Below are 144,179 nucleotides of genomic sequence, written 5' to 3'. Positions count from 1 at the left end.
ATTCAGTTTTTTAACAAAGTTACTTGATTTCAAATCTACAAGACATAGCAAAAACCACAATTTATTACTAATTTATAGTTTCTGTAAATATTTTCATTTTTATATATTTGGAGAGACACAGAGGGTAAGACGGCAGTTCAATCTTTGAAATAAGTTAAATGTTACCCTGTTGAAGAACCTCGATGCAAACAAATAGAGTTTGCCACTCATGAGTAATCCTGAGCCTCCTGTGGCTCTATGTGTGACCCACAGTGCCATCACTACTGCACAACTGCATTTTCCCAGTAGCTTTTCCCAGCAGCAAGATGTCTAAGTGTTATGATCATCTTCATTTTGGCAGTAAGGGGGTTGCTCCTCTCTGTGTTACTCTGTAAGGCTTCCCTCACTTGATTGGTGAGAAAGAATGCATGCATGGTTACTCTGAATAATATCTTTTGATAAGTTCTGTGTCACCAAGTTCATTCAATGCATCCTTTCTGGATAGAAAATTTCTAAACTGGGGATGCTGTGGAGCAGGCATCTTTGCAGTGAGAGCGTAGGTCATTACTCACTAAGACATGGTGGATGGGTGTCTGAGAATGGATTAATCTATTTTACATTGATTCCTACGAGGAAAATAATTTCGGTTTTTTAACATTTTGGATTTCAAATGGCATTCAGAAACAAATTAAGTTAAAAAACCGAGGTTCCACTGTATGTAGAGGAGACACGCAAAGTGTAAGACAGTAATTCAATCTTTCAAATAATGTAAATGTGATCCCATTGAAAAGCTTAAATGTAAACAATGTTCAGTGCTCAGGGGTAATCCCAAGCCACCTATGGCTCTCCCGACGAACCCCAATGCCATCACTAGTACACAACTGCATTTTTCCAGCAGCTTTTCCTAACAGCAAGATGTCTAAGTGTTATGATCACCTTCATTTAGGCAGTAAGTGGGTTGTTCCTCTCTGTGTCCCTCTGTAAGGCTTCCTTCACTAGATCAGTCTAAACAGTATCTTCTGATGAGTTCTGTGTCACTAAGTTCATTCACTACATCCTTTTTGGATAAATGATTTGTGAGCTGGAGATATTGTGAAACAGCCATCTTGGCTATGGGAGCATGTTATAAGCTGCTAAGACAGGTTAAGGTTAGACTAGTGTCTGGGAACAGATATTTTATATTGATTCCTATAGGGAAAATAGCTTCGGTTTTCAAGCATTTCAGATTTCAAATGGCATTCAGAAACTAATTAAGTTTGAGAACCGAGGTTCCACTGTACCATTATCAAAATCCCTTGTAGCAAATGTAGATACTCTACTTGTATTATTAAAAAGATAACTGCAGGATGAAATTAGCAATAGCTTTTGTGTACAGACCTCCAGCCCAGCCAGTCCAAACTAACCATGACATTTACAAACAAATTAACAAATTAGCACTGCAATCCTGGGTGACTTTAATCTATCAGTGACAAAGTGGGGCAAACCACTCACTTTTACTTTTGTCTTGTCCTTGGTCCCAAACCATAATTTTCCAGTTATTTCCATCTAAACAAAATAAAAAAAAAGTTATTTTGATCCTGAAACTTTGCTTTCATGGTTAGAACAATGAATTAACATTTTTGCCTTATTTCATTATAGTATGGATTACTACTGGTTTTCATGTCAATAAAGACCTTTGCAAAATCTCAGTTGCTTATCTGATTGCTTTTGAAATGTTGCAAATAAGTTAAAACAATGAAATAAAGAATATAAAGTGTTCTAAAGATTTTTTATTTTAATAAGATCATTCTTGAACTGAGCAGATCTAGCAAGAAATTTCTCATATTTAGAAGAATTTGCTTACAATTCAGAAATCTCATATTGTACAATAAATCCCTGTAGTCTGGTACAGTGCCTGATGAGTGGAAGCTCACTAACGTAACTCCGATTTTTAAAAAAAGGCAGTAAATCTTTTAACGGCTCAATTATCGGTCAATCAGCTTAACCTCAGTCATTTGCAAAATGCTAGAAACACTTATAAGACAGACTTCTTAATCAGTTAGAGGAAAATAAACTGCTTAAAAATACTCAACACAGCTTCCGAAACAAACGCTCTTGTATAACGATCCTCAGACTTCTACAATATCCTGAACCAGTATGACTGAAGTAAAGCAATAATATACCTCAGTTTTCAAAAGGCCTTTGACAAAGTCCCCCACAAATGTTTACTGATAAAACTTATGCAACATGTTGAGATGGGTGGAAAATTGGCTAAACAACCATAAATTAAGTAGTAGTAGTAAATGGAAAAGCATCCAAGAAGACTAACGTAACCAGCCGGGAGACACAAGAGTCAGACTTAGGACCTGTTCTCTTTATTTATATAAATGAGGGTGTTACCAGTATAATATTGAAGTTTGCTGATGACACCAAAATAGTGAATTACATAGTCTCTAACAAACAAGTAATAGAAATGCAGAAAAATCTAGATAAGTTGTCTGAGTGGGGCCAAACTGGTAAATGAGTTTTAATGCAGATAAGTGTAAAGTGCTTCACATAGGGTATTGAAATGAGAAATCAAGGTATATTTTAAACAGTACCCAACTTAAAAGTGTAGATAGTGAAATTGATTTAGGAGCAACAATATCAAGTAACCTAAAAGCTAGCCAACAATCTTCAGAAGTCATAAAGAAAGCAAATAAAATAATTGGCTTAATTGGCAGATCTTTTGAATATAAATCTAAGGATACCATTCTCACTTTGTATAACTCTTTAGTCTGTCCCCTTTTAGAATATTGTGTTCAAGCATGGTGCCCCTATTACCAGAAAGACTGATAAATTAGAACAAGTTCAACATAGAGTAACAAAAATATTACCAAGCCTAAGAAACAAATCATATGAAGAGTGTCTTAAAGAATTAAATCTATTCCCATTAACACAAAGAAGACTAAGAGGCAACTTAGTACAGGTCTTTAAAATTATCAAAGGCATTGATAACATGAACTGCAGTGAACATTTCACGATAGATTTTTCAAATAACATGCAAAGAAACAGTTGCAAAGTTGTTGGGAAATCATTTAACTTATGAATGAAAATTTTTTTTCACAGTTTAATTAATCTATGGAATGGGCTTCCTCTAAATGTGATGGACTGCAACACCAAAGAGACTTAAATGTTGTCTTGACAAATATTTTGCCTCTAATCCACATCTAACATTGTTTGTTTGTTGGTGATGTACTTCCTTGGACCCAGGAAATGGGGGCACCTCATTTCATCTATTTTCATTCTTTCCTATAAAATTTCCCTTGGGTTTTTCCCTCTCTAATCCTATGTCATTTATTTCTGACCTGTTTTCCTGTACAGCTTATGCTGGAGGGAGTGTAGAGTGGGGAGAGACCCTTCTGTTTTGCTGTCCTTTTCTTCTTTCACCTTAGTAATCCTAGGAGGAGGAGGCAGTAGACACCTGCCGAAACAATAATTACTCCCAGTGAGGTTTAAAGCACTGTTCAGGGGGTGCTGTGAACTTATCATTAAACCCAGCTGTGACCTCACTGAACATTTCCCTTTGTCTCACAACACAAGGGGGCAGTCACAGCCTGCCCTCTAAAGACAACTCTCTTCCTCCACACAAAACCACAAGCACTTAATAACACACACACCTTTCACTCAAAAATTTTTAAATCATCATGGCGACTCCTACACCAGCCTCAGAGTCTCCAACTGGGGAGGGGACCATAAATGTCCCCAGGTCGGACTGCCTTTCTGTCAACGAACCTAAGTGTCTTGACACCCCCTCAACTTTTTCTTCATTAACTTCTGCAACATTCGCGGTCTAAGATCTAATTTTCAATCTGTAGAACACCACCTCTCCTCTTCTAAACCTCATCTTCTTTTCCTCACTGAAACTCAGGTGTCTGAGGCAACTGACAGTAGCCCCTTTTCTGTTCCCTCCTACTTTATCCTCATTTTCGATCCAAACCTGGATGTTGCGTTTATGTGCGCAATGTTTTAAACTGCTCTTATGCCCACGCTCTTGAATCTTCTGAGTTTTCCACCATCTGGCTACAACTACAGAGTCACTCTCAAACTAAATTTATCTGTGCTGTATACCTCTCAACTAACTCCTCTGACTATAAGAAATTCTTTGACTACTTAACTTCCAAAGTGGAGCACATTCTGACCCTCTTCCCTTTTGCAGAAATCTACATTCTTGGAGACTTCAGTGTTCACCACCAGCTTTGGCTTTCCTCTCCCTTCATTGACCATCCTGGTGAACTAGCCTTCAACTTTGTAATCCTCCACAACCTAGAGCAATTGGTGCAACACCCTACTCCTATTCCTGACCGTCTTGGAGATACGCCCAATATTCTTGACCTTTTCTTGACCTCTAATCCTTCTGCTTATGCTGTCACCCTTTCTTCTCCATTGGGCTCCTCCGATCACAATTTAATCTCAGTATCTTGTCCTATCGCTCCAATCCCTCCTTAGGATCCCCCTAAGCGAAGGTGCCTCTGGCGTTTTGGCTCTGGTAGTTGAGGGGACCTGAGGAGGTATTATGCTGATTTTCCTTGGAATGACTACTGCTTCCATGTCAGAGACCTGTCTTTGTGTGCTGAGCGCATAACAGAGGTGATAATGTCTGGCATGGAGGCATACATTCCTCACTCTTTTTCTCGACCTAAACCTTCCAAACCTTGGTTTAACACAGCTTGTTCTCATGCTATACATGATAGAGAGGTGGCCCACAAAAGGTACTTAAGCCTTCCATCACCAGAATCCCATGCACTATATATTTCTGCCTGGAACCATGCCAAGTCTGTTCTCCAACTAGCCAAAAACTCCTTCATTAACAGAAAGTGTCAGAACCTTTCAAGATCTATCTCCCCTTATGACTTCTGGCATCTAGCCAAAAATATCTCCAGTAACTTTGTTTCTTCTTTCCCTCCTTTATTTCAACCAGATGGCACCACTGCTATCACATCCATTTTTAAAGCTGAACTCTTTGCTCAAACCTTTGCTAAAAACTCTACCTTGGACGATTCTGGGCTTGTTCCTCCCTCTCCTCCATCCTCTGACTACTTCATGCTACCTATTAAAATTCTTCGTAATGATGTTTTCCGTGCCCTTGCTGGCCTAAACCCTCGGAAGGCTTATGGACCTGATGGGGTCCCTCCTATTCTTCTCTGAAACTGTGCCTCCGTTCTTGCACCTTGCCTAGTCACTCTTTCAGCTCTGTCTGTCAACATCTACCTTTCCTTCTTGCTGGAAGTTTGCCTACATTCAGCCTGTTCCTATAAAGGGTGACCGTTCTAATCCCTCAAACTACCGTCCTATTGCTTTAATTTCCTGCCTATCTAAAGTTTTTAATCTATCCTCAACAGGAAGATTCTTAAACATCTATCACTTCACAATCTTCTATCTGATCGCCACTATGGGTTCTGTCAAGGCTTTCCTTACTGAGTCTTGGTAATCCTCTTTCAGAGATTTTGGTAAAACTTTTGCTGTTGCCTTGGACATATCAAAAGCTTTTGATAGAGTCTGGCACAAAGCTTTGATTTCCAAACTACCCTCCTACAGCTTCTCTCCTTCTCTCTGTAACTTCATCTCAAGTTACCTTTCTGACTGTTCTATTGCTGCTGTGGTAGACGATCACTGTTCTTCTCCTAAATCTATAAACAGTGGTGTTCCTCAGGGTTCGGTCCTGTCACCCACTCTCTTCTTATTATTCATTAATGATCTTCTAAACCAAACTTCTTGTCATATCCACTCCTACGCTGATGATACCACCCTGCACTTTTCCACGTCTTTTCTTAGATGTCCAACCCTTCAGGATTTAAACATTTCATGCAGGGAAGCCACAGAACGCTTGACTTCTGATATTTCAAAAATTTCTGATTGGGGTAGAGCAAATCTGGTATTGTTCAATGCCTCAAAAACTCAATTCCTCCATCTATCAACTCGATGCAACCTTCCAGACAACTATCCCCTCTTCTTCAGTGACACTCAACTGTCCCCCTCTTCTACACTGAACATCCTCAGTCTGTCCTTTACTTATAATCTGAACTAGAAACTTCACATCTCATCTCTAGCTAAAACAGCCTCTATGAAGTTAGGTGTTCTGAGATGTCTCCGCCAGTTTTTCTCACCTAACTGCATGCCTCCCCTCCTCCCACAGCCTCACTGCACAAGACTCTTCTTTCTCTCACCCCTATTCTGTCCACCTCTCTAACACAAGAGTTAACCAGTATTCTCAATTATTCATCCCTTTCTCTGGTAAACTCTGGAACTCCCTGCCTGCTTCTGTATTTCCACCTTCCTATGACTTGAATTCCTTCAAGAGAGAGGTTTCAAGACACTTATGCTTCAATTTTTGACCACTGCTTCGGACCCTTTATATGGGACTGGCATTTCAGTGGGCATTTCTTTTTTTTTTATCGGATTTTTGTTGCCCTTGGTCAGTGTCCCTCCTACATAAAAAAAAAAAAGTCAGGTCACCTCATGAGGATCTCAAGGTTTGTTGTAACCTATCTCTCTCTCTCTCTCTCTCTCTCTCTCTCTCTCTCTCTCTCTCTCTCTCTCTCTCTCTCTCTCTCTCTCTCTCTCTCTCTCTCTCTCTCTCTCTCTCTCTCTCTCTCTCTCTCTCTCTCTCTCTCTGCTACATAGTTTTATGAGGGCTATGGAAGCTTTCAAGAATTTCCCTCATTCTTTTTTGGGTACATTTCTTGCTATTTCTAGCTGTAATTTGAAGGCTATCTCAGGTAGGTTGTTTTTAAGGCCCACACTTCTATTTACTTCATGCACGAGTTGTTCACGATTCTGATCCTAAATTTATCCTACTTTTCCTTGACTATTGGGATATTTTCCTCATTTTTAGTATGGTATTGTCCAGTGAGGCAAATCATGTCATGGAGTTGTCTGAGGAAATGTCTCACTACTCTGGGCCAATCAAACTTGTCTAAAGCCTGTGACACATTCCACTACTGCTTCAGTGCTCTCCTGGGCATGCATGTCATGAAATGTACCAGATTTTTTTGCTTAATTTTGCGAGGGCTGCCAGTAGTGTACCTCTTAGTTGACGTGGCAGTTTATTGCAAGTATCACATGTTGAAACCCAGTATACATACATGCCAATATACATACATGTTATGCAGTAGAGTATCTGGTATTATAGTTATCCACACATCCTGTATTCCATATGAGTGGTGGCGCGTAACAAGGCTCCAACGCAGCAACCCCCATGAAAACTGTTTTATTCCATATAACACTAGTTTAACCTGTCCTCAATGCACTGGGATTGAATGTAAGACCCTTGTTGCAGTGGAAGTATGGTTGATAGTCCTTACCAAAAAAACTTCTGTTTTCAACCTTCCAGACAGGCACAGCTGCTGACCCAGGCAGGGGTTGAGAGAGAAGGGTACAATATCCCGTAGCAGTGAGTGGGTAAGCGAGCCAGTTTTAGGGGTCGAGAGAGAAAGGTCTAATATCCCATAGCATGGGTGGGGTAAGACATTGGCGGGAGTGTGACATCACGCACTGCATGGGTGTATGATAATAATAATAATAATATTATTATTATTATTATTATTATTATTATTATTATTATTATTATTATTATTATTATTATTATTATTATTATTATGTTTTTGCACTATTATTATCATTATTATCGATATTAACATGTACCACTATTTTTTATCCAATATTGTACAGAAAATGAGGTTGAAGTTCAGTAATAGCTGATAAATACACTGAGAAAATAAAATTATTTATTTATTTTTTACTAAAAATAAACATTCATAATTTTACTAAAATTACTAAAGCATTTAAAAAAATCAGAAATAATGCATTTCATGCTTCATTTTGATACATAAATGAAGGCGGTATCTCAAAATTTAGAAGAGTTACAGTAATTTCCATATCACTGAACTTTAACCTCATTTTCTGACTTTTTTTTTATGCAGCGCATTGGACCCTTGCTATGTGCCATCACTCATATCACCTGAGTAGATGTAACTTTCCAGTGTTGTTATAAGGTTGCACAAACTTTGCTTTATTGTTACTGCCATCACCATGGTAGCCATAATGCTCACTAACATTAACACCTTGTAATTATTTTCTTCAAATAGTTACAGTAATTTCTTGACATGTGTCCACTGCTGAGACATGAAGGAATTAAGTTTTGAGTATTAATTGCAAGAAACATCCTTGGTTATTTGTTATTTTTTTCCAGGAGGGAGTGATTTATTTATTTATTTTTTATTTATTTATTTATTTATTTATTTATTTATTTATTTATTTATTTATTTATTTTTCCAGAGGGAGTGGAAAACATTCTCAGTGACATCTTGTCAACAAACACTGGAGCTGAGATGCCTCACATCACACCAAAGTACCTCCTTGCCCACTCTAACCTTGGAGACATCACCGAAACAATTTCAAAAAATTTTGAAAATTTGAATTTGAAAAAATTTGAACATCTCATTAAAGAGAAAAGGATGGCAACCACAAAAGAAAAGTATAAGAAGATGGACTCCAGAGACCTGTTGGACTTACTGATGATGTCACCATTCTGCAAGAACATTAATTATGTGAAAGACGAAGTACAGGTGAGTTTATACCAGATGGATGAGGCAACCTCTGATGATTGCTGTGTTCTCCCACCCTCCTTCCATTTACTGAAACCAACAAAGAGGGAATTGCATTCAGCAGAAATCTTCACAGAATAGATAAGAGGTTTTAGGGCTAGATAAAAAAAGGACATGGTATGCAGGAAAAAAAAAAAGGAAAAGAATAGGGGATGTATGTGACACTATGTAAAGAGTGGGAGTTGAAGGAACAAACATGATTGAAGGAAAGTAATGGAAGGGGAGGAAAGTTTGTGCACATGTAATTACACCAAGAATTTCTGTAGATGAAAATTATAAAAAATTTGAGTGAAAGAAAATTTTGATATTGTAGAGGAAGAGAAATGAGAGGGAAGGTTGTGCAAATTGTCACACCAGGAATGTAAATGTGGGAGTGTTTATATGAAAATTATCAAGAAGTGTATTGAGTGAAAGAAATTTTTGGTATCATTAAGCATGTGTGTGTGTTATAACTCTGAAATTTGGACTGTGGAGTAGGAAAACTTTTGCATCACTTCAGTTGGAATAATGTGGGTTTTTGTATTGATGATATGAAACTATAAAATACAAATCTTAATACTGTATTGCTGAGAAGGCCTACTGTAGCAGTTAAATATGTACAGGGTAACAGGGTATTCTCTTCCTCTTATAAGATAATAATCTGTTTCATTGCAGGAAAACAACAATTGCACAGAGACTGAATATGGAAACACATCTAAGGGAACTGTTTTCCTTGTCCTGAGTAAAGCACTAAACTCATTAGTTCCCCAGTCTGTGTGGGGCAGCCAAGAGAACTACAACAGAATGGAGTTCTTCATGTGGCAGCTCCTGGACATGGGAGTGCGTGACACCATTAGTATTGGTGTGCTGCTTGATGGGATGCAGCTGAAGGATGTGCGGTAAGGAGGTCCAGCCCTGACCATCAGCATTATCACCCCTTGACTGTTATTGTCATCATTACCATCATCATCCTTCACACCCATGCACCATACAGCTCTGTCTTTTCAGTGTCCACAGCAGTTTGTTTAATCTAATTTTCTGATGCTCTGCATTTGTATTTTGTTTTTATTTTGGCTATTTCATTACAACAAATGTTCATCTATTACTAATTCTATACATGACATGAACTTGATAGTTGTCAAAGTACAGTAGACCCAAGAAAGGAATAGATTGTAAAGGGTAAAAATTTCAGTGAATCATTGTTCAAAGGTGTAAAGTAAAGGTGATGAATGCTGAACTGCTCATCTCAAGTAAAATGAGGGACTTGAACATAATATTTGAAGATGAACTCTCATTCACTTACCATTTAAACAATGTTGTTAAGGTTTGTCACTACAACCTAAGAAGAATTTCAATTATTAGTAGATATCCTGATCCTAGCAAATTAAATTACATGCTTTTTATTACTTACAATATATAATGATTCCTGTAACTGTTTGTTAATCTACTTAACAAAGACTTGGCTTGTCTCCAGTCTTCCTTAAATTGGGGCATTCGCTATGGGCTGAGTTGCCAGTGATTGCCGGCTGTTTTTAATGTAGGGGTTGGTCAGCACTCCCACAGTTTTCAGAAGCACATTCTAAAACACATCTCATGACACATCTTGATGCACTGTATTTAAATGCTACAAAACATTGGTCCTAAGTGTTTATGGTAACAGTATTCGTGAGATCTGGTGATGCACACACTACAAAACAGTTATTATAAGCTAAATGCTTGTAACTATGCTCTCAGTATTTTCACATTTATTTCTGGTCTCCTGCTACATATTTAGTTTGAAACATTTTCCATTGGTTTCTACAGGGACTAATGTTTTACCTGGCAGGTCCCCAAAAGAGCCTAGCAGTTATTATTTGTGCTGACAGGATGTTGTGAAGGCCGAAACCGTGCAGAGATGAAAGGACTGGCTAGTGTCAGACACACTGACTTCTCCAAAACACCCAACAAACCTGAGGCAGGAGATATGAGTTTGTAGTGCTGTTGTAAAATCCCAGTCTGTACATGTGTTGTGGTTGATTGCATGAACATATCAGGAAAGAAGAACTAGTGTGCAAAAGGATTGATTGTATTTCCAAAGAAGAAAGTGGCAACTCAGGGAAGACATTGGGAGACAGGATGTCAACAATCAGCAATTCAGGGAAGACACTGGGAGACAGGATGTCAACAGACAATTGGCAACTGAGGGAAGACATTGGGAGACAGGATGTCAAGAATCAGCAATTCAGGGAAGACACTGGGAGACAGGATGTCAACAGACAAGCAGCAACTGAGGGAAGACACTGAGAGACAGGATGTCAACAGACAATCAGCAATTCAGGGAAGACACTGTGAGACAGAATGTCAACAGACAGGCAGTAACTGAGGGAAGACACTGAGAGACAGGATGTCAACAGACAAGCTGCAATTGAGGGAAGACACTGGGAGACAGGATGTCAACAGATAATCTTCACCAGTATCTCACTAAGATTTGGCATCAAAACATGGTTGTGTCTTTCATATGTACCAGGATTTATATACTGGTAGGTTAACTGTATAACTTAAATGGATAAAGAAAGGTCATTATAGAGAGGAAAAAAAAATAATATTTGTCCCAGGGTGATGACACATCCCAGACCCAAGATAATGTGCATAATACTTATTTTGCCACATTTCTTGCTCGCTGCTTGATGATGGTGGCTGAAAATGTTCCTTATATTTTATTGGTTGCTTTGATAGCACACAAATGACAAAGATTTTTTTTTAGCTGACCACCTTTTATTTGTAAAATTCAGTCAGCTGGTGAATCTGGCAGTTTTCTAGACCACAGTGAATGCCCCATTTGCTCAGCCTGGCTGGTCTTAGGCTCACCACTTCATGCAAGCACTCCTTCATATCTTTTTAAACTACATTGGCTAACGGTGATTGCTTGGATTAGATTTAAAATCTGTTTATTAATGTTCAAAGCCCTTAAATACATTTATCCAGCCTATATTTAAAACATACTCATTAATTATTTTTCCATCACTAACATGTCTGAAGGCAACTGATGACCCACACTTGCTCCTAATCCCTCAGTGGAGATACCTACCTGTTATTGCTGTACAGCTTTAACTATTTTGGGCCAAAATTTTATAAGCTGCCCTCCTTTGTCAAGGATGTACCCACTGTTCATGTCTTCAAGAGGTTGAAGACCCATTTCTTTTAATTTGGTGCATGATTCTGGTTCTGAATCAACTTTACTGAATTCAAGTTATAGCTGACTATAGACTGTGATAACTTTTCCACACTCTAACCTGTTCTTTTAATGTATAAGCTTGACTGTGGCCCAGTTTCTTGCTTGGGACCACTGGAGTTGTTCAAGTGCACTCACTTTTACTAGCTGTGAGATTATGGTTCTTATGATTCTAATACTCTTTAACACTGAAACCAACTGTATCTGTTTTTAAGGTCATATAGAGGAAAAAAATAATAACTATTATCATCATCATCATCATCATCATCATCATCATTATTATTATTATTATTATTATTATTATTATTATTATTATTATTGTTATTACTATCATTATTATTATTATTATTATTATTATTATTATTATTATTATTATTATTATCATTATTATTATTATTATTATTATTATTATTGAGTAATGAGTTCCTGACTTTTTTTTTTAGATGGGTGAAGGACCTTCCACCACAAGAAACAGTCTACATAGTAAGTAAATTCTTTGTGTGGATTGTAGAAAAATTAATTGTTGTAACTCTGAGGTCAGTCTTTTACCAAACACAGATGTCAGGAGGTGCCTACCAAATATTTTATTTTCCCAAGAATAAAACAGAGTCACTTCTGCAGAAGACAATAAACTCCATATGTGAGGTGATGCCATCAGACAGTGAGGTCAAGGGTGTCTTAATAAAGGTACTGCCAAAGAAATCAGGAGGGGTGCGCCCTCTCTTCAGGGAAGAAACCAGACATAGGCAGTCTCAAGAAATCCTTGAAGCAAGACTGCTTCTAAAGTATTTGGTATACATAGAACAACAAACCCTGGCATCAGTCTCTTTCTCTAATGTTTGGCAGAATGCCCTCTATGTGCTGGGGAAAGAGAGCAAGCTCTACTTCGTAAAAACTGACATCAAAAATGCATTCTCATCAGTAGATGTCCGTCATCTTCTGGTGCAGCTGCATCAGGCTTGCAAGAACATGAACACTTTACAATTCATGAAGTATTCTAATGGGAAAAAGGAAGTAAATATTCCCTTAGACGAGTATGGGAATCTCTTGTTCCGACCAAAGTACTCATTGAAGAGGGGCATTTTAACAATAAATGTACAAAAAATCCTAGGTGTCATTGAGGCATCACTTCAGCCTTGTGTGGCTTACAAAAAGTTGAAAATAAAACTAGCCAAAGGACTTCCACAGGGATGTTGTCTCTCCAGGGATCTTTGTGACTTTTACCTTGCAAGGATGACTTCCTTGCATCTGGATGACTTAACAGCTGATGCTGAAGGGGTAATAATCAGAGTAGCAGATGACTTCCTCTTTTTGTCAAAATCATTAGAAAAAGCACAAAAATTCAAATTTCGTATGACAGCTGGATTTGAAAAGTTCAATTGCTGGATTAATTCAAAGAAAACACATTCAAATATTAATTGTGAGATAGACAAAATATATTTCAATGGTTATATAATCTGTATGATTACCAATACCATTTTGATAAATGTATCAGACTTAGCAAAAGTACCTCCAAGGTACTCAATGACATTTACTGCTGCTGGTAACATGAAAAGTTTCATTAGCAACAAATTATTCATAATAGTAAGGAATCGCCTTCAAAAGCACATGATGGTTCCCAGCTCTGCAGATCCTGACATACTTCTAGAAAATGTGTGGCGGGTTGGAATCCATTGTGGTGCAAAGCTCTACGCTCTGGTCAGGCATGCTTGTTACACTTCTGGTGTGTACAATAGCTCTTTGTATGCCAGGACAGTCTTGAATGTTAGTAAAGGTATTTTCAAAAGAATAAGGAATTTCACACATGATTTCCTGGGGGAGAACATTTTTATTTCCATTTTAGTGTGCAGCACATTTCTTTCATTCAGTACAATGTCCAAAAGTAGGTTTGGGCTTCTGAAAAATAAGCTCAAAGACATTGTAATCAAACACTTAACAAAAATTACAGAAGAAAAGGAACAGAAGCTGAAAGATGATCTGTTGGCTCTTTTATAAAATAGAAGTGGCTCTGAACAGTATAGGCAGTGACATTTGCAGCTGCCAATGTGAGTGTCATATTGCACAAACTAGCAACTCGCTCCTCCTCAGTCTGAAAAATTCTGCCGGGAGAAAATAACTACATGGCAACTTAGGTTAGTCCTTCATATGATTCTGAAAGGATAGAATAACGGATTCAGTGTGTGACATGTTGACATCAGAGGAAGTTATCTTTTGTGACTGCTCCTTGCTTCAGCTAACAAAAGGGCTGTGTTGTTCTAAACAGTGTTGTACTGAGCTGGTGTGCAATGCCTGGAAAATATACAGGCCACAATTGCATAGTAAGAATATTAGAGTTTAACTAGAATGGTGAAATTAATAGAAAAATAAGCTGTATAACTATTGCCAGTGAAAAAAATAAGTGCATTGGTGAAAAATAGAGCAATGAGGGACATGAGGATGTGCATGGTGGGCAGCCCTAAAATGTATGACAACATCTTACATGGTACCAAGAGACAGTTAAAGATACATCCTAAGCTCACAGCAAAACAACAACAAAAAAAAAGAAAAAAAAAATTAGGGCATCCCACCACTATGTTTGTAGTGAGGCACATCCTTGCATCCCTCATCACTTAATTTCTTCACCAATACACTCGCATAGTTATACACCTTATTTTTAATTAATTTAACCATTCTAGTGAAACTCTAATATTCATACTATGCAGTTGTGGCCTGTATATTTTCCAGGCATTGCACACCACCTCAGTACAACACTTTGTTTAAAACAAACACAGCCATTTTGTTGTTAGCTGAAGCAAGGAGCAGTCACAAAAGATAACTTTCCCTTATGTCAATATGTCATACTGAATCCATTATTCTAGGTTTTCAAAAACATATGAGGGACTAACCCAAGTTGTCATGTAGTTATTTTCTCCCAGCAGATTTTTTCAGACCAGGGAGGAGTGAACTGCCAGTTTGTGCAATGTGACACTCACATTTGCAGGAGTTCTAATCGTGAATGTTGCTGCCTGTAGCTTTGAAAAAGTTTCAAACTGAGTTACTTCCTCTGCCCAGTAGGCATCTTGCTTTGTGACACACTCATTTCTTAACAATAATTACATGTGGCTTGGTCTGTGGATACAATTTGAAGGATTTCCAGAATTTTGAATCTGATCACCATCCTGCCTGAGCTCATAATTTGAATTATCCTTCAACCTCAGCTTTTTCATGTTCTGCATTTGATTTGAGTCTCCAGTTTTTTGGTGGTTTTAATGTTTTTAAGGCTTTTAACTTAGTCACACTCTTATGCTATTCAGTGATGTTATATCATGTTATTTTCCTCAAGTAATTGTGTAGTCACACTCTTATGCTATTCACTAATGTTATATCATGTTATTTTCCTCAAGTAATTGTGTGGAGTGCCAAAGGTGTGTGTTTGTAAGATCAGCATGAAAATGTGTTTACTCTATAATTCCTTGTTTATATTGGTAGGAATGATCTCAAATTATGTGATTATATCACTGGAGGTGTCTGAGAAGCAGTATGTAGCATTTTTCTGTCCATTCATTTTATGGTGCTGATTCAATTGTAAGGCTATGATGATATGTAAGATTTCTTATATTTTAGTTTACTTAATACTTTGTGATATAAAATTAAGACCATATTATGTAGAGTTTCTGTGAACCTGAGTGGAGATGAGATGAAATGTGCTAGCATTCACAAGACATGCCAGTGTGGAGCTGTTCTGGGGTGAAGGTGAGGTGAGTGTACTTGTAGTTGAGGGCCAAATTCATGGACTCCTCTTTGTACAGTAACAAGCTCCCAAAGTAAGGAGAGGACTTAAGGGAACAATATCTGCATGTTTTTGATCAATAAAGCTTACTTGCTACTTTCAGAATGAGCATGTCCAAGGAAACAAATTGGGATTATAGCAGCATATTTGAGAGAGAGAGAGAGAGAGAGAGAGAGAGAGAGAGAGAGAGAGAGAGAGAGAGAGAGAGAGAGAGAGAGAGAGAGAGAGAGAGAGACTAGACCTGTTATAATGACAATAATGCTATAGAGTAAATTTCAATACTCGAGTAAATTTATGTTATTTCCACTGATTTTCAATGCTTGATCAAATAATTTTCCTCATTTATAATTTTTGGTAAAATTATTCATCATCTATTATTTTATGTGGCAATAAATTAAAGTGTGTGTGTGTGTGTGTGTATTTACCTAGTTGTATAATACAGGGTTCGAGCAGGGCTCATAGTGTCCTGTCTCCATATTTATATTTATCCAGCATTTCCTTAAATTTATGCACCTTTGCTACTGTAACAACTTCTTCATTTAGGATGTTCCAGATATCCACAGTTCTATGTGGAAAACTGTACTTCTTGATCTCCCTCACACACTGACTCTTCCTCATCTCGTCTATCTAGCTTCATCTTCTTCCAGCAACATCAGGTCCTGCTTGCCTATCTTCTCAATGCATTTTAATTTTATACATCATTATTAGATCTCTTCTTTCTCTTCTAACTTGCAATGCTGGCAGTCTCATTTCCTTTTTTATGTTAGGTCTTTCAGCTCCAGTACCATCCTTGTAGCTGCCTTCTGAATTCTTTCCAGCTTCTTTATATCTTTCTTCATATGCAGAGACCACAGCACTGCTGCATATTCCAGCCTGGGTTGTAGCATAGTGGCTATAATTTTTTCCATTAGTCTTATCCATGTAATGAAATACCACCCTAATATTTGTTAACATCCTGTACATCAAACCAAATATCTTACTTATATACCGTTCAGGGATCGGGGTATCTTGAAAAATCCTCCTAGGTGTTTCTACTCCTTGCTCTTCATTATTACTTCCCCCCCATTTTATAATCCCATGCAAGTCTTTTTTGTACTCTTTCCCATTTCCATCACATGGCATTCCTTAGCATTGAATTTCAATTTCCACTTCTTGCCCCACCCACAAATCTTGTCAATATCTCTTTGCAACTCCATACAACCAACATAGCTCTTTATTACTCCTAACAATTTTGCTTTATCAGCAAACAGATTAATATAGCTGGTCAAACCCTCCTGCATATCACTGATGTATATTTGGAACCTAATGGGTGCTAACAATGACTCCGCTTGTTACATTACTCCAACTTGAACAGGTGTCCCTGATCACAGTTCTCATTTCTCTATCCTTTAAGTAGTCTCTCATCCATTTAAGCATTGTCCCTCTCAGTCCTCCTATATGTTCCATCTTCCACAATAGTCTTTTATATGGAACTTTATCAAAAGCTTTTTTGATGTCCAGGTACATTGCATCTACACACCCATTTCTGCTTTGTACTTCATCTATTACTCCTGTATAGAAACTTAGTAAATTTGTCACACATGACCTTCCTTTTCTGAAACCAAATTGCTTTTAACTTTGTTTTCTTCCAAATATTTCACCCACTTCTCCTTGAACACTATTTCACAGATCTTGCCCACAACACTACTTGGCAACACCGGTCTATAATTTAGTGGCTTTGTCCTCTTTCCTCCTTTGTGTATTGGTACTATATTTGCTCTCTTCCACTCCTTTGGTACTCTTCCCTCTGTCAGTGAGCTGTTAATCACACTCCAAATTGGCTCCACCACTTGCTCTCTACATTCCTTTAGTGTCCAACCTGACATTCCATCAGGCCCCAATGCTTTCCTGACATCCAATTTCTCTAATAATTTGCCAGTTTCATGGTTTTGCACAAAGACTTCCTGTAAACCCCCTTCCCACACTTTATTTGGTTCTATAAAACCTGCTTCCACACTGAACACAGACCTATAACTCTCATTCATAATTTCACTCATCTCTTCCACTGTTTGATATATCCTTTCTCCCTTTACTATCTTGTCAATGGTCTTTCTACTTGTCATCTTTCCATTAACATACCTGTGAAAAAGCTTGGGCTCTTCTTCACATTTCTTTACCACATCCTTTTCAAATTGTTTCTCTTCCTCCCTTTTTAACATACTCATTCCTTGCCTCTTTATACTGCTCACTATTACTTTCATTTCTTTGCTTCTTCAGTTTCTTCCAAGCTATATCATTTCTCTTTTTAGCTTCTGCACATGTAGCACTATACCAAATATGTCTGCTCCTCCTTACTTTATATACAGGTACATACTTCTGCACATACATACTACATTACATACATCATATACAGGTACATACTTCTTGCACTATTTTGCCTTCCATAAGTCCCTTCCAATCAATACTCCCAAAGAATTTTTTTAACTCTGCAAAATTTGTCTTTGCGTGATTTAATCTCCCATTTCTATAATCCTCCTTACATGTTTGAACCTCCTAATCTTGTGGTACCACTTCTAACACCACATAGTCACTTCCCATTGGGCTTAAGTATTTAATGGTTGGACAGGGCTCTCTTTTTTTTTTTTTTTTTTTTTTCCCTGAATACCAGATCTAGCATAGATGGTTCCTCCTCCCCTCTGCATCTTGTAAATTCCTCCATCCACTGGTCCATTGTATTCATCATAGCTAACTGTAGCATTTCTGTGTGTGTGTGTGTGTGTGTGTGTGTTTTATTTACCTAGTTGTGCTTTATAGGAAAAGAGCTATGTTTGTGTTATCCCATCTCCATATCTTTTAATATCCAACTTAGCCTTGAATCCATGTATACTTTTTGCATTACTATCTCCTCATCCAGACTGTTCCATACATCAATACTTCTATACAGGAAACTATACTTTTTGACATCTCTTCTACGAACACTCTTCTTCAGCCTTTCCATGTCCTCTAGTATCAAGTATATCCCAAACCATCAAGTCATTCTTATCCACCTTCTCCACTCCCTCATATGCTTTATATATCACAATCAGGTCTTCCCTTTCTCTCCTTTTTTCCAACACTGGTAGATGTAACCTTTCCAATTTTTTCATATGTCAGGTCCCTGATATTTGGTACCATCTTCACTACTGCTCTCTGAACCCTCTCCAACTTCTTTATATCCTTTTTCTTGTAGGATGATCCTACTACACTACTGATGCATATTCTAATCTAGGTCTAATCAGTGATATAATCATCATCTTGATCATCTCTTCATCCATATGCACAAAAGCCAGCCTTATTCTTCTCAACAAGTTACAGGTTTCTCCTGTAATTTTGCTATTCATATAAACAGATTGTTGGGGAAACAATGAATCTACTATGGAATATAAGAATTGCATTTGCATACTTGGATGAAAAAATGATGAGGAAACTAATTGCAATGATGATTTGTCCAAAATTGGAATATGCAGCTGTGGCATGGTCACCAAATTTAAAAGAAACATATCAGGAAACTGGAGAGAATAGAAAGAGTAGCAATAAAGATGATCCCAGCCTTAAGTGATGAGACATATGAGGAGACTAGAAAAATTAAATCTTCCCACTCTGGAACAAAGAAGGGAGAGAGGATACTTAATTGTGATATATAGACTAATGGAAGGACTGGAAAAGCTAGACAGCAACAAAACTGTGATGTGGGATACAAGAGACATTAGAAGACATGGAAAGAAGCTGAAAAAAAACATTTCTAGAAAATATATCAAAAAGAATAGTTTTCTGAAAATAGTTGATACATGGAACTGTCTAAACAAGAATGTGGTGCAAGCAAAAACTATTCATAATTTAAAGACCATGTTAGCTGTTAATGTATCTGCTATTATCATCCCAAAGATCTTTTTCTCTTATTCTTTTTCCAATGTGTGTGTGTCTGTGTGTGTGTGTGTTTAATGTATATAAGAACTGAAGCAGTAAAAATTGAGAGAGAGAGAGAGAGAGAGAGAGAGAGAGAGAGAGAGAGAGAGAGAGAGAGAGAGAGAGAGAGAGAGAGAGAGAGAGAGAGAGAGAGAGAGAGAGAGAGAGAGAGAGAGAGAGAGAGAGAGAGAGAGAGAGAGGAAATCATTAGTGAGATAGATGACATCCTTTCCATAGATGCTAGAGAGCTGGGAATCACATCAGAATTTACACAAATAACTAAGCAGGTGCAGCACACAAGCGATGCTCAGGCTACATTATCATCACCAAGGCTGGTGAGTTGTATGTATACTTCGTTAATAAATGACATGCTGGGCAAATATAGAATACTCCATATAGAGCAATAAAATAAGAAAAATTATTATATAGGACTAAAAATAAATATGTATAAGAGATTGAATGCAAGACAAGAGGATATAAGGAGTTAATCAATAAAATCAATTAGCTGGAATAGTTAGGCAGTTAACAAACAGCTAAGGGCAACTAAGGAATTAAGGCAGCTAGCCAGGCAGAGACATCTGATGAGATTTTTCATGTATACAAAACAAAGAATAGCTAGAGAATCAGTTGGCCTATTAATGACAGCTGATGGGGAATGAGTTGGTTCTCAAAAATACTTCAGGACAATACTATAGATGGTTATTTTTTTTAATTTAAATCAAAAGGATTATAAGTAAAATCAGACATAATTGTTATACTCATTTGTCTACTTTGCCATATTCTTTTCTCTTAACCAACTTGCTTTGTCCTACATCCTACTAATTCCTTCATTAAAAATGATGGTAGCAACAAAAATGATGCACTAACAGTGGAGTATACACTTACCAGAAAAATATGGTTTGTAATTCTGTAATATCTTCATATGACTGATATTTGTGTATAGTATTCATTTTATTTATTCATTACCATATTGTTGTTCCATAAACTGTGTGATAATATTGGTAATAATTTTGCTACCATAGGATATGTAAGCCACTGACTAAGGCTCTCACTTGCTGATGGTCTGCATATTCCCATCTTGTTTTGAAATGTGTGGCAAATTGATTAATTCCAACAAAGAACTTTTATCAGCATTAAGCGATTTTATACACATGGGCAACACTGTATAATCAGGTATAGATTTTGACACCCCAGTGCATATTCCAGTAAAAATGATTGCCACAGAAGGTTTCTCCCTACCACCACACCTACAACCATAAAAAATCTAAACTAACAATGAATACTTGGTGCCACCATTAAAAAAAAATGGGTTACTGTGTATCTGGCAAATCTAAACTAACAATGAATACTTGGTGCCACCATAAAAACAATGGGTTACTGTATATCTGGCACCACCATCAAGAACTGGATTACAGTGACAGATTTGCCTAAATAAACAAACGGCTTTGGGTTGGAAGTAGTCAAGACATAGCCTGTCACTCTCTGGATCAAGGGGGACCCCCCTACCAAGACATGGGTATGATTATGATTACTAATCAAAAAATCATAATCCATGGCTCTGATTACATAATCATAACCATACCATAATCAAAAGTAGATAACTCATGTAATCATAATCATATTTTCTTAATAATAATCAATGATTAAAATGTGATTATTGTGACTATTTCTTTCTAATTTCCATGAAGCACTTCACTTTCAAGTCCAAGTATGTTTTGAAAGCTTAGCACCATCTCATGTTTTACTTGCTTGTCTCCCATGATATACGAGTATCAGTCAAATGCACACAAAGCCTATACATGTTTCAGCAGACTTGAAATGCAGTACTGGTAAAAATTATTGCCACCAGGCTGGTGTGGGAGTGCACAGCCAAAGGGTTACATATGAAACATATTGTCTGTGTAATCACTGTCATGTGTGTATCAATCGTGGAACTGTCTATCATTGTGTGTGAGTGATTGTGTGCATGTGTGTGTGTGTGTGTTTACCTAGTTGTGAAATACAGGACAAGGGCCACACTAGGCTCGTGCCATCCTGTCTCCATATCAACTTTTATCTAGATTTTCTTTAAATTTATGAATTGTCTTTGCACACACAGTCTCATCCTTAAGTTCATTCCACACTGTTATACTTCTGTGGGGGAAGCTGTGTTTCTTGATGTCTCTTCTGCAAACACTCCTTTTCAATTTCCTTCCATGTCCTCTTGTGTTTCTTGTATCTGGTATCATGAGGCCTTCTCTATCCAACTTTTCCATTCCTTCCAATATTCTGTATATTGCTATCAAATCACCTCTTTCCCTCCTTTTTTCTGGTGTAGTCAGGACCAATCTCTTCAACTTTTCATCATAACTATACTCCTTCAAGCTTGCAGGGATTTTAGTTGCAGCTCTCTGGATTCTTTCGAATTTTCTTGTATCCTTTTTCAGACTTGGTGACCACACTAATACTGCATACTCCAATCTTGGATATATCATTGCTGTTATCAGTTATTCTATCATATCTTCATCGATATAGGAGAATGCTATCTTAATAGTTCTCAGCAAATTATATGTTTCCCCTATAATTTCGTTTATGTGCTTCCCAAATGACAAATTATCAGCAATAATTACTCCTAGGTCTTTTTCTTCTTACCTTATAGAGATTTCCTCATTCCATAAGTAATAGTTGCCAACTGGTCTTCTCACACTTTTTCCAAACCTCATCACACTACATTTTTTAGCATTAAACTCCATGTTCCACCTCAATGACCATTCATTAATCTTAATTAAGTCCTGATTTAAAGCATTGCAGTCCTCTTCATTTGTTACTTTCCTCACAATCTTAGCGTCATCAGCAAAAAGGTTCATGTAACTTTCTACACCTGTCATGTCATTTACATAAACTGTGAACATGATAGGTGCAAGTATTGAACCTTGCGGGACACCACTTTATTACTGTTCTCCAGTTTGATCTGCTGCCTTTAATTACTGTCCTCATTTCTGTTTGTAAAAAACAGTCAGTGATCCACCAAATCCTCCAATTTTTTCCATTTTCCATATTAGTCTTCTGTGCGGAACTTTATCAAATACTTTTCTCAGATCTAAGTATATGCAGTCAGCCCATCCATCTCTCTCTTGCACTATATCTATTACTCTTGAGTAGAAACTATCAAATTCATAACACAAGATCTTCCTTTTCTGAAGCCAAACTGTTTCTCTATTATCACCTTGTTGTCTTCTAGGCATTTCACCCACCTGTTCTTGATAACCTTTTCACAAATCTTCGCCACCACACCTGTGAGTGATACAGGTCTATAAGTTAATGGATCTTCTTTACTTCCGGTCTTGTGAATTGGGGTAATATCCGCCCGTTTCCAATCTATGGGTACTCTACTTTTCACCAGGGTAGTGATAATTATATTGTGCAGTGCTGAGACTAATTGTGAGCTACATTCTTTTAAAATCCAACTCGATACACCATCAGGACCCATTGCTTTCCTTACATCCAGGTCTTCCAACATATTCTTTACTTCTACTGATGTTTTAATCTCCTTCAGTTCACTCCCTTTTTCTAACGCTGTCCTTTCACCTCTGAAATCATTTTCCTTAGTAAACACAGAGTGTTAAACACTTCAGCTACCTCTTTTGGATCATTCACTGTCTCTTCTCCAGCTTTTACCATGCTTATTTCATCTTTACTCTTTAATTTTCTATTGATGAATTTATAAAATAATTTTGGTTGATCTTTACATTTCTCCACAATATTCTTTTCAAAATTTTTCTGCTCATTTCTTTGAGTTTTGACATTTCTTCCTCTTCCTTATAAAATTGTTCCACAGGTCCAGTCTCCTGTTCTTCTTCCACTTGTTCCACACTTTTTCTCTCTCCAATCTAGCTGTTGCACATCTGCTGTACCAATCCTTTTTGAAAAAGGTTCTCTATTGGTCTTTTGGGTACCATTTCTCTACTCCCTTATTATAAATGTCCAGGAAAGCTGTCCACTTTTCCTCTTTTGAATAACTGTGTTTCATTTCACTTCACTGAAATACTTCCTAAGTTGTCCAAAGTTAATCTTGCTGTAGTTTAGCCATTCTCTTCTGTGGTCCTCTTTCCTTATACTGAGGTTATTATCCATAACTGTGAACTGAATCAGCACATGATCACTTCTTCCTATTGGGTTTATGTATTTAAGGTCTTCTACTATTTCTTGTTCCTTAGTGAAAATTAGATCAATCCTTGAAGGTGCTTCATTTCCCCTAAATCTTGTGTCATCTGTAACCCCTTGTGTCAGGAAATTTTCAATAGCCAGGTCTAGTAGCTTGTTCCCCCATGATGACATGATGACTCACTGCCTTCTGTGGTCCAATTCTCCCAAGATATCTCTTTAAAGTTAAAGTCTCCTATCAGGAGTATATCGTCATTTTCCTCAAGCAGCTCTGCCAATCATGTCTTTGTATCCTCAAGCATTTTCTTATATTCATCCTCTCTCCAAGAGTTGGAATATGGGGAAACATAAGTCACCACCACATTACGCTATCTTCCCATATACTGTCTTAAGCTTATTTTCAATACTTCTGCCTCCTCCACCCCATATGTGACAGATCCCACTAATAAATCCTTCCTAACTTGAGGCATTACACCTCCTCCCTGTTTATTCTTTCTATTTCTCATCCAGAGGTTGTATTTTCCTTCATCAATATTTAATATATCCCCTTAACTTGCCAATTTAGTTTCAACGATTTCCATGATGTCCAGTTTCTCCTATTTTAAATAGTCTTCTAGTTCCAACACTGCTGACATTAGTCCATTTATGTTCATGTATGCTGCTTTTAATCTGACCCTTCCACATTTACTTCCCTCCTGTACCACTTTCTCAACCTCATGTCCATGACCCTCCAAAAGAAGTTTCTTTTCTGCACCTCTAATAGTTTTCCATTTTTTTTTTTTATTTGCTTCTTTTCTTAGTTCATTTATAGTATCTCTCTCTTCTCTGGTTCTATCTTTTTATCCACACTTGTTTATATTCTTTCACCTTGGCCAGTTTCCAAGATTTTACTTAGTGTTTCTTCAGCTGCCACTTGTGACCTAAAACTTATTTTTATAGGACGCTGTCCACCCTCAACATATCTACCAAATCTTAATTTCTTCGAAATTGAGATTTTTCTCCTTGTAATGTCTCCACTAATTTTTCCACACATCTATTTTCCTTCTTTTCTCTTTCAGTCCACTGAGGTGTACACTCTTCCTTCAGGCCAAATACCACAACAGTTTTTTTTCTTATCCACAGTGTCTCTCACCAAGTTTTCTTTGTTTTATAACTTGAACAACTTTTTCTGTTAGCTTTATGTCGTTTGCCTTGGTTTGTTCCTCCACAATTTTCCTAAAATCAATCTTTTCTTCCTCTTGTTCTTTCTTCCAATTTTCCTGTTTTTCATTTAATTCTTCCATTTTGCTTTCACATTCCATTGCTTTCTTTTCATATAACATGTTTTTTTTTTTTTTTTTATGTAGATCATCGTATGCAACCTTCCACACCCCCTTCTCGGAGTTCAAAGTTTCAACCATCTTCTCCATCTTGTCAAATCTATCCTTCATTTCAGTTTCCAGTGTATTAATTCTCCTTCTCATCATTGCTTCCCTGACACTTCAGTCCTCTTCCCCAAATCCCAAGAAGTCTGTCTCTCCTTCGGGACAGTCCCTGTTGGTGTAAACAACATAGTGGGGACTGAAGTAGCCCCCTCTTCATTGCTCATTATAACAATTTAACTGCTTTCTACAAAACACTTTGGAGATGGGACGGCAACGAGTAAAACCAGTGTGAACTCTCACCTCTGTATTTCCACTAGGGCAGCTCTTAGCGATGTAGATGGTTGAATTTTTAAGAGCGCCTGTCTTGCGTTGACTTCTCTGTCCGCCATGACAGTGATATGTGTGTGTGTGTGTGTATGTGTGTGTTGTAGTACTGTATCACCCAACACGTTTGTACATGCATATCCTGCTGGCTATGTAAGGCAAACAACACGTTAGTACATGCACACACTGTTGGCTTATTTAAGCAGACAGCTGAAAGACTCATCACTCCAATCCACTCCACTCCTCCTCAACAAGTACATCTCTAGATCATCACGGGGAAACCAATATTGGACCATTTCCATGGCAGCTCCAAGGCAGATCCTACTACTCAAGTGAAACTGAAATGCAAGCACAACACTGTAACAAGGTTGTTAATGGTAACATTTAACGGGCTTCAAATTTCCATACTCACATGGAGTAACACGTAATTGTATCATATTGTCACCTTCACAAACTACCTAATTTATTTTATCATCTGTTCAGGAAATAAAAAAAAAACTTTTTGTATTTTTTAATAATTTAGTTTATGTGAGTATAATTCCATAACAGAAGGAAAAAAATTCATATCCCTTTTTTTTTCACGTGGAAAAAACTTTGTCGAAAGAAAATGTAAGCAAACTGACTTAGGTGAATCTGTTTATAATGTTTACATAGAACTTAAGCATAATGTTAAAGCACCAGTACATCAAAATTACAAAATAGAATATGCAGACCTTATGATAAAGAAATTCATAAATTCAGATCTTCTAAAACAGAAACTCAAGGAAAATAACTGAAAACGTAATGAAATTCTTCTAAAAACATTATTTTCTTAAATCTTCTCACAAATGAGATTTAGTCATTATTCGTGAGGCAAGGTGACAAAAAACTATGGCAGTCAACTCGCAAAACTGGCTTCATGGATTTAGACAGAAGTTTCGATGAATTTTAGACCATTTAATCCACTGGTTCTTAACCGGGGGGCATGCCTTCCTAGGGAGATGACAGTAATTCTCAGGGGAAGGACACGAGCCCTGGGAAAAAGTAAGATTTTTCTAATTATAATGATTAAGCTGGCAGCACACTGGGAAAAATTTCTCTAACTGATGCTGGTTTTTGCTACTCATTCTGAAATCTGTCTTAAAAACAAACTGGTTTTAAATTCACACAGTGGGATGCCCAACAGCTGTCCATATAATATATATATATATATATATATATATATATATATATATATATATATATATATATATATATATATATATATATATATATATATATATATATAAATTTTTTTTTTATAACTATGACACTAAATACATTGGAAGCAGTAATATTGTGAATGTTGTTCATTCAAAGCTTTGGTAATTTCAGTCTTCCACCAAACTGGCGTGGCTGACTGGTAGGACTGCTGGCTATCTTTGCTGGTTTACGCCCCGCCGCCGTATGTCTTCACCTCTCAGTTACTGCTATGTATGCAGAGTTACCAGGGGGGGCAGGAGCGAAACATTCTCTCTCATTCATGGAGAGAGAGAGAGAGAGAGAGAGAGAGAGAGAGAGAGAGAGAGAGAGAGAGAGAGAGAGAGAGAGAGAGAGAGAGAGAGAGAGAGAGCAGCTGATTTGATACAGACGAGGTCCCATGTGGGCTATTATGACCCTCTGTTAGGTTTAGTTACTGGTTGGGTTAGGTTAGATCTTATCCAAATTATCACAGAAACTTTGCATGGGAATCACAATGAGAGCATTTTCAAAAATATTACATGGTTAGTTTAGGACTTAAAGCATATGGATCCAGTCCATATGTGGGCACTAGTCTCTCATCTTTAAAGTTGGGGAAATCTCTTAAATCACCAGAAAAATGGGAGGATCAAGTTTTTTTTTTTCACAGTAAGTTTCTTGTAGTGTTCCTAATGAGGCTTACTGAATCTGATTCTATTGGGCAGACTTTACATTTTCCAAATCTGTTTTAAATTTAATTTTCTCTGCTTCCAGCTCCGAAACATACTGATCAGCTTCCTCTAAGTAACTCAATTAGTTCATCACTGATATCTTCAACATTCTTAAATGCCAACTCAACCTCTTCATAAATACCCTGTTGTACTACGACGGGTGCCTCATCACCGTGTGCTGTGGTGAAGAGGTTGCCCTTCCTGGTGAACTTGCCCTTGGCCACTGCCCTTTTCCTCTTCAGCGCCTCAATCTCCTCGTCCTCACCCTTCATGGAACAACGTTGAAATGGTTCACAGTAAACTCGTGGTTTCGTTGTAATGTCATTTATTTCAACCTGTGAAGATCATCACAGTCAATGTGCATTCAAGTCAAAGCATAAACTGAGATGTAAAGAAAGGACCCTCAACATCAAACCTGAAGCTTGTAATATACAGTCACATAATTTCACACTATTTTAATATGAATTCAATAAATCCAAACATATCACTCACGTTGTAACCTCCGAGTTTAGTGAGAAACGATAAGGGCCATGTTCACTACCCTCCACCAATCACTTGTAGGTCCTGCCAACATGATACAGTTCACTCTACTAACTTATACCTACATGGATAAAAGAAGTGGTCACTGACACTAAATAACACAAGGGCCATGCACACTACCCTCCACAAATCATGTGTAGGTCCTGGCAACACAATACAGTTTCCTATGCTAGCATGTACATGTATAAAAGTAATAATATGACACTAAAGAACATATCACATAACCCTTACTGCAACAACCAGATACATTGCCCACACTTTCCCTCGTCACGCCTGCCCAGTGCTCAAGCCATCCGAACAGAAACCGGCCTGCTAGTCCAGCCCCGCGTGGCCACCTCTCCGCCCAACCAACAAGACAAATGCGCAGCGACACGCGTGATACACCACACACCAACCACCATTGTACATACAGATTATATAGTATACCACCAAGAACATGTATAAAAATAGATATACAGATAAAGGAACAGATATTACATACAATAGACACCAAATAGTTATGAAATAAAGATGTGCAGTTAAAAACAAAACATAGGTAGGGGAAGGTGGGGTAAGACGGACCCATGGGATGAGATGGAACCCCCCCCCATCTAATCTCAAGCAGAAAGGAAGAGGTTCAAAATTTAACTCCTAGATGTCCTTCACGTCACGCAACAACGACGTCATTGCTGTCAGCAGTGCCAGTAATGCATGCTCAGTGCTCCTTGTGCTTCTGAGTGGAGGTTTGTTCTTTTACGTAGTGCTGATGTTATATGCGCAAGGTGAGACACTGCATGTTTTGTTTTGAAATAATTGTTATAAGAATTTACTACTTATGTCAGATATGCCCATGAGTGTATACATGACATATATGTGCCATAAATTTATAAAGAAAACATGGATGCTACGGTAAATGCTTCTACTTTACAGTGAATATTTACTTTTGGCGGTAAGATGGAACCTATGGGGTTCCATCTCACCCCTCACACTATTTATTTCACAAGCTCTACACATTCTTTTTTTTTTTTTTTCTCCATAGATGCCTCGAAAATATGTAAGAGTTAGTAGCAGAGGGGAATGGACTGAGGCAGCTATGGAAAGAGCAATAGCTGCAGTTAGAGGAAAAAAACATGGGCTTGAAGAAAGCTTCAAAAAGAATTCAACGTGCCTAAGGGTACAGTCGGGCGCCGTGCCTGTGACAAGAATAAGACAGCAACTGGATCCACTAAGGCAAGGAACTGCTCAGCACACATCATAGTTTTAGGACTCCCTGAGTTTTTTTTTTTTTTTTAATTAATTATGCATTTTTCTTGTAATTCTATCAGGCAAGCCTAATAAAAGGTTGTTGTTTAGTCTAGTGTCTTTCCATATTTAACATTTTATCGCTTTTTTTGTGTGAAATAAATTGTTTGTGACTCATTTTCCAGATGCTTGGCCCTATCAGGACTGTATTCAATGCTGCACAAGAGGCAGAGTTGGTGACTCACATTTTGTCAATGGAGGCTCGATTTTTCAAACTGACTACACGGGATGTTCGCTACATTGCCTTCCATGCAGCAAGGAGAAATAATGTGGACCACAAATTTAACAAAGAGGTGAGATATAGCCACAAAACAGGACTCTTTATTTCATGTCAGTTTACATCCCAATATGCTCCGAGTCGGAGTTGCAATTGTACAGCCTAAAACATTATTTCTGTCTTTTTATCAGGTTGGACTGGCGGGTAAGGACTGGCTACTGGGATTCCATCGCCGTCATCCACAACTTGTAATTCGAACCCCAAAAGCAACTTCTGCTGCAAGAACAAAATTATTCAACCCCAGAAACGATGGCAAGTTCTTTGACATTTCATCCTTAGCGCAAGCAGACCATTTTTTTTTTTTTTTTTTCCTCTGCACAGGATTTTCAATGTCGATGAGACAAGTGTTACAACGGTGCAAAATTCTAATTTTGCCACCACACTGTAGTCACCGAATGCAACCACTGGATGTTTCCTTCATGAAACTGTTGGATGCCTACTATGTGAAGGCTGTTGAAACATTGCTCACAAACAGTCCTGGCAGGCAGGTGACCGTCTACAAACTAAGTGCATTATTCGGAGAGGCCTATCTACAGGCTGCTGTTCCAAATACAGCCATCAGTAGTTTTAGGAAAACGGGAATTTTTCCATTGAACAGCCAGGTTTTTGGCGAAGCTGACTATTTACCTGCCCACCCAACAGATATTCCATTCGAAGGTGAGCAAGAAGAGGAAGATCTAGACGAACCAGTTGCCCAGTCAATCATGGCCCTGGAGAATGAATCTGACTTGGAAGCTGTTGAGCCAGAAAATTCCAGTGTTTTGGTGCCAAAAGTTGCTCGGAGACTGTTCAAGCCAGGTAGTTCACCCCAGGACATAATTCCCTTGCCAAAGGTGGCCACAACTGTACGAAAGAAGAGAGCCAGGCCCCAAGGGCGACCTCTTGTTTTGACACCATCTCCGTATAAAACAGAGTTAGAATCAGAAACTCAAAAGAAAAAGGAAAAAGACTTTGCTATACCACAGAAGCGCCGAGGGAGAGAAGACAAGAAGAAAAAGGAACTGGCAATGTCTGCATCAAACAAACAACCTAACAAAAAGACAACAAAACAGAAAAAAGCAAAGCAAGTAAAAGCTGGACCTTCCTGGTCTCAAGACAGTGATAGCTACAGTGAAGATGGAAAGTCAACTGAATGTTTGTACTGCAATGACACACTTGGTGATTCTGAGAGGAGAAGGGTGGGTTTGTTGTGCTATTTGCAAACGCTGGGCTCATGAGCAATGAGCGGGGATAGATGATGATGAGGAAGAGGTTTTTGTGTGTGATTTGTGCCAGTAAGGATTTGCTACTTCATGTTCAGTTCGAGGGGCAAGATGGACCCCTGAGGTCCATCTTATCCCGTCATTTTGTTTTTGGTCCAATAAAACTTTTGATTTTGTAACATCTCGTGTCTCATTCTTTTCTTTCAAAAACCGTGACCCGGGTGTGGATTTCGAACACAACACTCCAAAGCACCACCACAAACCTCAAATCCCCCAACCACCACCACAAATCCCCAAAAAAATTAAATAAATGTGGTTTCTAGACTCAATACTTTGTTAAGTATTCCGTCTTACCCCACCTTCCCTTAATCACCTCTTCCGTTAACTATCATCTCAGTGATGATACATATACTATTTACACAAAAAATAAAGCAAAAAAATACTAAAAGGCACTCAAGAAGCTTAGTCAAAAATCACTGTGTAACAAGCCGTAGGCGTATTTACTGCCTTGAAAAAGAAAAAAAAAATCCCTTAAAAAACTGAGAAGTACAAGTATTTACTGCCTTAAAATAATAAATAAATGAAATACATAAAAAAAAAAAAAAAGTGGAGAAGCAGAGACAAAGGTCAGTGTGTGAACAAGCCGTATGAATGTTTACAAACTTGAAAATAAATAAATAAATAAATAATAATAATAATAATAATAATAATAACAATAATAACAATAATAATAATAATAATAATAACAATAATAATGAAATAATAAGTAAGAGCTTTAAAACAAGACAATGAAGATGAGACAAAGATCACTGTGACAAGCCGTCTAACAATTTACTGCACTGAAAAATGAAGTAAAAAATGTGCCTTACAAACAAGAAAAAATAAGTAAAGACGCTAGAGCAAAAAAAAAAAAAAATAAATAAATAAATAAATAAAAATAATAAAAATTCTAAAGTCTAAGAAAAAAACTAGAGAAGGTAAGAAGTGACTGTGTGAGCAAGTCGACTGAATATTTACTGCCTTGAAAGTAAAAAAAAATAAATAATAAATAAATGAAAAAGACATAAAGAAGCTGAGACAGAAATCAGTGTGTGAAAAGCCTTGAAAAAAAAAAAAACACCGAGGAGATGCGGTGAGAGTCAAAAGTCAGTGTGTGAACAAGCCCTATGAATGTTTGCTGCCTTGAAAATAAAAGAATAAATAAAAGACTTAAAAGAAAAGACAATGAAGAAGCTACGACAAAAACCACTTTGTGACAAGCGATGGAGTATTTACTGCCTTGAAGAAGAAGAAGAAGAAGAAGAAGAAGAAGGAGAAGAAGAAGAAGAAGAAGAAGAAGAAGAAGAAGAAGAAGAAGAAGAAGAAGAAACAAACAAAATCAGAGCAGCAAGCATGGAGGGCCAGGCCTCACGATGGGCTAGGCAGAGGCACGAATAGGCGCGCGCTAGGAGGGACGTGAGCAGAAGCCTCAGCAGAGGCATGGATACCAGGCTGGGAGCAGCCAAGACGCGAGACAGCATTATGGGAACAGTTGAGACGCAGCTCAAAGAGCCTTCAGGTGTCCAGCACAAGGAGATCCTGCCGTAGGACAAGGAAAAGATCTGGCGATAAATAGAGAAGACAGTGAAGAGGCTCAGATAAATCACTGTGACAACTCGTAGGAATATTTACTGTATAGGAAAGTAAAAAGAAAAAAAAAATATGAATAAAACAAGTAAAGTGAAAAAAAAAATACATTGAAAAAAATGAGACGAAAATCACTGTGACAAGCGGTAACAGCATCTACTACCTTAAAACAAAGTAACAAAATGCATAAAAAGTAGAGAAGCTGCCAAAAATCACTTTGTGACAAGCCGTATCAATATTTACTGCCTTAAAAAAAAAAAAAAAAAGTCTTAGAAAGAACGAAAAAAAAAAAAAACTGAAGAAGCTGAGGTAGAAAAAAATAATATAAAAAGAAAACTAAGGAAAAAATAAAGATCTTGAGACAAAACAGTGTGTGTGAACAAGCCTTCAGAGTTAAAAGTAAATAATAAAAACAATAAAACAAAGACGTGGCGAACCAGAGACAAAAATAACTGTGAACAAGCCGCAATACAATTTGCTGCCTTCAAAAAAAAGAAAGAAAGAAAGAAAGAAAGAAAGAAAAGTGAAGGAGCTTGGTCAAAAATCACTGTGAAAAGCCACATCAATATAATTATGGTGTCATAAAAAAATAAATAAATAAATAGAATTTTAAAAACACTGAAGAAGCAGAGTCAAATATTAGTGTGAACAAGCCATGGAAATATTTACTTTTTACAAAAAAAAAAAAATAAGAAGAAGAAAAAGTCTAATTACCTGAGACACCAAATAGTACATAAAAAGTCTTGACAAAAATCACTGCCTGCACAAACTGTAGGAGTGTTTACTGCCTTGAAAAAAAAAAGAAAAGAAAAGAAAGGACAAAACGTAAAGCGCAGATGAAAGTAAGAGAAAAATCAGTGTGACAAGCGGTTTGAGTGTTCATTACCTTGAAAAAATTAAAGAAATAAAGAAATACTTGAGAAACTGAGAAAAATCACTTTATGACGAGCCGCATGAGCATTTACTGCCTTCAAAATACCAAATAAAAAAACATATTCTAAAAAAAAGAGAAAAAAAACAGTAAAGAAAAAAAAAGAATAAAATTTAAAAAGTCTGGAGAAACTGATGACACATTCACTGTGAGGGCAAGTCATAAGGGTATTTATTGCCCTTAAAGCAAACAGAAAAATAATCGTTATAAAAAGTCTTAAAATAAGCTGAGAGAAAATTCACTGTGTCATCAAGTCCTAGGAGTATCAACTGCCCCCCCCTCCCCCCACCCACTCCGAAAAAAAAAAAACAGTAAAGAAGCTTAGACAGAAATAACTGTGACAAGGCGTATGAGTAAATACTGTCTTGAAAGAAGCCTTAAAAACAATGAAGAAAGCGAAACAAAGATTACTGTGTAGACAAGACGTAGGAGAATCTATTGCCAAGAAAAATAAGACGCTGAAGTAGCTGAGGCAAAAATATAATAAATACAAAGTAAAAAAAAAAGAAAAGTTCAGAAGCCGAGACAAACATCACTCTCTGCACAAGAAATAAAAGTATTTATTGCATAAAATAAATAAATATAAAAAATAAACATAAACCGTAGTAAAAAGATACATTAAAGAACCTGACACAAAAATCAGTGTGACAGTCCGCAGGACCAGTTACTGTCTTGAAAAACAAAGGAAAAAAAAAACGCCTTACAAATAAATAAAGACAAAATAAATAAATAAAGATAAAACTGACAATAAAAAAATAAATAAATAAAAGGTCTAAAAGAAAAAAAAACTGAAAAAGCGGAGACAAAAATCACTGAGTGAACAGGACGTAAGAATCTTTACTGTCCAGGAAAAAAAAAAAAAGATAAAATAATCAAAGTCTAGAGAAAAGACAAAAGTAGCTGACACAAAAACAATAAATAAAGACAAAAAAAAAAAAAAGTGAAGAAGCTGAGACAAAAATCAGTGTGTGCAAGAGTTGTAGCAGTATTTAGTGCACAGGAAAAATTGAAAGAAGCAAAGTGTAGAAAAAAATGACACTGAAAACTTGTGAATTACATCATACATACATCATTGTGTGGACACGTCGTCTAAGTATTTGCTGCCTTACAAATAATGAATAAATAAATAAAATAATAATATTAATAATAATAATAATAATAATAATAATAATAATAATAATAATAATAATAATAATAATAAATAAATAAATAAATAAATAAATAAATAAATAAGTCTTAAAAAAGACGAAGCTGTGAGAAAAATCAGTTTAAACAAGACATAGGAGTATTTACTGCCTTGAAAAAAAATATATATATATTAAAAGAAACCTAGACAAAAATCACTGTGGCAAGCCGTATCATTAATTACTGTCTTGAAAAAAAATAAAAATAAAATAAATAAATAAATAAAACATTAAAGAAGCTGAGACAGAAATTACTAAATAAGCCGTGGGAGTATTTTCTGCCTAGAAAAAAATAAATAAATAAACCAAAAAACATTACTAAAGGAGAAAAAAAAGCATACACTGCAGCAGCTGAGACAAAATTACAATAAATAAATAATTAAAAAGAAAGGAAATGGAGAAGCCGAGACAAAAGTGAGTGTGTGCGCAAACTCTACGAGTATTTACTGCCTTAAAAAATAATAAATGAATACAGAAGAAAGAAAAAAACACTCGAAGCAGTCAAAAATCACTCTGTGATAAGGCGTATGAGTATTTATTGCCTGGAAAAAAGAAAATAAATATCATATGCCATCAAAAAGAAAAAAAAGCACAACGAATGAGCAAAGGCAAAAAGTAATTAATATTTTTTATCGATAAAAATAAATCAGTAGATAAAACTGGAGAAGCTGAGAACAAATTCACTGTGTGCTCAAGTTGTATCAATAATTACCGTCCTGAAAGTTGAAGAAAAAAAAATCACCGTGTGAACAACCCGTATTTACTTTTTATAAAAAATAAATAAAAGAGCTAAATTTAGAAAAAAAAAAAAAAGACTGAAGTAGCTCAGACAAAAAAATGAAATAAATAAATAAAATTCAAAAGAAAAAAGATATTGAAAATCAAAGAGAACATTCACTGTGTGCACAAACTGTAGGAATATTTACCGCCTAGAAAATAAAAGTAAAGAAAATATAAGTAAAAGTAGAAATTAAAGAATCTGAAGAAGCTGAGACAAAAACCACTGTGTGGCAAAGTGCCCCCCCAAAAAAACCACTGTATGGCAAAGTGCCCCCCAAAAAAATAAATGAAGTAAAAAAAAAGCAACACAAAAATCAGTCTCAACCCGAATCACTTGTTACTCTTAAAAAAAAAATAATAATAATTATATATATATATATATATATATATATATATATATATATATATATATATATATATATATATATATATATATATATATATATATATATATATATATATATATATATAAACCCTTAAAAACCACATTGAAGAAGCTGAAACCAAACAAAAAGCCGTAGGGGTATTTACAGACATGAAAACCAAAAAAAAAAAAAAAAAAAAATATCAGGACACTGAAGAAGCTTAGTAATCACTTTGCAAGAAGCAGTAGGAATATTTGCTTCCTTTAAAGAAGAAAACTCTAAAAAAAATGTCTTAAAAACAACAAAAAAGGCATTGAAAAACCTGAGAAAAAAAATAATAAACAAAGTCCCGAAAAGAGAGAGAAAAAAAAAAGCGGTGGAAGAACCACGGTAAAGAACATCATGAAGCCGAGTCAAAAAGCATAAAAATATTTAGTTTAAAAAAAAAATAAGAAAAGAGAGAAAACCCCAGAAAAAAAAAAAAAAAAGCTGAATTAGCTGAGACACGATACAGTAAACAGTCTGGACAAAAATCAGTCTGCACAAACTGCAGGAATGTTTACTGCCTTAAAAAAAAAAAAAAAAAAAGTAAAGCGTCGAAACAAAAAGACATTGAAGAACGTGAGAGAAAAGTCACGGTGTGACAAGCGGGTTGACTATTTATTGCCTTGAAAAAAAAAAAAAAAAAAAAGAAAGAAATACAGAAAGAAAAAAAACACACTTACACTGTGAAAAATTACTAAGACAATACGCGTGAGTATTTTCTGCCTTGAAGACAGGAAGTAAAAAACATATGTCCCAAAAAGCAAAAAAGAAAAAAAAGAAAAAAAGAAAGTAAAAAGAAAATTAATAACAAATAATAAAAACCTTAAAATAAAGACATAAAGACATTGAATAAGCTGAGACAAAATTCACAGTGTCATCAAGTCGCACGAGAATGTACTGCTTAAAAAAAAAAAAAAAAAAAAAAAATTTACTCGGTAAAGAAGCTTAGACAAAAATAGCTGTGACAAACCGTACGACTAACTACTGTCTTGAAAAAAGCTTTAATAGACAATGAAGGCAGCGATACAAAAATCACTGTTTGAACAAGACGAAGGAATATTTACTTCTTAGAAAAAAATAATAATAAATAAATAATTAAAGATAAGAAAAAAAAAGACTGATGTAGCTGAGAGAAAAAAAAAATATACATATATATATATATATATATATATATATATATATATATATATATATATATATATATATATATATATATATATATATATATATAAAGTGGGGAAGCCGAGAGAAACATCACCGTGTGCTCAAGGAATAGGAGTATTTACTACCTAGAAAAATATAAAAATAAAAGATTTGGCGTAAAAACAAGATACATTGCAGAACCTGAGACAAAAATCACTGTGACAAGGTGACGTAGGTGTAGTTACTGTCTCGAAAAAAAATAAATAAAGAAAGAAAGAAAGAAAAAAAAAAATTATGCCTTTAAAGGAAATAGTTAATGAAAATTGCCAGAAAAAAAATAAATAAGTAAAAGGTCTAGAAAAAAGAATCCCTCTGAAAAAGCGGAGACAAAAATCACTGTGTGAACAAGACGTACTGGCCAGGGAAAAGATAAATAAATAAAAACAAGAAAAATAGCCAAAGCCTACAAAAAAGACAAAAGTAGCTGAGACAAAAACAAATAAAACGTCTAAAAAAAAGTGAAAAAGCTAACACAAGAATCACCGTCTGCACAAGCTGTGGGAGTATTTAGTGAATAGAAAAAAAGTTAAAGTAAAGAAAAAAAATGACATTGACAACATGTGACAAAAGTCACTGCGTGACAAGCTGTACGAGTATTTATTTCTTCAAAAAACGAAGGAAAAAAGTATGGCTTACAAAAAGGAAAGACAAAAAATAACGAAGAAATTTCTAAAAAGTCTTGAAAAAAAAAAACTTTCATAATACAAAATCAAACAAAAATGAGCTTAATTCCTCTACCAATGAAAAGCAGGCAAGGGTTGCTTCTCGGAAGGTGATTGGCTGGTTGGGTCCTTGGAGTGATAGCTTGGAGTTGGTTCAGGTTGCGCTGGAGGCTGGGCCAAGTGTATGCCAAGGCCAGGGTCTACCAACCAGTTCTCTGTAAGATTAGTCACCATGGTGAGCCTTCAGGAGCACATGGTCTATAATAAGCGCATCAACAAAACGCAGAGTCAATTTGCCGCAATGAGCCACTCCGAGTCCTTGTCGCAGCAAAGCAGCGTGATGGAAGCTGGCAACGACTCAGACGCGCAGCCTGAAAAGGCGTGTTGCTTCTCATGGGTCCGTTGTTGCTTCCAGAAGCTTTGCCGACGACTGAGGAAGCGGAAACGAAGCCAGCACCTCGCCGTCTCCCTGCCTCACGGGGAGACAGGTGCTGGGGAACATGACGGCGCCTCACCTCCTCCACTCACTGACCACAGTGAGATGGAAGAGGAAGTAAAATGTAGTGAGGCTAAAGACAACGTACACGTTCACTCACCAATAACAGACTCAGTCGAGCAAAATTTGAAACCCCTTGCTGAAGATCAAAACACAAGCACGACCACGCCACCATTCACCGGCCTCACCTCTCCAATTATCGTAGGCGTGGTGTGGAAAAACAACTTTGCGTGCACTGGTGAACAGAATGAGTCTATAAATAAGGAACTGGAGAAGAGCAAGCCCCTCAATAACATCATGAAAACGAAACACAATGAACGGAACGAGGCTGTTGAGGAGGAACAGGAGAAGAACAGCAACCTGAATCACTTGAACGATCAACTGAAAGCACAATGCACCACTGTCTCTCAGAATGAAGGTAAACAGACAGGCAAGGTGCCGGGAAACCACTCCACGGAAGAGAAATTCATAACATGCGAAAAACAAACTCAGAAGAATGCAAAAAGAACTCGGCGCCATCGAAGGAAGAAAAACAAGAAAAAGACTCAAAATAATGAAGAAAAAGAAACGAATATGATGGAGGAGGAAGAGGCAAAGACGACCCTCCAAGAGCGGGCGCTGGAACAGGAGCGTGACGAGGAAAACATTTGCGAGGAAGAGAAAGTGACGATGATGGAAGAACAAGAGATGGAAACAGGGAATGAACAGATGCTGGAGGAGAAAGACGAAGAAAATCATGATGTTGTCGAGGAAGTGAAAGTGTCTGACGGTCATTCATCAGTTAAGGAACAGACGGGCACGGAAGAGAAGTCCGCGACACACGAAGAACAAACTCACAAAGCAAAAAGAACTCGTCGCCGTCGTAGGAAGAAAAACAAAAAGTTTCAGAATAATGTTAATCACTGCAATAACCAAAGTACTTGCACGATTAAAGAGTCCTCCCGTGCAGAGGTGCCTCCACTCCCTGAAGAGGTACCAACCACCGTCAATGTGACATTGCCAACTATCACTGGAAAAGAACCAGTCACTGGTGTGGAACGAGAGGGTGCAGAACACCACAGGGATGAAGAAGAGAGCGTGACGTTAGTGGAGGACGAGGAGGCAGTGCCAGTAGTGCCGGAACTGATGCTGGAACAACAGCAAGAGGAGGCGTGGGCAGTGGAAGAGCATGAAGTGCTATCCACAGAGCCAAAGGAGGCAGGGAATCAGACGACTCTGACGGCTGACCACAGCGATGAGGAAGAGGAAAGTAATATAATGGAAGAGAAACAGGCCAGGACGATCATCCTAGATTGGACGCGGGAACAGAAAGGTGAGGAGGAACAGCACACTGGCGAGGAAGAGAAAGTGACGATGATGGAAAAAGAGGAGGGCATGGAAATAGAGGATGAACAGCAGCTAGGGCAGAAAGACGTAGAAAACCAAGACATTGATGAGGAAGGGAAAGTGACAATAGTGGAAGCGTCTAACGCGGCGTGTACAATTCAGGAGCAGTCGCGGGAAAACGAAAGTCTGGAGGCTCAACACAATTTGCAGGAACAAACTGTAGAAGCAAAGAACAACAACAACGACTCTTGTTTCCCTGCTGGCGACACTCTCAAGGGGGAACCTGCTGCTGAGGAGCAACATAAATCAGCGGTTACTGAGGTGGAAGAACACATCGAGGAAGACGTGAACAGGTCCCCAGTCGCCGCCATAGATCACCACCTGACACACCAGCCACACCACCACGCTGCACCAATCACACAGCCTGCAATGACCTACCCGCCTCCGCCATGGCAGTATCCGCCGCCTTCCTACAACGGCTCCCTGCAGGCTCTTCGCCAAGAAGTCCTGGACTTCCATCGCTGGGCGGGAGGAACCGAGGCGGAGTCCCGGCGCAGGATGCGCCCGGTGGAAGACGTGAGGGGCGCGGTTGGTGCGCTGTGGCCCGCGGCACAAGTCCAGGTCATGGGCAGCCTGGCTAACGGCCTGTACTTGCCAGACAGCGACGTCGACCTCACGCTGGTGGGACAGTGGCCACCCTCGCCGCCGCCTCTGTTGGTCCTGAGGGACGCCCTCCTGCAGCAGGGCGTGGCACTGCCTGCCTCACTCAAGGTTCTTGAGAAGGCCACTGTCCCTCTGGTTAAATTTGTCCATCAGCAGACCGGAGTGGAGATGGACGTGTCTCTCGGCGGCGAGGCGGCTGTGCGCGCCGCGGTGCTGGTGGCAGACTTCAAAAAGCAGTTTAACACATTGACGCCTGTGGTTTTGTTCGTGAGATATTATCTGAAACAATTAAACCTTGGCCAAGTTTTCACAGGAGGCGTCTCCTCCTACGCCGTCACGCTCATGGCCACCAGCCTCCTGCAGCTGCAGGTCCCGCCTGAGGAACGAAAAGATCCTGCTCTGGTGCTTTTGAGGTTCTTTTATTTTTATGGACATCAATTTTCATACGCCACGACGGGCATCAGCGTGCTGGAGGGCGGCCGCTACCTGCGCAAAGAAGACGTGCCCACCGTCATGCCCGGTGGCCACCGCCGGGCAGATCTGTGTATCCAGGACCCACTGACACCCGGCAATGATCTGGGCCGATCGTCCTTCCGTGTCTGGGAGGCGCGAAGGGCCTTCCAGCACGCGTACCTGGTGCTGGCGCCCGCCGCACACGCCCCAGGCCGGTACACCACGCCGTGCTCTTTGCTGGGCCAGTTGCTGCTGGGATACAGCGCTCCCTCGCGATGCCTCCCGGACGGCCTGCTTCATTACAGCCGTCAGGGCGCACCCCAGCACCAAGGTCACCGGCTGCCTCAGCAGGGGCGTCATAACAAGTATCAACAGAGTTCTCAACTCGCTGCTCAGCAGGAGCATCATGCGGTGTCTCGCCTAACGCTTCAACAAAACAACCAGTACCCATGGCACGAAGGGTCAAAAACCAGGCACCACAGTCATCAGCAGGGATACGGGAGAGTGTATCACCACACTCCTCAACAACAACAACGTCACCACACGATTCACCACGGCTGTTATTGCCACAGTTCTATTGAGCATTGGGAGTGGTGCAACCAGAGGCCTGAGGAGGCACGCCACCATCACGGTCAGCAGGATTATTGGAAACAGTATTACCAGAGGCCTGCGGAGGGCATCCAGCATCGAGATCAGCAAGGCTATAAGGCGTGGTCTTATGTCAAACAAAATCAGAGAAGCAAGCAAGGAGGACTGCGTGGCAGGCACGGCCAGGCATCCGCGATGGGCTAGGCAGAGGCACGAATAGGCACGCCTTGGGAGGGGCGTGAGCAGAGGCCTCGGCAGAGACATCAATACCAGGCTTGGAGCAGCCAGGACGCGACACAGCATTATGGGACCAGTTGAGATGCAGGTGAACAAGCCTTGAGGCGTCGAGGACCAGGAGATTCTGCCATAGGACAAGGAAGAGGATGTTGTGATGGATGTTGAAGACAATGAAGAAGCACACACAAATCACACTGAGATTTTACTGCTTAGGAAGAAGCTGAGACAAAAATCATTGCGTGACAAGCGGTAGGAGTATCACTACCTTCAAACAAATAAATAATATCCATAAAAAAAAAAGAAAAAAAAACATAAACAAACAAACAGATAAGACGTCAAAGGATAAGGAGGAACATGACACCCAGGCTAAGAAGAAGAGGCAGGAGAAACATGACATGCAGGTTAAGAAGAAGAGGCAGGACAAGGAGGAACATGACACTCAGGCCAAGAAGAATACGAGCACTGCTCCGTCAATTACGAGCAGCCATAGATTATGTTGATTCGACCATGACCTCAACAGAAGATCAACAGAAAACAATTCCGCCTCGACATCTTCCCTCACTGAGCGGGCCAACCTCCCCCACGTCCCCTCTGCATTCATTTTTTTTTTTTTTTGTAATGTATCATGGAGATCAGCAGAGGGATGAAATAAATGAATAAAAAGCCTGCTCAAATGTAGCTCACAAAAAGAAAATAAGACTAGTGAACTGAGTACAGAAACAGTCTGGATTAAGGACACTAGGCAAATTGTTCCGGATTAAGGATGTTAAATGAAGAAATGGATTAAGGATAGTGGATCAGGAAAATAGACTGTAACAATGATAGTGGAGTCAAGAAATTCAGAATATGGATAGTAAATTGAGCAAAAGTCTGGATTAAGGATACTGATTAAGAAAATAGTCAGAATTAAGGATAGTGGATTAAGAAAAGTCTCAATTAAGGACACTGAATTAAGAAAATAGTCGGTATTAAGAATAGTAGATTAAGAAAATACTCTGGATTAAGAATAGAGAATTAAAAATACCCGGGATTAACGACAGAGGATTAAGAACAGTCTGGATTAAGGATAATGGATTAAGAAAGTAGTCTCGATTAACACTTAAACTGCGGACAAAAAATGCACATCACAATGCAAGGCGAAAATCTAAATGTAAAAGTATATAATGAATGAGGAGATTGTGATGTGAAACACTGCAGCACATGAAAGTGGTACAGAAAATATTGGGGCAACACTACGAACTCAAAAAGCGCGCTAAAATTTCACTTGTACGGTTCAATGATGACTGGACAGGAGGAAGCTCTCCCTCGCTCTGGCTCTGGCTGTCGCTCTCTCCTCTCCTCTCTCCTCCTCCCCTCTCTTTTCTATTTTCTCTCCTCTCCTCTCGTATCTCCTCTCCTCTCCACTCTCCTCTCCTCTCCACTCTCCTCTCCTCTCCTCTCTCCTCTCCTCTCCACTCTCCTATCCTCTCCTCTCCTTTCTCCTCTCCTCTCTCCTCTCCTCTCCTTTCTCCTCTCCTCTCCTTTCTCCTCTCCTCACCTCTACTTTCTCCTTTCCTCTCCTCTTCTCTCCTCTCCTCTCTTTTCTCCTCACCTCTCATCTCTTCTCTTTTCTCTCCTCTCCTCTTTTCTCTCTCTTGTCTTCTGTTTTCTTCTCTCCCCTCCTGTCCTCTCTTCTCTTCTCTGCTCTGCTCTCCTCTTCTTTCCTCTCCTCTCCTCTCCTCCTCTCTTCTTCTCTCCTCTCCTATTAACTTTTCTCCTCTCAACTTCTCTCCTCTTAAATTCTCTTCTCTTATCTTCTCTTCTCCTTCCTTGCCTTCCTATTAACTTACATTTTCTATCTCTGCTCTTCGCCCCTCTCCTCTCCTTTTTCCTCTCCTCTCCTTTCCTCCTCTCCTCTTCTCTCTCCTCTCCTCTCCTCTCTCTTCTCTTCTCCACTCTCCTCTCCTCTCCTCTTCTCACACTTCTCCTCTCATCTCCTTTCTCCTCTACTTTCTCATCTCCTCTCTCTCCTCTCCCCTCCTCTCTCCTCTCCTCTCTCCTCTCCTCTCACCTCTTTCCTCTTCTCTCCTGTTTTCTCTCCTTTCCTCTCCTCTACTCTCTTCTCTTCTCTTCTCTTCTCCCCTCTCCTCTCTCTTCTCTTCTCCTCTCCTCTTCTCTACTCTCTTCTCTCCTCTCCTCTCCTCTCCTCCCCTGTATTCTACTCTACTCTACTCTACTCTAGTCTCTTCTTCTCTCCTCTTAATTTCTCTCCTCTAATCTTTTCTTCCCCTTCCCTGCCTTCCCATCGAATGACCATGGTTACTGCTTTCTCTTTTTTTTTTTTTTTCTTGCGTGTTTCACTCAGAAAGAGAGAGAGAGAGAGAGAGAGAGAGAGAGAGAGAGAGAGAGAGAGAGAGAGAGAGAGAGAGAGAGAGGGAGGGAGGGAGGGAGAGAGAGAGAGAGAGAGAGAGAGAGAGAGAGAGAGAGAGAGAGAGAGAGAGAGAGAGAGAGAGAGAGAGAGAGAGAGAGAGAGAGAGGGAGGGAGGGAGGGAGGGAGGGAGGGAGGGAGGGAAAGAGAAAGAGAAAGAGAAAGAGAAAGAGAAAGAGAAAGAGAGAGAGAGAGAGAGAGAGAGAGAGAGAGAGAGAGAGAGAGAGAGAGGGGTCACATATGATAGAAAGCTGTCCTTCAGATCCCACATAGAGCGGCTCGCCAGGGAGGCCTCAGGGAAGCTGGCATCCCTGAGGAGAATGTCACCTCTCCTGGACAGTAGGGGAATGGAAGTCCTCTACAAAGCCCAGGTTCGCTCGTCCCTGGAATACGCGTGCCTGGCATGGGGAGGTGCGGCCAACAAGCACCTGTCTCTACTGGACAAGGTACAGGAGAGGGCGGCAAGGCTCATCAGAGAGGCAGGACACCAACCAGCACTACAGAGTCTCCAACATCGGCGTGACGTGGCGGGACTCACTGTAATGTTCAAGGTGCAGCTACAGTGTGTGCCGCACCTACAGTCACTCCGGCAGCCTCCCCGACTGGCCCAGGTCGCTACCAGAGCCGTCACCTCAGCCCCGGAGGAACTGCTGCAAACCCGGTGCAGGACATGGCACCACCAAAGACAGTTTATTTACACTTATGTGAGCTGGTGGAATAAACTCATAGCCAGTGAGCAAAACATTGAAAATATTGCGAACTTGACAATGCAAAATTTTAAATGTAAAGTGAACGAGTGGCTGATACAATACAGACAGCAGTGATAAAAACAGAGTGAGGCTTTTAGATAGGCAACATTAACTATGTAACCTTTAGTCTCTAAGTTGTCACGATATTCTATATAATGTAGTGGTGACACCCTCCGTAAATTATGATGTATTTGGTATAAATAAAAAAAAAAAAAAAAAAAAAAAAAAAGAGAGAGAGAGAGAGAGAGCTTTCTCCTGGCCGGAGCCATCACTCTCCGGCAAGTAAATCTTGGCGTGCTTTTTGGAGTTTGTTAAGTTTGCTGTAATACACAATGTACCACTTTCATGTGCTGCAACATTTCACATCACCGTCTTGTCATTCATTACACTGTATACTTTTGCATTTAGATTTTCGCCTTGTATTAGGATGTCTATTTCTGTCCGCAATTTAAGGACTAAGGATAGTGAATTAAGAAAGCAGTCTGGATTAAGGATATTGGATAAAGCAAACAGTCTGTATTAAGGGTGTTAAATTACGGAAATAGTATGGATTAAGGATAGTACGTTACGAAAAGTCTGCATTAAGGATAGTGGATTAAATAAACTGTCTGGATTATGGATGTCAGATTAAGGAAATATTGGGGATTAAGGACACTGCACCAGATAAATAGTCTGCATTAAAGATACTGGATGAAATAATTGTCTGGATTAAGGAGAGCAGATTAAGAAAATAGCCTGAATTAAGGACGGAAGATTGAGAAAGCAGTCTTGGTTAAGGACAGTGAATCAAGGACATTCCTTGGATGAAGGTCATTAGGTTAAGAAAAGAGTTTACACTAAGAATTATATACAAAACAGTACTCAGGGGCGAGGGACTGAAATGTTCTTTAAAGGAGCAAAGGCTGTGCTTATATATACATATATAATTATTATATTGTAATTTCTCATGGGAGTTTGAAACGAGGGTCCATATTGGTGTTTGCTGTGTGCTCGTGACTTGTTGATTAACCCGTGCAGGGTTTTGTACGTATACATGCGTGCCTCTTCGACAAGTGTTTAATACGTATAAATACGATTTTAACGTATAAAGTACTTATAAATACGTTTTTGAGTCTTATTACGGCCTTCAGTTTTGTTTGTATGTATAAGACTTGTCACTGACAGTAACAAAGAGTATTTTGACAAGTCAGGAGTGAATGGTTTCATTTACATACGAATTTATTGTAGACTGAATACTCCTGTAGGAATTGAGACATATTAGGGAATTATTTTCTTCTTTCGATGCCTATGTCAACATCCATATATGAAAGCAATAAAGTGAAATTGAAAGCTACGGTATTGGAGAGGGATAAAGATTTTTGTTATAAATGTTGCGGAGTTGGCTACACAGGGCGGGCTGCTCTCTTTCCCAAACAACCATTACATAACAAAGTGAGTCACATTCTCCTAATAAATTACTTCTCTAATCTATAACCAGTAAGGCATAATAAATAGAAAACCACACGTCACAGTGATCAGAAAGGAAAACTGAAACTCTTAAAATTCATAGCATGTTCTATTCTTTGAGAACTGCGGGTGTCGTAACCAAGGCCCTGAGACGTGAGTGTTGCCACACGCACATCCAACCATTTACTTACTTGAGCGTCCAATTCTTGTTTACTTAGAGGTATTTGTAATTTGTAATGCAAAGAAGTACTTACTTTTTGCACATGTAAAGCTGAGAATAAAAGCTTTAAAAATATAAAAACAAAATTCTGCATCCCTAGTCTGACATCATGAGGGGAAAAAAAATCCATGAATCAAAATGGTACGGTCGCCACACACCCATTCAGGACGTGGCAATAATACATGTGTGACACGATTTGTTGTTTGTTTTCTCATTTTACAGGATAAATAAAAAAAAATAAAAAAACAGGCGAAAAGCAAGCAACCTGCCAAGACCCCTACCCCTGACAATGCACAACACTGTGCTGGTTAAAAGTGTAAACAGCGAAACTGATTTAGGAGTGACAATATCAAGCAGCCTAAAACCTTGCCAACAATGTTCAGAAGTCATAGAGAAAGTGAATAAAATAATTAGGGTAATTGGCAGATCTTTTGAATATAAATCTCAAGATACAATTGTCACTCTGTCTAACTCTTGAGTTCGTCCCCTTTTGGAATATTGCGTTCAAGCATGGTGCTCCAGTTGCCAGAAAGGCATTCATAAATTAGAACGAGTTCAGCGTAGAGTAACAAAAAATATATCAACCTAACAAACGAATCATACATAGAGCGTCTTAAACAATTAAATATATTGCCATTAATACAAAAAAAGACTAAGAGGTGCCTTAATGCAGGTGTTTAAAATCATCAGAGGCATTGATAAAATGGACTGCAATAAATATTTCAAGACAGATTTTTCAAATTACACTGCAAGAAACAGCTGGAAAAATTGTTGCGAAATCCTTGAACCTTCATGAATCAAAAAATAACACTGTGTAACACGATTTTTTGCCTTTGACAAGCAAGTGTTATTTTCCAACTCTTTTCATTGCAAAAAAAAAAAATAAATAAATAAAATAAAAGATGTTCATTATTCCTGTCACAGAGAACTTCTTTGCTCTTGTCTTGATGAACTGACCACATATGGAGCAGAATGCATCTGGAAAATGATTGCAGCCTCTTGATGCCATTTCACCTCTTGTGATGTGTCTTCTCAAGGCAGCCAAAGCAGGACTGACTGGCGGTCTGCAAGCTAGGGCTGGGCGGCAAACAGTTCCGGAATCAGTTCCAGCGGTTCCGCTAAGCCTTGCTTGGAATCGGTTCCGAGTCTTGGAACCGGTTCCGCCTTAACGGTTCCTCGTGAGTACTGATGGCTTATGCTTGTGACTTACAAATCACAAACAGTTATGCAATGTTTAGAATATGTAATCATGAATATTATTCAGGAAGTTTTGCAAATGGTATCTACAAATGATCGAAATGGAGTGTAAAGGAATGATACATGAAAAGCGTCCCTTCATTCAGTATTCAAAGAAATCGCATGAATGATATGAAAATATTTCGCTCATGATGGCCAATGGTATGCACCGATTTAGTGTTACCATATGCGTAATAGTTTCTTAACACTCTGATTGGTAGATGTCTTGTGATGCTATGACAGGCTATAAATAGTAGTGAGCGGCCGGCGACTTGCTCACCACCTTCGAATTGGATGCCGTGGCACAGCAAGCTGGGTAAGGTCTTCGCTCTGACAGACTGACCGCGCTTGTCTGCACCTGTGTACCGGATCTCTCCCGCTTGGCAGAGTGCTCGCCCTTGTGCAGTGCCCTTTTACACCTCCTACTATATTTCCTTTTCACCCTCAGAGTCGCCCAGTGGGCCAAGGTGAACCCCACGGCTTGCAAAGGAGGAACTTTAGTGAGGCTGCCTTCAACCCATTGGAAGGGTAGGGTAAAACTCTTGGACAGGTGTAGGCGCGAGGTGAGTTGGTTTCGACAGTTTTTAGAAACTGGACCAATATATTGCCCTGCATAGGTAGGCTCCTTCTGTGTACTATCACAGGAAAGATATAGGTCTATTAGAATCAGTACAGAGGAGAATGACTAAAAGGATACAGGGGATGAGGAGTATTCCTTACGAGGCGAGGTTGAAGCTGTTAAATTTACATTCTCTAGAGAGACGTAGGTTAAGAGGGGACCTGATAGAAGTCTTTAAGTGGTATAAGGGTTATAACAAGGGAGATGTAAGCAAAATTCTTAGGATCAGCAACCAGGGTAGAACAAGAAATAACGGGTTCAAACTTAAAAAATTTAGGTTTAGGAAGGAGATAGGAAAAAATTGGTTCTCATATAGAGTGGTAGATGAGTGGAACGGACTCAGCAATCATGTAGTTAGTGCTAGGACACTAGAGAGCTTTAAGAGAAGATTAGACAAGTTTATGGATGGGGATAACAGATGGAAATAGGTAGGTGTGTTTCATGCAGGGACTGCCACGTGTAAGCCTGGTCGCTTCTTGCAGCTTCCCTTATTTCTTATGTTCTTATGTTCTTATGTTCTTATCATTGGCTGGGTTGTAAGTCGGGCTTCGACCCCCAGTAGGTGTTTACATCAACCTCCGCTACTCGACCAACGCACCCACAAAAAAAGAAAAATGGCAAGAGTGAAAGTAAAAAGTGATGACACAAGCCCCGAGCAAAGAATACTCCTTCTAAGAACTCTCTCTGAAAATGTAATACATGCCACAACAATCATCACTGTCCAAGATGGATTCATAGTTCTAACAAGATCAGCCGAAGATGTACACAAGATTTTCCAACAGAAGGCCCACAACGTCCTCAGCACCCACAGGTTCCATCCAGTCCTTCCCCCGGAACTCAGAGCAAAGAGGACGACACTCATCTTCAACACCGATGAATACATCTTCAACTATACTGAGAAAGAGACTGAGGAAGAACTATTATCCGAGAACCAATGGATGAAGGAAGGCATAGAAACGATTTTCAAGATCCCCAGAACTAAGATACTTAAAATAACCTTCAAGGAAACAGCTGCAACAAAGAAAGCTACTGAGAATGGCATTCTGGATTTCCACATGAGCATTCCTCCTAACTCAATAAAACTAGAAGAATACATTCCCATACAAGCATGCCTCAAATGCTACGCAATAGAAGAACATCCTACATCAAAATGCTCAAAACCACAAGAATTTAAAGTATGCTCGGAATGCAGCTCAAATGACCATACATGGAAAGATTGTAATGCTAGCAGGAACAAAAAGTGAGTCAATTTGCCACGGGGAGCACAGAACACTCGCCAACAAGTTCCCTCATTGGAAAAAAAGCAATGGAAGAAAAGAGACAACAAAAGAAAGATAGCAGTACGAAAACACACAGCAGTGCAGCCGCAGGCAAAACAAACACGTCAACCCTCACCTTCCCAACATCTACTCCAGTAGTTGAGGAAGAAACTGCAACAAAGATAATGGCATGCATGATGCGTGCACACCTAATCAATTCTATAAATCCCGGATCTTACAGTGATGATCTAAACAGAGCCCTCAAACTCAACAACCTTCCTCCAGTCATCCTACCGGACAATCCTCCATCCAAGCAAACCCTGAACCTCACAAATGAAAAGCAAACTCCAGTACCACAAGAAAACACACAAACAAACATGAACACACACTCACAGGAAACACCAAACACTGCACAACACACCCAAGTGGACCAGAATACCACACAAGAAGGAACTGAAATGCCAACACTTAAGAAAATACCAGGACACGCAATTGGTTTACAAATTATAACACGCAAAAGTGAAGGATTGCCAAAAGGAACAACACTTAGTCTGAGGAGTATTAAAACAGGGACACACACTGGCATGTACAAGTGGAGGTACACATACGCTGCATACAACGAGCAAGAAATGTTACTCTACCTACAAAACAACGATATTGACCTTACTAACGGTTGGTGCACAGCAGAAGACACGCAGCTCAATGAAATACACAACGGCCTTCACCAAGACCTCACCCCTCCTCACTATAAAGTCACCAAACACAAGCACGGACACAGACACCTCTCCAAATAAAGCATGATACACGAAAACATACGCCGTTGCCCATAAAACACTCTTACAAAGACAACCTTCACGTCACACATAATGGACTCATTAACAATAATACAACACAACGTCGCACACTGGTCCCCATATAGACACATACTTACCAACACATACAATGGAACTGAAGCAGATATAATTCTAATAAACAGTCATGGCACCTCACACAATAACACGATACACACACACAACTACACTACTCATACAATCAACACTAAAGGAGAATTACATGACGGAAGTGCAATTTTAGTTCAATCAAATATAAAACATAAAATTACCGATGATTTCGACACAAATGCACTACAAGTTACAACAGAAACTAGCACGGGCTGCCACAACATGCCTTCCACCACGGAGACCACACTACCAATCACAGACTTCCACCGCTTTAGCCTCAGACAACTCACCCACATAATTATATACTGGGCGATTTAAATGCAAAACACCCTTGCATAGGAACACACAACACCAACACAGCTGGAAAAGGGCTAGAAATGTTAATCAGTAGAAACAAACTGATGCACCTTGGCCCAAACTTCCCAACACACATAGCACACAATACGCAAACAACACCAGATATAATACTGGCAAACTCACATACTTACCATAATTACACCATAAAACAAGGACCCACCACTGCCTCCGACCACCTACCAATAATACTTACAATCACTACACTTCCAATACGAATCCCCTCACCACCATAACCTCATTACAAGGCAGCCCACTGGGGCAAATTCAGAACACATGCAGATCAACATATGAAGCCATTAACAACCAACCATCTAAACAAAGAAGAAATAGATATACAAATCAAACTCTGCTATGACATCATACTCGAAGCCCTCAAACACCACATCCCAATGAAAAACTACAAAACCATTCTAAATTCAATGACTAATCCAACAATGAAACACATACAGTGGGTGATAAAACAATACCTTCAAACAGCTTCAATAATCGGCTGGGACTACGAAAGGTACACTACTTACACCACCCTTAAAACAAACCTAATGCTGGAATGTAAAACACAACATAACAAGAACTGGGAGGACACTATAAAAGGATTAATAGACGTCTACAAAGACCAACAAAATTTTTGCAACAGAATTAAGAGAGTGAAAGAAAACAAAACACCCACATCACCGTGCATAATATCCAACAACAGCAAAGTTTACGACATTAAAGAAAAAGAAACAATATTTAGAAACATTTGAGAAAATAGACTTACCATCAGCCCTTCAGAAAACACCCTATTTGACAAGGAAAAGGAAAACGAGGTAAACAGATGCATCACAAATAACATCAACACAATCTCCCCATACGAAGCATCGGACCTCACCAGGAATACACTACATCCACAACTACAACCCAGGAAGTCACCAACACAAGTAAAACTTTCAAAAACAGCACACCGGGGCATAGCAACATAAACAAAACCATACTTACCAACTTACCAGAGTCTGCTATTAAAACACTCACTCAAGTTTTCAACCACACCTACTCAGTTGGATATTCTTCCCAACACTTTAAAGGCGCATTAATAAAGCTGATCCCCTAACCAAACAAAACAACTACAGATCCTCACAACTTCAGACCTATCTCATTACTACAAGTACCAGGAAAAACTCTACAAAAAATAATAAACAAAAGACTTAGGACTTACCTCGAATACAACAGTATCCTATCGCCATCACAGCATGGGTTCCGGGCCAACCGCAGCACAGACGCCACACTCGCCATCATAACTGAAAAAATAGTAAACACATTAGGAAATAAACAACAATGTTTCATAGCCCTCTGTGATGTCTCAAAAGCCTTCAATAAAGTCTGGCACAATGGACTGAAATATAAAATTAACAATATTGGTCTCCCTTCAGTTTTCTCCAAAATACTTTGCAGTTTCCTGGACAACAGAAATGCCCGCATATATTTACCAAACTACCAAGGACCTACATTCCCCATAGGAAGTGGTGTACCTCAAGGAAATTCAATATCCCCCACCCTATATTCCCTTTACACATACGGCCTCCCTTCCCCATCACACGGCTGTACCAATGTACCAATGTATGCAGATGACATCACTCAGATAATAACACAGCCCGGTAAATGAAAGAAAATCCTGGCCAAAAAAATAGAAAGAGAAGTCACGAAGGTAAATGATTTTGAGGAAAAATGGAAAATTAAAAACAAACACATCAAAATTCACAGTTATCCCTCTTGCAATAAGAAAGACACACCCTACAACAATTAACGGAACAGTCACACCACACACAACCAAAGGAAAAATCCTAGGAATGAACATCAACCACAATGAACACATCAAACGATCAGCAAAAGCAGCACTAACATCAATCAGGAGATTCTATAAACTAATTCATCTCATAAAAGCCTGTGTCCTTCCAGTCATCAGGTACCCGCCATACCCACTATGTGCACTATCCAAGACAGCCACCCTGTCATTGCAAAGAATCCAAAACCAAGCACTTCGGTTCACATTTGAAGAACGTTATCCCTACAACAAAACTACAGAGGAACTACACCTTGCATCTAACATAAACCCAATAAATATAACATTACATAATAGAGGAAATAAGATCAAAGGAAAATTAATTAACACTACAGGACGAACTATACTGAACAACCATCTCTGATGACAACAATGCAGTACACAGCTGGCTCAAGAAACCTCACCTACAATTAGAAAAAGACCACCAACCACCTTCATACACGAGCAAAACATAGACACACACACACACACACACACACACACACACACACACACACACACACACACACACACACACACACACACACACACACACACACAATGCATGAAATTATACATAAAGCCAGTAGGTACAAGAGAAATAACCAAAATCTTTGATTTCAAGAACAATTATTTCCCTTCCTGCAGGAAAACAATTGGAAAATAACTTACATATAACAACCAGACTGAATTATGAGGCACCAAACATCACATTATTAACATGTGCATTAACATACAATATGAACAGCAAGACGGTTAGCCCGCCACCTTTTACATCTCACACTATATTTCATCTTTCACCAAACTATTCTTCCACCCCATGTTCCTTCTTTCTCCCCACTTTACTATCCCACATAAAGAAAAAAAGACTTGCTCATAAGAGCTAAAACTGTCTAAGAGAGAGAGAATTTGTGACCATCATCCTCATGAATAAATAAAGACCTTATTTTTTCTGATACTCAAAATAGCTTACTTGCACGTTGTACTCCAACCCTTCCTCTCTCACATTATAACGTAATATTTTTACAGGCACCAAGTCTTTTTCAAAGGCAGCGTGCTGAAGGTGGACATATTGAGTTTGTACCTACTTTGCAGCGTCAGAGCATAGAGAACGGAGTGTACATCTCACTTATTAAGCCTAAATTTCACATAAAACAGTGACATCCAAGCGGAATAGAACAGCTCCAGTGTGGACGTACATGGAACAGGCGTCGTCTGACGTCGTTGTATGCTTGGAGTGTAAAGATAAGCTGAAGTACAGTGGAAGTACATTGAACATGATGAAACACCTGCGCACCAGACATCCCACTGAATGTGCGGAGTTCAAGGAGGATGCAGATATGGAAATTGCTGCCAAACACCCCAGACCATCCACCTGTGCTCAACCAACACTGATCGAGGCCATCACTAGGGCTTATCCCTATAAGAATGACTCCAATGAAAAGAAAGAACTTGACGCTCTGGTTGTCAGGATGATAGCGGAAGACTTACAACCACTATGTGTTGTTGAAGACAAGGGGTTCAACAGATTAGTAAATGGACTCAATTCCAGATATGACTTGCCAAGCCGCACAGAGATAGGTAGGCCTCTCTTACCTTCTGTTTACAATAGAGAGGTAGAGAGAGTCCGTCAAGAGGTGGAGAAAGCTAAGCGTGTTGCTTCAACAACAGACATATTATGGACATCCCGACAAACAAAAGCATTCATCACCGTGACAGCTCACTACATATCCCCAGAGTGGGTCCTCATGTCTGCTGTGCTTGATACTGTTCCTATGGCTAAGTCCCATACAGCAGATAATATTGCAGAAGAGATAAGACTTGTCTACAATAAATGCAACATTTTAGATAAAATTCACTCAGTTGTGACTGACAATGCTGCTAACGTGACTGCACCAATAAAACAAGTGAATGTTCGCCACACCCCGTGCTTTGCACACACTTTGAATCTAGTTGTTCAGGACTCCATTAACAACACTGAGGATGTCCAGAAGCTAAAAGAAAAAATAAAGCCTATTGTAAATTTTCTCCATCACAGCGTGAAGGCTTCTGGTAAGCTCATGCAGGTACAAGAGCAACACAAGCAGCCTTCAAAAAAAAACTTATTCAGGATGTAGAAACTAGATGGAATTCTACACACTACATGATGGAAAGATATATAGAGCATGACCACGTGACACACACTCTCTGCTATCTGGGGAAAACTGATGTGTCTGTCTAAAGAGAATCTCTGCCAGTATTCTAGATGAGTCCTGGAACCGCTATACACTAGTGGTAACCGTCTGAGCAGCGCGCTGGCGGCTCCAAGACTTGGTACTCACAACGCGCTCTCTAAACGATTCCCTACGGAACCGATTCCGAAACCGGCTCCGCCTGGTAACCGTCTGAGCAGCGAGTTGGCGGCTCCAAGACTCTGGTATTCACCCCGTGCGCTAGCGGCTCCAAGTCTCTGGTGCCGGCCACGCGCGCTCTACATGATTCTCCGCGGAACCAGTTCCGGAACAAGGAATCGATTCCGTGAATACCTAAGTTATCGGTTACTGCCCACCACTACCGTCTGGCCTGCTAGTCCAGCTCCGCATGACCACCTCTCCCTCCAACCAACAAGACAAATGCGCAGCGACACGCGTGATAAACCACAACTAACCATCATTGTACATGTGGATTATATAGTATACCACCAAGAACATGTATTTATACAAATAAATGAACAGCTATTACATACAATAGACACCAAATAGCTACACAGTAAAGATGTGCCGTTAAAAACAAAAACTTAGGTAATCACCTCTTCCGTTAACTATCATCACAGTGATGATACACTTATAACTATTGAGTCTCTTTATTCTCATAAACTGAAGGGAATTGTGCTCAGAAAGGGAGGTTTTGGTGCCCAGGAGTCTGAAAATTGGTTTGCGTGTTAGTGTTGGCGGCTGCAGGTGGCATGGCTGCGCGCCTCTCCGCCACCTACATATATATGAATATTGGTGCTTAGTGCGGGACTCAGTGCATCACTGTCCGAGCATTGTACCATATTACCGGTGTTTCCAGAATCTTTCACATTAACACTGCAGTCAGGGATCCCATAAACTTCGACACCTTCGTATCTTATATTACTGCCACATCTGTTACCACTCCTTCCTTCCTTCCGCGTTGCCGCCACTACCACCACCACCGCCACCACTGTCCACTGGTGTTCTTCCTCTCCTTGCCAGTACATCCTCCACCTCCGTCATCACTATTGTATCAGACTGTTTCACCGCCACCACCATTTCTGCTACCACCATTACTACCACCACCACCACCACCGCAGTCATTACCATTATCACTACCACCACCACCACTACCACCAACACCACCACCACCCCCGCCACTATCACCACTACTACCACAACCATCACTACCATCGCCGTGACCACCACCGGTACCATCGCCACCACCGCCACCATCACCACCACCACAATCATCACCACCAGCACTACCACCACAGACACGACTATTCTCAAAGGCCTTACAGATGATCAGCCAGGTTATCAAGAGTGTTTTTCCTGTTTATAATGTGGAAACATTGTTAATCTATCACCTGAGCAGTAAAAATACCCTTGAAAACCATTAAAAACCATTGTCAACATGGCTGGACACACACAACATTCATGGCTTACAAAACAATCAAACAAAATATAACAAGGGAATGTAAAGAACAGAATAAAAAGAACTGGGTAAACAAGGTTGAGGGACTCAGCACACTTTACAATGACCCAAAAAATTTCGGCAAAATATAAAGACATTAAAAAGCAGCCAGACTAGCACAAAACCATATCTAATACAAGATAGTAAGAAATATACAGAGTAGAAGAAAAGGAACAAATATTTAGAGACATGGAGCAATGTTTTTTAGAATAAGCCCCACAGAAAATCTGCAATATGATGAAGATAGAGAATTGCTAGTTAATAATTACATCACCAATAACAAAGCTCAAATACCACCCAATCAACAAGGCAACCCTGACAATCCAAGTAACGACACCTATTCCACAGCACACACCACGTCACACCACAAGAAATAAAGTAAACAATAAAACAGCCAAAAAACAACACACCTGGTGGAACAAAAATAAATAAAACCATATCACTAAACTTACCAGACAACGTCCTCGAGATCTTCACCAGACTAAACACAAACATCGCTCTCTCCATGGGCTATTTTCCACAACCCTTCAAGCACGCTGCAATCACACTCATCCCCAAACAGAACAAACCAACCACTCACGCAATTAATCACCTAACTTTTTTTTTTATTATTTATTAATTATTTTTGAGAAAATAATTAATAAAAGGACAAGAACATTCCTTGAATCTAATAAAATTCTACCAGACTCCCAGCATGGATTTAGAACAGCAAGATCCACAAACACGGCAATAGCAACAACAGCAGAAACAATCTCAAAAGTATCACACAAAAAACAATGTTGCGTTGCACTCAGGGACGTCTCAAGGGCGTTTGACAAGGTGTGGCTAAGTGCACTAAAGTATAAGCTTAAATAAAATTAGCCAGCATCCTTAACAAGATATTATGTAGCTTCTTAGACAATAGGTCACCATCCATATCACTAAATAACTACACCGGCCAGCCATTCCAACCTGACAGTGGGGTACCACAGGGGAGTAGTATCTCCCCCACACTCTGCACTATATACACACACGACATTGCAACACCACTCACAGACACCACAAATATTCAATACGCAGACCACATCACACAAATCATCACATATGCAGGTAAATCAAAAAACATGTTTGTAAAGAGAATAGAAAGAGAAATAAAAAACATCAATAACTACGAAACCAAATGGAAAATCAAAACAAACACACAAAAATTCACATTACTTCCTATAACAATGAAAAAGATGCAACCAGTCACCATAGAGGGAACAACACACCATACGCAGAAGACGCTAAAATATTGGGGCTTAAACTGGGCACACACGGATACTCAAAACACGTAAAAGGCATCACAAACAAAGCACAAATAGTATTAACCACCATTACAATATTCGATGCACTAAACACTAACACCAGACTACACCCTGTCAAAGCGTGCGTACTACCAATACTTACTTACCACCACATGCTCTAAACGCAATCTGTACATCACTATCGTTACAACGACAACAAAACAAAGCACCACGCTTCGTTTATAATGAAAAATACCCATACACCAAACATTCCAAAGAACTACATGCACTCGCAAAACTAGACCCAATCAATAAAACACTATATGCAAGGGGAAACCAAACCAAACACAAACTAATACACACACTCAAGGACTTCACGTACACGAACACAATACACGAGCATGAACAGGGAAGGGAACACGCCTGGTTCAAGACACCAACCCACACTATATCAAAGGCATCACCGAGACCATTAGACACACAAACCTCTCAAAATTAATACTGTTCATACACTCACATGAGGATCAGACATTGCTCATACCTTTTATTTATTTATGAATTAGCATAATCTCTCAAAGCTAATATCAAAATATACATTATCTTTCAACAATGACAGTTATTCCGTCATTTTTCACTCTACGACTTTCCTTCATATCTTCACCCAGCCTTTCATCTTCTGCTCTTTACCACCGTCTTTCACCCCCACTGTCCATCCCCCTCCCCCAGCGTTACGATCCCCTCCCTGTCCTCGTCCTCTCCCTCTTCTGAACTTTATATTTCATTATTTACACATATCGCTTTACGTTAATTTATTATTTATTTATTTATCTATTTATTTATTCATTCATTTAATTATTTATTCATATATTTATTATTGATCCATTAACTTTTGCATTTACTTACTTTTGTTTATTTGTTTATTTATTAATTTATTTGTTTTTATTATTTACCTCCATTTATTTATTTATTTATCTATCTATCTATCTATCTATCTGTCTATCTGGCTATTATTCTATCAGTTTATCTATTTCTATATTCATCTATTTCTTACTGTTTTATTTATATTTTGCTATCTATTTTCTTTATTATTTATTTACTTTATATTTTTTTCTTATTTTTCATATTTTTTTTTACTTTTTTTTGTTTAATTTATTTATTTTATTTATTTTTATTTCATTTTGTTCTTTTGGTCAGAAACATTCCCTATTGAAAGACATGTTGTCCGAGAAAAAAAAAAAAAAAACATTTATTTTCTCCTCCCCGCCTCGCTTCGCCGCCTGAGTCGCTCCTGCGCGCCCCTGCCATCACCGGGAGGACCTTTCTCACCCGCACACTGTCACTCGCTTCGCTGCCTTCTCTTCTCCCTTCGCCGCGTGATTTACTTACGTTACTTAACGTAGTTTTTTGTCTTTATGATTTATTTTTGTATTTTTATTTATTTTGTTTTCTTATTTGTTTTTTTATTATTTATTTTTAATTTATTATTTTTTTCTTATTCTATTGATTTATTTTTTTTATTAATTAATTTACTTAACTTTTATTTTTTATTACTTTTCCGAGTTTTCTTTCTATTTAGGCAAACTCAACATAAACGCACGCGTTTATTACTGAAGGCGAATACGCAAAAAAACTAAAAAAAAAAAGAAAGAAAAGAAAGAGACTCAAGGACTTCCTGGGTTACGCAAATGACGCATCTACAAGCGCCTCGTCGCCGCAAGAGCTCAGCGGCTGCCGGCAGGGCGCGTGGCGGCGGCCTCGCGGTGCAGTGCACGCAGCATCTGGATCACCGCCGCCAGCGGGGGCCGCTCGGCGGGGTCGCGGCGGCGAGCCTGCACCACCCACTTGATAAGGATGGACCTGGCGCGGCGGCAGCTGCTGGGGCACGACAGGAGGCCTAGTCCCTGCAGAAGGTAGGCCAGGCCGAAGGCGTCGCTCGCCTCGCAGCAGCGGTGGGTTTTCTTCAGGATCTCCGGCGCGATCCAGGGGAACTTGTCCGTGTCTGGGATCGCCTGGCTCATGAGTCCCTTGGTGCCCACCGGCCTCGCCAGGCCCACGTCGATCACGGTGGCCACAGGCTTGCCGCTCTGGGTGGACACGCACACGTTGTCCGCCTTGATGTCATTGTGCGTGTAGCCCTGCCGGTGCATTCGCTGCAGTGTGCGGCACATCTGCAGGTGCACGCTGACGGCGTCAGCAAACGAGGGCGCCTTGTTCAGCATGTAGTCCTTGAGCGTCACGCCGGCGAAGGGAGTAATCAGCTGGCGGGTTTCCACGCAGACTCCCACCAGACGCTGCACGCCGGGAAGCTGCAGCTTGCTGAGGCTGGTGGCCTCCTTTACGAGCTCCGGCAGCTTGTCTCGGCTAAAGGTCTTGATGACCAGTTCTTCCTGCGTGCGCGGGCTCACGGTCTTAAAGCAAGAGCCGTAGCTTCCCTCGGCCAGAGGCCGTTGCACGGGACCGATCATCTCCCGCACCTGACGCCGCCGGAGCAGGGGCACGCCCACCAGCTGCAGCTTCCGCTTGGCCCGCGTGTCCTTAGAGCAGCCGCGCTGGTTCTCTCCACCGCCGAACTTCTCCTTCACTTCACTGAACCACTCCTGGTAGGAGCGCTCGCGCCTCTGCTTCTTGGGGCAGGCAGTGCGGCCTGAGGCAGGCGACGCGGGCCGCTTGTTGCGCTTCGTGGCGGGTTCCTCGCGCTGGAGGTAAGCGGGCACTGTGAAGTACATGGTCACTTGTGCTTGCTGGCAAGTCAAGGTGGTGTGCTTCTGGTCGCTGCTTTGGAAGAGCGCTGGAGTGATTCTCCAGAGGATGGGTATCCTTGGCAGGACTCACCTACCCTCCGCACACCCGGGGCATTTTTTTATTAAAATTGTTAATTTCATTTACTGCAAATAACCGAGTGGTGAAAAAAAATTATATTGACTACTTAACATCTTCACTACTGCAATCAAATCCTAGCTGATTCTTGATTACCCTTCAATCACTTCCACCGTCACTACCACCGCCACTACTACCATAACTACTACTACTGCCACTACAAGCATCTTTTCCATGTTAACTTGTAATGCACAGGTTGCGTAGACAAGCGAACAACAGGTGTTGTTAAATTCCATATATTTGTAGCTCTCGTAGTGTAGTGGTTATCACGTCTGCTTTACACGCAGAAGGTCCCAGGTTCGAGCCCTGGCGGGAGCATTCCTTTTATTTAAAGGCTGTCAAAGAAACACTAGAGTTCAGATAATGAGAATGGAGTTAAACTTGCCTAGTACTGAACACTGAATAAGGAGACTTGCAATGGGTGCTGCTTTTCGATCTATAAGGAGAATTGCAAGTGATGATTTGTCTTGTGCACTGTTACCTTTGAATGAAAAAGAGAATCCTAGAAATGTATCAAAATATATAAGAATTCTGTATGATGTCATGACCGAGCACATCACTATTATAGTCAATGTGCCTCCTTGCCAGCTCACGCAAGACTTAGCCATGGCAGGAAAACTGTGTTACTGTAGATTTCTTAAGGTTGGAGCGGCAGGAAGATGGCTACCGTCCCAGGGAACTTAGAAATATATTTTTTGGAAATAAATAATAGAGATTCCCAGATGAGAGAGAGAGAGAGAGAGAGAGAGAGAGAGAGAGAGAGAGAGAGAGAGAGAGAGAGACCTCCTCATAGACTGAGAACAGTGATCGTCTGCCACAGCAGCAATGGAACGGTCAGAAAGGAAACTTGAAATGAAGTTACAGAAAGAACGATAGAAACTGTTAGAGGCTAGTTTGGAAATTAAAGCTTTCTGCGCCAGAATCTATCAAAAGCTTTTGATATGTCTAAGAAAAGAGTTTCATTAAAATTTCTAAAAGAGTATTACCAAGACTCAGTAAGGAAAACCAGATCACCTTGGTCGGCCTTGACGGAGCCCCATACTGGCGATCAGATAGACGGTTGTGAGGGTAAGCACTTTAGCCGTAGGCCCAATCCTTCAGGCTTGTTCCTACGTTTCCAGCGGGCGCCACTAGGAGGCAGACTTCCCCAGTAACTAAGTCTCAAGGAGGTTTTTCACGTCACTCGGGGAGTCACGGCATGACACCATCCCGGGACCTCCAGGAGTCATAGTTACTCCCTGAATCTCGCGATTCAGGTTTGAGAGCAACTTTGGGAACAACTGCCTGAGTCTGGTGGAAGTCATGTCTTGATGAACAATTTGCCTCGAGTCACCTGTTTTTGCAAACGTCATTCAAATAATTTCTAAACACTTGCCAACAGAATCAAGACTCACTGAAGCGAACCTGCTCCATCTTCACTTGTGATTCACTTGTGAAGTAATACTGAAGGGTAGTAAAACAAATATTCTCAGTCTTGAATGGGATAAAGGAAAATAAACTAATTGTGTTCAGTTACAATCGTAATAAACAGCAGCTGGTCAGTCTGTCTGTAGGAGTAGGAAAAAATCTGCAGCCGACAATCGAAATATATGGACCTCAGTCTCAGTGTGCATGTGCAGCAGTGACCGCCAACCCGGAGAGTCCCGCACACACTCAGGGCAGTGCCGGCGGCCCTGAATTTCACGGCATGCTGTTGTTTGACTGCAACATCTTAATTCCACTTGTGGTAAAAGTTTAACGGCCATACAGTTCATGGAATGTTGTTCCTTTGTATCCAACAGTTGATGAGTCCAGGTCCTGGAACGCCATGAACATTCTGCAAGGAACACACATACAAAGAAAGAAATTAGTAATAGCACTTTTTGGAAATCTCACCATATCTAAATTTCACTGGTAGTATCGTCATGGCCAATAGTAGAGCCACATTCTGTATTAATTTCCAGTATTTAGTGTTTCCCTCAATTTCCAAGCCTCTGCTCTGCTAGCAGTCTCAACCACTACACGCATGTGCAATGAGTGAGACTTCACTGCATCATGGACCTTCTCTCACGTCTTCCCGGCAGAAGAAAGAGTGGAAGCCCTAATGGGAAGTTTGTGAATGCAATGAAAGAAGACAAGCCTGCAATGAATGTGACTCAGAACTATATCCTGAAACACTTCTGCCCGCACCCCGACTGCTTTCAGAAACCTCTGGCTAAAGTTACAAGGGTTAAAGGTGTTTTTTTTTTTTCTACTGACAAATTAACACGGTAACTCCATTATTAGCAGGAGAAAGACTCTTAAGAACCCGGCCAATCATCTCTGTGGCCTTTCAGATATGGTCGTGGTGCGAGAGTAAAGGGTTTCAGTACACGGGCCCAAATAAGGCCCAGAAAACCGAGTGCGTTGGAGGTGGTGATCCGCTGTGGCGAACTCTGACGGAAGCAGCCTCTGGGGCCGTATTAACAAAGATTCTCAGAGTTGGTCTCAGCCTTCTGCTTGGACTTGTGCTTATCTCTTAAGCGGTCTTAAAGTTGTGCTGAGATGAACTCTTAAATCCCAGTATGAAATGATGAAATAACAAAACAGTAAAATCTTATATTTCTCAATTTTGAGTTAATAGTGCAATCTTTATACATTTTTTTTATTAGATAACAAAAAAAATTAATTTGTCATCGATTTTGTTATGATATGAACGCATAAATTTGTGTTTATTAATAAGTAAATTAGATCACGGGCAAGGCGTGTTTATTTTGTCTGTGTTTACGTCCTTGAGCCAGCGTTGTCGCGCCACTCCCAGTCAGCAGCGCCTCTTTTCCTGTCCTTATTCTTTACTATGGAGTACATGATGATCGCTAAGGCCGAAAAGGCCAGTAAAGGAAACACAGCTGGACCGATGGCGAGACTTTCCTACCTCCTCCAGTCAGTATATGAGGAAAGAGGTCGCCTGAAGGGCTTCACAACTTGAGGAGCACAACTTGAGGAGTTAAGCAAAACTCTAAGCATAAGAGCTGGAATGAGTCAAACCTCTATAGTTAAGAATCCTTGTTAATACTGCCCCTGCTGCCTGCCAGTCTCCTTACAGAACCTAAAGCCTGACAGATTCCCAGCAGCAGAACACTCAAGACTGAAGCAAGACAGCGGAAATGAGATTGAAAGTACACATGAAACATATCAATACTGTAAAGAATGACACGATGATTCTGTGACAAAGACGACGGATCCTCAAATACATGTAAGCAATCATTAGTAATGACTCTGTACCTACCATTTTGTTTTTCTTTCTTTTAATAATCTTGATAATTTTTTTTTTTACATAAACAGCGCGTGGCTTGCCAGAGAAAAAATAAATTAAAAGACAAATCAATAAAAGCGGAGCATGTATTACAAAAACACTCACACTTAAAAAAATAATAATAATAATTACCAAACACTATATTAACAAATAAATAAGTTAAATAAACGCGAAATGAAATAAAAGCGATATATTTAACCCAGTTTACCACTGCTCCCTATTATTCCCTATTGAAAATAAAACAAAATAAAATAAGAGATTCTTCCCCTTATTAACGCAAGTCTTGTAGAGAGAGAGAGAGAGAGAGAGAGAGAGAGAGAGAGAGAGAGAGAGAGAGAGAGAGAGAGAGAGAGAGAGAGAGAGAGTGTGTTACTTGGGCGATTCTTGCATGGTGGCTGGCACTCTGGAAACGACAGAATAGGAGAAAGAGAGGAGAAAGATGAGCAGAAGGAGGAGGAGAAAGAAGAAGAAGAAGAAGAAGAAGAAGAAGAAGAAGAAGAAGAAGAACAGAAACAATACTGCCACCATCAACATCACCACCACGTAAAAAATAATAACAATTATATAACTCATTTACAGCGTTCTGATACAGAGCAAACTACAAACTAGCAAGTAGAGAGAGAGAGAGAGAGAGAGAGAGAGAGAGAGAGAGAGAGAGAGAGAGAGAGACTCACCTATCATTGGAGATCCCGAGATGTTTGTCCATGAAGGCGAAGATCTTGGCAGCATGCTTCTTGTTTAGCTCCACGCCCAGCCTGCCGATGGAACTCAGTCTGACCACCGCGCACGGCTCACTGGTGCCGCCGAAAGTCATCAGCTGGTCAGGCAGGACGTGCATCATGCAGTACTGTGAGAGAACGTGACCACTTAGAGCCATATTCTGAAATATATCTGCCCCGCACCACTACTTTCCAAAGGCTCTGGTAGAAATGACAGATTAACAGGATTTCTACATTATTAATATGAGAAGCACTCGTGACAAGCCGATTAATCACCTTTGTGGTCTTCGAGAATAGTCGTGGTGAGAGAGCAAAGCGGCAAGGCAAAGGCAAAGGCAGGGCAAGACTATTTTTAAAAAAAACTGCGCTGCACCTCCACTACTTTCCAAAGGCTCTAGTTAACGTGACACGGGCTGTTCAGGCTGTTTTATGGTTCTAATGAGAGATTAATAAGATTTTCATGTTATTAACTGGAGAAACACTCCTGAGAATCCGACTAATTATCTCTGTGATCTTTAAAAATAATCGTGGTAAGAGACCGAAGCGTTTCAGAATACAGGCCTTTGTCTCCTTACAGAACCTAAAGCCTGACAGGTTCCCAACAGCGGAATACTTAATACTGAAGTCACTCAAGGATATAATCTGGGAATTAAGAAGAGAAAGATAGAAAGGACAGAAGATTCATGCAGTGAGAAGGGACATTAGAAAAATATAAGAGTTCTGCCTAATAAGAAGAAAGAGAGAGTGAAGGAAAAGAACAGAAGAGCCAAGCAGAGAGAAGGGACTAATCAAGGAACAACAAACGTAATAAAGGCAATAAGAGGAAAAAGAAGGAAAGGAAAGAGAACACAACAGAAGACCAGCCAGTGAGAAGGGATGTGTTAAGGAACATCAGAAAAAAATGTAAGAGTTTTGGGCAATAAGAGGAAAGAAAGAGAAGGGAACAGAAAACCCAGGCAGTGAGAAGGGACGTGTGAGGGAACATAACATAAGAATGACGGTTTTGGCAAATAAGAGGAAAGGAAAGGAAGGAAGAGAACAGATGACTCACTAAGAAGGGACGAGTCAAGGACCAACAAAATCAAATAATAATAAGGGGAGCTGCAAGAAGCCGTCAGTCCTACACGTGGCAGCTTCACCATGGAACATATCGACCTACGTATTTCCACCGATCATTGTTATCCATAAAGTTATCCAGTCTTCTGTTAAGGCTCTCTGGTGACTAGTGCATTACAGTAACAATGGCAGTGTTACGTATGGTCACTGTTAGTATGCTTGGTAATGTTGGAAAGATGCGCTCTGTCAACCACTGTACTGCCACGGCTTCCCATTAAGCTTGATGAAGAACTGCTGTGGAAGCCTGAGCTACAATGTCAAAAGTCACCACTAACAGGAAAGGCAGCAGTCGAGAGGGAGTTGGGAGTCTGTAATCTTGTATCTGATCAATAAACTGATGGATGGTCACTCAGGGAATGATAACAAGCATACGTTCATTAGCCTTCTTGATAAGTGTTTAGAGAAGCTACGCTACACAAAACTATATTAGCTACACTGTTATTTTTCTTTATTTCATATTTCTAATAAGTTTCCCATAATTAGTATTCTCCCCTTTCACCCGTCTGTCTACCCCTCAAAACAAGCAAGTAACATCACTCAACACTACAGCAACACTAGTAACTCAACACAGCAGTGGAAGCAAGTAACATCACTCAACACCACAGCAGCACTCTAGTAACGCAACACAGCAGTAAAAGCAAGTAACATCACTCAACACCACAGCAACATTCCAGTAACTCAACACAGCAGTGGAAGCAAGTAACATCACTCATCACCACAGCAACACTCCAGTAACGTAACACAGCAGTGAAAGCAAGTAACATCACTCAACACCACAGCAACACTCCAGCAACTCAACACAGCAGCAGCAGTAGCAGTCTTAGTCTTACACTCTCCGATTTGTCGAGCATCTCGCTGACCATCTTGCTGAGGCCGCTGAGCACTTCTGGGGTCACCTTCTCCTTGGGCAGGTTCGTGGACACCTCGAGAAAAGGCATCGTGGCAGCTGTGGAAAGAACACCTGTATTCGTAACACCAATTGCTCGACAAATCCAGACGCACCAGCACACGCCGCTGCTTGGCTGTCTTGTCCTTGCTCGTCACCGTGTGTGTGTCATTACTGTGTCGTGGTGTGGTCCTGTCCTGTGTGTGGTGTTCGAGGTCTCACTGAGAGTAACGAGTTTTTTTTCGGTGGTTCTAATGATTTAGTTTGTTATGTAAATACCATGCTATTTTTAATGCTATGGTATACTGCGTTATTTTCTATTGTAACTATTTTCTATTGTAACATGTCATGCTAGTGACGTCATGTGTGTGTTGAAGTGCAGGTGCGCAAGCCATTTGTCACTTGTCCTTTGCTGGGCCAGGGAGTGAGAGGCAGCAAGCATATGGAGTCGCGATCACCTGCCCCGGCTTCAGCTCCTCGCCCCGTTGACTCTTGCCTTGTGTCAACTGTAGTAAGTCGCAAGTGGATGCAGTGGTGGTGGTAGTGTGTGACTGGAAGAAGCAGTCAAGGCAAGCTAGATCATGTAAGCTTGACTGTTCAGCTTCCTAAAGGCAAAGCGAGACAAGCTGGGGGCAGCTGAGGCGTCCGGCGTTCACTGCTGCTTGGTAAGGAAGGAAACATTACTCTCGCTCGCATAAGTTTACTTGCACCATTTGAGAACTGATTTTTCTTGAGTTATCATGTCCACTGGTTGCACCATGTATTACTTAGCTGCAGATATATTAGATTTATGTATTAAGTTTTATTTTGGTCATGGAGGTATAATGCGAGGAGTCGTCATGACGCCACTAATGTGAAACCAACACCCTATTGGTCCGCCGTCGCCCCTGCACTCCCCTTAGACCCGGAACATTACCAGCAGACCATTGGAAGTATAGGGAAACGCCGGTGTTCAGCTCCTCATTTCCTATTTTCTGTTGTTGCTTCCAGGCCGCCCATCATATGTGTGAAGACAAAAGGCTGCAATGGTGGTGTTGTGCCGTGCCACCAGGAATTAAACGGCATATCGTACATACAAATCAGATAATGCAGCGCTTTTCAACTTCCGTGGACTTGAGTGAGAGGTGGGGAGCTGTCTTTGGGGCGGACATATGGGTGGACGAGATCATGTCCACATATACGCATACATGTACGTACATATACATGTGTATATAGATGAAATAAAAAAAAAAAAGAAGTTTTGTATCAGGTGAAAGATGTCATGAAGGTTGATTCTTTTTTTTTTGGTATACTATCCCTTAAACTCTCTCTCTCTCTCTCTCTCTCTCTCTCTCTCTCTCTCTCTCTCTCTCTCTCTCTCTCTCTCTCTCTCTCTCTCTCTCTCTCTCTCTCTCTCTCTCTCATATGATTATAATATAATTTTATTTGTAAGTGATATGAATAATATATACCGTAAACTGTAATTACTAATAGGATTAACACTGCTTTTCTCTCTCACACACACACACACACACACACACACACACACACACACATATATATATATATATATATATATATATATATATATATATATATATATATATATATATATATATATATATATATATATATATATATATATATATATATATATTATGTGGGGCGTAACTAGCTGTTAAATTTACATTCTTTAGAGAGACGTAGGTTAAGAGGGGACCTGATAGAAGTCTTTAAGTGGTATAAGGGTTATAACAAGGGAGATGTAAGCAAAATTCTTAGGATCAGCAACCAGGGTAGAACAAGAAATAACGGATTCAAGCTTGAAAAATTTAGGTTTAGGAAGGAGATAGGAAAAAATTGGTTCTCAAATAGAGTGGTAGATGAATGGAACGGACTCAGTAATCATGTAGTTAGTACTAGGACACTAGAGAGCTTTAAGAGAAGATTAGACAAGTTTATGGATGGGGATAGCAGATGGAAATAGGTAGGTGTGTTTTATACAGGGACTGCCACGTGTAAGCCTGGCCGCTTCTTGCAGCTTCCCTTATTTCTTATGCTCTTATGTTCTTAAGTATCGAAGAGAAGAAAGATGAAAGGAGGCAAAGTGGGGGGTGGGGGAAGAGAGAAAGACGAATAGAATGAAAACGGGAGGTGGTGGCAGGTCCATGGGTTGTCCCCACCCAGTTGAGTAGATTACCAGATTTATTTTTATTTCCCGTCCTTCCCTTTTGAGTGCTATGTTAGGAGTGCTATCATTTGGATGCATATAAAGTAACGAACAACATAATACTGCTGGATTTCCACTATCCCTTTTTAGGGAGGTAAAGGTAGGGAGTATTATTATTAGGAGGTAAAGGTAGGGATTACTGAGATAACTTTGTAGCCTACAGCTCGCAGTGACTTTGTAGCCTACAGCTTTGCAGTGACTTTGTAGCCTACAGCTCGCAGTGACTTTGTACCCTACAGCTCGCAGTGACTTTGCAGCCTACAGCTCGCAGTGACTTTGTAGCCTACAGCTCGCAGTGACTTTGTAGCCTACAGCTCGCAGTGACTTTGTAGCCTACAGCTCGCAGTGACTTTGTAGCCTACAGCTCGCAGTGAGTCTGTCAGGCGCGTGTGTGTGCATGTCACCACTCTGCCCCTCCCCTGTAGCCCCTCTTTTCTCTTTTTCATGTGACTTTCCCCGATCTGAGAAACGCGCGTCTGAAGTGGCCTTCCTTAGTCGTTGTCTGGAAATGGGGATTAAGGACATGTGAATTGAGGCAAGGCAACAAAATTTCGATAAAAAAAAAAAAAAAATGAAATGCCAGTCCCAGAAAAGCGTACAAAGCGGTAGTCAAAAATTGAAGGATAAGTGTCTTGAAACCTCCCTCGTGAAGGAATTCAAGTCATAGGAAGGTGGAAATGCAGAAGTAGGTAGGAAGTTCTAGAGTTTACCAGTCAGTGAAAAGGATGAATGATTGAGAATACTGGTTAACTCTTGCATTAGAGAGGTGGACAGAATAGGGATGAGAGAAAGAAGAAAGTCTTGTGCAGCGAGGCCGCGGGAGGAGGGGTGGCAAACAGTTACCAAGATCAGAAGAGCAGTTAGTATGAAAACAGCGGTAGAAGATAGCTAGAGATGCAACATTGCGGCGATGAAAGTGAGGCTGAAGACAGTCAGTTAGAAGAGAGGAGTTGATGAGACAAAAAACTTAATTTCACCCTGTCTAGAAGAGTGGTATGAGTGGAACCTCCTCAGACATGTGAAGCATATTCCATATATGGACGGATAAAGCCCTTGTACAGAGTTAGCAGCTGGGGGTGTGGGAAAACTGGCGGAGACGCCTCAGAACACTTAACTTCATAGAAGCTGTTATAGCTAGACATAAGATGTGAAGTTTCCAGTTTAGATTTTAAGTAGAGGACAGACAGAAGATGTTCAGTGTAGAAGAGGGGGACAGTTAAGTGTCATTGAAGAAGAGATAGTTGTCTGGAAGGTTGTATTGAGTTGACAGATGGAGGAATTGAGTTTTTGAAGCATTGAACAATACCAAGTTTGCTCTGCCCCAATGAGAAATTTTAGACAGTTCAGAAGTCAGGCGTTCTGTGGCTTCCCTGCGTGAAATGTTTACCTCCTGAAGGGTTGGACGTCTACGAAAAGACGTTGAAAAGTGCAGGATGGTATCATCAGTCTAGGAGTGGATAGGACAAGAAGTTGGGTTTAGGTCATTGATGAATAATAAAAAGAGAGTGGATGACAGGACAGAAGCCTGAGGAACACCACTGTTAATAGATTTAGAAGAACAGTGACCGTCTACCACAGCAGCAATAAAATGGTCAGAAAGGAAACTTGAGATGAAGTTACAGAGAGAAGGATAGAAGCAGTAGGAGGGTAGTTTAGAAATCAAAGCTTTGTACCAGATTATCAAAAGCTTTTGATATATCAAAGGCAACAGCAAAAAGTTTCACCAAAATCTCTAAAAGAGGATGACCAAGATTCAGTAAGGAATCCAGAAGATCACCAGTAGAGTGGCCTTGACGGAATCCATACTGGCGATCAGTGTGAAGTGTTGTGAAGTGATAGATGTTTAAGAATCTTCCTGTTGAGGGTAGATTAAAAAACTTTAGATAGGCAGAAAATTAAAGCAATAGGACGGCAGTTTGAGGGATTAGAACGGTCTCCCTTTTTAGGAACAGGCTGAATGTAGGCAAACTTCCAGCAAGAAGGAGAGGTAGATGTTGACAGACAGAGCTGAAAGAGTTTGGCTAGGCAAGGTGCAAGCACGGAGGCACAGTTTCGGAGAGCAATAGGAGGGACCCTATCAGGTCCATAAGCCTTCCGAGGGTTTAGGCCAGCGGCGAGGGCATGGAAAACATCTTTGCGAAACTTGGAAATTTTGTGCGATTAGATTCATCCTTTATTGTTTGTCTATTGCAGCAGTAAGCCCATGCTGATGTTAGGTGAAAGATAAGAGTCTTTAAAAGCCTACCTGTGATTGTACTAACTCTCTCTCTCTCTCTCTCTCTCTCTCTCTCTCTCTCTCTCTCTCTCTCTCTCTCTCTCTCTCTCTCTCTCTCTCTCTCTCTCTCTCTCTCTCTCTCTCTCTATCTATCTATCTATCTATCTATCTATCTATCTATCTATCTGTCTATCTATCTATCTATCTATCTATCTATCTATCTATCTATCTATCTAACTATCTATCTATCTATCTATCTCTATGCAGAGATGTCCCTGCTCAAGGACAAAGGTTGATATTGTATGTTTATAAGCTTTATTTTGTTGCGTTGATCATGCTGGTGTATCCACGGATTTATCCGTTTGAATAGTTGCCACCATTTGCCCTGTAGCTGGCCTATTCTGTGATTTGTTTATTTATTTATTATTAGCTCCCATGGTGTAGTGCTGAGGTCCACAATCCTGTTCCTTCCCATCATGGGCTGACAAGACCAATATGTATGTACATACATTTGTGTGGAGGGATGCCTTACTCCCGCTCTGCATTCCATTCTCAGCATGGCGCATTGTGATCTGACACCAGCCCTCAGGCACCCCGGCCCAACCACGTGAGAGTGAGGGCAAGCCTCATATTTTTTCTGCAGTTGTGCTCAGACCTGCTTCACGGCTGTGTGGGCTTCCAAAGAGCTCAAGAGCCCCTGCTGTGACCTGACTTGTCAGCCATTCAGGCACCCTCCAATAGTCATCACCGAGTCCTTCTCCAGCCAGGCTTGGGGTCTGAAGTGCGGCTCTTAGCAGCTTACCTTATCTTTGTATAGTTTTATTCTATCAATTATGGCAGCAGTTATACAACATACTTCCTTGGCACCACCTCTACACACTAACTAGAAGTATATACTAGTTACTAGCACATGTGTGAGTGTGTGGTGCTGTATTGGGATCCCCCACGTAGGTTATTTATTTATTTACTTGTTATACAGTACAATGATCGGTTTCCCCGTATCAGCTGTCAGAAGCTCAGCGGCCATGAAAAATGCATGTTTACTTTTTTGCCTTTAATCACATGAAGCATAAACTGATGTGAAGGTTAATGGATAGAAGAGTGCTATCACACGTAACCTGTCCTCTAATTATATTTAAGTACTTTAGTATCATATCAGTGGTGAAGTCCTGTTCATATCGTAATGTTGATTTCTTTGAGGATTATGACTGTAGTGGCACAGACTTAGGGCAACTAAAGTAAAAAAAAAAAAAAAAAAAAAACGCCCATTTGAAAGCCAGTCTGAGTGACATGTCAGTCAGGATTCATAATATTGGTGTATGATGTACTTTATGGGATAATATTGAAATAACATTAGCGTTTTAATCAGAAAGATAGGTCAAGTTTGGTTTAAACTAATTCAGTTCATTGGTTTCACTGCTACCAAATCCCTTCATTTTTTGGATGAAGCAGTATATTTTAGGCCCGGAAATTGCCCAGATATTAATAGGCTGAGGTTATTTCCAGAATCACCATGCCATATCACTTATTAATTTGGATATGGAACCTTATTCGGACAAAACAGTGTGATAACACCCTCTCTCTCTCTCTCTCTCTCTCTCTCTCTCTCTCTCTCTCTCTCTCTCTCTCTCTCTCTCTCTCTCTCTCTCTCTCTCTCTCTCTCTCTCTCTCTCTCTCTCTCTCTCGGAAACACTATTTCATATTTTAGCCAATTACACATTCATGCGTCAGAATATCTCTGCATTTCTGCCTTTCCTCCAGCATGAGTATCTGTAAACTAATTTTTCCTTGCAGTTCGAACTTCAGTCGCAGTACTTTCCTTGCCCACCGCCCCTATACACACATACACACTTGAAAACTCCGAAAACGTTTCATAAATTAAGCAGACTTTACTATACTATAAAGATTATAAGAAACCATAATTAAATTATGCGCTCAGCTGTCCTTAAAATGGTTACCCAAAACAAGAAGTTGGTGGGAGAAGAGTGACGGCAATTCAGCCATGAAGGAAGGTCTGGGCCACACTATAGGCACCTTTTGAAAAATGCACCATATAATCAGTACAAAGTTGATGTGAAAACACTTAGGAGATAAGTGACTCTTGACTATATTCTGAAACCCTTCTTTAAACCACCTCCAATACACTAAAACAAACTCTATGTTTGAAGTTACATAGGTAGTAAGAGTGTTTTTTTTTTTTTTTTTTTTTTTATGGTTTTAGGGACAGATTAACAGGACTCTTATATTATTAACATAAGAAACACACTCGAGAACCCGGTTACTCATCTGTGGCCTTAGGAAATGGTCACGGTGAGGGAGCAAAGTGTTACATTGTGGTATGAACAGGCCTGTCTCTGAACTCTATCGGACACCATGACTTCACACTTTATAAAACAGGCAGCGCTGGTGGAAATCTGGCATATCGTCTGGTGAAAGGTTTGGTGGCGGTGACACCGTAAACACTCGACTCAGGCTCGTATTCTCAAACATCCTACTCTCTCATCGCGATTATCAGAGGCCACAGAGAAAATTAATCGGGTTCTCACAGCTGTTTTTCTTCACTTGTAATGTAGAATGCTTTCTAACCTATCACTTGTGTCTAATATATATTATTCTATTGTACGGAGAATTTTGAGCAAGTGTAATATATTCCTCATAGAATGTGTTTTAGCTATGAAGGCCGAAAGGGAAGATAGTACAGTTCTGGAAAAAAAAAAAATCTTAACATTAACAATACAAGGACAATGATGCTGAGAATCTTACATTTCCTGATTTTTTAATGTGAGTATTTCCTTCCATTCAATACTTTGTCATGTTGCAGTCATTTGGGCACGGATTCAGCAAGGCTGGTGAAGTAGGTGGCATCAATATTCATCAACAGTCTCTTCAGCGCGTCCTGCAGCTCCTTCATGTTGCTGGGTCTTGCTTCTTGATCTTTGTTTTTCATGACATTCTAGGCATTTTTTTTATAAGTTTACTGTCCGAAGAACTACCTGGCCACCCTGAAACATTCATGTTATGGTCCCTGAGAAACTTTTGGACCATCTTGGAATTGTGGGTAGGAGCACCATCATGCATAAAACATTCACATTCTTGAATGTCTCAAAATGTCAGTATATGGTATTCCAGTACGTGGATATAATTGCTTCCTTTCATTGGCACATTCTTGGTAAGGAATGCCAGTCCTACCTTGACCTTGTTTCCACTGAAAGCACCCCACACCATTACACTTTCAGGATGCTTTACTGTCTTAATCGTAAATCTCGTGTGATGCTGTGAGGCGATACTCAGACAACGCACGACCTTTGAGCCTCCCCTGACCAGCCTGAAAGTGACTTCATCACTAAACATGACTTTATTCCAATCTTCAGATGTCCAGTCTTAATATTTCTTACAGAAATTAACCTTTTTATTTTTCTTTATTGCTTATGTGAGCATAGGCTTATTAGCGGCACAGCGACTTGGTACACCCTGGTCTTTCTACAGATGATGCCGAATCGTCCTGATTGTGACTTGATGAGGAGTTCAGGTGCTTGTTGTTGAATGTAGTGGTGGTCATTGCAGGATATGACATCACTTCACGTTTCAGAATCTTACCAGTCCTTGGTGAGGTCTTCTTATAAGCCCTTCTTCCTCTGTGATACAATCCCGGAGCTGCTACGTCATTAGCAGCTCCACTCACTATTCTAAGGCATGAAAATCAAGTTTTTTTTTTTTATGTAGGAGGTCCACTGGCCAAGGGCAACAGAAATCCAATAAATAAAAATAAAAAGGCCCACTGAGATGCCAGTCCCATAAAAGGGTCCAAAGTGGTAGTCAAAAATTAAAAGATAAGTGTCTTGAAACCTACCTTTTGAAGAAATTCAAGTCATAGAAAGGTGAAAATACAGAAGCAGGCAGGGAGTTCCGGAATTTACCAGAAAAAGGGATGAATGACTGAGAATACTGGTTAACTCTTGCATTAGAGAGGTGGACAGAATAGGAGTGAGAGAAAGAAGAAAGTCTTACGCAGCGAGGTTGTGGGAAACCTGCCCGGGAGGTTTCCAGTTAGCAAGATAAGAAGAGCAGTTAGTATGAAAATAGCAGTAGAGGATAGCAAGAGATGCAACATTCCAGCGAGGAGAAAGAAGCTGAAAACAGTCAGTTAGAGGAGAGGAGTTGATGAGAAGAAGAGCTTTTGATTCCACCCTGTCTTAAAGAGCGGTATGAGTGGAACACCCCCCCAAACATGTGAAGCATAGTCCATACATGGACGGATAAGGCCTTTGTACAGAGTTAGCAGCTGAGGGGGTGAGAAAAACTGGCGGAGACGTCTCAGAACACCTAACTTCATAAAAACTGTTTTAGCTAGAGATTATAAGAAAAGGACAGACCGAGGAAGTTCATTGTAGAAGATGGGGCCAGTTGAGTGTCACTGAAGAAGAGTGGATATTTGTCTGGAAGGTTGTGTCGAGTTGATAAATGGAGGAATTGAGTTTTTGAGGCACTGAACAATACTAAGTTTGCTCTGCCCCAATCAGAAATTTTAGAGAGATTAGAAGTCAGGCATTCTGTGGCTTCCCTGCGGCGAACTGTTTACTTCCTGAAGGGTTGGACGTCTGTGAAAAGACGTGGAAAAGTGCAGGGTGGTATCATGAGCGTAGGAGTGGATAGGGCAAGAAGTTTGGTTTAAAAGTTAATTCATGAATAATACGAAGAGAGTGGGTGACAGGACAGAACCCTGAGGAACACCACTGTTAATAGATTTAGTGACAGTTACCGTCTGCCACAGCAGCAATAGAACAGTCAGAAAGGAAACTTGAGATGAAGTTACAGAGAGAAGGATAGAAGCCGTAGGAGAGTTTTTTTTTTTGGAAAACAAAGCATTGTGCCAGATTCTATCAAAAGCTTTTGATATATCTAAGGCAACAGCAAAAGTTTCACCAAAATCTCTAAAAGAGGATGACCAAGACTCAGTAAGGAAAGCCAGAAGATCACCAGTAGAGCGGCCTTGACGGAACCCATACTGGGGATCAGATTAGAAGGTTGTGAAGTGATAGATGTTTAAGAATCTTCCTGTTGAGGATAAATTCAAAAACTTTAGATAGGCAGGAAATTAAAGCAACAGGACGGTAGTTTGAGGGATTAGAACGGTCACACTTTCTTTTAGGAACAGGCTGAATGTAGGCAAACTTCCAGCAAGAAGGAAAGGTAGATGTTGACAGACATCGTTGCACAAGACTGCACAAGACTTACTTCTTTCTCTCACCCCTATTCTGTCCACCTCTCTAACGCAAGAGTTAACCAGTATTCTCAGTCATTCATCCCTTTCTCTGGTAAACTCTGGAACTCCCTGCCTGCTTCTGTATTTCCACCTTCCTATGACTTGAATTCCTTCAAGAGGGAGGTTTCAAGACACTTATCCACCAATTTTTGACCACTGCTTTGACCATTTTATGGGACTGGCATTTTAGTGGGCATTTTTTATTTTTATTAGATTTTTGTTGCCCTTGGCCAGTGTCCTTCCTACATAAAAAAAAAAAAAAAAAAGACAGAGCTGAGTTTGATTAGGCAAGGAGCAAGCACACAGGCGCAGTTTCGGAGAACAATAGGACGGACCCCATCAGGTTCATAACCCTTCAGAGGGTTTAGGCCAGCGAGGGCATGGAAAACATTATTGCAAAGACTTTTAATAGGTAGCATGAAGTAGTCTGAGGGTGGAGGAGAGAGAGGAGCAAGCCCTGAATAGTCCAAGGTAGAGTTTTTGGCAAAGGTATGAGCGAAGAGTTCAGCTTTAAAAATAGATGTGATAGCAGTGGTGCCATCTGGTTGAAATAAAGGAGGGAAAGAAGCAATGTTGTTGGAGATGTTTTTGGCTAGATGCCAGAAGTCACGAGGGGAGTTAGATCTTGAAAGATTTTGACACTATTAATGAAGGAGTTTTTGGCTAATTGAAGAACAGACTTGGTACGGTTCCGGGGAGAAATATGAAGTGCATGAGACTCTGGTGATGGAAGGCTTAAGTACCTTTTGTGGGCCACTTCTCTATCATGTATAGCACGAGAACAGGCTGTGTTAAACCAAGGTTTGGAAGGTTTAGGTCGAGAAAAAGGATGGGGAATGTACGCCTCCATGCCAGACACTATCACCTCTGTTATGCGCTCAGCACACAAAGACGGGTCTCTGTCACGGAAGCAGTAGTCATTCCAAGGAAAGTTAGCAAAATTCCTCCTTAGTCCTCCCAAACTAGCAGAGGCAAAACGCCAGAGGCACCTCCGCTTAGGGCGATCTGGAAGGGACTGGAGCGATAGGACAAGATACAGATATGAGAATGTGATCGGATGAGCCCAACGAAGAAGAGAGGGTGACAGTATAAGCAGAAGGATTAGAGGTCAGGAAAAGGTCAAGAATGTTGGGCGTATCTCTAAGACGGTCAGGAATATGAGTAGGGTGCAGCACCAATTGCTCTAGGTCATGGAGGATAGCAGAGTTGAAGGCTAGTTCACCAGGATGGTCAGTGAAGGGAGAGGAAAGTCAAAGCTGGTGGTGAACATTGAAGTCTCCAAGAATGGAGATCTCCACAAAAGGGAAGACAAGCAGAATGTGCTCCACTTTGGAAGTTAAGAGGACAAAAAACTTCTTATAGTCAGAGGAGTTAGGTGAGAGGTATACAGCACAGATAAATTTAGTTTGAAAGTCATTCTGTAGTCGTAGCCTGATGGTGGAAAATTCAGAGGATTCAAGAGCGTGGGCACGAGAGCAGGTTAAGTCATTGCGCACATAAACGTAACATCCAGCTTTGGATTGAAAATGAGGATAGAGAAAGTAGGAGGGAACAGAAAAGGGGCTATTGTCAGTTGCCTCAGACACCTGTGTTTCAGTGAGGAAAAGAAGATGAGGTTTATTAGAGGAGAGGTGATGTTCTACTGATAGATAAGTAAATGGCAGACCTTGGGATCCCGGTGTGGGTTGCAGACAGAGGAAAAAGAGCGGAGCCAGATGATTTTAGATTCTACTTTGAGAGAATTGAGGTGCTATCTACACATTGAGGCCAACTCACCGTTCCTGGCTTCACTGTCTGGAGTGAGGTTCTTCGGAAGACAGAGTGCTAGTCCTTGCTTGCTGCTTGTCAGAGACAGCGAAGATGGTGGCTTGGGTCATCAAGCTGGTTGCTTATATCGCTCGCTGCCTGTGTGCAGGTTGCTGGTTGGGGCGTTCGCTATGGGTGAGTCGCCAGTGATCGCCAGCTGTTTTAATGTAGGGGTTGGTCAACACTCCCAGAGTTCTCAGGAAAAGCACATTCTAAAACCGCTTCTCATGATACATCTTGATACATTATACTTAGATAATGCAAAACATTGATCTGAGTGTTTATGTTTAATAGTATCTATGGGATGCGGTGATGTACATTCTATAGAACAGTCATTATAAGCTAAATACGCACAACTAGGCTCTCAGTGTTTTCACATTTATTTCTAACCTGAGAGAGAGATCTTCAGGGCGAACTAGTATAAAATCCACCATCTAATTATAAAAACCGCGATACACTAACATCATGAAAATTCCCTTAAATGTGAATTGTTCATGTTGACAAGTAGTTGGGTTTAGGAAGGGGGATAAAAACCCAGGGAGGAGTTAGGATTCTTTTAATCTCTAACGTTTCGGCTGAATAGCCATCCTCAGAGAGACTGATTTACATGAGTGAAAACACACTATTTATAACAACATACAAAATTTCCTCATTTGACATTCGTACAGAGTATTGCCATCCCGGCATGTACCTCACCTAATTTTATTTTCCTGGTCAGGTGGCATTATCCGTCTACGTGACGAGCCTTTACTGGGGATTTTCCATGTACCTGACCTGAGGGCCAATCTGGCGGAATTACCCGCCCACCTGATTAAACCTTCCCTGTGGTTAATGACTTCCCTAGTTGCTATGAGGGCTGCCTCTATAGCTTTTCTCATTCTTTTCTTCAATCCAACTTTAATTTCTTTAGCCTCTTCCCATTTTGGTAGGTGTTTACATTTTTTTCTATGTGTAATACAAGGGAGTTTGATGTGTTGTGTTTTAAAACATCTCTCCTATGCTCTGTTATTCTTGTTTTAAGTCCCCTGCCTGTTTCCTCTATGTATTGCTTTGTACAGCCTTTGCATGGTATGCTGTAATAATAACAGTGTAGTGTACAGCATACCATGCAAAGGCTGTACAAAGCAATACATAGGAGAAACAGGCAGGGGACTTAAAACAAGAATAACAGAGCATAGGAGAGATGTTTTAAAACACAACACATCAAACTCCCTTGTATTACACACAGAAAAAAATGTAAACACCTACCAAAATGGGAAGAGGCTAAAGAAATTAAAGTTGGATTGAAGAAAAGAATGAGAAAAGCTATAGAGGCAGCCCTCATAGCAACTAGGGAAGTCATTAACCACAGGGAAGGTTTAATCAGGTGGGCGGGTAATTCCGCCAGATTGGCCCTCAGGTCAGGTACAAGGAAAATCCCCAGTAAAGGCTCGTCACGTAGACGGATAATGCCACCTGACTAGGAAAATAAAATTAGGTGAGGTACATGCCGGGATGGCAATACTCTGTACGAATGTCAAATGAGGAAATTTTGTATGTTGTTATAAATAGTGTGTTTTCACTCATGTAAATCAGTCTCTCTGAGGATGGCTATTCAGCCGAAACGTTAGAGATTAAAAGAATCCTAACTCCTCCCTGGATTTTTATCCCCCTTCCTAAACCCAATCCCTTAAATGTCTCATAGCTTCCATTTGAGGCTGTTAAAACTAGTGGAGGTGGATGGCAGAGTGTTTCAGAATACTGCTCTCAGGAGGATAGAAAAGAGTTCTGTATAGCTTTCGTGATCTTCCTCGCCTTAACCTTTCCAGACATATTTACCATAAGCTCTTACGATTTTTCAGACACATTTTTTTGTACTAAAGCATGATAATAGTTCTATAGCCTAGAAAATACAAAACTAACCGCATTCTTTTTTTTACTCTGTTTGTCCTTCCAAACTGCACTCATACGTCTTAGTGTTTGCCAAAAGATGAACACAGCAATAAAGGGGCAAATTTTATAATGTCCTCGCCAGTATCTTCTCTGTCTCTCCGTCCAAACCAAACTAGGTACATCATGTCTCTCTCAGTTCCATCCCTCCTCTCCTCTCTCAATCTTCCTTTTACCTGGGTCCCTCATAACCCCATATAGCTTCTGTGATACAAAAAACGCTCTGAATTACTTTCTTTGATTAGCGTGGTTCGTAATTTTCTTTGGTTAACGATTTGATTGATTTGAATATTCCTTGCTAGGGTCATAATAATACTGGGTATGTTGTGTTAAGAATTAAAAGAAATAATGAGAATAAAATAATAGACGCCACAGATGAAATAACAATAAATTAAGTGAGAAAATGAAAGTATAAAAGCTTAAAAGAATGTTGAATCGTCTCAATAAAAAGTATTGAATAATGAATGGGAGGAAAAAACAACGTTATATGCTTTTTTTTTATTATTATTTATTGTCATTACAGTAATGTTTATCCTTTCTTCTTCTCCTTAGGATAGGTAGGATAGGTACGTAGGAATAGACGCTTTGTTAAACATCACGAAAGTTGTCTTTGTTCATTTAATCTAGAGAACTTCTGTAATGTTTTAAAAGCGTCTGTTCCTGCCTATCCCTACCTACCTATCCTTACCTACCAATGGCTACATCTCTCGGTCACCTGCCTCGAGCGTCCTCGCGAGAAACAAGACTAGAGACATGTACCTATCCATGGCATACACTCTTACCGTGGCTGTTTCCCGTGGAGACCCTTGCCTTAAAGAATTTATACAAAACATAAAATTTTATAGGGAAACAGTACAGGAGAATGTAAATGGTGTTGCAGCTTGGGATCAATCTTTATGCGAAAACTGACTAAAAACTAGAAAACTACGTAAAAAAAATGTGGGTGAATGAAAACACTAACTATTGTGAAAAGGAATGGTTGAACGAAGCATTTGAGAAAGTGAGGAGTGAACTGGTAGTGGAGAACCACAAGCAGCACTGTTTCGTTGTCGTTAGCAACAAAACGTAATCAAAACAGTGGCCGTGTTTATCATTCAAGCGTCCCACTCACACCTTTTTCGCCTGACGAGACTAATCCTTATCAACTCTGTACTTGACTGGTTTTTTACTTGTGCCCGACCTCTCATGGCACTCCAGAACATCTGTCTCAGCTTACAACCAAGCACTCAGTTGTAATCCTAAAAACTCAGTTTTGTGATGAGTAATCTACAGCAAGATGATTGCGGTCCCTGCCTACAAGATATGAGGACCTGAAGCTGTACATCTCGCCACGGAAAACAAGCAGCCCTGCCGGCCCCGCCATCCTTGCTGCGGTGCGGCCATGACTCAGCGCCAAGACTGCCCAGCCCCGCGGTGCCAGCTTATTATTTTTTCTTTGAAAAAATAATAAGCTTTTGTTTTCTTTTAGTAAGTCTCATCTTCACTTCATATAAATAATACTTATATAATTTCATGTAATGAAAATTTGTACGTCATTCATAGTAACTCAATGTAGTCTTCCTCATTACTTTATCAGTGTTGTAGATTTTCTTTGAAAACTCCTCGAAGTTTTCTGGACTTAAAAGAAAACTTTATTAATACATCATAATTCAAACGTGTTGCATAGCACGCCCATGTCCAAAAAGGCGGAATTAGAGCAATAAGCTGGGGAATTTGATCGATTTCGTATTTCTCAGGCTGCTTCCCCCAAGACATTTAAGAGTCTGTTGATGAGGACAGTGAGTCTGGCGAGAATGATGACCTCCGTGAACTAAGGAGTGGTACTCGACACCGCCGACTTTCCAAAGAAACCGTGTTTAAATTACCTTGTAACACCATGGCTACCGCAGCTAACACAGCCACTACCTTCACTGGTGCTGGTGCTGGATCGCAGCTCACGCAAAGTGCAACAAGGGCTTCTCTTAAAGTACTTTCCATCACCGCTGATGTCCCCTTTTCGGGCACAGTTTCACAGTACTCTAGGATGTAATGGCCCATCACCGAGCCGGATGATAAAAGTTCTTTTGTCAGATCAAAACTTCATTATTTAATGGACTCAATTACATTTGCAGTACAAACAGAAAAAAAAGGATTATGATGAATTTAAAAACAACTTTCTGAAAACCTTTGGCGATTATGCTAAAATTCACGGTGCCCAAGACAAATTCAGTCTGTGAGCGCCTGGCAAAGTTCGTCTTCTCGAAAGGAAGACTCGAGGCACAAGTAATTGCTAGTCAAACAGCTACAGACATTCTAAGAATCCAACAGAAAAATGGGTGACTAACAATGACACAATCAGTGAAATTGACCATCAAACATTTTTAAAGATCTTCACATACATTTTTTTTTCTTTTATATAAGAGGGACACCGGCCAAGGCCAACAAAACTGCAATAAAAAAAATAAAAAAGGCCCACTCAGATGCCGGTCCCCAAACAGTCTAAAGTGACAGTCAAAAATTACAGGATAAGTGTCTTGAAACCTCTCTGTTGAAAGTGTTCAAGTCATAGGAAGGTGGCAGTGTTGATGCTGGCTACTGTGGTGGTGGTAGTGGTAGTGGTGGTTGTGCTGTTCTCCCGCTGGGCCTGCTCTCACGGCGAAGTTCAGCATGATGCGTGGTGATCAGCTGTCTTGTTACCTTGAGTATGAATTTGCCAAGTGTTGTCTTCTTTCCGGGAACTTGACCGTAAAGAACATAAACATTCAACATATAGTCATATCAAGAAGATGAAAGAACTTTTTTTTTTTTTTTTTTTTGTACCACTTTGTCGACTTCCGTGCACAGGCCGCACTAGACAACATGGAATTAATCTGACTTGTCAACGAGTCTAATTTTTGTCATAATCGAGGACAGCTTGAGGCTTCCATTTATATTCTTTGGTTACTTTTTTTTTCTTCCTGCTTTGTGCAACGACAGGTTCATGCCACAACTGTCATAATGTGGAACTTGTCTCTCCATTAAACTATAACACACATTAGTGCTTCTACGTACCTTGTTTCGTCTTGCTGCATGTGTCTCTTGGAGGGGAGGTCGAGAATGTAGCTTCTCCTACAGTCGCACATGATAAATAATTTCAGGCCGAATGTGTGTCTTTTAGATGGAATGTATAGTCAAAATAACATTTTTTTCCACGACATTGCGCTCGAATCTCATCAGTCCACACCTTCCACTGAGAGCTAAACTGAGAGCAAAATTTCCATGATGATAAAAAAATAAAAACAAGTCGTTTCGGCGATAATACTTTTGAGAAAAGTGAAGTTGGACTTCACTTGCTGTATTGCATCAGTCATGATATCAGTGCTCCAGTAGTCCCGGATGGTTTCTTTCCTCAAAGTGCCCATCACTGACGCCACTCCAGCGAATGTGTACAATTGATTGACAGTCACGACAACCCAGATATCGGGAATGTGGAAGTGTCCACCTTCCTCCCAACGTGAAAATGTTGAAAGATCTTCAAGTAAAGATATATTCATCTTCCCATACTTCGATCATACAGTTTATTTTCCCTTAACTTTCAATAAGGTTCATTATCGAGTAACTTCGCTAATCACATCTAATCAGGAACAAGGCGGCGGTGTTTCCTGTGTTGTGCCGGCTGTCCGTCTTGCCCATATCAATTGCTGTCGGTGACCTCTGCGCCCCTTATATACTTATTTATTGATATCCACGTTTTTACCTCTTCTTGTAATCTGTTGCTAACGTGCAGCTCTCATAGTCTTGTGATGACTCACCGCATCTTGTTGTTCTCCTCGGTGATCACGTCTCATCTCACATCTATCTGGTCGGTGATAGCTTCTTGTAATCTTGCTTCTTGCTTTTGTGTTTATCATTTTTTCTTTAATTTATTCTTTCTACTTTCTTACTTCTTTCTTCATTCTTGTTTCATTCTTCCTTCTTACATATTTCATTTCCTTTTTGTTCTTGATTAGAAGTGTAGGAGTGGACAGGACAAAAACTTTGGCATAAATGGTTCATAAGAACACAAGAACATTAGAAAACAAGGGAAGCTGCAAGAAGCCATCAGGCCTACATGTGCCAATACCTGTATAATACATACTTACCTACTTCCATCTATCATCCCCGTCCATAAATTTCTTTAATCTTCTTTTAAAGCTTCCTAACGAATCATCACTAACAACTTAATTACTGAGCCCATTCCATTTATCTATCACTCTATTTGAGAATCAATTCCTTCCTCTTTTTTTTTTTTTATCTAACGTTTTGAAGCTTGAGCCCATTATTTCTTGTTCTATCCTAATTAGTGATCCTGTGAATTTTGCTTACGTTACCCTTGCTATATCTCCTATACCACTGGTTCACAACATTTTCCAAGGAGCTTTTGAGAAGTTCATGTACACTCGCGCCTAGAACGATTGACTAAAAACAAGAAAATACATTAATATTTCACGTTTTTCTCTAGCTTAAACACTGAAAAATATAAGTAAAAGTATCATGTTTTCATTTTAAAGGTGGAAAATAGCTTCTTGGTTCTAAATAATTGTCATAGGGTGCTTAATATGTGTATATGATACAACAAAATGCCACATTTCAAACCTGAGGCTAGAGTTGCGTCTGAGTATAATACACTAATATATGTAATACATAAATTTTGTAATAATCTCAATATCAGTTTAAGTTAATTTCTAACACGAGACAATTCTTTCTGAAGCATATTTTCGTAATGTGTACTACAATACACACTGGCTATGTCATGTATCCCTCCTTGCACCACATTGTTTCTAGGTATCTTTTCAAAAATTCCTGCACCCTGGGATGCACCATGCAGCCAGGTTGACTATCACTGCCCTACACCACTTAAAGAAAGAGAGTGGGTGGCAGGACAAAAATCTAAAAAAAACAATGTTTGATAAAGTGGAAGCTTGCTAACCTAACTCCGATTTTCAAAAAGGCAGTAAATCTTTACTATGTAATTACCGGCCAGTTAACTTAACCTCACTCATATGAAAAATACTTGAAGCACTAATAAGAGATAAACTCGTTAATCACCTAGAAGAAAACAACTTACTTGAAAATACTCAGCACTGTTTCCGTAACAAACGCTCTTGTTTGACAAACCTCTTAGATTTCTTCCATGATATTCTGAGCCAGTATAAAGAGAGTAAAGCAGTAGATATAATATATCTTGATTTTAAAAAGGCCTTCGACAAAGTTCCTCACTAACGTTTACGGATTAAACTACACATGGTATCCACGGCGACGTGTTGCGATGGGTAGAAAACTGGCTAAACAACCGTAAACAAAGTAGTAATAAATGGAAAAGCATCCAAGTGGACTAACGTAACCAGCGGGGTACCACAGGGATCAGTCTTAGGATCTGTTCTCTTCCTTGTTTATATAAACGATGTAGATGAGGGTGTTACCAGTATAATATCGAAGTTTGCTGATGACACGAAAATAGCAATTTCCGAAGTCTCTAAAAAAAATAATATCTATATTGTCTAGAAAAATCTAGACAAGTTGTCAGAGTGAGGGCAAACCTGGCAAAATGAGTTTTAATGCAGATAAGTGCAAAGTGCCTCACATAGGGTATCGAAACGAGAAAGCAAAGTAGTTTTTAAATAATATCCTACTTAACCCGTATAGTGTTAAGTACGTATATATACGTACCTCTTCCAGAAGAGTTTGGTACGTATAAATACGATTTTTACGTATAAAGTACGTATAAATACGTTTTTGAGCCTTATTACGGCCTTCAGTTTTGTTTGTAAGTGTAAGACTTGTCACTAACAGTAACAAAGAGTATTTTGACAAGTCAGGAGTGAATGTTTTCATTTACATACCTATTTTTTTCAGTACAAATTTACTATAGACTGAATACTCCTGTACGAATTGAGACATATTAGGGAATTATTTTCTTTTTTCAATGCCTATGTCAACATCCATATATGAAAGCAATAAAGTGAAATTGAAAGCTACGGTATTGGAGAGGGATAAAGATTTTTGTTATAAATGTTGCGGAGTTGGCTACACAGGGCGGGCTGCTCTCTTTCCCAAACAACCATTACATAACAAAGTGAGTCACTTTCTCCTAATAAATTACTTCTCAAATCTATAACCAGTAAGGCATAAGAAATAGGAAACGACACGTCACAGTAATCAGAAAGGAAAACTGAAACTCTTAAAATTCATAGCATGTTCTATTCTTTGAGAACTGCGGGTGTCGTAACCAAGGCCCTGAGACGTGAGTGTTGCCACACGCACATCCAACCATTTACTTGAGCGTGCAATTCTTGTTTATTTAGAGGTAATTATAATATAAAGAAATGTTTATTTATTACACATATGAAGGTGCGAATAAAAGTAAAAAAAAAAATATATAGAATTAAAATTCAGCATCCCTAGTCTGACATCATGAGAAAGGAAAAAAATCCAGCAATCGAAATCGTATGTTAGCTACACATCCATTCAGGCCATGGGAATAATGATATATATATATATATATATATATATATATTATGTAGGAGGGACACCGGCCCTTGGCCGGTGTCCCTCCTACATATGTGTGAATATATTACATATACATATACATATACATATGTGTGAATATATATACATATGTGTGAATAGAATATAGTCAATAATTGACAATTATCTTGATTTCCAGACACTTTCCTACTGTTAGGAAATGAGACAGTCACCAATATAAAAAAAAAAAACTCCACTTTTTCTTTTCGTTCTCTTCAACTATTTTTTCTTTTTCTCTTTTATTCTTCTTCAACGTATTTTTTTTTATTTATTCTTTTCCTCCACATTTTGTAGTTATTTTTCTTCTTCTTGTGTCCAATCATAACAACAAAGGAACCAAGACACGCCATATCATCACTTTCTTCATTATTTCTACATGTAGTTTAAAGATACAAATAGATAAAGAGGTATTCCCATAAACGTCACTACTAAACCCTTCTACAACTATCTGACACATCTTTCCTTAATTGCTAACCACTCTGAGACATCTTTTCTTGTACCAGACCAACCTCCAAATTCTGATCACACTATCGTGTTCACCAGTTTATTTGTTTATTTGTTTATTTTTTTTTTTTCCCTGCCTAATGTAACAATATATTTCATTCAATGAGCAAGTGTTGAAAACAGCGAGCATAAGTAAAACATGTCAAAAACGATAAACATGTTATAAACAAAAGATGCTATAAACACCTTTTTTTTTTTTTTACATCTTTATAGTTCAGTTCGTCGTAATACCATTTTATTTATTTTCTCAATTTTTTTATAACGCATCTTCGTTCTACAGTCACTGCTGAGTCTGACGGTGTGAACCAAAACTGGCTGTCCCTTGTGTGCAGTGAGCTATGGCATACGATATAGAAACATGTCTCACTGGAGCATGCAAAGTGTGGCCTCACGAGAGTGCTTGCGAGAGAGCGGTCCAGCCAATCAGCTGCAGCCTAACAAACCCCATAAGCACCAGGAATCTAGCTTAGGTGAACCTAGTATAATTGGCTGCGCTCTTCAACTGACCCGCTTTATTTAGTCATTCTGAATCTTTCGTAATTTTACAATGGAAAACGGTAATGCTTTTGATATCAAATAAATATGGTTAGTACTTTCTCTATTTCTTTTTCTTTTGCCTTGCGTGAATGATCAGATGAGAGAGAGAGAGAGAGAGAGAGAGAGAGAGAGAGAGAGAGAGAGAGAGAGAGAGAGAGACCAGTGGGGGTAAGTGATGGTGGTGGTGGTGAGGGAAATGAGGGGATGACGCTGTTTTTCTATATACTTTTATTTATTTATTTTATTTATTTATTTATTTTATTTATTTATTTATTTTCTTTGCAGTATCATACCAAGATTTTCAAATATATTCTTCCTCCTCCTCCTGCTCCTCCTCCTCCTCCTCCTTCTCCTGCTGTTTTTTTTTTTCTTTCTCCCTCCTCTTCGTCTTCTTATTCCTGTAATTTTGCAGTGAGCAACAGATGGTGTTGCGAAACATCTTGTTAAATTACTCTTCCACTCAGAATATTTAACCAAAGCATGGTACACTAAACGAAGAACACACTACATGCATACATACAAAATAATAAAGTGAGGTTAATCCGTGTTGTTGAACATAATGAGCATGCTGTGTCCTCACATCACAATGATCCACCTCTTGCTCTTCTCGCTTCCTCACTGATGCACAAAAAAGGGTCACGGCTCGTTTTCTTCCCTTGGATGTGTGAGCGCGGAACTGAACTTGCTCTCCTCTACACAGTGACACGAGAATGTCGCAGTGTAAGTCATTTTAGCTGACCCCAAAACTAAACGTCAGTTACGCTGTGTGAATAGTTATTTATGGCGAGGATTTCCAAGGCTCTAAGTGGCTGTCAGACAGTGGTGGCGTGAAAATGTTAGTGCGATATCAGTGCACAGGTGCTGATGTATCGATACAGACTCAGATAAGAGAGATAACTGACTGAGAGAAAGGATATTTAGAGAATTAAATATACTAAATCATATAAATGTATTATATTTATAGTTTTAAAGTGAGTTAATGATTGCAGTGTTGGTTTGGCAACTTAACGGAAAGGGTGCATCTCTGTTGCCGATGAAAAATAATCTTAATTCTTTACCTTGTTTCATTCTTGTATCTGATTGGCTAAAGACCTTATCACATTCTAGAAGCAAGGTCTTTGATTGGTCCACCTGGTGGGAGCCGCAGCGCTTTAGCTCCAAGCTGCTGAGTGGTTCAGGAAGCCAGCGCTGGGGTATACTAACACTGGCATCAGGATCTCAGTAAGACTGGCCAATGCCTGGATTTTCTACAGAGGATTTTGGCGCACCGCTGAATACTGCAAGATTCAACAACAACAACAAGAAACAACAATCAATGGACGCTCACGAGACCCTCGGTGAGAAGAGGAACACGCAGGAGAGGAAAGAGACCAAGCACCACAGCAAGTGGAGGAGCTTGGGAAACCTCGAAGACTGCACCAGTCACAAGAAAACCAACACTGAAGGGGTTACGGAACCCAAAAAGCAGACGAAGGCGAGTAACTTAAAAACCAACACGCGGATGAGGATGGAATATTTCTATCCGATTATGGACCCCACCAAGAAGAGGAAGAAGCAAGACACAGAGGACGACGAAAACCAGGACAAGAAGAGCAAGAAAGACACGGTGGACCACGAGATGCAAGACAGGAAGAGGAAGAAGGACACGAAGGACCACGAGAAGCAGGAAAAGAAAAACAAGGACACGGAAGACCACGAGAACAAAGACAAAAAGAACAAGGGAGAAGGTATGAAAGAACGAAAGAAAGGGTGGAATATGGAGTGCTGTAAACGCATTAAGGATTCCATCAACAAATGGAAAAAGTAGGATAACGAAGACTACGAGGAACAAGCCAAGAAGAGGAGCACGGAAAAACGTGAGAGCCAAGCCAAGAAGAGGAAAGGGAAAAGTATTGAAGACCATGATAGCCAGGCCAAGAAAAAAAAGAAGCAGGACAAGGAGGACCATGACACTCAGGCCAAGAAGAAGAAGAAGGTGCAGGACAATAAAGAACATGACAGCCAGGCCGAGAAGAGGAAGAGGCAGGGCAAGGAGGAACATGACACCCAGACCAACAAGAGGAAGAGGCAGGACAAGGAGGAACATGACACCCATGCCAACAAGAGGAAGAGGCAGGACAAGGAGGAACATGACAGCCAGGCCAACAAGAGGAAGAGGCAGGACAAGGAGGAACAAGACAGCCAGGCCAACAAGAGGAAGGGTGAAGAGAAACAGCCAAAGAAGAGGAGGCCGTTGGAGCGTATCCTTGACCAGCTCAGGAAGAGGAGAGGGCGGGACAGCAACAACGTGCTGAAGCTGAAAGTGGAGGCCGAAATAGTCAAAGAAAAGAGGAGTGTGAGCGAGTACTGCCGTGTTCATCTTGAGGAAGGACACATGAAGGACGCCACAGTGCACGGCCATCCGTGTCTTGTCTATTTTGACACTGGCGCCTCAGCCAGTATCATGTTTCTGTCACTGGCCCGGAGAGCGGGCCTCCTCACGGGCCGCGAGAAGACAGAAAAAATACTCTTTTCTACCTGGAATGGCATCCTGTTGCTGGACGTGATCATGCTGCCCGAGGTGCTGGTGGTGCTGAAGGACGGCCTCGCGGTCAACACACCCATGCTGGTGTTTCCAAAGGAGGCGGAGGTCAGCTCTCGCAACGACGTGATAGTGCTGTCCATGAGCCGCCTGCAGGAGGCAGGGATGCGGCAAGAGTTCCATCCCGACGGCAGCAGCACCTTGTTCCTGCGTCACCCGGAACGTCTGCGGCGGAGACCTCAGCCAGGGCGCGAAGGGAAGGTGTTCGCGTTTGCCGCACAAGCACCAGGCATCGAGGAGCCGCTGACGGTGCTGCTGGACACATGCTCCAGCATACCATTCTCTATCACCAAGATCGGCCGGTACAACGTGCGGCGCAGGACAGGAAGCGAGACTCCGCTGCCGACACGAGTCATGCTGCATTTTGGCAGTGGCACACTCACACTGCAGATGGACACCAACCAGGGGGTTAGCGACTTTGACTTCGTATTTGGACGACCGCTGCTCTGTCAATTACGAGCAGCCATACATTATGTTCATTCGACCATGACCTTGAAGCTCAACAGGAAACAATTCCGCCTCGACATCTTCCCTCACTGAGCAGGCCGCCCTCCCGCGTCCACTCTGCCCTCATCTTTTTGTAATGTATCATGGAGATCAGCAGAGGGATGAAATAAATGAATAAAAAGCCTGCTCAAAAGTAGCTCACAAAAAGAAAATAAGAGTAGTGAAATGAGTACAGAAATAGTCTGGATTAAGGACATTGGGCAAATTGTACCGGATTAAGGATGTTCAATGAAGACAATAGTCTGAGTTAAAGATAGTGGATTAAGAAAATAGACTGCAACAAAGATAATAGAGTCAAGAAATTCACAATAAGGATGGTAAATTAAGGAAAAAGTCTGGATTCATGGTAATGGATTAAGAAAATAGTCAGAATTGAGGACAGTGGACTAAGACAATAGTCTGAATTATGGACACTGGATTAGAAAATAGTCAGAATGAAGGATAGTGGATTAAGAAAATAGTCTCGATTAAGGATACTGAATTACGAAAATAGTCGGTATTAAGGATAGTAGATTAAGAAATTTCTCTGGATTAAGAATAGTGGATTGGAAATACTTAAGATTAACGACAGAGGATTAAGAACAGTCTGGATTAAGGATAATGGATTAAGAAAGTAGTCTCGATTAACACTTAAACTGCGGACAAAAAATGCACATCACAATGCAAGGCGAAAATCTAAATGTAAAAGTATATAATGAATGAGGAGATTGTGATGTGAAACACTGCAGCACATGAAAGTGGTACAGAAAATATTGCGGCAACACTACGAACTCAAAAAGCGCGCTAAAATTTCACTTGTACGGTTCAATGATGACTCTGGACAGGAGGAAGCTCTCCCTCGCTCTGGCTCTGGCTGTCGCTCTCTCCTCTCCTCTCTCTTCTATTTTCTCTCCTCTCCTCTCTCTTCTCTTCTCCTCTCTTCTCCTCTCTCATCTCCTCTTCTCTCCTCTCTCCTTTCCTCTCCTCTCCTCTCCTCTCCTTTCTCCTCTCTCCTCTCCTTTCTCCTCTCTCCTCTCCTCTCTCCTTTCCTCTCCTCTCCTCTCTTCTCTTCTCTCTCCTCTCCTCTCCTCCCCTCTCCTCTCCTCTCCTCTCCTCTCGTCTTCTTTCTCCTCTCCTACCTCTTCTCCTCTCTCCCCTCCTCTCCTCTCCTCTCTCTTCTCCTCTCTCTTCTCTTCTCCTCTCTCTCATCTCTTCTCTCCTCTCTCCTTTCCTCTCCTCTCCTCTCTCCTTTCCGCTCCTCTCCTCTCTCCTCCTCTCTCCTCTACTCTTCTTTCCTCTCTTCTCCTTTCTCCTCTCTCCTCTCCTCTCCTTTCTCCTCTCTCCTCTCCTCTCCTCTCTCCACTCCTCTTCTTTCTCCTCTCTCCCCTCCTTTTCCCTCCTCTCTCTTCTCCTCTTCTCTCCTCTTTTCTCTCCTTTCTCCTCTCTCCTCTTTTCTCTCCTCTCCTTTTTTCTCCTCTCTCTTCCCTTCCTTTCTTCTCTTCTCTCCTCTCCTCACCTCTCCTTTCTCCTCTCCTATCTCCTCTCCTCTTTTCACTGTCTTCTCTCATCTCCTCTCCTCTCTTCTCCTCTCTTCTTCTTTCCTCCCCTCATCTTTTGTTTCTTCTCTCCTCTCCTCTCCTCTTTCCTCTCCTCTCCTGTCACCTCTCCTCTCCTCTCCTCTCCTCTTGTCTTCTGTCACCTATCCTCTCCTCTCCTCTACTTTCTTCTCTATTCTCTCCTCACCCCTCCTCTCTCCTCTTTTCTCTCCTCTCCACTTTTTTCTCCTCCCCTCTCCTCTACTCTCTTCTCTTTTCTTCTCTCTTCTCCTTTCCTCTCCTTTCCTCTTCTCACTCTTCCTCTCCTCTTTTCTCTTCTCTTCTCCCCTCTCCTCTTCTCTTCTTTTCTCTTCACTCCTCTCCTCTCCTCTCCTCTAATCTCCTCCGCTCTCCTGTCCTCTCCTCTACCCTCCTCTATTCTACTCTTCTCTGCTCTGCTCTACTCTCCTCTACTCTGATCTCTTCTCTCCTTTTAATTTCTCGTCTTTTCTTCTCTTCCCCTTCCTTTCCTTCCTATTGAAAGATAATTGTTTGAGCTTTCCCTTTTGATTTTTTTCTTGCGAGAGAGAGAGAGAGAGAGAGAGAGAGAGAGAGAGAGAGAGAGAGAGAGAGAGAGAGAGAGAGAGAGAGAGAGAGAGAGAGAGAGAGAGAGAGAGAGAGAGAGAGAGAGAGAGAGAGAGAGAGAGAGAGAGAGAGAGAGAGAGAGAGAGAGAGAGAGAGAGAGAGAGAGAGAGAGAGAGAGAGAGAGAGAGAGAGAGAGAGAGAGGAGAGAGAGAGAGAGAGAGAGAGAGAGAGAGAGAGAGAGATGAGAGAGAGAGAGAGAGAGAGAGAGAGAGAGAGAGAGAGAGAGAGAGAGAGAGAGAGAGAGAGAGAGAGAGAGAGAGAGAGAGAGAGAGAGAGGGAGAGAGAGAGAGAGAGAGAGAGCTTTCTCCTGGCCGGAGCCATCACCCTCCGGCAAGTAAATCTTGGCGTGCTTTTTGGAGTTTGTTAAGTTTGCTGTAATACACAATGTACCACTTTCATGTGCTGCAACATTTCACATCACCGTCTTGTCATTCATTACACTGTATACTTTTGCATTTAGATTTTCGCCTTGTATTAGGATGTCCATTTCTGTCCGCAATTTAAGGACTAAGGATAGTGAATTAAGAAAGCAGTCTGGATTAAGGATATTGGATAAAGCAAACAGTCTGTATTAAGGGTGTTAAATTACGGAAATAGTATGGATTAAGGATAGTACGTTACGAAAAGTCTGCATTAAGGATAGTGGATTAAATAAACTGTCTGGATTATGGATGTCAGATTAAGGAAATATTGGGGATTAAGGACACTGCACCAAATAAATAGTCTGCATTAAAGATACTGGATGAAATAATTGTCTGGATTAAGGAGAGCAGATTAAGAAAATAGCCTGAATTGAGGACGGAAGATTGAGAAAGCAGTCTTGGTTAAGGACAGTGAATCAAGGACATTCCTTGGATGAAGGTCATTAGGTTAAGAAAAGAGTTTACACTAAGAATTATATACAAAACAGTACTCAGGGGCGAGGGACTGAAATGTTCTTTAAAGGAGCAAAGGCTGTGCTTATATATACATATATAATTATTATACTGTAATTTCTTATGGGAGTTTGAAACGAGGGTCCATATTGGTGTTTGCTGTGTGCTCGTGACTTGTTGATTAACCCGTGCAGGGTTTTGTACGTATACATGCGTGCCTCTTCGACAAGTGTTTAATACGTACAAATACGATTTTTACGTATAAAGTACTTATAAATACGTTTTTGAGCCTTATTACGGCCTTCAGTTTTCTTTGTATGTATAAGACTTGTCACTGACAGTAACAAAGAGTATTTTGACAAGTCAGGAGTGAATGTTTTCATTTACATACCTATCTTTTGGGTACGAATTTATTATAGACTGAATACTCCTGTACGAATTGAGACATATTAGGAAATTATTTTCTTTTTTCAATGCCTATGTCAACATCCATATATGAAAGCAATAAAGTGAAATTGAAAGCTACGGTATTGGAGAGGGATAAAGATTTTTGTTATAAATGTTGCGGAGTTGGCTACACAGGGCGGGCTGCTCTCTTTCCCAAACAACCATTACATAACAAAGTGAGTCACTTTCTCCTAATAAATTACTTCTTAAATCTATAACCAGTAAGGCATAAGAAATAGGAAACGACACGTCACAGTAATCAGAAAGGAAAACTGAAACTCTTAAAATTCATAGCATGTTCTATTCTTTGAGAACTGCGGGTGTCGTAACCAAGGCCCTGAGACGTGAGTGTTGCCACACGCACATCCAACCATTTACTTGAGCGTGCAATTCTTGTTTATTTAGAGGTATTTGTAATTTGTAATGCAAAGAAGTACTTACTTTTTGCACATGTAAAGCTGAGAATAAAAGCTTTAAAAATATAAAAACAAAATTCTGCATCCCTAGTCTGACATCATGAGGGGAAAAAAAATCCATGAATCAAAATGGTATGGTCGCCACACACCCATTCAGGGCGTGGCAATAATACATGTGTGACACGATTTGTTGTTTGTTTTCTCATTTTACAGGATAAATTAAAAAAAAAAAAAACACGCGAAAAGCAAGCAACCTGCCAAGACCCCTACCCCTGACAATGCACAACACTGTGCTGGTTAATGTCTTTAGACACTTTAACAGAAACATGAGCATAAAAAGATTTATTGTTGTTTTCCTTTTCCCTCTTCCGATGGAAGAAGACAACAACAAAAAGCTCGGATTAAATCAATTTTGGCCAGCTCCTCCAAGCAACAGGAAAACATGTCTTGTCATACAGAGTGAAGGTTTATATCATATATATTCACACATGGGCATCATTATGATTACTAATCAAACATCATAATCCATGGCTCTGATTACTTAATCATGATCAAATCATAATCAAAAAGTATATGACTTGTGTAATCATAATGAAATAATAATAATCATATTTTCTTGATAATAATCAATGATTAAAATGTGATTATTGTGACTATTTCTTTGTAATTTCCATGAAGCACTTCGCTTTCAAGTCCAAGCATGTTTTGAAAGCTTAGCGCCATCTCATGTTTTTACTTGCTTGTCTCCCATACTCCCATGATATACGAGTATCAGTCAAATGCACACGAAGCCCCAAACATGTTTCAGCAGACTTGAAATGCAGTACTGCTAAAAATGATTGCCGCCAAGCTGGTGTGGGAGTGCACAGCCAAAGAGTTACACATGAAACATGTATGTGTAATCACTGTCATGTGTGTATCAGTCGTGGAACTGTCTGTCAGTGTGTGTGTGTGTGTGTGTGTGTGTGTGTGTGTGTGTGTGTGTGTGTGTGTGTGTGTGTGTGTTGTAGTACTGTATCACCCAACAACCACCACATAGTAAATTAAACATTACACGAGAAATGATCTAGCCTATAAGAAATCATGTGTATAACAAGGTCTACATTTTTCAAAGAGAAATACTTTGTTTTCATAACTGCTGTGAAAGCCTGTGATCATGATTTGAAATAAATTCATAGAAGTAATGTATTATGTTCTGTAAAGCAAAAACAAATAAAACCTCAAATATGGAACCAATGCTAATTTGGCTATTTGGAGAAGCAGAGAGGTTGTAAGGCGGTTTTGTGTATATGAAGGGTTTTGTTTGCTCCTCTTTGCCTTGCCTTGACTTCTCGCTGACCTGCCATTGCCGTTGGCTAAGCAAAGGATGTGTTCCCGTGGAGATCGTGCGGAAGGCAACCAGAGCATTCATTGCTTGTCCATTTATTTTGATCGTTAACTTTCTATGCTGTGACTCCGGTGACGATATAGAGTCAGAGATTTATTATTATTTTTTTTCAGGTATGTAATGTTTATTGGAAAAATACTCTTATGGAAGACAAGTTGATGAGAGATATATATAATAATGATTAAGGAGCTGAAGAAACAAAGTGCTTAAGGGACACAAAGAAAAGTTTTTTTTTTTTTTTTTCTATCGGTGTACTGATAATTGTAATAATCTGGATAAAACCATACGTAACAAAATAATGCTAACAGCATCCATGAGTTTCAAGTAACGATCAGCCAAGTGATGTGCGGAATTGGAAGAACACGACTAGAGTATTTACTCATGTATGTTTATGACAACAATGCTGCCAAGCTCAAATGAGTGCCCTGTCAACACTCGCAGTGAAGACAAATTTACTCCAAACTATTTCTGGTCAGCAACACTCAAGTAGCAAGAACAGGCTGCTCAATAGTCATCTTCTATCAAACACAGTGTAGGGTGTTGCAAAAATAGAACACCGTCATCGCCAAGCAAACAAATCGACATTCACGAGCAGGAAACTAAAATGTCACAAGTTTTTGTTTCATATGATAAAGTCAGCATACAAACTGCAAGCATGTGGCAGATGTGCAGTCTCGTGACAGAAGTATGCACGAGGCGGGCGGAGTAAAGCTGGGCAATGCTTGCTTGGACCGGGGGGGTTATTGCTGGCAGTCCGCCTGAGAGTCAGGATTCACGCCACTCCACCACATCGAGGCGACTCCCGTGGGGAAGCTGCAAGAAAGTGAGAAAAAAAAGTCTGGTGAGACTTTTCATTGTTAAGTAAGAAAAGGCAAGGTGATTATGCTGGTTAACTCTTCCATTAGAGAAGGCGAAGATGCTCTCGAAGGTAAAAAATAAAATTACTGCCGTGCATTTGTCCCAGATTTGTACTACGCAATGAAGCTGCATTCTGCATCACATTGCTTGGCGAAGATCATAAAACGGCTTCTTCAGTTCGTACCACCTTCACTGAATCATTAACCCTTCATTACCAGGATGCTCTCCAATGGTTCCCGCATTACACTGCGGCACCTGAGCTCTCTCTCTCTCTCTCTCTCTCTCTCTCTCTCTCTCTCTCTCTCTCTCTCTCTCTCTCTCTCTCTCTCTCTCTCTCTGTATCACCCGACCACCGTCCCTCCCTCGCTTCCTGGCTACACCCATCCGCCCCCTCACCCTTCCTTTCCTCCCCGTCATTCACCCGTCCCCAGGCCCTCTCTCGCTTCCCCATCCCCCGCCCTTCCTTCACTCCACGCTAAATCCTGACATAAATCTTATTTCTACAGTAACACAATGATGCACTATCACAACATACGAGTAAACACACCCGTAAAAAATGTTGTCTTTTTAGAAATTCGCTAAGGAAGAATTACTGTGAGTTATTGCTTTATATGAATGGTTTTATAGAGAGATAACGTAACAAAACAAGAATAAAGTTAAATTAAGATAAAGTGTCTCGCTAAAGAGTGATTTGGTTATATAAAACGAAAATTCACCACAACATCGTGGTCATAAGGCACCTCGGCAAAATGTGAAAAGCAACTAAAATTGTGGTAGAGTAAAAGAAAATGTTAATCGTAACTAAAATAGCATCGGAGTAAAATAATAGTGCTGCTGGTAACAGTAACAGCAAAATGTAGCAGAGTAAAAAAAATTAAGGAAACACACACACACACACACACACACACACACACAAAACAACAACAACAATAGTAATAATAATAATAATAATAATAATAATAATAATAATAATAATAATAATAATTAATATGAACACACAAAAAGAAAAAAGTCCCTAACTGGTCACTTTATCATTGTTTGTTATGAAAAGTCTGACTAATAATAAACCTTAAGTAACAGAGGCGTCTTGCGGCAGAATGACGAGAGCCGTGTTGTGGCTTGGTGATGCTCACCACCAGGGCTCCCAGTTTTTTTTAGGAAAATTACACTAGATTGGGAAATTTCACCATTTTTAGTGACGAATCTAGTGAAACTGACAAATTTGGGGAAATCTAGTGTAATTTTAGGTAATTATTGGAAAATGTCTAATTCTTTTAGTCCATAATTTGATGATAATTTAATTTCTAGTTACCATTGCTCTGTGAAATCAGGCAGGGTCAATTAGATCAAATTTTTCATACTGTTCATTGCAAGTCAAAGGGTTGTACATGTACACCCATTCTGTGATAGATTAGGATGATAGTCCATGGAAATAAGGCCTATATTATATATTGTTTTTCTTACCAAAGCATAGTGCCAAATAATCAAACATTCTGTGATAGGTTAAGATGATAGTCAGTGTTATTTATATTTTTCTTAACAAAGCATAATGTTAAATAATCAAACACTCAGTGATAGTTTAAGATTCTTAGATAGTTCATGGAAACATGCCAAACTGTCAAACATTAATTTCATAATTTAGGTAATGTGTAAGAAGTCAGTATTCTGTGATAGGGTAAGAAGATGATAGTCAATGTAAATATAATTTGTGATGATCTAACGGAAATGTACAGTTAAATATTTTTAAGCAAACTTTAATTTGCTTCAGTATTCCTAGTTACTAGTTTGATTATAATATATATATATATATATATATATATATATATATATATATATATATATATATATATATATATATATATATATATATATATATATATATATATATGTATATATATATATATATATATATATATATATATATATATATATATATATATATATATATATATATATATATATATATATATATATATATATATATATATTATAATCAAACTAGTAACTAGGAATACTGAAGCAAATTAAAGTTTGCTTAAAAATATTTAACTGTACATTTCCGTTAGATCATCACAAATTATATTTACATTGACTATCATCTTCTTACAAGTAAATCGAGAGCAAACATTAAGACAGCGCTGTATAATTCTAGGGAAATCGTGACCAATCTAGTGAAATTTTGGCATCTATCTGGAGAAATCTTGGTCTGGCAAAGTGAGAGCCTTGCTCACCACACAGCGGCGATGGCTTGGTCTGAGATCACAAGGGACAGAAGGGCGCAAGGCGAACACAAGATAACGAATGGAGAATGGAGAAGAGGAAGGTGAGATGGTAAGGAGGAAGGTGGGAAGAGGAAGAAGGGAAGGAAGGGAAGGGCGTGGCTGGAATACCTAACCGTCCTTTAAGATGGGGCTGGCCTGAAGTGCTACAAAAGTTCTTGTCTTCACACCCGCAGAGAAGCGAGGTGATGGCAAGGAAATTCTTAGGTGATGAAATAAGTGAAGAGTTTCCTATAAACAACCGTCTAGTAGCCTACAGAGGAAGAAAATGGTGATGTAAATAAGTATTTAGTATGAATATGGATAACTGGATTGCTTTGACCTGTAACATCCTCGATGAAATAAGTAAAGCATAATATAGGACACTGAAAAGATTGCGTTTAGAAACTAACAGGTAAAGTGAATGCTGCCATATGTAAATAAATTCACTACACTGACTCATATCAATTCTCCTCTACCTAGTTAAGTAAGACTTGTCAATTATTCTGTAGTTAAATAAGATCAGGTTGAAGCAGCCAAGAATTCACATACAAAATTTTCGGGGCCAAAATGAAGTCTTTCTACATTCTAAAATCTAAGAGATTATTCAACCTAGAAAATTAAATTATTAAGGTGGTAAAGTAGGCAAAGTTTGTAGCACAAGTTGTTATAGCTCAGCGTGGCCTCAGTTAATTTCTGCCTCACTGGCCTTTGAGCATGTGGTGGGTGACACCCCTTACCACGGAACACTGAGCCACTGTGGCATCTAGATTTCCATTGTTTATTTTCTCCATCTACACGATCGAGCACTGACCGACGGGTAAACAAACGAAATGCCAGTGACCATGGTCGAGCGAAATCTCTAGGTAAGGCCTGGTAGTTTGATCTGCTGCCGGTTATGGATGGACGTGTGTACGAGGACACACTCTTTGCCTGGTAAAAGGGGAAAGTCCGCCGGGCACTGTTCCATCGGGGATGACGATACTTCAGTGAGCTGCACACCAACAACTTTTACTACTCCAATGGGCCCAGTATTGGATGGACCTATCTTACATCAGGTGGTGTTAATTGTATGGTTATGAGATTTCAAGGGATTTCAATAGCCCAAATACTCAAAATAATAAACTGACCGGAGACTTTTTGGCAGAATCAACCGGAAATAAGGATCAGTGTGAATCCTGTGAGGTATATGCGTATGTGTAATACCTCCACGTAGGAAATTTAGCCTCCTCAGTAAGTGGTAGGTGACAGCAGACGTGACATCTTCCGGACAATTAAGTTAATTTATTTTTGCAACACTATATTGCATTATAATATATTTCGCACAGTATATCCTGCATGTCACTTCAGTTAGATATTTACCTAAGAGGAGAAACGAGCTGTATGTAAGAAGGAAGATGCTGGAGGTGGATCTATTCGACAAGGAAAAGAAAGGAAGGCCAATGGATGCAGTGAAAGAAGCGGTGCTTGTAATAGATGTGGTTGAGGAAGACACAGGAAAAGAAACGTGAGTGAAGGACGATTCAATATGGCGACCCCTGACGGGAGCAACCGAAAGATAAGCCATGTTTCCTTTTCCTTTTTCTCTCTCTTTTTTTTTTTTTCCTTCTCCTGACCCTTTTCTTTCTCTTTATTGTAATTGTTTTGGTCACTTCGCCTTGAAGCCGCCATCACCACCACCACCACCACCATCACCATCATGGTTCCCACTGTCACTGTCCCTTTCATCACCTTCCTCCAATTATATTCATCACTCATAATATCTTATCTCCTTTCCTCCACTTGTGTCTGTCTTCTGCCCTCCTTTTCCGCTTCCTCCACCAAACAATCACCAGCCGCTCTACCCGTTCTGTGTCATCAATGGGAAGCAAGCAAGTGGAAATTGGGGATAAGCTGAGGAAAGGCTCGGCACTGCTGTATAATAGTTAGTGAGGATCGCAGCTTCCTGGACAATGCTTCCCCCAAGTGCCGCCACAGAGACTTGAAGTGGTCTTGTTGGCCCAAGGTGATTGGCTGGAGTGAGAGAGAATGAGAGGCACAAGCTTGTGTTGTCAGTAATGTACAAGAATCCTGTGCACATTCCTTGGTCGTCACAAAAACCATCGCATATACCAGGCAGCTGACGTGACAGGTGAGCCTGTACCAGGTTCAGTTACCAGTAGATGAAGCAATGGGCGCTAATAACACACACACCCTAATAACACACACACCCTTCACTCAAAAATTTTAAAATTATCATGGCGACTCCTACACGAGCCTCGGAGTCCCCATCTGGGGAGGGGACCATAAATATCCCCAGGTCGGACTGCCTTTCTGTCGACGACCCTAAGTATCTTGACACCTCCCTCAACTTTTTCTTCATTAACTTCTGCAATATTCACGGTTTAAGACCTAATTTTCAATCTGTAGAACACCACCTCTCCTCTTCTAAACCTCATCTTTTCCTCACTGAAACTCAGGTGTCTGAGGCAACTGACAGTAGCCCCTTTTCTGTTCCCCTCTTACTTTCTCTATCCTCATTTTCGATCCAAAGCTGGATGTTGCGTTTATGTGCACAATGACTTAACCTGCTCTCGTGCCCACGCTCTTGAATCTTCCGAGTTTTCCACCATCTGGCTACGACTACAGAGTCACTCTCATACTAAATTTACCTGTGCTGTATACCTCTCACCTAACTCCTCTCACTATAAGAAATTCTTTGACTACTTAACTTCCAAAGTGGAGCACATTCTGACCCTCTTCCCTTTTGCAGAGATCTCCATTCTTGGAGACTTCAATGTTCACCGCTAGCTTTGGCTTTCCTCTCCCTTCACTGACCATCCTGGTGAACTAGCCTTCAACTTTGCTATCCTCCACGACCTAGAGCAATTGATGCAACACCCTACTCGTATTCCTGACCGTCTTGGAGATACGCCCAACATTCTTGACCTTTTCCTGACCTCTAATCCTTCTGCTTATGCTGTCACCCTTTCTTCTCCATTGGGCTCCTCCGATCACAATCACATATCTGTATCTTGTCCTATCGCTCCAATCCCTCCTCAGGATCCCCCTAAGTGAAGGTACCTCTGGCGTTTTGCCTCTGCTAGTTGGGGGAACCTGAGGAGATATTTTGCTGATTTTCCTTGGAATGACTACTGCTTCCATGTCAGAGACACGCCTCTGTGTGCTGAGCGCATAACAGAGGTGATAGTGCCTGGCATGGAGGCGTACATTCCTCACTCTTTTTCTCAACCTAAACCTTCCAAACCTTGGTTTAACACAGCTTGTTCTCCTGCTATACATGATAGAGAGGTGGCCCACAAAAGGTATTTAAGCCTTCCATCATCATAATCTCATGCACTTTATATTTATGCCTGGAACCATGCCAAGTCTGTTCTACAACTAGCCAAAAACTCCTTCATTAACAGAAAGTGTCAAAACCTTTCAAGATCTAACTCCACTAGTGATTTCTGGCATCTAGCCAAAAATATTTTCAATAACTTTGCTTCTTCTTCTTTCCCTACTTTATTTCAACCAGATGGCACCACTGCTATCACATTTATTTCTAAAGCTGACCTCTTCGCTCAAACCTTTGCTAAAAACTCTACCTTGGACGATTCTGGGCATGTTCACCCCCCTCTCCTCCACCCTCTGACTACTTCATGCCACCTATTAAAATTCTTCGCAATGATGTTTTCCATGCCCTTCCTGGTCTAAACCCTCGGAAGATTTATGGACCTGATGGGGTCCCTCCTATTGTTCTCAGAAACTGTGCCTCTGTGACTGCATCTTGCCTAGTCAAACTATTTCAGCTCTGTCTGTCAACATCTATCTTTCCTTCTTGCTGGAAGTTTGCCTACACTCAGCATGTTCCTAAAAAGGGTGACCGATCTAATCCCTCAAACTACCGTCCTATTGCTTTAATTTCCTGCCTATCTAAAATTTTTGAATCTATCCTCAACAGGAAGATTCTTAAACATCTATAACTTCACAACCTTCTATCTGATCGCCAGTATGGGTTCCGTCAAGGCCGCTCTACTGGTGATCTTCTGGCTTTCCTGAGTCTTGGTCATCCTCTTTTAGAGATTTTGGTGAAACTTTTGCTGTTGCCTTGGACATATCAAAAGCTTTTGATAGAATCTGGCACAAAGCTTTGATTTCCAAACTACCCTCCTACGGCTTCTATCCTTCTCTCTGTAACTTCATTTCAAGTTTCCTTTCTGACCGTTCTATTGCTGCTGTGGTAGACGGTCACTGTTCTTCTCCTAAATCTATTAACAGTGGTGTTCCTCAGGGTTCTGTCCTGTCACCCACTCTCTTCCTATTATTCATCAATGACCTAAGCCAAACCTCTTGTCCTATCCACTCCTACGCTGATGATACCACCCTGCACTTTTCCACGTCTTTTCATAGACGTCCAACCCTTCAGAAAGTAAACATTTCACTCAGGGAAGCCATAGAACGCCTGACTTCTGATCTTTCTAAAATTTCTGATTGAGGCAGAGCAAACTTGGTATTGTTCAATGCCTCAAAAACTCAATTGCTCCATCTATCAACTCGACACAACCTTCCCCTCTTCTTCAATGACACTCAACTGCCCCCTTCTTCTACACTGAACATCTTCGGTCTGTCCTATACTTATAATCTGAACTGGAAACTTTACATCTCATCTCTAGCTAAAACAGCTTCTATGAAGTTAGGTGTTCTGTGACGTCTCCGCCAGTTTTTCTCAGCCCTCCCCCCCCCCCGCCCTCCAGCTGCTAACTCTGCACAAGGGCTTTATCCGTCCATGTATGGAGTATGCTTCACATGTCTGGGGGTGTTCCACTCATACTGCTCTTCTAGACAGGGTAGAATCAAAAGCTTTTCTTCTCATCACCTTTCTCCTCTGTCTTCAGCCTCTCTCTCTCATCGCCGCAGTGTTGCATCTCTAGCTATCTTCTACCGCTATTTTCATGCAAACTGCTCTTCTGATCTTTTTAACTGCATGCCTCACCTCCTCCCACGGCCTCGCTGCACAAGACTTTCTTCTTTCTCTCACCCCTATTCTAACCACCTCTCTAACGCAAGAGTTAACCAGTATTCTCAATCATTCATCCCTTTCTCTGGTAAACTCTGGAACTCCCTGTCTGCTTCTGTATTTCCACCTTCCTTCAAGAGGGAGGTTTCAAGACACTTATCCTTCAATTTTTGACTACCGCTTTGGACCCATTTATGGGACTGGCATTTCAGTGGGCATTTTTTTATTGGATTTTTGTTGCCCTTAGCCAGTATCCCTCCTACATAAATAAAAAAAATAAATAGATAAAAAAAAAAATAAATAAATAAATAAATAAATAATAATAATAATAATAATAATAATAACAATAATAATAACAATGACTGGAAATACTGGAAAAGAGGAAAAACTACTGGGCGGAGGAAAACATGGCTTGAGGCGCTGGAATCAGATGGCCCCCAACAGGAACAGAAATAAAGGAAATCCACATAGCTGGCCGCAATATAAAAATAAATAAATAAATAAATAAATAAAAATTATCACAATATCCGATAAATCGATAACGATAACCTTGCCGATTACCTTATCGGTAACCTTATCGATAAGATTATCGATAACCGATAATCAATAACTAGCTACACATTTATCGTCCGATAACCACAATCGATAAATCGATAAATCCAAAATTCTGGTAATAGCAATAACGAGATTGATATTTTAAATATAAAAAAAATTGATAAATCCAAATTTTTACTTTATCTTCTTTGAAAACTTAGAACAAATCTTAGAAAAAAATTCAAATTCAATGTTTACCCTGCCTCTTCAATATTGAAAAATATTCTTTTAAGTAAAATAACTACATTTGATTTTGTAAGTTTAAAACTTAAACATGTTCATGTTACAAAAACTAAAATTATTGATAATCGCTAATTTGGAACCAAAAGTATCGGCGATACGGATGAATCGATAACACGGGAGAAATAACTATCGGATAACCGATAACCCAATATCGCAATAAACTATTGCGATAATTTATTGTTATAACGTCCACCTATGGAAATGCATCAGGTGCAATATCAGCAAAGCTTTAGACAATAAAAAATAGTGCAATGAGTGCAACGAGGACTCCAACTGTGTAAGGTGCAAAAGCAAGTACAGAACACAGACAATGGTCTGCAATGTAGGCTGGTTTCATGCTGGCTGTGATCAAGTAGATGTAGTGCTACAGGGCCTTTCGCCAGGGTGTGTGGGAAAACCTTCAAGCAGCAAAACAGATGAAGAAAATAATCAAAGAAACAAAAAATGAAAATCAGGAACTTAGGCAACAACCGGCTAGGCATGAGGAATGGATCCAAAACCTAGAAAACAAGCATGAAGTAATAATCCAAATCAAAGAGTAAATAATGGAAGTTCTGAGAAAAGACAAAAAGAAGAGAAAGAACTTGATTCTGTACAGAATCAAGGAGGAAGCTACGGAAAAAGCAACAAGAAGAAACATGGTAATGCGCACAAAAATCTTCTCAAATGTGCTTAAAGTAAGGGATGCCGAGACTGTAGAGATAAAACGACTAGGTACCCAGACCCAAGGTAAAGGCAGATCCTTACATGTAACACTAAACAACTCAACAATAAGTATAGCTTACTCAGACAAGTAAAAAAAAAACTCAGGTTTGCCACAGACCAGACAATAGCAAATATTTCACTAGCAAATGATATCACAAGAAAACGGAGAGAAGTTCTCCCAACTTAGAAATCAAGTTAAAGGAAAAAGGGACCAAAGAGACTTCACCTGGTACATAGATTACAAAAACAGCACATTTAAGAAAACTATCTCCAACCAAGCACAATACCGACTCCAATACCCAAGTAATCAATTACTAAAATTAATTTTGATTAATGTTCAACGATTAACAGAACCTCGTTCTCTAACCAGAAATAAACTGATGGCAGTGCCTCCTTTATTAACAATCTCTCTCTCTCTCTCTCTCTCTCTCTCTCTCTCTCTCTCTCTGTTATCATGCCAGAGGTGAACTCAGCCTATGTCCACATAATCGACCTCAGCTCAGGTCCTTTGCACATGGATACCATTCTACAAATATTGATTCACTATTATCATTTGGGTAAGGGATGGGGGCGTACGAGGGAAGGAGACAGAACAGCTGACAGCAACAGATGGTCCAATGTACTAAAAAAAAAAATAATAAATAAATAAATAAATAAATAAATAATAATAATATAAATGTTGAGACAGTAGCGGTCAGATTTCAGACTAATCCTCAAGAGACAACCGGGGGATTACTGAAAGCCTAGGACTTGAGAGAAAGAGATAGATTTGACGGATTTATGGATGGGGACGATAGGTTGAAATAGGTAGGTATATTTCATACAGGGACTGCCACGTGTAAGCCTGGTGGCTTCTTGCAGCTTCCCTTATTTCTTATGTTCTTATGAGAGAGAGAGAGAGAGAGAGAGAGAGAGAGAGAGAGAGAGAGAGAGAGAGAGAGAGAGAGAGAGAGAGAGAGAGAGAGAGACTTTACATCTGGGCCAAAAACATGATGCGGCAAACAAGGATCAAGATCGTGGCCCCAACAAAAACAACAAAATATGATGTTTCTTTCAAATCGAGATGTACACAAAGTAAAGGATCAACACTGAAATTAATGAACTGAATCCACTTAACCTAATCTCGAGTGGATACGCTAATGGGGCAGTATCATCCACCAGGCCATCACCCCACGGGCCACAGCTGAAGGCGACACTACAACGATCTCAGGGAATACGGGGGTCATTCGAGCGGAGAACTATTCCCTCATTTTCACTATTTTCTCTCGTTTTCCTACGCTGTACTTTCCCGCTCAGTACTCCTAGGCACATAAGAGTATTCTCCGCGTCTTTTCAGCCCATAAGAATATAAATTTACCAGTGAATTAAGATGAAAAGTGCGAAAATATGATGTGCCTCCCACTCTAGGTACATGTTCGAATGGTTTAGACACCTTCATAAGAATCAGTGGATTTCAGCGATCCTGATAACACCAAGAAGGAAAAGATGGGCGGGGAGCAGCCTGCTCAGCCCTCTCGGCCTGGGGTTGGGTACGGCGCCCTGGCGTCCCTAGGCTGGCTGTATTTAGTTCAGGGAATCCCCTATGGATTGCAAGACAAGTTCCTCCCAGTGCAACTACGGTCCCTTGGCCTCAATTACTCCAGGTCAGTGACACGCAGGCACATCTCCCATCCACCCTGCTCACCTGAATATCGTTAATCCTCTTGGAACCACTATGACTGATAATATTGAAGATTAACGTTTTCATCTAAGGGTTAGGTTAGGATTCATTCAGTTCATTAATTTCACTGTTGATCCCTTTACTCTCTAGATCACGACTAAAAAAAAAACGTAATTTTCTAAGAGTTCTTTCCCGGCCTTATTACTGGTCTAGCTCTCCCATTCTTTCACATATATCTTTAGTTACACCTAAAACGTAAATATAAGGTTGGGGAAGTGTCCCTGTTCTTATGGGGATTCCAGGGGGCGAATCCCCCTGGTTAGGTTAGGTAATGCTAGGTTAGATTAGTGTTCTTCAGGTTATGCTGGATTAGAAAGGGGGTCCTGGGTGGGGGTAAAGGCCCCCCTGAAGTTCGGTTAGGTTAGGGTGCTGTAGACTTGTATATAAAACAGTACCTAACTTAGCTGGTGGGGGGCTTTGTCCACCCCTTGGACCCCATCCACTTTAAGAAACTAATCTAACCTAGCATAACCTAACCTAACATTATGTAACCTGATCTAACTGGGGTCTCCCCTCATATTTACATTTTAGGTCTATCTAAAGGTAAATGTGAAAGAATGGAAGAGAATAGACCAGTGATAAGGCCAGGAAAGGACTAGAAAATTATCAAAGAGCATTATATTTTATAGTGAAATAAACAGTGAAAGAAGATTAGTAGCCAGGAATTATTTCCTTAATTCCCTTTACATATGACAATCTATAACTCAGAACAGAAATGTATGAAACCAAATATTTTTAAGTGGAGTATCTTCTAGACAGTTTATAACTCAGCTGTTTCAAGAGAGCATCTATAAAATTTAATATAAGCATAATCTTCACCCAAAAGGGAGTATATGCAAGCTCCCAGATTCACAGTGTTAGGAATACTTGTCACTGTGGTAGTTATTACCTGTCTCATCTACTGGGCTAGGTTTTGTCCATCATTGTGGAACAGGTATTTTTTTTAATGTTTACTCTTCCCTGGTGGGTCTCCAACCAAAGCCCAAACAAGATGGTGAATTCACAATGGCAGTAAAATTTTAAGATCACTGGCAGCCATATGCTGAATTTGTGACACATAAATAAGGCTCAAAATACTCCAACTGAAAGGATCAAGCCAATGAGATGGGTATGCATTACTGCTACGAGATGGGTAAACTTTTCAATATGTACCATCAAGACTGGGTAAGGGAAGGATTAGCCTAGAAATGTCTGACATTGTCCAGTTAGTTAAGCAAGCAGTACTGCATTTACGATGGAACAATAAGTACTGCTTGAGTGTATCTTCCTGGAAAGATGACATTTCTTTAGTAATTTGCATGTAGATGCAAAACATCCTGGTTAGTATTTTTTCGATTCACTACTTTATTTTACTTTTTTCTCTCTTTTCTTTGTATGATGAAACCTGTCACATATTGATCTTTACTTAGTTTCAGTTTCCATCCATCATTGTTCAGAAGCAAAGCAGTGGGTAGTGCAGTAAAGGCAAGCCAAATTCTAGGGTGAAATGCAGTGCATTAAAAACTATTTGCAACAGGCTTTATAATGCAGAAACAAGTAAATAAATAGAAAATAAAAAATAAGCCAAAAAAAAACAGAAAACTAAGAGGACTCTTAAAAGGAAGTGAATAAAAAATAGGAGGAAAGCAGCCACCTTTTTGGAAAATTTCTTTAAAAGTAAGTATAACCTAACTGGGCAGCTTTGCCCACCTGCCTGGACGCCACAGAATATTTACCTGAACAAAAGTAACCTATCATAACCTAAGCTAATCCTGCAGGGTTGCTAATCCTAATCCTACATTGTTACAAACCTTAACCTAACCCTACAAGATTACTAAGTTTACACCATGGTAGGAAGGACACCATCTAACCTGTCCTCTCTGCATGTCTGAATGGCACAAGTAACTGACAGAGAGGGCATAGAGGATGACCTGGTCAAGATGACTTTCACCCCCAAAATGTTGGACATCATTGTGCACAAACCTTACACATCCCAGGGTTGTTTGTTGGAATGGTTCTCTGTAGACCTCTTTTACTGTCTTGAGACTTTCAGTTGGTGATTTTCCAAGCTTTTCCCAGAACTTCAGATTTACTTACTGGTCATGGCTCATGTTGCATTAATTGCAGTTTGACATGCAGTGAACAGTTACCTGTGAAAGCTAGCACAGTGAAAGGCTTTGCCTATTATTAATACAATGTGCAACATAGGGGCACAATTGCTTAAGCAATAAATACTACTGTACAGTGGTTTCAGCAGGACTAGTCCAATCTCAGTTTTTTTTATTATAATTCTTTATTTATTTTTAATATTTTTCTCATACCTTGTTCATGTACATAAGGGAAGGCAGGATCTGGGCGGAATTTTCTCACACTTGCAAGGATACAATGTACGGGGGAGAAATGGGGGGAGGGGGGAGTGCCCAGCTGCCTTGCTCACACCCACTCACTCACTCACTGGATTTCTTTCTCTCTCTCTAAAGCTGAACATTGTTTCAAAAATGATTATTGGGTTGCCCTCCTGTTTCAAAAATGATTATTGGGTTACCTGGAGGGCTGGGTGAAAACTGATCATTCTATGAGGGAGAGCAACTCATCTATAATATCTATGAGGCACAGCTTTTGGAAAGGAAGGGAAGTGGGGAAATTAAATAGGAAGAGCCAGTAGATACCTGCTGAAATGATAATTACTTCCAGTGAGGTCTGAAGCACTGGACCAGGGGGTGCTGCGACTCAACAATAACCCAGCTATGACCTCATTGAACGTTTCCCGTTGTGTTTCTCACGACACAAGGAGCAGTCACAGCCTGCCCTCTAAAGACAACTCTCTTCCTTCACACAAAACTACATGCATCTAAGTAAACACACACCCTTCACTCAAAATCATAAATTGGTGTAGCGACTCCTACACCAGCCTCGGAATCCCCATCTGGAGAGGGGACCACAAATGGCCCCAAGTCGGACTGCTCTTCTGGTTTCCTCTACTAAAACTGAAACACAGTTACCTGAGACAACTGACAGTAACACTTTTTGTGTTCCCTCCTACTATCTCTATCCTTGTTTTCAATCCAAAGCTGGATGTTGTGTCTTATGCCCATGCTTTTGAATCTTCTGAATTTTCCATCATCTGGCTATGACTACAGAGTCACTCTCAAACTAAATTTATCTGTGCTGTATACCTCTCACCTAAATCCTCTCACTATAAAAAAATTCTTTGACCACTTAACTTCCAAAGTGGAGCACATTCTGATTCTCTTCCCTTTAGCAGAGATCTCCATTCTTGGAGACTTCAATGTTCACCACCAGCTTTGGTTTTCCTCTCCCTTCACTGACCACCCTGGTGAACTAGCCTTCAACTTTGCTATCCTCCACGACCTAGAGCAGCTGGTGCAACACCCTACTCATACTCCTGGTCGTCTTGGAGATACCCCAACATTCTTGACCTTTTCCTTATCTCTAATCCTTTTGCTTATGCTGTCACCCTCTCTTCTTATATTTGTATCTTTTCATATTGCTCCAATCTTTCCTCAGGATCCTCCAAAGCGGAGGTGCCTCTCACATTTTGCCTCTGCTAATTGGGGAATATTAGGAAGTATTATTCTGATTTTTCTTGGAATGACTACTGCTTCCGTGTCAGAAACCTGTCTCTGTGTGTTGAGCACATAACAGAGATGATAGTGTCTGGCATGGAGGTGTACATTCTTCATTCTTTCTCTCACCCTAAACCTTCCAAACCTTGGTTTAACACAGCCTGTTCTTGTGCTATACGTGATAAAGAGGTGGTCCACAAAGAGTACTGGAGCCTTTCATCACCAGAATCTCATGCACTTTATATTTCTACCTGGAACCATGCCAAGTCTGTTCTTCAACTACCCAAAAACTCTTTCATTAATATAAAGTGTCAAAATCTTTCAAGATCTAACTCCCCTCATGAGCTCTGGCACCTATCCAAAAAAATCTCCAATAACTTTGCTTCTTCATTTTTTCCTCCTTTATTTCAACCTGATTGCATCATTGCTATTTCATCTATTTCTAAAGCTGAACTCTGCTCAAATCTTTACTAAAAACTCTACCTTGGATGGTTCATGGTTTGTGCCTCCCTCTCCTCAGTCCTCTGACTACTTTATGCTACCCATTAAGATCCTTCACAGTGATATTTTCCATGCCTTTGCTGGCCTAAACCCTTGAAAGGTTTATGGACCTGATGGGATCCCTTCCATTGTTCTTTGAAACTGTGCCTCCATGCTTGCACCTTGCTTAGTGAAACTCTTCCAACTCTGTCTATCAACATAGGTCTTTCCTTCTTACTGGAATTTTGCCTACATTCAGCCTGTTCCTAAAAAGGATGCCTGCTCTAATCCTTCAAACTACCTTCCTATTGTTTTAATTTCCTGCCTCTCTAAAGTTTTGAATCTCTCTTCATCATGAAGATTCTTAAACATCTATCACTTCACAACCTTCTGTCAGGTCGCCTGTATGGGTTCCATCAAGGCTGCTCTACTGGTGATCTGGCTTTCTTTACTGAATCTTGGTCATTCTCTTTTAGGGATTTTGGTGAAACTTTTGCTGTTGCCTTGGACATATCAAAAAGCTTTCAATAGAGTCTGGCACAAACCTTTGATTTCCAAACTATCTTCATATGGCTTCTATCCTCTCTAATTATCCCAAGTTTTCTCTCTCATTGTTCCATTGCTGCTGTGGTAGACAGTTACTGTTCTTAAGTCTATTAACAATGGTGTTCCTCAGGGTTCTGTCCTGTCACCCACATCTTCCTATTATTCATCAATGATCTTCTAAATCAAACTTCTTGTGTTATCCACTCCTACAATGATGATACCTCCGTGTACTTTTCACATTTTTTCATAAATGTCCAACCCCTCAGTAAGTAAACAGCTCACACAGGGAAGCCACTGAATGCCTGACTTCTGATCTCTAAAATTTCTGGTTGGGGCAGAGCAAACTTGGTATTGTTCAATGCCTCAAAAACTCAATTCCTCCATCTATCAACTCGACACAGCCTTCCAGACAACTATCCTCTCTTCTTCAATGACACTCAACTGTCCCCCTCTTCTACATTGAATGTCCTTGGTCTGCCCTTTACTTATAATCTAAACTGGAAACTTCACATCTCATCTCTAGCTAAAATGGCTTCTATGAAGTTAGATGTTGTAAGTCGTCTCCACCAGTTTTTCTCAGCCCCAGCTGCTAACTATGCACAGGCGCCTTATCCGTACATATATGGAGTATGCTTCACAGGTAAGGTGGGTTCCACTCATACCGTGCTTTTAGATCGGGTGGAATCAAAAGCTTTTTCATCTTATCAACTCCTCTCTTCTAACTGACTGTCTTCAGCCTCTTTCTCAATACTGCAATGTTGCATCTCTTGCTATCTTCTTCTGCTATTTTCACACTAACTGGTCTTCTGCTCTTGCTAACTGCATGTCTCTCCTCCCCCTGTGACCTCACTGCATTAGACTTTCTTCTTTCTCTCATCCCTATTCTGTCCACCTCTCTAATGCAAGAGTTAACTGGTATTCTCAATCACTCATCCCTTTCTGTGGTAAATTTTGGAACTCCCTGCTTGCTTTTGTATTTCCTTCTTCCTATGATTTGAACTCCTTCAAGATAGAGTTGAATACACTTATCCTCCATTATTTGATTTTTCTATTTGGAACTCTCTTGGGAACTGGCATTAAGTGGGCCTCTTTTTCATACTTTTTTTTTTCCCTTGGCCAGTGGCTTTCTTACATAAAAAAAAAAATGTGCAAATTTATATTAAGTTATTATAAGGCAGTGCCATGATATGCCCATCCCTTCTGCTATGTTCTATTACACATTCTTTTTCTCCTTCCTCATTCTGCTTCAGCTTTCTCATCTTTCTTCCTACTTCTCTGCCATTTTATGGGCAATGTCCTCACCATGGATGGTGCCAGAAATATATTATCTATTTCCAGCAAAATATTATTATTGGTAATAATTTTTCCAGTTTAACCCTTTCACTGCTATTTGTCACATCATTCCTTAATCCTTCACTACTTTGAGGCATTTCGTGTAGTTCTACAGCCATCTCCAAACATTATACTGGCTATGAACTTAAAAATATCATTTTATTCACTTATTTATTGTAGATGCTTATAAAGATTACGTATCTTGCTTATAATTCTGTGAATTGTTGCATAGCGCAGTGAAAGGGTTTAAATTAGATCACTCCAATGAGCGGGTTTAATTGCAATGATTCAGGATGGGAGAGGATCTGAATCCCCTCGCCGTAGTGCTCATGAGTGCGAACACTGCACGTCCTTTGAGAAATAATGTTTCTGACAGTGAAGTAACACTGTAATGTCTTAATGTCTTGAAAGTTCCAAGAGTATCCTATAATATGAAAACATTTTACCATGTTTTATTCAGCATCCCAAACAGCCTTGATTAATTTGGCATATCATGATTATTTCATGAAGTACCGTATTTGATGGCTCGTAAGACGCACCTTTTCTCCAAATAAAAGTCTCAGGAAATGAGCCTGCGTCCTATGAGGCCAAGGTTCAGCAATGATACAGAGGTTGGTGGTAAGTCTATGGCAACAGAGGCTCTAAAATCAAATCTCAAACATCTTCGCACATGTAAACAGTGATGATTGGTACTACACTACAAAACAACTCTTTCTTTCAAGGTAACAATATATAATGGGTCATACTTACCGGTAATTCACATGGAATGACACCAATCAGGACGAATTTGCCTAAGTGACCATGCACCACGCATTGCATGTACCAAAACAAATACGCAGTCGGTTACGCGCCGAATCCGGTGAGAGCGGCTAGCTTCACTGCGTTCTTTACAGTGATGGCGTTACTCCTTGAGGTAAGTAAGAAACACTTTCATACAATTAAAATTGCACCTAGCTTTTAACATTCTTATGAACAAACTTTATTTCCCCTGTAGTCTCTCACAGTCACTGCCGACGCCATATGCAAGCTACATGTTTACATCTCACAACAGGATTGGTACGTAGGCTACAAGCAAATATTAAAGTTTTTAAATGCAAAGTATTGGGATCTAGTAATGATCTAAATGCATGTGAGAGTCTTCATATGTCAAGTGAAATCCTTCATTTCATATTCAGAGCTTAAATCCGCACATTCATTTATTTATTTTATTTATTTATTTATCTTTTTCAATATATACCAAAACTGGGGTGCGTCTTATGAGCCCATGTGGTAATTGAAATCTCCGTCCATGCCCCAAACATTTCTTATTTCTTTGTTGTGAGGTACGTTGCTGGTGGTCTTGGCTTTCAGTTTGTTTCAATCTGATTCAGATTGGAGCATTAACTGACCATGCAGTTGCTCCACTTTTGCAGCTGGAACCATTCTGTCACTGCCTGTGCCTTTTCTTGTGAAGAGGGAACCTTTAGAGTTATCAGGATGAACTTTGAGGACATAGTGGTTGTGTTGCTTATCTCTTGTAACATGTTTTGGCTGTAAATGCTCTCCTTATCATGAAATCATCTGGATGCTTCACATTTGTCTGTGTGAGACCAGGATGGAATCTGTTCAGTGCCATGGCTTCCTTATATGTATTGTGGTGCTTCTGGTTACCCAAAGGCATTCTTGTTGCACCCCATGACTTCCCTAATCTTGTGTAGAGATTTATGCAAAATGTGAGGTTCTCTGAACAGAGGTGAATATGAGGAGAGTTTCTTGGCTGCTCTGTGAATGCTTTTTGGCAAATCAGAAAGAACAGTACTTTAATCTTTCAGAAGCATTATAGAAACACTAGGACCCCTAGATTTTATTAGAGAAGAAATAGCACAGCTTCCTTTTTAAGCATACAAATGTTCTGCATGTAGTGTACTCATAGAAATTGTGCAATTAAAGCTTTATGAACTGAAGGCAATATGTGAATCTTTGCTTCATCATTAAGGAACTGTTCTGATGCTTAGCTAACGAGGACAGCATAAGAAACTTTATTGTCACAAAATTACTGAAAAATCTAGGGAAGTCTTACAGTGAGGTTCATGTTATGCCATCAGGATGCCACTTGATGGCCAGTTGGACGACAGAGAAATGAAGGATGAAGTAGATGTTGTAATACTTGATGCTCTGTATTACCATAAAGCCAGGTCTTTGTGAGGCTTTAGCTACATTCTTTCTGTCAGTACCTGCATATTGATGTAATGGAGTTCTTACAAATTTCAACTCTCATGTAGATAGTGTTTGTGTTCCTGTGATTGGTTGACTAGGTGTGGGCATTGCACCTGCTGTGTGTTGCTGTTTTGTGGATTTCTCCAGTAATTCATTACAAAAAATGGTGAGTGACCTGTGGTGAGTCCTGGTGGTGTGACTGACAGCTGTCTATCTAAATGCCCCGACAGCTCAGGTGACGAGAAAAGAAAAATTGGTAGAATTTCATTTATTTGATGGTTCTGGAATATCTGTTCCCATACCACTGGGAAATATGTGTAAAACTTTCTTAAGGACAGACTAGGAAAGTCATTAAGTGTAAACTCAATAGAACACTGTTGTTGATGCCCTTGATCAAATGTAAAGGACAGACTGAAAACAAGAGAGAGCAAGTGAAGGGGTTTGTGAAAGAAGGCCTCACTCTCTAGCCACAGCCCTCGGCTTGTATTGTAGTGAAAGACAAACTTGATTTCATATCCAGATATCAGAGAATAACACAGATATAAACATAAAATTGGTCTATACTCTTATACATACATATGCATATATGTAGATTACAGCAAACAGGTGTATCACTTCTGCTTGCCTGAGCTGTGGTCAGATAGTTAACATTAAAATTAATGCCGTGGTCAACACACATGTGGCAATTTGTGCTCTGTCCGGTTATTTCTTGGTTTGATTTTGTTTCACAGAGATGTCTTTGTTCTGTAGAACAAAGACATCTCTGTGAAACAAAATTTCATTTTGTTCCACGGCATTCATTTTAATGTTAACTGGATTTGATTGTGATGAATGAATAATATATGCTGTATTTCAGGAAAAATTTATTGATGTGATAAATGTGGATATCACTTTGGGTTGCCCATGTGAAGTAGCAAGATCTTTGAGGCACAGTTACAGGCAGATCTCAATTTATGAATGTTCACTTTACAAACTTTTGAAGTTATGAACAAAATAATTGTGTTTGTTGTCTTGGTTTTAATGCCAGAATTTTCTTTTATAATTAGAAGTATCCAAATATATCAAAAAATGCATTTGATTGGAGCATTGAGAATTATTGATTTACAGATGCTTCATAAGAAACAAAACTCATTCATCAATTTTCTGCAACAGGGGCACTGCCCTAGGACAACAGAAAAAAAAATACATAAAAACATATATATATATATATATATATATATATATATATATATATATATATATATATATATATATATATATATATATATATATATATATATATATATATATATATATATATATATATATATAGGTCCACTGAGGTGCTAGTCCCTTAAGAAAAGTCAAAAGGATCATCAAAAATTGGAGGATAAGTGTCTTGAAACCTCTCTTTTTAAAGAGTTCAAGTCATAAGAAGGAGGAAATGCTGAAGCAAACTGGGAGTTCCAGAGATTACCAGGAAAAAGGATGAATGATTGAGAAAACTTGTTAGCTCTTGCATTATAGAGGTGGACAGAATGCAGGTGAGAGAAAGTAAAAAGTCTTGTGCGGCAAGGCTGTGGAAAGAGGGGAGATTTACAGTTAGCATGAAAATAGCAGTAGAAGACAGCAAGAGATGCAACATTGTGGCAAAAAAAGGAGGATGAACACAGAAGAGAGGAGTTAATAAGATGAGTACTTTTGATTTCATCATGTCTGAAAGAATGTTATGAGTGGAACACTCCCTCCATATATGTAAGGCATACTCCATACATGAATGGATAAGGCTTGTGTGGAGGGTTAACAACTGGGGATGGGAGCAGGGGAGATAAGAAAAACTGACAGAGATGCCTAAACTCAGAATGCCTAACTTTATAGAAGCTGTTTTAGTCAGAGATTAGATGTAAAGTTTCCAGTTTAGATTATAAGTAAAGGACACACAAAAGATATTTATCATAGAAGAGGGTGACAGTTGAGTGACATTGTAGAAAAGGGGGTAGCTATCTGGAAGGTTGTCAAGTTGATAGGTGGAGGAATTTTGTTTTTGAGACTGAACAATACTAAGTTAGCTCTGCCCTAGTCAGAACTTTTAGAGAGATCAGAAGTCAGGTGTTCTGTGGCTTCCCTGCATGAGCTGTTTATTTCCTGAAGGATTGGACATTCATGAAAAGACATGGGAAAGTGCAGGATGGTATCATCAGTGTAGGAATGAAAAGGACAAGAAGATTGGTTTACAACATTGATGAAAAATAGGAAGAGAGTGGGTGACAGGGGAAAATCCTGAGGAACACCACTGGCAATAGATTTAAGAGAAGAACAGTGACCATCTACCACAGCAGCAACAGAATGGTCAGTAAGGAAACTTGAGATGAAGTTACAGAGAAAAAGTTTGAAGCCGAAGGACGGTAGTTTGGAAAATAAGGCTTTGTGCCAGACTCTATCTAATGCTTTTGATATGTCTAAGACAACAGCAAAAGTTTCACCAAAATCCCAAAAAGAGGATGAGCAAGACTCAGTAAGAAAAACAGAATTGCAATTTATTTGTATTTTATTTTTTGTCTCCCAAGTCAAGTCTGTAGGGGTGTCAGATATTTGCAAATTTCACATTTTTCCAAATCATCTAGGCAGATATACAGAGATTTCATAGTAGTTTTGAGAAAAATAGCATCTTGTGAGCCATCCAATACCACTTATCATTTCAAACCTTGAAAGTGTTGTGGCCCTTGTCTGAGGTACAGGTTTTGAATTTGTTACACTCTATTCATGACATGTTGTCAATTTTCAGTGTGTCACTGCTGAAGCTGCTGCTGGTGCCCTGGATTGCCAAGGGAGTCTGGGCACCACTGGTGGAGGTGTGTGGAGGAAAGCAATGTTGGCTCCTCATAGCCACCCTTGGTCTTGGAGCCTCTTCTCTAGCAGGTAATTTAGGAACCTGAGCTGAAATGCCTTACTTCTTGAAGAGTACACACAGCAGCAGTGGAGTGCCTTCACCCTGAACCCATTCTAAGTTAAATAGAATTCCTTATTATTCATCAAGATGGAGTAAATAAATGTGTACTTGTAGCAGATGGGTCACTATGTAGGGATGACCTTTTAGCTCCTTGGTTATGAAAATGTAATCCTAACTTTACAAGATTCCTGAATGTGTGTAAAACAAAAGACATTTTATGCTGTGATACTGAAACATTCAAAAGTTTGCAGAGCAGTACTTAATGTCTTGCTCCCTGGAAAGAGTTAAGGGAACTGACCAAGTTGAAAATCTGAAAAATATTGAAAATGCAAATATCATTTCATGACATCCTTAGGCCTAGTACTTCACAATGCACATACAGTAATTCGTCATCCATGTTTAAATGCCATTTGAATACCCATTTAAATGCCTCATGCTCACATTCATTCAATCAGTCAAGGTTATTGTAGGTGGAAGATGGTTGTAGAAAAATATTAATTAAAAAACAAAGTTTATGAGAAACAGTTTTCTTTATGGAGGAGTATGGAAGTTTCCTCTCACAGCCTTGCAGTGTGGGTGCAAGAAAGAACCCCAGATGCACTCAGTGACAGTGCATGTAGTACACGCTTAGAGAGAGAGGGAAGGAGCTTGTGATGCTCATTCTTTCATCAACTTCTGTATCCACTTAGCATTCACTTCCCATTTTTTGCTTTCTTTCACCACAATGGGTAAGAAGTCTTACCTTATCTAAAGGAGCGAGGTACTTGGCAAAAGCATGCTGGATATTAGCTGAGCGTCAGTGTGGCACACCCTCATTATAAAAGTGAAGTGTGCAGTGTTCAGTCTGAGAGATTCCAGATGCCAACCTAACAAGTCATCTATGAATATAACATATGCAATTATGGTTCAAAATTATCTAAACTCAAAAAAAAAAATACATTATAATACCTTGACACCTAAAAACTCTAGCATTATATTGCTATATATGGATGAAAAGTGTGTGTCCCTTTAAACTTTTAAGCCTCATATCTCAAAACTAACTTATTGTATTATTGAGGCATATTTCTCTGCCATTTATTGTCTGATTTTGATGATTCTGGTGTCATTAGAAAGGGAATTAAAATACCTAGAAAATTTTGTGACAGAATTTTGATTGAGTGTTTATTTTTCTTTTTTTTTTTCCTAGCTTAAGAAAAAAATCTTGATGACAAATTTTGTAATTTTTTCTCAATGAAACCAAAAATTAAAGTTCTGTCACATAATTTTCTTATAACATCATCAAAGTATCTTATGACAAGTTTACAAGAAAATCTAAGAAAAATTTGTCAAAATACACAAAAATAAAAACCAATTTTTTTGTATTTTCCTTAAAAAAAATATATTGCTTCAAATTTAATGAAACGTACAGTATACATATAACACATCTAAAGGAACTTTATAGCTCATAAACATTTGGTGCAATTTGGTTCATAAATCATGAAAACAAAAATTAACTCAGTTGGCCCCTTAAGAAAAGAAAAACTTGGCCCTTGAAAATATGTATTTAGCCAAATAGTAATAATAATACAAAAAAAAAAAAAAAAAAAAAAAAAAGTAATTTAGTTTGTGATGTCTGTTTTTAAAAGACTCCAGGTTGGATCATCACCATTAGGTTCAAAGGCTCCATATATGTTTCCATGTGTCAGCCCTGTCCACTGATGGCCATTTGGCAGGTGTTTGGTTTGCAGCAACCCTCAATCACAGGCTCTTTCACTTCCTTCTGGATAGCTTCATTCCAAGCTTTCTTGTCTCCACCTTTCCCCTGAAAAGTATTCACCAATCAAATCAGGGTTGGAAAAAACATGGGTTTAAAAAAAATCCAACCCACTGGATTTTGGGGGAGATTTTATTTATTTATTTGTTTTAAGGTTTTATTGATTTTTGGGAGGATTTATTTATTTTTTGTTCATTCTTCATATTTATATGTAAATTAGTTTAAATAAGCAATTAAGAATATCTAGAATGAAACAAAAGGTATGAAGTTTCTCTCTCTCTCTCTCTCTCTCTCTCTCTCTCTCTCTCTCTCTCTCTCTCTCTCTCTCTCTCTCTCTCTCTCTCTCTCTCTCTCTCTCTCTCTCTCTCTCTCTCTCTCTCTCTCTCATGTATGAGAGGCACTGGCCAAGAGCAACAAAAATATAATAAAAAAAAGGTCCACAGAGATGCTGGTCATCAAAAATTAAAGCATAATTGTCTTGAAACCTCCCTCTTGAAAGAGTTCAAGTCATAGGAAGAAGGAAATACAGAAGCAGACAGGAAGTTCCAGAGTTTACTACAGAAAGGGATGAATGATTGAGAATACTGATTAATTCTTGCATTATAGGGGTGGACAGAATAGTAGTAAGAGAAAGAAGAAAGTCTAGTGCAGCAAGGCTGTGGGAGGAGGAGAGGCATGCAGTTAGTAAAATCAGAAGAGCAGTTAGCATGAAAATAGTGGTAGAAGATATCAAGAGATGGAACAGAGAGAGAGAGAGGCTAAAGACAGACAGTTAGAGGGGAGGAGTTGATAAGACGAAATGCCTTTGATTCCACCCTGTCTAAAAGTGGAACCCCCAACACATGTGAAGCATACTCCATACATGGAAGGATAAGGCCATTGTACAGAGTTAGCAACTAGTGGGGGGGGTGAGAAAAACTGGTGGAGATGACTCAGAATGCCTAACTTTATAGAAGCTGTTTTAACTAGAGATGAGATGTGAAGTTTCCAGTTTAGATTATAAGTAAAGGACAGACCAAGGATGTTCAGGGTGGTATAATCAGCATAAGAGTGGGTAGGATAAGAAGTTTGGTTTAGAAGATCTTTAGTGAATAGTAGGAAGAGAGTGGGTGACAGACAAAACTGTGAGGAACACCACTGTTAATAGATTTAGAAGAATAGTGACTGTCTACCACAGCAGCAATAGAATGGTCAGAAAGGAAATGAGGTGAAGTTACAGAGGGAAGGATAGAAGCCATAGGAGGGTAGTTTGGAAACCAGAGGTTTGTGCCAGACTCTATTAAAAGCTTTTGATATGTCTAAGGCAACAGCAAAAATTTCACCAAAATCCATAAAAGAGGATGACCAAGACTCAGAAAGGAAAGCCAGAAGATAACCAGTAGAGTGGCCTCGACAGAACCTATACTAGCAATCAGGTAGAAGGTTGTGAAGTGATAGATGTTTAAGAATCTTTCTGTTGAGGATAGATTCAAAACTTTAGATAGGCAGGAAATTAAAGCAATAGGATGATAGTTTAAGGGATTAGAATGGTCACCCTTTTTAGGAACAGGTTGAATGTAGGCAAACTTCCAACAAGAATGAAAGTTAGATGTTGACAGACATAGTTGAAAGAGTTTGATTGGGCAAGGTGCAAGCACAGAGGCACAGTTTCGGAGAACAGAAGGAGGGACCACATCAGGTTCATAACCCTTCCAAGGTTTAAGGCCACAAAAGGCATGGAAAACATCATTGTGAAGGATTTTAATGGATAACATGAACTAGTCATGAGGATGGAAGAGAGGGAGGAACAAACCCTGAATCATCCAAGGTAGAGTTTTCAGCAAAGGTTTGAGCAAAGAGTTCAGCTTTAGAAATAGATGAGATGGCAGTGGTGCCATCAGATTGAAATAAAGGAGGGAAAGGTGAAGAAGCAAAGTTATTGGAGATGTTTTTGCCTAAGTGCCAGAAGTCATGAGGGGAGTTAGATATTGAAAGATTTTGAAACTTTGTCAATGAAGAACAGACACTTGTTTAGGTCATGCTGATACAGGTTGGTCTGGTTGGACAAAGCCTGTGTTAACTTGTGCTTTATAGGAATGAATGGATCAGGCTTGACTACTTTTACATTTATATATATATATATATATATATATATATATATATATATATATATATATATATATATATATATATATATATATATATATATATATATATATATATATATATATATATATATATATATATATATATATAGATCTTATTTATCAGTATGACATAGAACTAAATTTTGATATGTTAAATAAAAAAAACATCTAGGCTGATTTTTTAATGCCAACTCTGAATCAAATTTAGACCTCCAAATGTTTACCAAGTCACCCTCACTCATCCTGGCAGCATGTCCAGGTCACCTGAGTCTGCCTCTTCTCATGATCAGTATAATACATTCAGCTCCCATCATCTTCAATTTGCTGTCTGTGATCCCCTTCCCCAAGTCTGTTGTTCAGTAGTGCCCTACATATTATCCTTATTTTCTTCTGCTTTTGCTTGTAGATAGTATTCTTCCTTGCCCAAATTTTGCTCACACGCTTTTTAAGTGCTAAGCATAGGTTACAATTCGACCTTTGTCAGCCAAGGTTGAGTTCTCCCCAAAATTTTCCCCCATATTGTACTTCTCACCCTTACATCAGATCCTCACTGGCCACCATTCTACTGAGGGGCAGTTGTACAGGCTTGGCTAGGTCTCTTTACAGCTAGGTTTTTTCACATCAGGGTTTGATGTCAGGGCTGGTTCACCTCTGCTACATCGCCTTCCCACATCTGATCTGATTAGTTTGATCACACCAGATGCAGGCAACCCTCCCATAGAGGCACTTGAGACCTCGACAGTTTAAGCATCCACAGCTGCTCTCCACTTAACTTTTATCATATGTAACCATGTTTACATGCTCAGTAGACATTATTCTTTGCTCTTAATGCTCTCTTCATACTATCCATCCATCTTCTTGGTGTTCTTCCCCCAAGTCTTACAAATCTCGCATCTCTTATCTTCTTTACCTCTTCCATCCTTTCTACACATCCAAACCATCACAACACTCCATTTCTATTTAATCAGCTAACTCTCTGACAAGATAACCTCCATTCTAGAAATACAGTGCTCACTAAAAAGATTTGGCATCATATTTAAAGTCCCAAGACATTGTTGAACTCTATTCATTGTATGCAAGATAAAGTTGCAGTGGCTATATGATGTCACCATAGACTCACACTTGTGTCTGGAGGTGGCCAGCAAGTTACTTAGTGATGGGCATCCACCAAGGATGTTTCTATGTTATTTCTGCTGCACACAAGCAGGTATGACTTTTTGTATTTATGGCTAAGTTTGCAGCCTTGTTGAATTAGCAATGCCTCTGTGAGTGGAACCTTTATAGAGATAAGATAGCCCTGATCATTGCTCTGAAGGAACCAGAGCACAAAGTCAAGAAAAATAAGTGGGTTGTTTGATTCAACAAAGTTAGCAGTGTGGTGGTGGTGGTGGTGTGTGCTTCACAAGAGGGAGAATAGTGATTTGCCACACACTTTCAAACAGTTCACCAAATACTTGAGTACCCTTGCTTGACTTGTCTTGCAGTACACACTCCACAGAACGCTTAATTGCATTTACACTGCTCAGGGATGGCCAGAGCTCTTTAGCACAGGTGGAAAACCATCATTGCCCCTCCTGTGACACTCACACTGCCACCACACTGGAACTTTGCTTGTCCAGCCAACTCACTTATTTCCTCAGTTTTGTGTCCTGTCTCCTTCAGAGTAATTAACTGTATGCCTTCAACTGGTAGAAGCAATACTTACTAAACCAGCAAAGCCACAAAATCCACAAAAAAAAGCAATTGGTGCAGACAGTAGAAGTGTGGAGGGCACACAGGCTGATGACAATTGTGGCACCTGTATAGCATCTTCTTGTCTGATCTCTCAGGGCACCCAGCACAGCCACCAATACACCCTTGCCATCAGTAACTGGTGTCCTTGCAGCACTAACCAGGTGGAGGGAAGTCACTGACACTGCCTATCAGTGTCTTGAGGCCACCAGATAGGGACTGAAATATCATCCACCTCTGTGCCCATGGCACTTATTTTCATTATATATTCCAATTCCTTTTCAAAATAAGATTTCATGTTTTTAGGCCTCTTGCACTTTCAGTTAACTTAAGCATCTCTGACATAACAAAACCCTAAAAAGAAAAACACACATAATTCATAAAAGTGGGCATGTATCACAAATGCTGGGTGAAACACCTCAAAACGAGTCAACTGGAAAAACATGGAAACAAAACAGCTGTGCACACCCACCCTCAAAACAGTACACAGAGGTGTGAGGGTATTGAGATTCACTTGGCCCTATTCCCAATCTTTAAGCAAGCACAACATGACACCCAGGAGTGTCAGGTAGAAATCATCCAGGGTTACTGTTGTAATTAAGTATCTGGGGACACTGCTTAGTAAACATGTTGAGATGAGTGGAGGAATGAGAGAGAGAGAGGGTTGTAAAAGGCAGGCAGGTCACAGGATCACTTGCAAGAGTCATGAAAGGGAGAAATGTGTTTATGGACATACAGAGATGCTTAGGGAGTAGTATTCTACCAATATTGATGTATAGATGGAAATTTCCACAGCAAGCAGAAATGAGTCATCTGAGAGAGGCATGTGCAGTGACAAGATGGGAAGGTGAGAGCAATGAAAGTGTGTATGAAATATGGTATTAGCATCTGTGCAAGCAGTGTAAATTGTGGAGTGGTAGAATGGGTGAAAAGGAACACACTGAGATAGTATGGCCATAAAGAGAGGAGGAGGAGTGTGTCAAGAAAGTGTACATATATGTGTGAGTAAAGCTGAAGGTGGTGATAGGAGAGGAAGGACATTTGTAAGATGGAAGGACAGGGTACAGGGATGGGCACATGTGTAAAGGTGTTAGTAGAGACTGAACAGTTGGACAGGCAGAAAGCAAATGTTTAGACAGGGAGTGGTGGAGGCTCTGCTGCAATGGCCTCTCCCTTGGGAGTGCTATCTGTATCACAGGGATAGATAGATAGAATATAGATGAATTTCCAATAGAGTGAGCCAATACTTGTTAGTACACCAGGAGTTAGTTTTGAATCACAAGCATCTTACTGTCTCTACTATTCGTTGCATTTATGTGTCTGTGGCTTAATGTAAATAAAAGAAAACATAATGCACATAAGTATATGACAAAAAATATATTTTACCAATAAGAAAAAAATTATGGATGATTGGCTGAAGATGAGAAAGAAAACCATGATTTGTCAAGAAATGCTTTGAATGAATAATTATGTTTGTTTTAGAAAGAAAAATTATCAGTAAAACTTTTTTTGGTCAGGAAAGAGTCAGGGCAGTTCAGTTCAGAATGTGGATGCCAGGTTCAAGTGTTGACGCTCTCTCTCAGGCTCTGCCATCGCCCCAGATGATGTGGCGAGTCTGGGAGTCATGCTGCTCTCCCTCAACTTGTGCTCTGCCGTGCAGGATGTGGCAGTGGACGGCCTGGCCCTGCACCTCCTGCCAGACGACCACCTCAGCATAGGAAACACTCTGCAGGTGTGAGACTATGCAAGAAAAATTTAGAAGTGACTCCTTTACAACTTCCTTCTTTATTTACTTTTGAATTTTTAGTCTTCTTCTGTCACCAGAGATTAGATTCAAGCACTACAAACTAATCATTCACAAAGATAAGTGTCTCCTTTACAGCTTCTGTCTTTATTTACTTTATATATATATATATATATATATATATATATATATATATATATATATATATATATATATATATATATATATATATATATATATATATATATATATTTGTTTATTTATTTATTTTTATTTGTTTATTTTTTTTTCAAGCACTGGACTCAGGCATCTCAAACAAATCATTCACAAACATCAGCTCAGAAACCCACACACTGTTTTCTGCAACTACAAATCTGCAAGCTTCTCTAAGTTTGTGATATAGATTCATGATTTTATTCTGGATACCATTAGAATATTTTGTTAAGTTTTAGATACTGTTAATCAGAAGGTGAATATATGCAGAAAGAAGGTTGTTCCATGTAGACACCTTTGTTGAACATAACTTAATCCTTGGGTGTATGTGGAAAACGAGAGGAAGAAGTGGTGGAGAGAAAAGTGACTGGCACAGTACAGTGGCTGAAAAATTAAGGAAAGATGTGATGGATGCCAGGGCAGTGAGAGAGACGTTTGGAGGGTCAGATCACTGTGCTGTGGTAATCAAGATGGAAGAATGGTAGGAATGGTGGTAGGGGGAATGTGAATGCTATACTTTTATTCCTTTTTTCTTACATGTAAGAAGGCCACTGGCCAAGGGCAACAAAAAAATTTAGGAAGAAAATATTCCTACTTGGGTGCCACTTCCTAAAAAGACTGCTGAACAGAAAAATCAAATCATGGAGGGTAAATGTCTTGAAACCTCCCTATTGAAACAGTTCAAGTCATAGGAAGGAAGAAATTAGAAGCAGGCAGGGAGTTCCAGAGTTTACTAGAGAAGGGGATGAATGATTGAAAATACTGGCTAACTCTTGCTTTAGAGAGATGGACAGAATAAGGGCGAGAGTAAGTAGAAAGTCTTGTGCAGTCAGGCCACGGGAGAAAGGGAGGCATGCAGTTAGCAAGATCCAAGGAGCAGTTTCATGCGGTAAAAAGATGGCAAGAGATGTAACATTGTCGCGATGGGAGAGAGGCTGAAGACAGTCAGAGGAAAGGAGTTGATAAGACAAAAAGCTTTTGATTCCACCATGCCTAGTAGAGCAGTATGAGTAGAAAACTCCCATACATGTGAAGCATACTGAGAGAAGCTAGGAACTGTTAGAAATGGATCAAGTGTAAAACAGGTGTTTATTGTACTTAGGGTCTACAGTAGCAGGAGAAGCAATAGCACACAGAAGGCCTGGGGATAGCTGAAAGAGAAGTGCATGGTGGATGGCTGAGATGAAGGAGGTTGTAAAAGAGAAGAATAGAGTATATAAGAAAATAGTGCTGAAAATATGCCAGAGGATACTAAAGAGAGGAAAACTGAACACAAGTGTTGGAATAGAAATGTGAAGGAACTGATAAGAAAAAGTAAAAGGAGAGTAGATGAAGAGTTTGTTAGAAAACTGATTGATAACTCAATAAGCATAAGAAGTTGTTTTGGAGAAAGGATTTAATAGGAAGGCAGAAAAAGCAATAGCTGGCACAGTTGGCTAAAGTGTGGCAGATAACTACAGAAATGTTAAAGTATGGAGGTGAAGTGGTTGTGGGTTGGATGCTTCTAATGTGTTTTGTGGCATGGAGGCAAGGAGAAGTACCAGCTGAGTGGAGGAGGGCAGGTATTGTACCTCCATATGAAAGTAAAAGTTGTAGGAACTGCTAAGACCAGATCAGCCCCTCTTACAGTTGCCACTACTTCAGGTTAGCTCTCTTGAGGCTACCACCCTTACAGCCCAGTACAGGGCAAATTATTACATGAATCCAGGCATTTCCTTGGTTGCAAACAGCTCTACCCTCATCCACAGCCCCACTATAATTCTGAATGAAGTCACCAAATTTGTTACAGCCTCAAACTTAGTCCCTTTTATAGCTGCGACCTGCAGGACCCCCATATAAAGAAAGGCATGGGTCCAGCTAACTTGTCGTGGCTGCACACAGCAAATTCCTCTAGATCACCAGTCTGTCCCAACCCACAGAGAACATATAACACAAAACTTCTCACACCTGCTGAGAAAGGACTCACAAGAACACATCCACAGGAAAGACAGACACAAATATGACACAACTAGGCTAGACCATAATATCTTATGAGCAAAACCACCCACAGCAGTGTCCACCTACTGCTCAGTAAGATATAAGGACACTCTGCTTCAAGTTTTATCTGTGTTCAATTTCTCATAAGACAGACTCTGTCTCCCTAATGGTGACAAGTCTGAAGAAATAGAAAAAAGACACACAAAGCACGTTAAAAAAAAATATCCTCTGGCCGCAGAGACAGAGTAACACACAACAGAGGCCAGTCACATTTAAACAACAAAGACACACAGAACCTCCACCAGATGAAAGACTTTAACAAAGGGAGGGATGGCATCCACTCCCAAGATGGATGCCAACACTAGCACAGTCATGAGTGGGGCCCTCCAAGGCAAACACACTTGTCTTAAGCACAGAACAGCACAAACAAAGTCACCTCTCATAGTCAAACTTGTGAGGTGTACAGCTTGTATCCCCCATGAATGCTATTTTACTTAAACCCACAAATACTGCCTCACACTGCCAGCTCTCTGCAGTACAGCTCTCTCTCAAAGTCTGGGCCACTTTGGTTGGGCAGACATGCAGGGCTTGATCACATGACTGGGGAAAGAGAGGGAAGGAAGAAGTGGGCAGGACAGGCAAGTGATGGGCAAAACCCACACTCTCCTCTCCCTGATTTGTCTCCCTCCCATCTCTCTCTCTCTCTCTCTCTCTCTCTCTCTCTCTCTCTCTCTCTCTCTCTCTCTCTCTCTCTCTCTCTCTCTCTCTCTCTCTCTCTCTCTCTCTCTCTCTCTCTCTCTCTCTCTCTCTCTCTCTCTCTCTCTCTCTCCCTCCCTCCCTCCCTCCCTCCCTCCCTCCCTCCCTCTCTCTCTCTCTCTCTCTCTCTCTCTCTCTCTCTCTCTCTCTCTCTCTCTCTCTCTCTCTCTCTCTCTCCTCTCTCTCTCTCTCTCTCTCTCTCTCTCTCTCTCTCTCTCTCTCTCTCTCTCTCTCTCTCTCTCTCTCTCTCTCTCTCTCTCTCTCTCTCTCTCTCTCTCTCTCTCTCTCTCTCTCTCTCTCTCTCCTCTCCTCCTTCAAGAAGAAGCAATAGAAGATGTCTTGTGTTGATAAATGCACTATCATCTGTTATTACTCATAAGAGAAGCTAAAATTCAAGACGTGCTTGCTTGTCAAAAAAAATAATAAGAAGATAAAAAAAAATTATAGCTGTCATACAAAAGTATCCTGCATGATCCTATCTAAATCTTCATTTCTGAATTCAGCATTGCTGAAAACATCAAAATTGTCTTTTACTGAGCAAAGAGTTTTGGTTAAGTACTCTTGTTTATTTGCTTTTATTTATTTTTTTATTTATTTATTTTTTTTCATTTACTTTCAAAGTGTCAGAAGGTGTGGCATTCTTAAAAGTAACTCCTTCCCTCCCTCTTCCCTCCCTGACACTCCTAGCATGTATTTACCTAGTTGTATTTACCTAGTTGTATAATACAGGGTCCGAGCCAAAGCTCAATTAGTCCTGTCTCCATACCCGAATTTGTCCAATTTCTCTTTAAACATGTGCACACTCTTTGCCGCAACTACCTCTTCTTTTAAGTTATTCCATATTTCAACCGTTCGATGCGGAAAGCTGTATTTCTTAATATCTCCCAAACAATGACTCTTCTTTAATTTCTTCATATGTCCCCTTGTACGTCTATCTCCTTCCTCCACTTTTACAACTAGGTCATCTCTGTCTATCTTCTCCATGCCATTTACTAATTTGAACATTGTTATCAGGTCTCCTCTTTCCCTTCTTTCTTGCAGTGTTGGTAATCCAATTTCTTCCAGTCTTTCCTCGTAACTTAGGTCTTCCAATTCAGGTATCATTTTCGTAGCTGTTCTTTGTATTCTTTCCAATTTCCTTATATCTTTCTTTTTGTGTGGAGACCATACCACTGCTGCGTATTCCAGTTTGGGACGTATCATGTGTGTTATGATTTTCTTCATCATTTCTTTGTCTAGGTAATTAAATGCCACCCTGATATTTGCTAGCAAATTATATGTAGAGCCAAATATTCCATTGATGTGTTTTTCTGGTGAAAACGTGTCTTGAATTATTACTCCCAAGTCTTTTTCTTCTTTGCTCTTTGGTATTGTGATACCTCCCATCTTATACTCCCATGAAGGTCTCCTTTTACTTCTTCCCATCTCCATTACATGGCACTTCTTTATATTGAATTCTAATTTCCATCGTTTACTCCATTCATAAATTCTATCAATATCCCTCTGTAGTTCCTCACAATCCTCTTGGTTCTTTATTACTTTCATCAATTTTGCATCATCTGCAAACATATTAATGTAGCTATTTAAACCCACCGTCATATCATTTATATAGACCTGAAACATTATAGGTGCCAACACAGACCCTTGTGGTACTCCGCTTGTTACTTCGCACCAACTTGATTTATTATCTCTGATTACTGTACTCATTTCCCTACCTTGGAGATAATCCTTCATCCACTTAAGTATTTTTCCTTTTAGCCCTCCTCGATGTTCCAGTTTCCATATGAGTCTTTTATGTGGAACTGTATCAAAAGCTTTTTTCAGATCTAAATAGACAGCATCAACCCAACCATCTCTCTCTTGTAGTTTATCTATTACTCTTGTATAAAAGCTCAGTAAGTTTGTTACGCAAGATCTCTCTTTCCTGAAACCGAATTGTTTTTCTGTTATTATATTTTCTTGTTCAAGATATTGCACCCATCTGTTTTTAATGTGTGTTCACTGGCTTGATTTCTTTCCACTCATTATCAGGTTTCTATGTTGGGCTGTTGTAGAAGAAGGGTGGAAGAGTGCATTCCAAAAATTAAGTTGTTTTACAACCACTGCTTTTTGTTTGGAGATTGGGTGCTGAGATCTCATCTCATGAGATCAGACTCAGTGCTGTTTAGATGGTGGGTATTGTTTTGGAGAATGCTGTGTGCCTCCCATGATGTTCTCACATAAATCCCCAGGCTGTGTGGGCCCCTGTGGTGCCTGTAGTGGATGACAGAGGAGTCCTTGAAATACAGCTCATGGTGGGCCAGGATGTGAGGAGCTGTGATGTGAAGTAACAGCTGGTGTAAAAATTGGTGGCTTTGGTTTTAGATCATTAAGGTGTCTTAACCTAACCACTCACTCAACATCAGCTGTTGCTATCATAACCATAGCATAAATCCCTCTTATCTGGACCTGCTGTAGTCATGATCATCTTGTTCTGTGAAGCATTAAACTGCTGCTTCATACCTCCTGTCCTTGCTATCTTATCTGTTCACTATCATCCTGTTCAGGACAATTCACTAGTCTTCATCTTCCACATCCTAGAGTGGAGGACTGCAAGGCTGTCATCTGGTCTTCAAAATTGTGGGGTGACAGGTAATATTAAGGCGGATTTGGTGACTACAATGAGTTTTTTTTTTTTTTTTTTCTTTCCAAGGCTTTATTCACAGGCACCAATTATATTGGCCTTTTAGCCTGTAATGACACAGGCAAGATTTTGATCAGCACCTGGTTAGGCTCATGCTGCCATCCAGTGCTCTGTGATGCACTTGCTATTGAATATGGAGTACATGGCAGTGTGTGGGTGTTCTTAGGCTACTTGGTAGTCACTGGAAAAAATTAGTCCCAGCAGAACCTGAACTTGGGACTCCAGTGTTCCCATCCCGGCACACTGACTACTCAGGTACAGCCAGGTGATACAACTGGAGGGTTTGGAAATCTTTATTTCTTTATTTAAAGAGTTGAGCAAATATGATGCCTCAAAACCCCATATAATTTTTCATTTAATTGCTGCTATACCAGTATGATCTTTATTTCTTTATTTAAAGAGTTGAGCAAATATGATGCCTCAAAACCCCATATAATTTTTCATTTAATTGCTGCTATACCAGTATGAAGGAGGGCTCAGTGATGTGTATCATAAATTATATGATGAAGAGTTGAAAATAAATACTGTACCTTAAAAATTAAAAGAGAATGGGTAATTAGATCACAGTCTTATGAGAGTACTGATGTTTGTATTACAGACTTCATGGCATGTGGGTATAGGAAATATAAGACAATGGAAACTGAATTCCATTACTTTATTAAATATAAAAATAAAAATATATTGGTTTTGTGATGGAGCCAAAATAAATAAAGTAGAAATGTATTTCCATTCGTCATACCATGATCTCATGAAAAAAAATGTCTTATTTTTCTGTTTTACTGACTATTGCATGTTAATACCACAGCTCTGAATTCCCTGGTGAATATTTTTAAGCAAGTTTCATACAGTTTGAAAACAATCTTTCACATGCATTTGTTTCCCATCCCATGTGTGTGTGTGTGTGTGTGTGTGTGTGTGTGTGTGCGTGCATGCGTGCATGCATGCGCATGCTGCAGGAATGACGATGAATCAGTTACACGGTGTTGCCAGATTGTCAGTAATTTCTGGAGATCTCAGATTTTGATTCTTTGTCAGAATTTAAGAAATTAGTTATTGTAAAATCTGAAATTTTAACCTGTGGGAGCCACCATCCATAAAAGTATTTCAAAATCGGTCATGGACATCTGAAGAAAACTAATGAAACCTGCTCCATCTACTCTCTAGTTCACCAGAAGCAAGTCACCATAAAAGGCTCCTTTTCTAAAAATGTCCTCATCCATTTTTTTTTTTTTTTTTTTTTTTTTTTTATCTCTTGGATTTACCAAAAGTGCCAAGTAAAATACAGAGGCTGCTGCAGCATCCTCTACACTCATTGCAGGCAGGATGAAAACTGAGGTCTGGACAGAAAACATTATTTGGGAAGTTTCCAAACTGTTTACAAACTGTTTGCAAACTTTGTTTCCAAACAATGTTTCCTGTTGTGAACAGGCCTTTATTTGTATGTTAGTACCACAAAGTAGCAAGAAGTACCAAGAGTCACCAGCAGTAGTGAATGTCTGGGATAAAATTCAGTATTGTTTGATGCTTTGGTAATTTTATTTTTTTATTTATTTATTTTCTTAATTTCTTTATGTAAAGTAGTTGTTTGAAATTTGCCTTGTTAGGTAGATAAGTAAGATATATGATATGCTATGCAAAAGTTTCTGGACTTTCTAAGTATACAACTTGAGGCTTACCTTATCTTCTGATCACTGCTGTTCCCTGCAAAGTGATCTCCTTGGGAGCCAGTCGAGTTTCCCAGACATTTTCCAGTCATCTTTCCTTCAGTTGAAGCTTCAGGTTTAGGAATACGGAGAGTCGCAGGGAGCTTGGTGAGAGGAGTTGGGGGGCCACTGCAATATCAATTTTGCTTAATAATAACTAGACAAGCAGAGCAGTGTAAGAGAGTGTATTTTTCTCATACAAAAGCCTCATCATTTAAACTTTAGTCTCCTGAATATTTCTAACTTAGTGAGGTCCTAAACCTAACCATGGTATTGGGTGAGACACCCACCTAGACCTTCAAGATGGGTGAGGGCCTAATGGTAAGCGTTAGATTTCATCAGTTCAGTCTGTTGGTGGGGATACCCAGTGGTGGTAACATGCCAAAGCTGCTTGGTGATGGTTGTTGAATCCAGGAGTGCTTCAGTCACTGGTTACTGGTTATCCTTCCCATCCTCCATCATCTTGTCAGTGGTAGCTGCCTGTTCATCATGGCAGGTGCTTACTGGAGGAAAACAGAAGTGTATGGTGTCAGTTTCTAACCTAAGAGTCACCAGGGTACTAGTTCTGCAGCTTTGGTCATTAACTACAAAACTCAGGAATGTTTGTATTCTGTCACCTGACTTACAAATAAAATCCCTGGTAAAAAAAGAGGAGCAAGGTTGACAAGCCATCCACCTAGGCCTTGGAAATTGTTTTGGCTCGAAAAAGTCATTCATTGAGTACTCTGCCAGGGATTCAACACTTCTACTCCCTCTCATGGTTGCTTTTTGCCAGTTTCTCAGCATTTCAAAGCAGGAGGCATTACAGCTTCCTTAAATATGTCTATACATGTTAACTATCTAAATTCTTGGTCTGTCATTGAATATTTATGGAAAGGTTTTTAGATATTATTCCTACCAAAGTATTTATGCCCCTCATGCATTTTGTCTGCTATGTTAAGTACAACTGTTTATTCATTTATTTATTTTTTTTTTTTTTTTTGTATCTTCTCAGGTTGTGTTATATAAAGTTGGCTGTCTAGTAGGTGGGGCTGGACTCACATACCTACTTATGTGCAGCAACTGGACCATAACCTTCACTAGCCTAGCAGCTGTATATATGACAACTGCTGCATGGGTATGCTGCCTCTCATTCAAAGATCCCTTCTCTTCAAAGTGTTCATCTGAAGACAAAGGGATGAAAAACACTGATTTGCTCAGCAAAAAGGAAAACAAAGAGCAATTCCTTGCCAAAGAAAAGACTTCACAAGGACAGTTAGACATACTCATGGTGGAAAGAATATTCAGCATTATGAGAGAAGTGGTGAGTTCATCAGGAGCCGTCTGGGTGAGCTTATACGTGTTGCTGTACAAGATGGGTGAGAGAGGCGCCATAAACAACATGCCTCTGTACCTTTTGGATAAGGGATTTTCAAAGGAAAGTTTGGCATTTTGGAACGGAACAGTGTGCCAGGGACTCTCAGTGCTCGGATCTGTTTATGGAGGAGTTGCATTGAGGAAGCCCCATTATTGTATTAAAACAGTTATTTTGAGATACTCATGTCATAGATTCATTCTTATCCTCACTCAGTGTATCCTGATTTTCCTGTTAGAGCAACACCTGAGTGCAAGTTATATTTACACTTTACAGTATATGAGCATTGCATCCTTGTGCCTGCTGAGCTTCAATAGTGGAGTTATATCAACAGTCACATTCACATTCATGATGGTGAAGAGCAGGGAGTGCAGCCCCGAGTCACAGGCCAGTCATTACAGTGTGCTGGCATCAGTTGAGGTGGCCGGGAAGTTGATATTTGCATCACTCGCTGGGTTTGTTATTGACAATTACGGAATCCTATGGTCATTTTCTTTATTTGCATTTCTGTGTTTACTTCCAATCATAGTCATCTATGCAGCACCTTGTTACCTATACTCAGATTTAAAAAGAGAATAAAGTTATTTACAGAATATTCTGTTTCATAGTCATTATACACCAAGTGTGTTATATTTTGCATTATTGTATGTGTGCACACACACACACACACACACACACACACACACACACACACACACACACACAGTGTGGAAAAAGGCAAATATAGTCCCTTTGTATAGGAAGGGAATTAAGCAGTGCCCACCAAATTACAGACCCATCTCACTCACCAGCATTGAAAGCAAAATAATACAAAAAAATTATATGAAAAAAGTGAGCAGACCATTTGCAAAACATGAAATAGTGACAGAGAGACAATTTGGATTTAGAAAAGGGAGATCATGTGTAGCAAATCTGCTAACCTATAATGATAGAATAGCAGAAATTATACAAGGGATGACATGTGTAGACTATTTATTTGGATTTAAAGGATACATCTGACAGAGTACCACACAATACACAAATATGGAAATTACACCACATGGGAGATATTCAGGGAGAACTACTGGTGTGGATGAAAGATATTCTAGACAGAAGAGAAATGAAAACAATACTAAGGAAAATACTCAACCTGGAGAAAAAAATAAGCAGAGCCCCACAAGGATCAGTGTTAGCTGCAGTCATGTCCTTGATATACTGAACTCTTGTGTCAATGATACAGATGCCAGTATTGGAACAGGCTTACATTAACATATTTGCTGTTACTACAAAGTTACAAAGGAAAATAAATGAAGGCTCATGCAAGGAGTTAGAGAAAACTCACAGGACTATGAAATGAGTAAGAAATAGCAAATGAATTTTAATGTAGATAAATATCATGTGATAACATTCAGCAGAAGTTCAAAGAGACCTACCAGTAATTGGAATTATAAATAAGATAACAATACAATTCAAGCATCTGAAAAGGGAAATGGCTTAGGTGTAATAGTAAACAACAGTCTATCAATGGTATAATGATAAACAACAGACTGTCACCAGAAGACCATATAAATGACAAAGGAACACGCACCACGCGTTAGCAAATATGAGGGTAGCATTTAGATACACAGGTGAGGAAATGATAAAAAAATAGTCCACTGCTCTTTCCTGCCATGCATTTAAAAATATTAAGGACACTTTTTTCCTTTTCTCTCTCTCTCTCTCTCTCTCTCTCTCTCTCTCTCTCTCTCTCTCTCTCTCTCTCTCTCTCTCTCTCTCTCTCTCTCTCTCTCTCTCTCTCTCTCTCTCTCTCTCTCTCTACTTTAAGTGTTTTAGCATTAATATGCAAGATTAGTATTAGTAAACAAAGGTAAACTATAAATATTATTACTACTCCGCTATCATATAAATAGATTTAAGGACAAAATAGTGCAAATTAGGTTTTCCCATTTTTTTATTTATTTATTTTTTTTTTTTTTACACAATTTATCTTTACACAACACTTGGAGTCTCTTTTATAATGTGTAAACCATGAGTCACCTTTATTATTTATAAGATCCATGTCTGAAGAAGTAATTGTAGAGGAAAATTATATGGAAAATTATGTTAGTGCAAGTAAATGTCATGCACTGGGTGCGTGTGGAAAAGCGGAAAGAAACGGATATTTCATTTTGGGACCAATATGATATTAAGGGTAAGAAAATACTTCAGAGTAATAACACAGGATTGTTTTTTTACAAGAAAAGCAAATAGTCATGATATTTGGAGATACAAATAAAATTATGTGGAACACAAGGGTGACTTTTCACTTCTTGTATTAAGATGAAGAAAATAGTTGCCACAATAATTAGACCAAAATGGAATATGGCAAAATTTTGTGTTTCCCCTTATAGGAAAACTAGGAAACATATTCTGTAACACTTCTGTACCACACCACTACTCAAAAAGCTCCAGTTGAAGTTGCACACTTTTAAGGATGTCTTTATAGTTCTAGTGACAGATTAACAAGATTCCTACATTATTAAAAGAAGCACTGTTGAGAAACTGTCTAATCATCTCTGTGGGCTTTGAAAATAATTGCAGTGAGGAAGCAGAGCATTTCAGAATATGGGTCTAGTATGCATACAAGGAACAATAAGTAAGGTGGTGCCGGTGTGGTGACAGAGCAGTGAAGGCCAACCAACACCCACCAGTGCCTGGCAGTCACCTTGGCCTGATTGGTGACAGAAATACTTGCTGCTCTGGTGGTCCTGATTAGGGTTTGATTCTCAGTGAGAGTTCCTCTAATGGCAAATTACCCTGCCTTTAGATCAGTTTATCAATGATTCCATGAAGCAAGCAAGGAAAGTATTACATCCACCACAGCTCCAGGTCTGCAGTGTCCACTAAAACTGTTCTTCCGACACTGTCCAGTTGTGAGAACGTCAACATTAGGAAAGTTTTCCATATATCACTACGTCACTTATTTAAGGCAGTTGACAGTGCCAGTCATAATAAACTGATTGAGAAATATATTGCACTAAACATAATACTACCATTATGTCTTGCAAACGGCTTCCTCAGTGAGCTTGATATCATCTTAAGAGTACCACAGGGATCTCTGTTGTTTTCTTGATTCATGTTGGCTTCCACCCCACATTCCATGACAGAGTGGCTCATCCTTCAGTGTGCAGGTGGCAGGTGATACACAAATTGTTCATGCTGGCACCATTCATGATATTCAAAACTTGATTTACAGAATGAGGAAATCTTATCTGGACTAAAGATATATTTTAATGTGAATATTCAGTGGAAGCAGAGGACACACATCATAGATCCCAAGTGACATATGTACACTGCCTGATGGTGCCAAGCAATGAATTTTATACAATTTGAAACTCATATCTGACACATTAACAAAAAAGAGTATTGGCACAGTAATGTTCATAGACTGTATATAAGATAATTTTAACAAAACTATAAGAATTGCACTCATTCATTCCGTCATCCTAAATATAATTAAGTACAGCATAGAGATCTGGGGAAGTAAAAGTCTGATGCAGTTGTAATGTATGCAAAGGCTGCAAAAGAAGGCTGCAAAGGCTGCAAAAATTATGTATAATGGTGTATCTAAAGGAACCAACATGGCTTAAGATGAAAGACAGAAGTATGTGCTGGGATTAATGGTGCATGACAGCCTGATGGAAAGCATCCCCAACTGGTGGGTCTGAGTGGCTGTGGTGGGACACACACACAGCAGCAAGGCCTGCACCAGTGGCAGCACTTTGGCTGTGCATCAATCCTCACACTCTTCGGTAACACTAATGATTATTGTTTGTCTGCTCATAGAAGGCTAATAAAGGCATTTTATTTATTACTAGTTTTGTGCATTTTATTGGTTTTCTATGACAAGATACTAGTGTATAACTTTACTTCAATATTTTATTGTGCAGAATTTTTATTGTAACTATGATAGTTTGTAATTCAAGAATAAGCACTTTAAAATGGAAATAACCTTTCAGTCTCAGTATTTTTGCAAAGAGAGATATGATATTTCAAGGACCACAAGAAAGAGTTCATAAAGGGGAGATATTTAACACAAAATTTTGCTTTTACATACAGAAGTATAGGTGAACTAGTGGAGGAAGTGACAGCAACATGGAGTGCACACCAACTGAAGGAAAGACTGGATTAATATGAATAGACAGACAGAACCACATACTGTGTGTTGATGTAATTAAATAGGAATAAACAAAATAGAATTTTTATGCCAAAAACCATATTTCCACTGACAAGTAATTGCATGATTAGAATGAGACTAATATTTATGAACAAAGGATTTGACTGAGTTGCAGTTGACAGTGTGGGTGAGTGAGCTGCTACCACCCGGTGAAGGCCAGTCCTCATCACAGCAATGGTGGTGGTGGTGATGAACGAGGTCTCTGTAGTACATGTTTGATGATATTCAAGAAAGCAATGGAAAAAATTACATGAGAATGAATTGAAGGTATGTATACATACCTTCACTTTCACTTACATGCTTTTCCCTGGAGAGCTGTATGGGCAGCCCAGCTCTTGGCAGTGCACACAACTTTCTGAGTGGCACCTGAGTGTTTTGTCTGATGTACAGTTCACAGTAATGGCTTCTCATGGACAGTTCATCCTGCCTTCAGATAAATTTTTCACTGTTTTTATGATACTATGATGTGGCCATTACTCTCTCTCTCTCTCTCTCTCTCTCTCTCTCTCTCTCTCTCTCTCTCTCTCTCTCTCTCTCTCTCTCTCTCTCTCTCTCTCTCTCTCTCTCTCTCTCTCTCATGCAAAGTTTGGTCAGTTACTCAAGACTTTTGCCTAAGAGGACACACCCATTTGAGGAAGAATGAATATGACAAAATTTTGTTTATATACACAGCTCTCTGTGGAGCCTCACTCCAGCCAGCAACATCTGCTAATGAGGGAGGCCACTGCAAAGAATCTCCATCTCCCAGTTCAAACATTCTCTTTCTGCCAATTCAAGAGTTCAGTCTCCATTAATATTTCTTTCATACATGTACTTAATTTTATTCTTCCACCTTCCATGTGGATTTCCTCTCCTATTAGGACTTAAGTTTCATTCACATGTACTTTTTTACAAATTCATCTTTCTTCTTCCTCTCTTTATGGCCATACCATCTCAGTGTGTTCCTTTTCACCCATTCCACTACTCCACAATTTACACTGCTTGCACAGATGTTCATACCACATCTCATACACACTTCCATTGCTCTCACCTTCCCATCTTGTCACTGCACATGCCTCTCTCAGATGACTCATTTCCACAGTAAGCACTCTTGACTGCTGTGCCCTATTTCCATCTATACATCAATATTGGTAGAATACTATTCCCTAAGCATCTCTTTATGTCCATAAATGCATTTCTCCCTTTTTTGACTTGCAAGTGATCCTGTGACCTGCCTGCCTTTCACAACCTTCCCTTTCTTATCTCTTCACCCATCTCAATATGTTTACTGAGCAGTGTTCCCTGTTACTTAATTTCACTCACCTCCACTCTCTCTCTCCTCCCATAACTGCCTCACACCTTCCCGCAGCTGGCACACTCATTTTTTTTTTTTTTTTTTTTAATGTAGGAGGGACACTGGCCAAGGGCAACAAAAATCTAATAAAAAAAAAGCCCACTAAGATGCCAGTCCCCAAATAGGGTCTGAAGCAGTGGTCAAAAATTGAAGGATAAGTGTCTTGAAACCTCTCTCTTGAAGGAGTTCAAGTCACAGGAAGGTGGAAATACAGAAGCAGGCAGGGAGTTCCAGAGTTTACCAGAGAAAGGGATGAATGACTGAGGATACTGGTTAACTCTTGCATTAGAGAGGTGAACAGAATAGGGATGAGAGAAAGAAGAAAGTCTTCTACAATGATGCTGTGGGAGGAGGGGAGGCATGCAATTAGCAAGATCAGAAGAGCAGTTAGCATGAAAACAGCAGTAGAAGACAGCAAGAGATGCAACATTGTGGCAATGAGAAAGAGGCTGAAGACAGTTAGAGTAGAGGAGCTGATGAGACAAAAAAGCTTTTGATTCCACCCTGTCTAAAAGAGCAGTATGAGTGGAACCCCTCCCCCCAGACATGTGAAGCATACTCCATACATGGATGGATAAGGCCCTTGTATAGAGTTATCGGCTGAGGGGGTGAGAAAAACTGGCAGAGATGTCTCAGAAAGTTTCCAGTTTAGATTATAAAAAAGAACAGACCAAGAATGTTCAGTGTACAAGAAGGGGCCAGCTGAGTGTCATTGAAGAAGAGGGGATAGTTGTCCGGAAGGTTGTGTTGAGTTGATAGATGGAAGAATTGAGTTCTTGAGGCATTGAACAATACCAAGTTTGCTCTGCTCCAATCAGAAATTTTAGAGAGATCAGAAGTCAGGCATTCTGTGGCTTCTCTGCATGAAATGTTTACTTCCTGAAGGGTTGGTTGTCCATGAAAAGACGTTTGGTTTAGAAGACCATTGATGAATAATAGGAAGAGAGTGGGTGACAGGACAGAACCCTGAGGAACACCACTGTTAATAGATTTAGGAGAACAGTGACCACCTATCACAGCAGCAATAGAACAGTCAGATAGGAAACTTGAGATGAAGTAATAGAGAGAAGGATAGAGGCCATAGGAGTGTAGTTTGGAAATCTAAGTTTTGTGCCAGACTCTATCAAAAGCTTTTGATATGTCTAAGGCAACAGCAAAAGTTTCACCAAAATCTCTAAAAGAGGATGACCAAGATTCAGTAAAGAAAGCCAGAAGATCACCAGTAGAGCGGCTTTGATGGATGTTTAAGAATCTTCCTGTTGAGGATAGATTCAAAAGCTTTAGATAGGCAGGATGGTAGTTTGAGGGATCAGAATGGCCACCCTTTATAGGAACAGGCTGAATGTAGGCAAACTTCCAGCAAGAAGGAAAGGCAGATGTTGACAAAGTTGAAAGAGTTTGACTGGGCAAGGTGCAAGCATGGAGGCACAGTTTTAAAGAGCAATAGGAGGGACCTGATCAGGTCCATAATCCTTCTGAGGGTTTAGGCCAACAAGGGCATGGAAAACATCATTGCAAAGAATTTTAATAGGTTGCACGAGATAGTTGGAGAGTGGAGGAGAGGAAGGAACAAGCCCTGAATCATCCAAGGTAGGGGTTTTAGCAAAGATTTGAGTGAAGAATTCAGCTTTAGAGAAAGATGTGATAGCAGTGGTGCCATCTGGTTGAAATAAAGGAGGGAAAGATGAAGAAGCAAAGTTATTGGAGATATTTTTGGCTAGATGCCAGAAATCACGAGGGAAGTTAGATCTTGAAAGATTTTGACACTTTCTATTAATGAAGGAGTTTTTGGCTAGTTGGAGAACAGATTTGGCATGGTTCTGGGCAGAAATATAAAGTGCATGAGATTCTGGTGATGGAAGGCTCAAGTACCTTTTGTGGGCCACCTCTCTATCATGTATAGTACAAGAACAGGCTGTGTTAAACCAAAGTTTGGAATGTACATGCAAAATAATTGCATGTACATTTTGTATTTATTTTAATGTACATTAATATTCTAACCATAATACTTAAAATTTTCTTCAAAAAATGTATCTTCCTACATCTTATTTTAGATTAATTTCCACAAAAAGTACCATTTTCTTCCAAAAATATCTTTTTCCTGCTTTGCACCTTATACACCTTGGCTATGACGTGTACCTCTGGGGTGTACTGTGCACTCAGGCTGACAAGAGCCTTTTCCATACATCTTCCACTTGTTCCTTGCTACCCACAAGAACTCCAACTCTCTCTCTCTCTCTCTCTCTCTCTCTCTCTCTCTCTCTCTCTCTCTCTCTCTCTCTCTCTCTCTCTCTCTCTCTCTCTCTCTCTCTCTCTCTTCATCACTTATTGCATCTACAGGTGCACACGCACACACATATCTCTACTTTTCCCTACTGATCACTCTATCCTAGATCCTTGCTACCCATGTGTGTATAACCTTCCATACTGTTGGCCTCATAATGAGTGTACATTCTTCTTCTCCCCTTCCTCTATGTGTGTGTGTGTGTGTGTGTGTGCTCTTTTGAGAATCACGATCGTCAGCCGTGCTTTCCCTGAGAGCGCCAAAAGCCTGTAGTCTGATCGATGTCCGAGACAGATCCTCCACACACTTCACACCCCAGGCGCCATTTTCTCTTGCTTTAGAAAAGAAAGTCAATACTTCAACTTCAGTAGTGGAAATCTTGCCACTTCAGAGCGGGGCGCGAACTTCAGCTTGCAAGTGTCAAGGAAGGACGTTACCTCTGACATACCGACCTATATGTGTGTGTGTGTGTGTGTGTGTGTGTCATATTTCGTAACACGGAATAAGTAAATTCATGAAATATTTTGCGGTAAGAAGTGAATGAGATATTAGAAGAGCGTGATCTATCACACCAGTATTGCTGGCACACCGCGCCCCTCTGTCACTGCAAGGTGTGCATCGCGGCCTTCAGTAGAAAACAAGTCCTGTGGTGGCTGGGAAGCAGAACGTTTCTCCCAGGACAAGCTCATGACCTTGTATACTCGTCCATACATCGCTGCCTGGCACGCGGAGGAGAGAGACAGTCCGGCGCGACAGCTCACCATATTTTGCCTGTTCCACCATCATCCCTGGCTGGCATGACCAACGATGTATGTGATATTGTATAATTGTTGTTGTTATTATTATTATTATTATTATTATTATTATTATTATTATTATTATTATTATTAACATTGTTGGTGTTGTCTTCGTCATTATCGTTGTTGTTATCATCTTCGTCGCTGTCGTTATTGTTGTTACCGTTATGTGAGGTGAATTCTTCCCATAACGTCATAGTGGTACGAGTGGCATGTTCATGTGCAGCGCAGCCAACGTTGTGTCAAGTGAACCAATGCTGTAGATAGGCCTCGGGGGAGCAAGCAAGCCTTCCCTCTCCCTGTCCTCGCTCCCTTGCTGCCCGCCCTTCCTTGCTTCGCTTCCCCTGCTCAACCTAGCTCCTTGTTCTTGAACGTTTCAGTGTCGTATTTTCATTGTTTCTGGCATGCCGTAGTGGGAGTTACCAGTGGTGTTCAAGGGTGTTCATGGCTTCAGTGAATATTTAACAAGCGTCTTGCATCATCAATGAATAAAACCCGTAGTAAGCAGAATAATAATCTTTGTGGTCTCCGGAAAGCAGTCCTAATGAGAATCCAAGCTGTTTCAGAATAAAAGCCTCAGCTTAGTCACAGCAAAGGGAAGATTTTTACTCTAGGAAACTATTGGAAGTCGAGTCCTTGCGCTCAGCTTTGTTCAGTTAATGACACAATATGTGCTTCTCTCCAAGCCACCCTCACAATTGCCGGTGCAGGAGAAAAGGTTTTCTATTAGTAATGCGAATGATAAGCCCTCTCACTGCTAAGACTCTGTCACATATTACTTCATGTGAGTAAGCGTAGGCGATTTAACTGAAGCAAATACACCGACAGGACTAATAATACTGAACTACGTCGTCACTACTTTCGCCATCAATGATGTCTTTCAGAATTATACTGTAATACCAAGGTATCCTGTCGAGATTGAGAAGCCATAAATCGAAGGATTAAAGAAATGCTTTGCGGATGAAACTTCCTCAAAGTATTCTCAGGTTTTGGAAGTATAAAATGCAGAGTTTAGCTGAACGCTGTGAGGCTGTTAGTTTTCATTAATAGCCAGTGTGGATGACGTAATGCTCAGGCATAGGAGTGGTAATTCAGTCTGCTTCAGCCCCGTGAGTCATAGACAGAATGTATACGAGGTGGTGATGTAAAAATTGTATGTCACTGGCAAATAGTTTATTGTATCATGTAAAAAAATATATATCTATATTTTAATAACTTATCACAGACACTTAATACATGAGTGAAGTGAATGCTGATAAAGGCTGAATGTCGGCATGATGTGGGCGATGAGGCTGAGGGCGGTCCTTGTACATTTATAAGGCGACGACAGTGATGCGTCTCATGTACAGATGAGGTGAGGACAGTGATGCGGTTCATGTACAGATGTGAGGCGAGGAGAGTGATGCAGTTCATGTACATTTGTAAGGCGAGGAGAGTGAAGTGACCGATGTGCAATGCAAGGTGAGGACAGTGATGGTCTAATGAAGTGATTGCTCTAAGGCTCCGGCGAGGACATATGAGTGCAGGTGAGAAGTGAAGTGTGAGATCCATTGCTCCTCCTTCAGCAGCAAAGGTTTACTGCATCTTGGCATGAACTCTCACGGCCATCAGCAGCTTCCCTGCAGCCTTCTTGAGTCCCCGAACGAGACAACGAGTCGCTGCCCGCAATGCCCACCACAGCAGCAGCACCACCACCACTGCCGCCGCCACCAGCACGGCCGCCACGTCCACCAGCAGGTACTGGTGCAGCGGCATGTCGGCAGCCACTGAGCGCAGATGTTGAG

At 39.9% G+C, this 144,179-nt stretch overlaps 7 protein-coding genes, 1 long non-coding RNA gene and 1 other non-coding gene across 11 annotated transcripts in view; 7 read left to right on the top strand and 2 right to left on the bottom strand.

The window, feature by feature from the left end:
• Window positions 1-7,398, top strand: part of LOC135109037 (uncharacterized) — a 57,868-nt gene extending 50,470 nt beyond the window's left edge. The window contains exon 10 of the mRNA XM_064020023.1: window positions 7,331-7,398. The gene's annotated coding sequence lies outside the window, so the exon portion shown is untranslated. The remainder of the gene's footprint in view (window positions 1-7,330) is intronic.
• Window positions 7,399-10,544: 3,146 nt separating this feature from the next.
• Window positions 10,545-15,434, top strand: LOC135109038 (uncharacterized). Its single transcript, XM_064020025.1, has 2 exons — window positions 10,545-11,101; window positions 12,237-15,434. The coding sequence occupies exon 2, from the start codon at window positions 12,352-12,354 to the stop codon at window positions 13,786-13,788; it is 1,437 nt and encodes a 478-aa protein (XP_063876095.1). The 5' UTR covers window positions 10,545-11,101; window positions 12,237-12,351; the 3' UTR covers window positions 13,789-15,434.
• A 12,916-nt stretch (window positions 15,435-28,350) lies between these two features.
• LOC135109041 (uncharacterized) lies at window positions 28,351-30,724 on the top strand. 2 transcript variants are annotated; one of them, XM_064020027.1, is made up of 4 exons: window positions 28,351-28,507; window positions 28,804-28,994; window positions 29,192-29,359; window positions 29,475-30,724. In XM_064020027.1, exons 3-4 carry the CDS (start codon window positions 29,192-29,194, stop codon window positions 30,558-30,560), a joined length of 1,254 nt encoding a protein of 417 aa, XP_063876097.1. In that variant the 5' UTR covers window positions 28,351-28,507; window positions 28,804-28,994; the 3' UTR covers window positions 30,561-30,724. The 2 variants fall into 2 exon arrangements, with proteins under 2 accessions (XP_063876097.1, XP_063876098.1); XM_064020028.1 differs by having other exon boundaries at window positions 28,352-28,546.
• Window positions 30,725-36,728: 6,004 nt separating this feature from the next.
• LOC135109036 (uncharacterized) lies at window positions 36,729-42,568 on the top strand. Its single transcript, XM_064020021.1, has one exon. The coding sequence runs from the start codon at window positions 37,526-37,528 to the stop codon at window positions 41,069-41,071; it is 3,546 nt and encodes a 1,181-aa protein (XP_063876091.1). The 5' UTR covers window positions 36,729-37,525; the 3' UTR covers window positions 41,072-42,568.
• Window positions 42,569-60,210: 17,642 nt separating this feature from the next.
• Trnav-uac (transfer RNA valine (anticodon UAC)) lies at window positions 60,211-60,283 on the top strand. The gene has a single exon. It is a non-coding gene; the product is annotated as a tRNA-Val (tRNA).
• A 1,147-nt stretch (window positions 60,284-61,430) lies between these two features.
• On the bottom strand, window positions 61,431-82,554 carry LOC135109042 (macrophage migration inhibitory factor homolog). 2 transcript variants are annotated; one of them, XM_064020029.1, is made up of 5 exons: window positions 82,413-82,553; window positions 77,424-77,610; window positions 65,905-66,020; window positions 63,914-64,086; window positions 61,431-61,781 (listed from the first exon to the last, which is right to left on the bottom strand). In XM_064020029.1, exons 3-5 carry the CDS (start codon window positions 66,010-66,012, stop codon window positions 61,700-61,702), a joined length of 363 nt encoding a protein of 120 aa, XP_063876099.1. In that variant the 5' UTR covers window positions 66,013-66,020; window positions 77,424-77,610; window positions 82,413-82,553; the 3' UTR covers window positions 61,431-61,699. The 2 variants fall into 2 exon arrangements, with proteins under 2 accessions (XP_063876099.1, XP_063876101.1); XM_064020031.1 differs by lacking the exon at window positions 77,424-77,610 and having other exon boundaries at window positions 82,413-82,554.
• A 366-nt stretch (window positions 82,555-82,920) lies between these two features.
• On the top strand, window positions 82,921-87,008 carry LOC135109043 (uncharacterized). The gene is made up of 2 exons (XR_010272556.1): window positions 82,921-83,202; window positions 86,692-87,008. It is a non-coding gene; the product is annotated as an uncharacterized LOC135109043 (long non-coding RNA).
• Window positions 87,009-106,038: 19,030 nt separating this feature from the next.
• Window positions 106,039-134,379, top strand: LOC135109040 (major facilitator superfamily domain-containing protein 3-like). Its single transcript, XM_064020026.1, has 4 exons — window positions 106,039-106,620; window positions 117,582-117,715; window positions 124,940-125,088; window positions 133,427-134,379. The coding sequence occupies exons 1-4, from the start codon at window positions 106,463-106,465 to the stop codon at window positions 134,363-134,365; spliced, it is 1,380 nt and encodes a 459-aa protein (XP_063876096.1). The 5' UTR covers window positions 106,039-106,462; the 3' UTR covers window positions 134,366-134,379.
• A 9,174-nt stretch (window positions 134,380-143,553) lies between these two features.
• Window positions 143,554-144,179, bottom strand: part of LOC135109035 (UDP-glycosyltransferase UGT5-like) — a 2,263-nt gene continuing 1,637 nt past the window's right edge. The window contains exon 2 of the mRNA XM_064020020.1: window positions 143,554-144,179. This exon is cut by the window's right edge and continues 776 nt beyond it. Coding sequence (XP_063876090.1) covers window positions 143,971-144,179 — 209 coding nt within the window. The 3' untranslated portion in view covers window positions 143,554-143,970.

The sequence above is a fragment of the Scylla paramamosain genome, chromosome 18, assembly GCF_035594125.1.
Source record: "Scylla paramamosain isolate STU-SP2022 chromosome 18, ASM3559412v1, whole genome shotgun sequence".
NCBI classification, from domain to species: Eukaryota; Metazoa; Arthropoda; class Malacostraca; order Decapoda; family Portunidae; genus Scylla; species Scylla paramamosain.
This window is presented reverse-complemented; position numbering and strand designations above follow the sequence as displayed.

What these genes read in the sequence shown, in the direction of transcription:
- LOC135109036 (XM_064020021.1), top strand. Translation starts at nt 37,526, where the DNA reads ATGCCAAGGCCAGGGTCTACCAACCAGTTCTCTGTAAGATTAGTCACC.
- LOC135109042 (XM_064020031.1), bottom strand. Translation starts at nt 66,012, where the DNA reads ATGCCTTTTCTCGAGGTGTCCACGAACCTGCCCAAGGAGAAGGTGACC. An exon ending in TGCTCGACAAATCGGAGAGT is followed by an intron (nt 64,087 to 65,904) that starts GTAAGACTAAGA and finishes GTTCTCTCACAG; the next exon opens with TACTGCATGATGCACGTCCT. An exon ending in CTCGGGATCTCCAATGATAG is followed by an intron (nt 61,782 to 63,913) that starts GTGAGTCTCTCT and finishes TGTTCCTTGCAG; the next exon opens with AATGTTCATGGCGTTCCAGG.
- LOC135109040 (XM_064020026.1), top strand. Translation starts at nt 106,463, where the DNA reads ATGGGCGGGGAGCAGCCTGCTCAGCCCTCTCGGCCTGGGGTTGGGTAC. An exon ending in CTTGGCCTCAATTACTCCAG is followed by an intron (nt 106,621 to 117,581) that starts GTCAGTGACACG and finishes GTCAATTTTCAG; the next exon opens with TGTGTCACTGCTGAAGCTGC. An exon ending in GCATAGGAAACACTCTGCAG is followed by an intron (nt 125,089 to 133,426) that starts GTGTGAGACTAT and finishes GTATCTTCTCAG; the next exon opens with GTTGTGTTATATAAAGTTGG.
- LOC135109038 (XM_064020025.1), top strand. Translation starts at nt 12,352, where the DNA reads ATGTCAGGAGGTGCCTACCAAATATTTTATTTTCCCAAGAATAAAACA.
- LOC135109041 (XM_064020027.1), top strand. Translation starts at nt 29,192, where the DNA reads ATGCTTGGCCCTATCAGGACTGTATTCAATGCTGCACAAGAGGCAGAG. An exon ending in ACCACAAATTTAACAAAGAG is followed by an intron (nt 29,360 to 29,474) that starts GTGAGATATAGC and finishes TCTTTTTATCAG; the next exon opens with GTTGGACTGGCGGGTAAGGA.